The following is a 120,678-nucleotide window of genomic DNA, read 5'->3' on the forward strand; positions in this document are numbered from 1 at the left end:
ACCCCTGAAAATAGCTTCGACACCTAAAACATCTTCGAAGGATAATAAAGCTTTGGTGATAAATGGCTGCTTTGTGGGGCACATAATCGAACTGCAAAAGATTTTTTTTAATGGTCAAGTAATCACAAGACTGCATCGGAATGGACAGTAGTAAATTGCAAAATGTAAAAAAAAAATGCTTCACAGAACAAGACGAAAGAACGGGGACATCTTGTAAGATGGGACTTCCAAGAAAGAAAAAAGAAGAACAAGGAGGAGGAGAGAAGCAAATTAATAGAGCAGAAGATTCTGAATTACACATAAATCTATTACAGTCTCCCAGATAATGCATTGCGCAAAGAGCTTTTATGCGTGTTAAAGGGAAGAATTAGACGGATTTATAAGGGTCAAGGCTTGCCCTACTTACACGTAGGCCTCCTTCATTTTCTGTCAGTGGGCGTTTTGTTAAGGCGGTTAACAGGGCAGAATTTATATACCCTAGAGATTTCATCTCTCAAGATCTTAAATTTCAGGTACCAAAAGACAGTGCAAGCCGGCATGGACTAGAACATAAAAACCGGTCTGGGAACAAGAGAGGTGACGTCCCTGAGTGATTGAAAGTGTTGCAGGAGACATTTTGCTCAGCCTCAACCAGAGGAGGCAGCAATGATGGAGACGGGCTCTCCTGTTTCCTCCTCCTTTACCGCTCCGGGTCAAATTCAAGCTGAGCACAGGGGGATCAGCTCAACTTATTTGTGGGGCAACTATCCTCATAAATAAAGAAGAGTTGGGTTTTTGTACCCTGGTTTTTGCTATCTCAAGGAAAGGCAGCCTATAATTGCCCTCCCTGCCTCTCCCCACAACAGACCTACCTGTGAGTCAGGTGAGGCTGACAGAGCTCTAAGAGAACTATGATTGGCCCAAGGTCACCCAGCTGGCGGCATATGGAGGAATGGAGACGCAAACCTGGTTCTACAGGTTAGAGGCCACCATTCTTGACCTCTAAACCAAGCTGGCTCTCAAGTTTCTGCCACTCCCTAAATGCTGAGGTTGTGGAGATGCAGTGCAAAACTTCCATGTGGAGGGAACAACAGATTCCTTCTTCTCTATAGCTTTGCTCCAACCATAGCTGCACTCTGGACCGCAGCAACAGGATGCAGGCTTGTCATCAGTTCTGGTTGATGTCTTCACCTCTTTCTCCTCGTCCTGGCTCTGTCTTCTCTCTACTTGTGAGATCCTGCTTTACCCATCTGTGGTCTCCTTCTTTCTCTTACTCTTAACCGCTCCACCAGCCAGCCAAACCAGGCCAAAACATCATGTGTCAATAAATCTCATAAACCTTACATGTGGTGTACACAATTTGCTGAAGAAGCTACAGCAGAAGAAGCATCTTGGCACTGGCTGGGGCAATTCAGAAGATCCAGATTTGCCTCGCATGTTGCTCTAGAGCTAGCTCAGCTGCACATGAATCTTTCTGGAGCTTCATTGACCTCTGCCACAAACAAGTAACCCTCTGCAACATTGACAGGAAAGGCTGTCTCCTCACTAACTCCAGCCAGATACTCGGGTCTCAAAATGCATCAAAGGTAATTTGTAATTCAGCACTTTGTCTAAGATGCACCACTGAGGATGGGACAGTAGCTTGGCCCCTTGGGATTTTGGCAACTAGGCACTCCTCCCAACCCCACAGGTCCCTGTTGCTTCCACCACCCCTGTGCTCAGTTGATGAAATGACATCAGCTAGATCTCAGATTATGTTGAAAGACCTTCCGCTCTGGTTGAAGTACACATTGCGGGAAGCATCGTTAGCTGATTCTTTTCAGTCATCGTGCTCACCCTAGAGTGGTCTCTTCTGTGTCATTTCTAGTAAGTTAAAAAAAAAAACACCCAGGTGTCTATAGAGGTTTGCAGTTTCAGTTAAAATTTCAGCTCAGTCTCATTTTCGTAAGACCACTATGAGTGAGTTCACATGATGCTAAATGTGCTACATGAATGATCCTGGAGCTTGCAAACCATCATTTGAAGCGAGTTTGCTGTCCTGGTTTGGAGGCGGTCCACAGTTGGATGGTATGGATGAATGGACAAACTATGATTTGCACAATGCTGGACGTAACTTACTGAATCGCTGTGCATGAATGGGTGGAAGGAGAAGGGAGGGAGTGAGCATCAGGCTCATTCATACAGCACCAGACCATGCCGTCACGATCCACTGGCTATAGTCAGACGTCACAATAAATTCTGTCTCTTTTGTGAGAGAAGAAAGGCTCTTCGTGGCTTGCCTGTGGCGTCTGAAGCCTTCCCGTATTTCATTGGTTTGGAATCCTGGTTTGTGTGCATGAAACACACACTGATTTATTGAAGTGCATGACTTTGGACAACAGAGAATACACTTCTTTCTCACGGGTATTTTTTGCCATGTGAACTAGGAAACTGCCCATATTTTTTTTGGAGGGGGAGGACTCCCGTACTACCTACTGCCTCAGGCTTTCTTCTTTGAGTGGCTTTGCCAGCTCTGGGTTGGGAAATGCCTGGGAACTTTGGGGGTGGAACTGGGAGTGGGTGGGATTTCAGGTGGGGAGGGGCTTCGGTGGAGTTTAATGTTATGGAGCCCCCCCTCCAAAGCAGCCATTGTCTCCAGAGGAACTGGTCTTTTTAGTCTGGAGATGAGCTATAATTCCAGGGGAAACCCTAGGTCTCACCTGAGGACTGGCATCCCTACCTCTGGGCCAGCTGAAAGGAAACCTCCTTACAACCATCTCAGAGGAGGGAGGTGCACAGTGGCTGTGGGCCTGCCATCCTGGCCAATCTGCACAGGGGTTAGACCCACTTTTTAGAGAGACTGTGCAGTTGGACAGCAAGGACAGCAGAAAGACCCTGAACTTTTTCATTCATTCAAGAGGGAGAAAGCCACTGTATGTAGATCCAGGGCACAATCTAAGCCAATCTAAGCCTTTAAAAATCCCATTTATTTCCTTCTTAGAAAAAAATTCAGTTCACGCTCAGTCTGCCTACTGAAATCAGTGGGGCGTAAAAGGACTTTGCTTCAGTGGGATGGTGCCCCATGTCTGGGCTGCAACTTGTGAAGAGACACAAAAATGACCTTGGTTAACTTATATTGCCTGTGGAACAAGAGGGATCTTTAGTTAATAAATCCAGGTGGGGAAGATTCATTTCCGTTTTAGGTTAGGAAATGTACCATTCTTCAGTTGGCATGTGTTGCTTTCAGAATGACATAATTCATCCATGCACAACCGAGAGAGCTCTAACTGCACGTACAGGGAAAAGGGGCTAGCGTGTCTGAACTTCCTGTTTGTAGAACAAGCATGTTTTCTGTTTTGCTTGTTTCCCATGAAACAGCAAAATATCAGAAGAATTTGGACACCAGCCAGATCTACAGTTTCTTTAGAACTGTCACCTGAAAAATAATGCATGTGATACAGTTAATTATAAACCCTCTGAAGGTCGAGCTTCTGCTTTGGTGGTATCAAATTTGCCCATAATGAAACCCAAAAAGGTTGGGTAAATGATATACAAGATATAACCTAAGATTAGGAGCAGACAAACAAGCTCATATACATGGAGTGTTTTGCAGATGCTCAATGTCTGTAAAAGTCACATCATGCAGCAATGTTTACTTATCTGTTCTTGCAAGATTAATGAAATAAAATGAGAGAGAGCTCTGGACACTCTGTATAAGATAAGAAAACGAAGCAGGTTTGCATACAGGTTTTCATACTGTGTCAGGATTGGGCCTGATGTGTCTTCATCCTCCAAGAAGAAGGAGGAGGAATTGATTCATATAAGCGGCTTACAATCACCTTCCCTTCCCTTTCCCCACAATAAACACCCTGTGAGGTAGATGAGGCTGAGAGAGCCCTGATATTACTGCTTGGTCAGAACAGCTTTATCACAGCGGTGAGGAGCCCAAGGTCACCTAGTTGGCTACATGTGGGAGAGCGGGGAATCAAACCCAGCTGGCCAGTTTAGAAATCGCCGCTCTTAACCGTTGCACCAAGCTGGCTCTCTACATAAGCACTTGCTTCTGCTGGTCATGGAAAGAGTCAAGAAACTATGCAGGGCACCAGAGCCCTGTAAACATAACCAATAGACAGCAGCCTTGACCGACACATCTCCTTTCTTTCACTTCCCATAGCAGACTCCAAGACTGCAATTTGAGGACTGACCCAAGTCATTCTTGAAGGGGATGAACCAGAACATCAGGGCTGGAGGTGGTAGAACAGAGTGACATCCAATCAGCTGGGAGTGGCATTGCAACACTGCACCTGAAGGAAGGGCTCCACAGGAGTAGGGTTACTAGATCCAGCTTGGGAAATTCGGTCTGGGGAAGGTGAAGTTTGAGGAGATGAGGGAGCTCAATGGGAATATAGTATCACATCAAGTGATGTCATATCCAGGTCAGAGGTCATCCTTACCAACTATTCCCCTTCCAATAAGGTCACTTCCTCTCAGCAAAATTAAAATGTGAAATGTTATACCTCATAACATTTCTATCTGCCTTTTGACTCTTTCCTAACCTCAGCTGTAGGTTTCTGTGTCTTATACTTTTAATCCTAAATGCTTGTGCTACTATAATTGGCTGCTATGCAGGCATGTTCCACACAACTTAGAGGAAGGAGGAGGAGGAGGAAGAGGAGGAGATTTGGTTCTTATATGCCACTTTTCTCTACCCAAAGGAGGCTCAAAGCAGCTTACAGTTGCCGTCCTTTTCCTCTCCCCACAACAGACACCCTGTGAGGTGGGTGAGGCTGAGAGACCCTGATATCACTTGTGGGTCAGAATAGTTTTATCAGTGCTGTGGTGAGCCCAAGGTCACCCAGCTGCCTGCATGTGGGGGAGTGCAGAATCGAACCCGGCATGCCAGATTAGAAGTCCGCACTCCTAACCACTACACCAAACTGGCTACAAAATCTCTCAAAATCCTCTTAAAATATTCCTCATGGATAAGGAGAAAAAACACTTATGAAGACCCATGGGGATGCTTGTCCCCAGATGTGACCTGAGGATCCATCAGTTTTACCGCTCATCTCCAGGTGACAGAGATCAGTTCCTCTGGAGAAAATGTCTACATTGGACAGTGGACTCCATAGTATTATACTCCATTGAGGTCGCTTCCTGCCCAAAATCCCACCCATTCTGAGCTCTACCCCCAAAGTTTCCAGATATTTCCCAAGTCAGAGCTGGGCTGAATCTGCATGGAGCTTTTATTCCAATCCCAGGTTGATTCAATCCCTGCCATCTACACTGAATAGAATTTCCATTTTGATTTGGGGCCATTTAAATTTTCCCTCTGCAACAAGTATGATTGATCTGGAGTGACCCTGTCTTTCCCCTGCGATATGCTGGAGTAGATACAACCCTCCATATTTGAAAAATAGGCATGAGTAAAGGTGCAGCTCTCTGCTTTTCCCAAACTTGCTACCTCAAGCTGCCAATGCTGTAGAAAAGCCCTGATTGGCCAGGGCATCAGTTCAAAGGCTTCCTTGTTCCCAGGTTTCAAGGCTTCCCTTAAAGGGGAAGCCCTAACTTCTCTCAGCAGAAGCTCCAGAATCCCTAACTACTCTCGGCAGAGATTTGCCTCTTGGATTTATTCCCCCGTCTTCTGCTGTCTCCAATCCTCTCCCCCCCCTTCAAGAAAAGAAAGAGGCTCCTGCTGTGCTTGGCTCCCCTACCTGCTCTGAGCTTCCTTAATTATATGCAAAACACTTTCTGTTTCAATGGGGAGGGTTGGGGATAGAGGAAGACCCGAGTTCAGATTGATCTGAATTCAGCAGGATCCACAATGAAAAGTAAGTGCAGAATCAGCCATGGTAACCCTAGACCCATAGGAGGACTCTTGTCCACAGCTGTCCCATCCCCAATCCCCATCTAGCCTCTGGCCTTTAGTGTTTTTACAGGCTGTCTCTATAATATACCATCCAGTCAGTTGACTTCTGGGAGAACTCCAGGCCCCAGCATAAGGGTAATAATCCCACACAGGAGCCAGTGCTACAACCACACATTGTTGGATTTTATGTTTTACTGGACGCTCTAATGTCCTTGTAACTGCATGCTGAACTGTGTCTGGAAAAATTAAGCTTCCATTGGATAAATTAAGCCACCTTTTACCTGCAGTAATGTCCCAACTAGATTGTCTGGGCCTGACAAAATAAGTCAGATACAGATGATTTCTATAGCAAAAGAATAGCTATATATATCCATGAATGTATGGGTGTCGCTTTTATGTGAGGCCAAGTACAGGAAGGATTATTTAAGGATGAGATTGTAACAAACAAGCTGCAGCAGCCAAACTCATCCTGGAAAAGGACGGTGGCAGATGGTGGAATATGTAAAATCCTCTCCTTTCATCAGAAGCCCAAATAAGTCAGCAGAAGGTCCTCAGGTCTCCTGGCTCTGCCTCCTGCCCGACAGACTGGAGTCATCTCCTGTTTCCCTCAGCGTCTGAAATTTCACCACAACTCGCCCGCTTGTTCTAAAATCTACCTCATAGCTATTTGCTTGTTTAAATAAACAATCACTGAAATTCTCCACATTGTGAATTTTGTAATCAAATGTCAAACAAGCCATGACACCTTCTGTGTGATACAGATCATGCCCTCAAGGAGCAGCTAAGACATGGTTGGTCCTCAGGTCACCTGACGGCAAGTCAAATATTCTCTTGATGTGGAGTTGCCAGCTCTGGGTTGGGAATTTCCTGGGAAGCTGGGGGTGGAGCAGGGTTGAAAGGTAGGTTTTTAGAGAGAAAGGCTGTTTTTTTATTCCTCTTTTCGCTTCAGCAGTCAAAAACATTAAATCAGCATGTCAAAATACAGATAAATACATATACAATCTTTTAAACAATTAAGTATAATATATATAAACACCGAGGCATGCCAACTGAGTAGAGGGCCAATGGGAGTTAGTGAGGGAACGGTGAAGAAGAAGAAGAAGAAGAAGAAGAAGAAGAAGAAGAAGAAGAAGAAGAAGAAGAAGAAGAAGAAGAAGAAGAAGAAGAAGAAGAAGAAGAAGAGTTGGTTTTTGTACTCTGCTTTTCACTACCCTAAGGAATCTCAAAGCGGTTTACAATAAGCTTCCCTTTCTCTCCCCACAACAGACAACTTGTGAGGTATGTGGGGCTGAGAGAGCTCTGACAGGACTGCTCTGTGAGAACAGCATCAGGACTGTGACAAGCACAAGGTGGCTGCATGGGAAGGAGCAGGGAATCAAATCCAGCTCATCAGATAAGAAGTTGCCACTCTTAACCAATGCACCAGGCTGGCAAAAGATAACAATAGAAGGAGACAGATGAGTCTTCCAAAGAAGAATGTTCCACATTTTTCTGCCACTACCTTCCTTAGGTCGCCACCCTACTAGCCTCAGATGCTGAGGGCACCAGAATCACAGCTTCTGATGGCAACTGTAGAGGTTGGGTAGATTCATATGATAGTAGGCGATCATTAAGGTTTTCTGTATAGGCCTTTAAAGGTCAAAAACAGCACCTTGAATTGGTCAAAGAAGCACATAGATACATGGAACAAAACTGGCGTGATATGGTCCCAAATATTAACCATTCCAATCAGCATCCAGCCAGCAGCATTCTATACCAAGGGGCTTTCCGCACAAGGACCAATTTTGCTGAATGTTCTCAGTATGCAGAAACGCTATATTAAATAGTGGAATTTCATCATTCCGCATACCTTTAATTTTAGTGGAATATTGAAGTCCCAGTAGCGTTGTATTCATTCCCCACAGGTTTCCGGTCTCGCTGGAATCTCAACAAAGGAAGCAATATTTTTCCACGCTTCTTACTGCCCCTGGCAGGAACTGAACAGCCAATGAACTCCCGAAAAGCCCCTTTCCCTTTAAAAACTGTTTTTTTTAAAGCTGAAAGCATCAGTAGCAACGAATATGTGTTCATTCGTTGTCTCAGAAAGACCTTTTTTGCTGGCGTAGGAGCTGGTGCTTAACCATTTACACGCTCTTCAAGTAACCCCCCCCATGGGCGCGATTTGTGGCCGAAATTACGGCCAGTGTCAAACAGGGGGCTGTATTGTGCTTGGGAACTTTAAAGACACTAGTAGGGAGCTTTGTTTTACTGTTAATCACTTCTGTGGAGGGACTTTAGCCAGAGAAGCCTTGCTCATTCGTTGCTTTCTCTGGTCTAAGAGAAAAAAATGGTGATCGCGTCTCCGGAAGCTCGGGGGCGAGAGCGAGGGAGGGACATTCTTTCTACCGCTACATTGAGAACGCACATGTCTTTTTCGGATGCGTTGCAGGTTGTTCTCAAGAGTCTAGCGGGTTTTTTTAGGGGGAATCCACTTTCCTGGATTTCCCAAAAAGCAACAAAGCGATTTTTGCGGGAGTGTTGCAGGAGTGTTGCAGATTGTGTACGACGTAATGTGGAATGTTGAATTAATAGCGTTTACCAAAGGTAAGACTTCAGCTACATTTAAGTCGTGCGGAATGTCCCCAAGTGTAGCTTCCAGACCCTCTTCAAGGGCAGTCTCCAATGCAAGAATGAACAACCAGAATTGCACATGGAAATTAACCTAAGAACACCACTAAACTAATTAGTAAGGAATCTTGCTGATGCATAACTGAAGTTCAGCATAACTGAACAGTGTTCAAAGGCCATCGCAGTAGAGCATGTTACAGTCATCGAGAGGTTTTGAGGACAAGGATTGCTGTGGCCAGAACGTGCATAAGCCTCCAAGAAGACTTGCGCTGAAAAACATTAGAGGCAAGGAAGGAGTTGAAATGTACAAAAATACAAAAGCATTTTGAGGAGCCTTGACAGAATTTATTCACCTAGGTAGTTGTCAGCACAGCTGCTTACTGTGCAACACAGAATGCTGTGGAAAGGCTATCCTGACCTTACACACTAAATTCATGCTATTACTCACTACTGTGGGTAAAAATAAATGAGGCACTGTACCGTAAGCCTAAGTAAACAGACTCGGTTTGCATGGCAGCCATTCCCCTGTGGTGACTTTCTACTCCTCCCTAGTAATGCTGCTTCTTATGTGGAAACAACTTGTGATGTGGAGAGGCTGGGATTTTCCAGATATCAACAAAACAGCTTTCTTTCCCTCCCTGCTACACTGCTTGGATTTATAAGTCATTGTGAGTTTCTGTCTGGAAAGTAGCTGTGGACTTAAACGAAGGGAAGTGGAAAGTTGCTAAGGAGATGCAAGAGCCACGGCGTTGAGGCAGAAGGACAATCAAAATAAATGGGACCCTTCCAAGGGGACGACCTTGTTGGCAAAGGTGGGAGCGGTTTAAAGGAAGATGATACTTAAAACAGTTGCGGTGCAATCATAAACATGAATTGTTTAATTCTCTGTGAGCTCATGGTCAAAGTCCAACCGATTTTCCTGCAACGTTAAAGACTCCCATTTCTAGAGGGCTCCTCCCCACCCTACAGAGACCTGCAGGGGACAAAAAAAATGCCCTGGACAGCTTTGCGTTGCTTCATGGTGCCACAGAGCGGACCAGGGAATTTTTTGTTTAGTTGGTAGTAAGGTGGAAGTGCGTTCCAGCAAACTAAAACACACACACACACAACACATGGCGGAACTTACCTGCCACCATTGTGTTTCCCAGGGGGATTCATTTCAGCGGGACACTGAGTGCCCCACTGATATGTGTCCCCCGCAGGACACATTTCAGCACTGGAGACAAATCTGGTGCTGAAATGTGACCCCCATGGGGACACAGTACACTGTGGAGCATGCAGCTCTGCAGCAATACATTGGTGGCAGCCCAGAGTGGTGCTGCTATTGTTGAATCAACCATATTCAGGCAATCATTCCTTCTACAACACTGTGAACACGTGGGCCTTCCCAGCTAACTACTTGGCAAAACTCTTGTTCACACACCAGCCATCATTCAGCAATGACTGCTATACCCTTGTCCTTAGTCTTCTACCGTCAAACCACGGATGCAAGAAAATCCACTTCCCTTGTAGGTTTGACCCTGTGATGTCTGTTGGAATATGCAAGATCTGTAGTATTCATAATTCAAAAGAATGTGAGGATTAGCCTACAGGGGACATTGTGGGAGATCCATATTTAGCATAATTAGAATAGGAACTTCCTGATGTTTTTCAAAGAACTTCCTCCAGTGTCCTGATTGGGTCAATAGGAGACTTCCTGCTCCTTTGAGCAGATTTCTTCCCTGCTTGCCCCCAGAACGAACAGCCTGAATGAAAATTAGGAATCTTTGTCTGCTCTCCTTCTATACAAATTGTTCTGCTTCTTGATAAAAAAATGTTTTATTCTCTTTGCATATTCAAACTCTGCCAACAATGTCTTCCTTAAGACTTCACATTGGTTTCCTATTGAAAATAATTTTCTTTTCTCCAGTTCTTTCACCCTTCCCTTCCCTTCCTCCCTCCCTCCCCCTTTCAGAACACCTACACAACACCAGCTGTTTAAAAGAAACTGCTTTCAGAACTCTCCTTTTCTATGAAATCCTTGGTCCAAAATACAGGTTAGGTCATGGCTGAGGATTTCTAATCAGACATTGTTTGCAAATTCCTCCTGTAGGAGGGTGGAATAAGGAGGGTGGTTTGAACTGGAAACCACTAGAGGTGATTTCAGCTTTCCCACCCACACCATTTTTCTTATCTGAACACTACATACACAGCCCCAAGAGGGTAAATAGTACCTTCTTTGGGTGGCTTCAGATTGGCAGAATAATACAGAGGAGAGACTTAAACCCCCTCTCCCTGTGCATCCTGTTCCCAATCCAAATTGGGCCTCATGCATCTTGGAGTTGTTTCCCCAGTAGAAACACACAAAACACTGACTAAAAATCCTTGTGACCAACCTGGAGACAATGTAATGTGTAGTTTGACCCTTTAACACAACACCAAAGAACCCGCCCCTTATCGAATCTTATCCTGAACACATTAGTGAAATGAACCTGCCTCTCTTTGTCCCTGCAATCCTCTCCTACCTTTTCAGGTGTTGTTTGACCATGCACAGGAAGGGAACACTCATGACATTCAAACTGCTTTCTTGGGACAACCTTTGTATATTCTGTAATGCAGTGGTCCCCAACCCCCAGGCCGGAGACCGGTACTGGTCCATGGATCAGTCGGTACCGGGCCGAGGCTCCTTCTCGTCCTCCTCCCTGGCTGCTGCCTCAGAGGCTGCCCTGCCACTCTGCCGCTGGCTCACCTTTGGTGCTCTCCAGTGGCTGCCATGGCTGGGGCTCCCCCTCGGCGTGGCACTGCACAGCTGCTGCTGGCAGCGCCCCCCAGCAGGCGGCGGGAAGTCAGGGGCGCTGGCAGGAAAGCAAGTGGAGCAGGGGCTCAGGCAGCGGCGACGTCCCTTGGCAAAAGACAACCCCACCCCGGGCCTCAGTAAAATTGTCAAGTGTAGAGCGGTCCCCGGTGATAAAAAGGTTGGGGACCACTGCTGTAAAGCCCAACATTAGAATGACTCCTGGCCACGCACACTGACCTGCATCTCTCATACACTTCCCAAGCAGCAGTCTGAAAAAAACGAACAAACAGGTAGTGTGTGAAGTCATTCCATTCAGCAGTTTCTCACCTCCTGCAAGGGGCAGGCTGTGTGTCACAATGGGGCTGAGGAAAACCACCATGTTCTCCTTTTACTAGACTAATGAAGAGACACATGGGGTACGTGCAATTTGGAGAATCCTGTAATATCTACTTAGCCTCTAAGGGCATCCCATTTGGTTCAGCCTACAGAATTTGAAGAGCAGCAAAAACGACTGCAACAACAACAAAACCACAGGGAACGAGAAATGTCTTCAGCACCAAAGGCAAACATGACTTTGAAACAGGATTTCAGTTTGCAGACAGTCAGCTTTCTTCAGTTCATCTCCTCGGCGTACCAGATTATCTCAGAGCAAAGGAAGCGGCAACTAACTGTAAAGCGTACAAGACCTGCATGTGAAAAGGACGTGTGCCAGCTGTGAGCAGGGAGTGTGCTGCGTCTGAGGTACATAGAGGACGCTTCCAAAGAGTTCAAGCACTGTGTGTTTCTTTCTCTGTATACATCTTTGAAAGCCGTAATTTCCTTATCCTGAAAGTGATGGATACATTTCTTTCATATATTCGGGATGCTAGAATGACTGTTCTGGTTAAACTAGGGCAGATGGGGCTGGATCACATTATGTTGATCTCATTAGGTTTCTCACTTGTGGGTTGTTTTTCCTCCAGCCAAAGAAGAGGCGATCAGGTATGGGGGGGGGGGGAGCAACTCTTACACTGTTATTTAGTTGCTTACTATATTTATATCTAGGGTTGGGGCCTGGGGGTCTGGAACAGCAACTGGTCTCTCTTCTTTTGGAGCCAATGGCTGCTTGGAAGGCAAACTCTATGGGGTTGTGCCATGCTTGCTTCTAGCCCTCCCCAAATCTCACTCTCCCCAGACTCCACACACAAATCTTCAGGAATTTTCCAATCCAGGGTTGGCAACCGTAAAAAAAATTATCCCACATTTCTCTTCAGTGGGAACCCAGCTGGCTCACATCATACTTTCCTCCATTCTATCCTCACAATGACCCTGTGACGATATGTCCCAGATAGGACCTTCACTGTGCAAGGAAGGAAAGCAGCTGTGATCCTCCATTTTTATTTCGGGTTCAATATTAGCAACACAGGTCAAGCTACCCAGAATGCTTTCCATGACAGACTCTCTGTGAAGTCAGGGTACTCAGCAAGAGGTTTCCTGGCTGTCACAGGGGAAGTGTGATCATTTGCACAGAAGGACAGGGCAGGTCGTTCATCCCCCACCTGAGTACAATTGGAACATAGGATGGGACCTGGACCAGTGGCAGATCTAATTGACTATTAAGTATTATTTCAGTTTAATATCTCTTCCTGGTGCTTCTCACAGCTTCCGTCGGTCTGGCACATCATAATCCCATTTACAGAGGGGTCTCCACAACTTGGTCTTCCCCTTCCAACTAGAATGCAGAAGAAGTTTACTCCCGAGGATTTGCCCAAAGTCTTTCACTAGCTCCTTAGAGTTCCTTTATCAAAATCTGGTTTGCCTATTAACGAATCTCTGTTTCTTTGACATTGCCTTCCTGATCACATCAAGGCTTTGTTTTAGGGCTTCCATGCCTTGCCCCTAAGTGCTCAAGGTACAAATTGTTGGAAAACAGCTCTCTGTGCGATGTCTCCTGTCTTGTGGGGGTGTAAACAGGGCCTCTTGTGCATGATGGATAAGCTGATGAAAACTCACTAAATACACCTTTGTTTTTCTGATCTCTGCACAGAAGAGTTAATTTACTCCGCAAAACTGATTTTGCTCTGCATGGTGAACTGCCTCTTCGGTGCTTTACGTGTCTTTTAAGCGTTGTTTCTGAAAGATCATCTTCAGGATCTAACAACAACAATCAAAACTGCCCTCCCTCAATGGCTTTTTGCTCTTGGTGGTGATTGAGCTGTATTCCTTTTGCTCGTCACATTAATTTGTGGGGCTCAGATATGAACACAGCTTCCCAATTAATGTCACAATTGACATGCTGAAGAAATCTGGATTGCTTGGCTTTGCTAGGGCTTGAGATGCAACAGATGGCCAACTGGGAAGCATGATCCAGCCAAGATCAAGTTCTTCCTAAATCCCACTAATTTCAAAGGGAAGGAGAGACTAAAGCACAGGGCTGGGGGTTTGCTTTTTCCTCACGTTCTTAATTTAACAGCATTGTATCCATTCTTTCAAAAATGATCTGGAACAGACTAGGGATTCAGGTAATAGTCCTTTTAAAGGAGAAGGTCAAACCATCTCCCTGGCTCCAGCAGTCCCAGGATTGTACTTTCCACCCAAACAGAATGTCAATACTATATTAAGGTGACCAGATTGTCCCCCTTTTGGAGGGACATCTGTGGGCACCTGGCAAATTGTACTTATGTTGAAATTAAAAATATGTATATATATTACAATACTATTTTTGCGTTCTATGCATTCTATGAAAAAATTTGTTGCTCCATATAGACCAAATTTTTAATCAAGAGCCCCCCTGGTCAATGGTGTCCCGCTTGACCAATGTTAAAATCTGGTCACCTTATAACTATATACATTCACCAAAACTCTGAAGCACCCCCCCCCACGCCCCCGCACACACACTGCCTTTTGGAGTGCCTTAAACAGGAAACTGATGCCACCAAGTAAATATTCATTCTTCCTATCTTCTTCTCTTGCAAAACAAGTACAGATTTGCTGTGGCTAGACTTGCATCCTGTGGAAGGCTCCCTGGTTCAATTTGAGAGCAGGGTGGTTGCTGGGTGGTGGGGAGACCGGGGCTGGGGGGGATGAGCACACGGAGGGAGGGCCCAGCTACATTTCCTTGAAATAGCAGCAAGATTAGCAACACAGTCTGAGAATAGCTGGTGCTTGTTTTTCATTCCGGGCCAGTTCAGACAAGCAGGCATCCCTGACTCAGGGGCCTCTTCTCTCTTTTTGGACTCCACGCCCACCAGGAGCAGGCTGAAAGACCGTTGTGGCTCCTCTTTATCCTCCAGGGGCGGAGAGGCGAGGGTGTGAGATCTTTTATGCTGAAAGATATCTGGATGGGCTAGGAGTGGAGGAGAAGCTGGCTAAGGAAATGCCGGCACCTCCTTTTTACCTCAGGTTCTCCTTCTTTAACTGGAACCCAAATAAATACAACTCGGCGTGTTTTCTCACCGTTCTAGCTACAAGAGAACGCCCACAGCCGCCTTATTCGGATTATGGTTTATATTCACCTGTCGCTCTGCCAGAGCTTAAAATTATTCTGCCGTCTGGGAGTGGCCGGTGAGAAAAGACCCTCTGGCCTTCAAATGGAAGCCAGAATGGGAGGAGGGGGAGAGTGGGGGCAGAAGCTCCATGATTGTGAGGTGAGCCAGGAGGCAGAGGCTGTTTGGGGCATTTCTGCAGCTGGACCTCAGTGTACAAACTCAGATTTAACATCTGTGTATAGTGGGGGGTGAGAATTATACCTGCCAGGGTGCCAACTCCTGGTTGAGAAATTCCTGGGGAATGTAGGGATTGAGCAGAGACTTTTGTGGGGCAACATGTCGTAGAGTCCATCCCCCAAAGAAGCCATCATCTCCAGGAAATCTCTGTATTCTAGAAATCAACTGTAATTCCTGACCCCCAGGCCTAACCTGGAGGTTTGCAATTCTATGCAAATTGCAAGATCTTCCTGACCTTCAGACATCTGTAGCTGAACATCTGCATCAAGCCCTTCAAGAAGGACATAGTACACAATGTACATATAGAGTGCAGGGGGGAAAAAAAGAGAGAGGCCCATACAGGGCTGCAGACCTCCAGGAATAACCTGGAGTTCTGCCAGCATTGCAACTGACCTCCAAACTACAGAGACCAGTTTACATGGAGGAACTGGCAACTATGGAGTGCAGACTTTATGGCATTACATCCTGTGTTCTGTCCACTCTCCAAATTCTGTCCTCCCTAAGAGCCAAATCTCCCAAATTTCCCAAAGAAGAGTTTGCAACCTACAATCCCAACCTCATATCCAAACCCCTGCTGCAGGACCAGCACCTGTGAAGCCCCACCCTTCTATGCATAGGTAAAGCACACGATTTTGATCAGCTAAACAGATAGAGCCCTTGCTTTAGGGGTCAATTGCCCCAAGGTTTTTCTGGTTTTGTAAAAGGGAGATTCTTTTCTATCTATCTCTCCCCCTTCCAAGTTTCCCTCCCAAATCTGCTTTACTATGATCTTTCTGGAAAGATTGTGCCCAAATGGGTTTAGGGTCCCTTGCCTTACCGTACAAGAGTGACATAGAACGTTGCCCTCCCCGGGGGGGGGGATCTGAAGTATACATCATCTCCCCCATTCTCTATCGCCTTGGCAGGTGGGAGTAGCTTGTGATTGGCTGCTGCCATGTTATGATTTTTAATGTCTTTCAATGGGGTTTTAATTTGGATTTTTAAGACTACTGTTACCCACCACAAGCCTACCCAGGGAGGGGCGGGAAATAAATCTAATAATAATAATAATAATAATAATAATAATAATTAGCTTGACGAGCCCCTTCTACCTCCCATCTCATTTCAATGTTATCAACAACCAATAAATAAAGCTCAGCTTTCAGGGAAAGTCCCTAGATCTTGGCATGAGAAACAGCACAGGCAGCTTAACAGAGCTAGAGCACTTGTTTGGTTTTACACACCTGGAGTCCTTTCAAGAAATGGGGGGAGGGAGGGGGGCTCTGAATGCAGTGAAACAAATGAGGAATACATTTTTTTAAAATCTGCCCTGATGCTGATCATTGTTTGTCGTTGAGTGGTGAGAAAGTAAGAGCCAGCAGAAGAAACTGATGAGTCTTTGACATGCATTGATTAATAACCACAATTACAGCCCTCTTCACTGAAAGAATAGCCTGGTTTAAAGTGGAGCCTCTACTTGCAACCCTTAAATCTGTCATTTCCGGATAAGTGTGCTAAATATGGCCCAAGAGATGGTGTGCAATATTTGTTAAGGGATTGATAATGGGTGTCAGGGACCAAGAACTACCAACAACTCTGTTCACCCAGGATATTCCACGGAGCTCATTTTGGAAGACTTATCCTTCTTTTTTATGTGGCTGGTTTTAATATTTGAACAGTTCTGTTTTACTTAAAACTTCTAGGACTGCATAGACACCTTTTAAAAAACCACTCCCTGTATGCTTGTTTTAGAGACTATATGAAACCCTTTGAGTCTGATGCACCTTTCGAGAGGCAAACAACCTTCTACAGCAGCGGTTCTCAACCTTCCTAATGCCGCGACCCTTTAATCCAGTTCCTCATGTTGGGGTGACCCCCAGCCATAAAATTATGCAAGTCTTCTTTCACAGAAATTAAACTAAAACTGACCAATGACGTGAAGATCCATTGTTCAGGATTGTATATAAATTGGGTTTTTCCCGGGGTTTCTCAGTTCAGTTCTTGTCCCATCATGCTGATCTCGCTCTCTTCTGCTGCTCCAGACAGACGAACACTCTCTCGATCTACCCTGCAAGGCTGTTGTGTGGATGGTGCCTCACCCCCACCCTGGCCAAGCAGTTCCCTCTGCCGCAACCCCTGTAAAAGGGTCGTTCAACCCCCAAAAAGGTCCCGACTTCCAGGTTGAGAACAGCATTTGTTCCATTTCTCAAAGGATAATATTGTTACCAGGTAGGTCCCTCCACCTGTGTCAAGCGCACAATCCACCATGCTTCTCTCTACTCCTGATTTGCTCCCAGTGGCATGGTGTGTTCACACGAGCAAGGCAGCTGAGGCATTTCCCTCACCTCACATTCCCTTTTCTCCTGGCAGGAACGCAGTGCTTCAACGACCTTTGCAGTGAGATCCCGAGGAACCTCAAATTGCTGTTGGTGAAGACATGCCCTTATACACATCTCCTCTGACACGGAAGAACAAGGTGTTCCTAATGTCACCACAGATTTCTCGACCCGTTCTCTGGACTTAGGTCTCCAGCTGTAGGGAAGTGAGCACGCTCAAAGAAGAGAATGCAGAGCAGACACCACAGAATCACAGAATCACAGAGTTGGAAGGGACCACACAGGCCATCTAGTCAAACCCCCTGCTCTACGCAGGATCAGCCCAAAGCATCCTAAAGCATCCAAGAAAAGTGTGTGTCCAACCTTTGCTTGAAGACTGCCAGTGATGGGGAGCTCACTACCTCCTTAGGCAGCCTATTCCACTGCTGAACTACTCTGACTGAACCACCTTCATTTTCTATGTGTGAGAGTACAATTAACCCAAAGGAAGGAGGAGGAGGGGTAGTCTTTTGCTCAGCACACTCCCATATCTGTCTCGCACGCAGCTAGAAGAGAGCAACCCATCCTTTAAAGCTCTTCTGGACAATCCAGTCCCTCCGGAGAGCTCAGAGGGGGAGAGCTTTTATGAAGCCTAATTATCCCTCATCCTCAGCAAGATTGTTATCTTCAGTCCACTGAAAGGGAACTTCCATGCTAGCTTGGAGAAGTCACACTGTACTGTACTCGTATGCACTGTACCCAGCTGTGTGATAACAAAAGAACTTGCGTTCTTACTGTGGCCTGATTCTTTGGGACGATGATCAAGAGTCACCCACAGGTCTCAATTTTTCTTTTAAAGAGATGGACAGCAGCTTTCCTCAGCATCTAAATTCTGATGGTCTTCTTTCTACCGTTCAAGGCTACTAAAATTGGCTTGTCTGGTTTTGTTGACTGTTTTTTATTGGCATGATTTTATTTTTATAGATTTGATTTTATTATTTAATTTGCTTGATTTTGTTTTCATTAGGAGCTGCCTTAAGCAGGTCTTTAGTTGTTTTCATTAGGAGCTGCCTTAAGCAGGTAGCTGCAGTTTCATGAGGTTTTCAAAGGTGGTTTGCCTGCCTCCATGTCATGACTTTGGAACGATATAGGCTAGATATCAGGAAAAAAAAATTCACAGAGTAGTTCAGCGGTGGAATAGGCTGCCTAAGGAGGTGGTGAGCTCCCCCTCCCTGGCAGTCTTCAAGCAAAGGTTGGATGCACACTTTTCTTGGATGCTTTAAGATGCTTAGGGCTGATCCTGCGTTGAGCAGGGGGTTGGACTAGATGGCCTCTATGGCCCCTTCCAACTCTATGATTCTATGAATTCCCTGAAGGTCTCCCTTCCAAATACTGGCCACAGCTGGCTCTGCTTAGCTTCTGATTTGGCTAGCCTGGGCTAAGTCTCCTAGGGAGACAGTGGCACACTCTTCAAGGATCATATTCTCTCCAACACTCACTGTAGACCATACATTCTCAACCTAATACGCAGCTTGTCCCAAAGACTGTGGGAAATGTGCTGGAATAAGGCAGGCATTTTCTCCAAGGACTATCCATGATGGCCAGCAGCAAGTCCTGCCTTCACTGCCACAGTGCCAGGACTCCTCAGTTATGTGGGCTGGCAAGGAAACAGCCTGAGATGAAGTGCCCTTCAGATTCAGAAGTAATTTGAAATGGAGTTCTGTTAGTGGCCAGGCTCCTCTTCACTTTGAGGAGAAATTTGCCCACAAACCCCCTTCTTCATAGCATAGCCTACACCTTGCCTTCATATTACTCTTTAATCACTTCGCCTGGCTGAGATGGACAAATGGATGCCATTGCATCCAATCTGTGGAACAAACTGCATCTGCTCCCAGTGGAAAGCGTACACACCATCCTGAAGCTTCCGGGACTGCCTGGACTCTTTAGTTGAAGCCCCTGTTAGCTCACAGGGGCTGACTAACCACTGACTCTTTCTCTCCCCACTCAAAATAGCAGTGTATCTCTGTAGGACAATAGAACTCCTATGGGTCTTACTAATATCAATGCTAAAGGCTTTTTCCTTCCCTTGACCTGGCAGAGTTCCATAAGGGAAATCACTCACAGCCTGCCATGTCTGGTCACATCCTGTCCCACAATCTAGGGGCTCTCAAGAAACCTATTACACCTTTAGTCTTATACAGGTAATTCACTCATGACTTTGTCTCTTTTCCTGGGCGATTCATGAAGGATCCACACAGAGCAATCACAGATATTGTTTCCACTCTGGAAAACCTCCAGAGTCCTATCCAAGGTCTTTGTCTCAGACTGGACAAGTCCTTTACATGCCTTTATCATACACACATAATCATTTCAAGTGGATAGTTTTAGTGGCGACATACTAATCTTATTACTTGAGGCATATGCCAGAAGCCCTCTGTGTCTGTGTCCTCTGGGATTCTTCTCATGCCTCCACCTCTGTGCGGACCGACTTTTCCTCAGTGTGTGTGTTTCTCAGTACCAATACACACATCTTTATATGCTTGTAGGCTTAATCTCTTCCAGAGAAACCTTTCTCCCACAGACTTTTCCACATCATTATAGCAGCTATACTTTATATTTTCCCCCCTTATATTCCCCTATCACACCCTCTCAGCCCAGTTTTTCTGACCTTCTCTGTGTGTTCAGTTTAACGTCTGTGTGCAAGTTCATCGGTTAACTTTAACTTGTTTTTCTCAATAAAAACCACTTTTGTTTTCAATCTGGTCTGGTTCATTTTGGGAGTTTCTAAGGGGACACCCTGATAGACAATGGTGGAGCTCCCGTTGTTTCGCCCTTCGCTATACTAAATTACGCAATCTAATTCAGGTCACAGTACCTTGTTTCCAGATATGCCACCTTTGAGACAAGCCACAAGGGAAGCTGCATCCATCTTGGGTGGTTCTCTCACAGCTTGCTAAAAGTTACCATAGCTTGATAGTGGACAATTTTATCCCACCCTTCTTCCAAGGGGCTCAGTGTGGCAATTTTTTCTTCTTCCATTTTATCAGGTGAGTTAGGTTATGCCGAGAGCATTTGATTTGAGTGCTTTCCCCTGGCAAGCTGTTCTAGGTGCAAGGTGCAGCATGCCGCCCCAAGCCTTTTTTTTTTAATGACCACTTGCAGAGATTAAAGGAATAATGCCCAGGTGGTGTTGTGTGAGTTCACCACATACCAACAGCCAGAACATTGTGGTTTTGCTCCTGTACTTGAACAAGGAAATTGGAATCAGAAAGTTCCCCCTTTCCCCACAGTCCATCTTCCCTCTTGGTTGTTCCTCTTTCTGCCTTCTTCTTATCTTCCTCTCTGTGCCTCAGAAGCCAGGTCACAATAGCTGCATGCTTGACAGATGATGTCATTTTATAGATATCACTATTTTGAAATGAGGGTGGGGGTGGGGATCAGATCTAGGTTTTATTCTCAGGGGTCTATAAAGCTCCCTCCTGCAAATTGTCCCATTATCTGCATGGTGGTTATCAGGAAATATGAAGTTGGCTTTGAACCTTTAATAAGTTGTAATTTGCCATGAGACCCTCTGGATGGCCAGTGACTTAAAAAAAATCTAATAAATAAATCCTGAGCCAATATTATTGATTGACCTAACTTTGTGCTGTCCACTTGACTGGCAGCAGCTACCAAAAAGACTCAGGCAAAGAAAAGTTCCTCCCCACAGCTGTTATCTAACGGCCTAAATAAATGACATTCTCTCTTGGTCTCCAGGGGTGTGCATGTTAAAACATGCCTTTCAAGTTCCATGCTGGGAACTTAATCCCAAACACGCTTGGATCCAATTTAGACTACAGGTCAGGAAACCATCAGAGTGGAAGGCAGAAGGGCATTTCCTTATGCTTCCACTCGAATGGTTTCCTTACCTACAATGTTCCTGGGGGTGCTATTTGCCACATTGGGAAAACCTAAGTGTACTTCCCATAGTGCCCATAGTGTCAGTGGGGTAAATCATAGACCATTTCCGCACGGAGGCTTAAAATGCACATCACCTCCTGATTGCAAAGGGATGATAAGAAACTGCGCATTTGCACACTTCCTGATGGAAGCATTATCCTGATGCCTCGTTGTGGCTTTTCCCTTCCTGATGAGGCAGCGGAGAAGCAGAAAGCGTGGACAATCTCCCCCAGGTCCTCGGGCTGTCAATCAACGCAAGCCAGCAATCCCTTCACAGTGGTTGTTTTGGGGACTAAAACTTCCTTCCCCCCCAGGTCCCAAAATTAATTTTAAAAAATACACTTCTGTGTTGCTATGAGGAAATGCCACAATAGTAAAACATATTTTAAAAGAACTTGCACTTCTGAATTGCTTCGGGATCGTGCCACAACAATAAAACATTTCCTTAGATCTCTTTTTGGAATGTTTTGTATAATTGTCTTTCTTTATGTTTGGGTAGATTTGTGAAAGACTGGCCATGGTAATCGGACCTTGATGGTTGTGTGTTCACGATAAAAATTTACAACAAAAAGCACAGATGCCAAGCGAATAGGGAGAGGGCTTCTGCATCACATCCCCCCCCCCTTCCCCATTCATACCCCACCACCAGAAAGCACAAACAGGAATTTGTTTTAGCTGCCCAATCCCAATATTATCATGCGCAATGAAGATAACATTTTATTTGTACTGAGGGCACATTACTTTGCAGTCTCGTAGCAATGTGGATTGTGCCATTTTTTAAAATCTATCTGGAAATGGAGAGGAGAGGATGGGCAAAATGCTACCGAGACCATTGCATGTTTCTACTTCCAGGCAGGCTTGCCCCTGTTTCAATCCTGATTTTTAGTGCAACAAGAAAAGGGAAATCAGGATTTTGCTATTTCTCTCATCGGAGAGCAAACTGGATGAAAGCTTGCCACTGGAGAGCTCCTGGTTGCTGCCGACATCATGTGGAAGCAGCACTAAAACCAGCGAGAAATGAAAGGCTGTCCAGTGGAAAATTTCACATGCAGAAATGGTCGTAGCTTTCCCCAGGTGTGTCAGAGCAGAAAAATTGCAAACGAGGAAGACCAAAGTTCTCTCTTCTTACACACCATGGTAAGTAGGTTGTCAGGTCTACTGCTCTGGTTGTGGTCCCCCACTTTCTGGATATACCTCCCCCTCACCTTCTTGCCCCCCCAACTCACCCGAACCCAGAAGAATGTTAGAGAAGTGAAGTCAGCACATCAGGGGGTGACACTCTTGTTTGGGGGCAAAAATTCTATGGTTTGAAGCAAATTCTGCCATAGAGTTTTGCCTCCCATCCATAGTGTTTCCTCCCGATGTCCCCAATATGCTGACATCTCTTCTAGGTGATGTCAGCATGTAATGACACTCCTCCCCACTCCTGGAACACTGCCTCCCTATCCACACCAATTGTGTCAAAGGACCTGGTACCGATCCAAATCAGATGCATTTGTGCTTGGGATTAAGTTCCCAGTTCAGAATTAGGCCCCGTGAGCCTTTCACTGAAGGTTATTACTGTTAATATTATTTATTGAATTTGTTCCCCACCACTCTCGGTACACCAGCTCGTAGCGGGTTACAGAAAAAACCAGACCCATAATACAATAAAACTCCCATTAAAATGCTAAAGTCTGAAACTTGGGACCTTCCGAATGCACCGCCTGTGCTCTACCACTAAGCCATGGTCCATGGTAGAGGAAGAAGAGTTGGTTCTTCTGTGCCATGTTTCTCTACCTGAAGGAGTCTCAAAGTAGCTTACAGTCGCCTTCCCTTTCCTCTCCCCACAACAGACACCCTGTGAGGTGGGTGAAGCTGAGAAAGCCCTGATATCACTGCTCGGTCAGAACAGCTTGATCAGTCACCCAGCTGGCTGCATGTGGAGAAGCAAAGAATCAACCCCGGCTCACCAGATTAGAAGTCGGTGCTCGTAACCACTACACCAAGCTGATAATATTGTCGCGCATTCTCTTCTTCTCTAAGCGCTGAAAAGGGCTAAAAACTATCATCACTTACCTCAGGTTGGCTCCCTTTGAAGGAGTCAGAGATAGAACTGGAGTCCTTTTGTTTTATTTGCCATTCGTAGCTGACTTAAGATGATCCTGTAGGGTTTTGAAGACAAGAGATGTTCAGAGGTGGCTTGCCATTCCCTGTCTCTGCATAGCACCCCTGATATTACTTGGTAGCTTCCCATCCAAATACTGACTCGGGCCAGTGCTGCTTAGGTTCTGAGATCTGATGAATTTAGACTATCTTGGGCTGAGGTCAGAGTTTTAGATATTTTGTTTTTATACTATCTAACTGTGGATGATTTATGGTAGCCCCACAGGGTTTTCAAGGCAAGAAATATTCAGAGGTGGTTTTCCATTGGCTGCCTCTGGCCTTCCTTGGTGGTCTCCCACCCTTGGCCTAAACAGGGCTTCTTAGCTTCCAAGAGCTGACAAGATTGGGCTACTCAGGTCAGGGCAAGTCCTTGCAGTCTTTGCTATATTTACCAATATCCAAGTAGAAACACACTGGTTTCCCTCCAGGTCAGCCACCCCACATAACAGAGAGAGCTCCAACACACCAAAAGGCTTCAATTCACTCAAGTAGGGGCTTTCTGTCTATTCCCTGTTCCTAGTAGTTTTCTTTCCACATTGGGCAATTTGTCTCCCACTTAGGCAGGGAGACTACCTCCTCCAACTTGAAGTATACTTGGCCAGTGGTATTTCCAACAACTAGGGGACATTCAGCCCTTTGTCAGGTAGGAGGGACTGAGCCAGAGTGATCCAAGAACACCACCCATGGCTGTGGCTACAACCTCTGAAGTATTTCTTTACTTTGTCAACATTTTGTCAGGTTTCAGCATTAAATTATACTGGGATACTGAGATAACACTGCCCATAGCATGTATGAGCAGGTGATCACAGCCTCTTTTAGCCCCTGTAGGAAAACCACTGTAGACAGGGAAAGGTGGATTATCTCCTGAAGAGGGCCTCCTTTCCTCTCCTACCTTCCTGCTTCAGCCCTAGATCTCCAGGACTTTCCCAGCCTGGAAACAGCAACCCTAAAACCCCACAGTCAAGAGGGGAAATGTGGTTTGTAAAACCCCTCTACTCTTCTAGCAGCCCAATCCATGACTGCTACTTACTTATTTATCTATCGATGTTCTGTTTTTCACTCCAATGAGGTCTCAAAACAACCTACACCAGTCTCTATTCTGCCATTTTCTCTTAACAACAACCCCGTGAGGTAGGTGAGACTGAGAGTTAGCATAGCAGCAAGGGGATTCAAACCTGGGTCTCCCAGCTCCTAACGATCAACACTTTGACCTCAACATCACACTGCCTCTTATGTGTTCTTGTAGAGACAGGTTCTATTTTCATGAGCCTTAGAGTGACGCTCCAGTGGATGTAACACTCACCTCCTTAGAGCTCAGTCATACAGTCTGTGGGAAGCTTGCTAAGGCTAGTCCAGACCAGTTGTTGATGAAAGGAAAAAGACACCGGCTTATCCATGCAAGGAATATTTTACTACAGAATGCAGGTGCTCCTTGAGCAGAGCCATGACAGAAGAAGAATTAGCCTTCTTTTCTTGGAGGGCAGCCAAAGCTCATGGGGTCAAGCTCAAGCGGGAGTTGTATGCTCCAAGGATAAATCAAGTCCATGAAGTGATTCTGCCCATGTTTGGCTGCAATCAGCACTTCAGAGAACTTTAAAACGATCAAAAGGAGCAAGTGCAGATGGTGACCATTATAAGCTTGGTCAGCCAACCCTTGTTCCCACTGTTTGAAGTGGCTACCGGTGTTCTCATCCTGTCCCACCAAGACAGTGTGTTTTGGAATGTGTTTTCAGTGCAGAAATAGGGTTGGTTGGAGATCTGGGGGAAAGACAGAATCTCTGCACTCTTTTGTGACCTGCGGGAAAGAAAAAAAACCATGTTTCAAACAGTCTTTTTTAAAGCACAGAACAAAACCAAGCCACCCATGAAGGTCATCAACTTGTGGTCTGTTTCTTCTGCGGGCAGTGCAACATACTTGGGAGGTCTCTGGTTCCGTGGCAGAGTGGGGATTCAGATCAGGATCTTCTAGATTGTAGTCTGACACTCTGAGCCACTGTGGGGTGGTGAAGATTGTTAGAACTTACATCTGGAAGACCCAGATTTGAATCCCCCCCTCACACCATAGAAGCTTGATGGGGGAGCTTGGGCCAGTAACCCTCTCTCAGTCTTACCTACCTCACAGGGCTGCTGTGAGGATAACCTAGAGAAGGATGTAAGCTGGGTATAGTCTGAACAGGGCTTTTTACCCAGTCCCAGCTCAAATAAACCCCTTCCGTATACGCTGAATTCAATTTCCATTTTGATTTTGAGCACTTTAAAGTTTCCCTCTGCAACATGTATGATTGATCCAGAGTGACCCTACCTTTCCCTCCAGGACCTACTGGAAGGTTGGGAACACTAACTGTAACTAGTATAACTTTTCCAGGAAACGTATTATTAAAATCCTGAACCAAAATATGGCCTCTATGGAGATTCACAAGCATCCGAATCAAGAATTTTTGGATTTTTGAAACACTGGATGACATTATGTCTTCCTTTGACACCCAAGTTGTCTTTAACTTACATTTCAACTTACCCTATTTCCAAAGGCTTTAGGATGAGTAACCATAAATACATAATGAGAAACATTTGATCAGGCCTTCTCAACCAGGGTTTCCTGAAACCGTGAGGTTTCTTAACATCCCTGAAAGGCTTTCCGGGGGTGGGGAGGGGAGGGGCCCCGGGTGGACGTGTCCACACCTATGCTTCCCAACCATATTCTACACAATTGTCCCACTTCTGGGATTTCTCAAAGCCTGAAGAACGTTACAGGGGTTTCTCAATGGTAAAATAGTTGAGAAAGGCTCCTTTAAATAAATAAACAAACAAATAAGCAACACGGCATTTTCTGAAGCTGGTAATGGGTTGGAAATTACTTGCAGAGCTTGGGAAGGCGCTGTGGCTCATTGGTAGAGAGCTCTTCAGTAATATGCAGCCTACCTATCTAATGCTTATCCTGGTCTTTTCCTGAAGAACATCCAAAGTACATGAGTCTTCCCTCTTTCATTTTATCTTGTGGGGTGTGGCAGGGTTACCCAATGAGCTTCATGACTGAATGAGGATTTTCAACCCACGCGGGTCAAGCCCTTATCTGAAATTCTTTGGCGCCACACTGACACTTAATAACTGGAGGTTGGGAGTGGTCCTTAACATACCGATGGAATAGTATAATGTGCCCTTGTTAAATCTGTGACATATTGGGAGAATGATTAGAAAAGATTTGTGCAGAGGAAGAGTGCAGAGGAGTGGTAGGGAGTACATTGAGCAGGTCGCCTGGACATATGGTTCCATGGCCACCTACTCTAAACCAGGGGTAGTCAATCTGTGGTCCTCCAGATGTTCGTGGACTACAATTCCCATGAGCCCCTGCCAGCGTTTGCTGGCAGGGGCTCATGGGAATTGAAGCCCATGAACATCTGGAGGACCACAGGTTGTCTACCCCTGCAAACGTATTTGTGTTCACACCAACATCCATTGCCCATCAACAAACATGGAGCCCATCTTTGCTGCCCTCCGCCAGGTGCCAACGGAACCTGCGGAAACCATGGCTGCTCCTTAGGGAGGATGTTCTGTTGCACACCTGGACTGATTGCTGAGCCAGATTGCATGTTCAGCACATCTGAGATAAGAATCTGTGAAGGGGGGAAATATTGCAGAGCCTCTGAACCAGAGCAATGTTTTTGCTTAGACACAGGGATGAGGGAGGCTGGAGAGAGAAAACATCCCCGGTTCGTTTTCTCCAACAATTTTTGGCCAACAATTAAGATGAAGAGTCTGTCAACCAAGAGAAGTTGTATGAAGTCCACCCCCTATCAACTCCCTGACAAGCCTCCCCGTAAGAACTTGAGGTGGGAAGGAAGGGAGCAAAACATAATGGATTTAGCCAGGGCATTCCCTTTTAACAGCTTCTTCCCTGAAGCAGTCATTAGGGTTTAGAAGCAGTTCGGTTTTACGTACCCGGCTCCTCCTTGTACCCTACATTAGTTTAATACTGGAATGACTGTTCTGTACTTATGAAAATCCACTGCCTCGTAGAATTATGAGCATTTACTTCCTGTGGCTTGCTGGGTTTTTTATCACAAGATGTCTTTTATCCCTCCACTGATCAGGACTGCTATTACTTGGCTTACAGGGGACCATTTCCGACCTCACGAGACATTCCTGCAAATTGCAGAGAGGAAAATATCCGTAGAAAGTCAAGCAATTTTGACTTTGTCAAAAATCATGTCATCTTGCTTTTCAAAAGCACAGGATTTCAGTGGCTATTAAAATACTTCCGAATGAAAAAAGAAGTAACTTTTTCATTTGAGAGCCAGCTTGGTATAATGGTTAGGAGCAGCAGCAGCCTCTAATCTGGAGAACCGGGTTTGATCCCCCCACATGCAGCCAGCTGGGTGACCTTGGGCCAGTCACAGTCCTCTCTGAGCTGCCATAGCCTCACCGACCTCACAGGGTGGAGAGAGGAAGGGAAAGTGATGGTAAGCTGCTTTGAGACTCCTTCAGGTAGTGAAAGCGGGGTACAAAACCCTGGCTCTTCTTCTTCTTCTTCTATCCTGTGGAGAAAAGCCCCTGGGTAGGTGTCTTCTGGCCTGACTTGGATGGGCCTGGCTGCCCTGATCTCATCAGCTCTCAGAAGTCAAGCAGGGTCAGCTTTGCTTAGTATTTGGATGGGAGACTACGAAGGAAGTCCAGGGTTGCTATGCAGAGGCAGAGAATGGGAAACCACTTGTTGTTGTTGTTGTTGTTGTTGTTATTCAATTTATTTGCCGGCACTCCCTAACCAGGTTGGTGTAGTGGTTAGGAGTGCGGATTTCTAATCTGGTGAGCCAGGTTTGAATCTGTGCTCCCCCACATGCAGCCATCTGGGTGACCTTGGGCTCACCACGGCACTGATAAAACTGTTCTGACTGAGCAGTGATATCAGTGCTCTCTCAGCCTCACCCACCTCACGGGGTGTCTGTTCTGGGGAGAGGAAAGGGAAGGTGACTGTAAGCCGCTTTGACACTCCTTCGGGTATGGAAAAGCAGCATATAAGAACCAACTCTTCTTCTTCTTCTTCTTCTTCTTCTTCTTCTTCTTCTTCTTCTTCTTCTTCTTCTTCTTCTTCTTCTTCTTCTTCTTCTTCTTCTTCTTCTTCTAACCGGCTCGTATCTTAAAACCCCATTAAAACTCCCATTAAAAGACTACAACATCCCCAACATGGCAGAAAAATCCCATCCCCCCTACTACTGACGAGGGGGTGGAGAAAGAGGTCCAACAATATACACTTCAACCCCCCCGGGGTGGTGGTGATAGATCTACCTTGCCGACCCCAGCCTCAACCGTAGACCTGGCTAAAAAGCTCCGTTTTACAGGCCCTGCAGAATGCTGAAAGATCCCACAGGGCCCGTAGCTCACCCAGGAGCTCATTCCACCAGGTAGGGGGCAGGACCAAGAAGGCCCTGGCCCTGGTTGAGGCTAGGCGCGCTTCCCTAGGGCTGGGAATGACCAATACATTTTTCTGAACATCCTTTCTTTTGAAAGCCCAATAGGGTCGCCATAAGAATTTACCCCATAGGGTCACCATAAGAATTTACCTGAAGGCCCGTTCTGGCACTCTGAAAAAGGCCCTGTACAATGCCGAGTGTCAGGATACGATTCAAGTCACTGAGCCTTGTTCTCCTAAGGCCAAATCGAAATCCAAAGCCAGGAAAGGAAAGGGGAAAGACTAGAGCGATGGACATAACCCCACCATCTTCAAGGCACGATGCCTGAATCCAGTTGGACACACACCACTCGGAGCTGCAGCATGCTCCCTCCCAGCATGGCGATGCTTTGCCAAAGTGATGATGTCACTTCCCGGTCATACGAGCAATGACGTAAACATGTCTCTGTGCATCAGATGGGCCTCCCTGCTGCTTGCAGCAAGTTCCCCCCTCCCCTGCTGGTTTCCGGGAGGGACCCGGCAACCTAAGTGGGCAGCTTTGGGATCCATTATCATTAAATCATTTTGAAACAGATTCATGTTTGTAAAGGAGCTAAACAGCAACTGCTCCCAAGTGAATAGATGTCAGAAATATCCTGCTGGATCAGACAATAGGCCCTTCTAGTTCCTGTTTCCCACAAAGGCAGTCCAGGGCCACCTGGAAAGCAGGAGGCCCAAAGCAACTGGCATTCAGTGAGCCTCAGCCTGTGAACATGGAGGTTACCTTTAGCTATCCTGGCTAATAGCCACCAAGAGAGCGATCTTCCAGGAATTTGCCATATCTGCTTTCAGGCCCCCAGATTCAGAGCTGTGGTAAATTTTCAAGAGGCTGAACACAAGAAGGGCAATACATCACAGTCCTCTTCCTTAAATGTGGTCTCAGATAACGACACTGCTACAAGGGATCTGTATCTAGCCACAGTAGGCCTCTTCAACGGACAGATTGTGGTTTACTCCACCCGCACCCTGAGAAGGTCCCAGCTGCCACTTTCCTTTCTTTCTCACTCTCACTTTGCACATCTCGAAAGTTCAGAGAGAGATGGAGACTTAAGCCCATGACCATGGGTGGGGAATCCCTTCTTTCACTGGCATATCCTGGTTTTGATCCACATTCCCTCACCAGATAAAGAATAGGATATAGTTATATAGGATATCTAACAATAAGGATATACCGTAGTTATCGTACCATTCTAAAAAGCGTTCCAAGCTTCTTAACAGCCCAAGAAGGGTATAACGCTGCATGGAACGGCATTGTTCAACACACAAATATCCATTTTACAGAACCGTGAACACACTTGTGACTTGTAAATTACAAATTTATCTGCACCAAACACAGGATACATCTGCTAGCTGCCTTAAATAACACACACAGAGTGTCACGAAAACGTATCCCCTGGCCTAAGCACGCTACTCTTGGCATGCAGCTCATTCTGCTCCAAACCGTTATCAGCCGGCTTTCCGTACAGTCGGCTGATTAAACAATGCCTTGAGTAGAGGAGAAAAAGGACAGGTGCGATGGCTGGATAAGGAAAAGCAGGCACCTTTGTGAAATAGGCCAATCGCAGCCGTTTCCTATGACAACATTTCTCAACGCTGGCAAATTACTTCTCTTCTTCATAGAAGAATGACTGGATTGGCAGGGGTAATGAAAACTGTATGAGATGTTTCAGACAATGAGGGCCTTTTAGCTTGGAGTGCTATTATTAGTCACGAAGGAAAGAACGGGCCTGTTCATTCCACTTTTATGTAATTTGGGGAGGGGCTGAGGTGACTTTTGCTCTCGATTCGGAGGGAGTTTCTGTAATTGCCTCCAATTCCTTTCAAATGGGGGTCTCCCTCTCTTCTGATTTTCTTATATACCAAAAATGCCATTTTACCATTTACATATTAATTCTCCAGTCATGGGTCGCACAGGTGGAAACGTGGAACGAAATATATGATCAGCCTCTTGTTTAAAAAGGTCTTGAAAGATTCCCCAAAATGACTGGGAGAAGGAAGGGGCAGAGAAAGACAGGAGAGCGATTATGACCCTGACATGCAGGTTTTATGTCTATGGGCCCTCTCGACAAAAAGGTACCCCCCCCCATAGAGACACCCACCCTGGGAAGACCCACTGGTAGGGACCAGCTCTTTGGGTAACTCCTGTGGACTTGGAGGTAAAGCCTGGGGAAGGACGGGAGCCTCAGTGAAGTATATAGCCATAGACCTCGCCCCCCAAAACATCGATTTTCTCCCAGGAAACCAATCTCTGTAGTCTGGGGATCAGCTGTAATTCCAGAGGATCCCCAGGTCCCACCTGGAGGCTGGCATCCCTAGTTTCTGAAAAATAATCCTTTTCAGCTTCTGTACTGTGAGCATTTCTGGATGCTTAAAGTTGTTATTTATTTAAGGAAGATGCCCATTATATGCGGATAAAAGCATCTAAACTTACAAACCAACCATTCTTATCCACCATTCATGGTTCAGATACTTACATGTTAAAGACAGTAAAGTAATGTAGAGGCTTACTCAAATGATTGTCGGGAAGTTTCAGTCCATTGTTAGGAAGTTTCTAATCCTTTCTTTTGCTCAACACAGTACTAATTTTGTCCTATCTTGTTCTGGCACACTACTTATTTCTGCTTCGAAGAAAAACTATTTACTTCAGTGTAGTTAGTACTTCTGTGAGCAAAGCAAGCGAGCTTTATTTCTGAAGGCAGCATTCAGTTTTTCAAACAACTGGGTTTTTGCCTCCATCTCGGACACCATCTGCTCCATCAGACTCGATGAGTAACAATTAATATGAAATTGCAAATGGAACAGACTCAGCCGTTTTAATTATCTCTGTCCTTGGACCAGTTTGCAGAGCGGCTAATAATTCCCCCCCCCCCCTACAAACTACCGTTGGCAACTTACAAGACACAGAAGGGAATTGTTTTGCAGAGTCGTGCTGGGATGCATGTCACACGTCTGGGATGAAACGGTTTGCAAGCAAGCAAAGAAGGCTTTTCATCGTGTTAGAAAGCATGAATGCCCCCGGACCCGTCTTCCATCTCTGGAGAGCAAGAAATATGCGGCTGCTTCTCATTGTCAGAGGATGCTGGGAAATGTTACAAGAAAAAAAAAACACATTAGTAGGCTGGAGTGCTGTGTCAGAGTTTGAGTGCGCCAGTGCCGTGCGCTGCAGCTCTTGTGGGACAAGGAAGCGACTTTTCCAAAGAAAGAAGACTTCCCTCCCGCAGAGAAGCTGACAAGATTCTCCAAATCAATGACATCTGCTTCACGGCACACAGAGGCTTGCAGGTTTTTTCCTCTTAGTGAGGAGAACATCACAAAAAATGTGCACCTGCCTCCGAGCTGGCCATTTGCAGATCATGCTAAGCAGGCCAATAACTTTCTCATGTTTTCTCAATTAAAAGGATTACCTCCCCACCCCCACCCCTTAAAAGGGAGGAAAGGGAAGGCAGTTGTAAGGGCTTTGAGAATCCTTTGGGTAATGAAAAGCAGGCTACGAAATCTTCTTCTTCTTCTTCTTCTTCTTCTTCTTCTTCTTCTTCTTCTTCTGTGCCTTGTTCTCTGTTGTCTGCCCACCCTTTTTTGAGACAAGATTTCTGGCAGCTCAGTTGAACTTAAAATTCAGCTGTATAATCTAGTCTTTCCAGCCACCCTGTGTTGGCCTGTGTGTGGATTCCTTGATATCACATCTGGGTGAAAACCCAAGCACAATGTCAGCAGGACAGCCAATGCTGTGGAAACTCTACGGCAACAGCACATCCTTCCTAGAGCTGATGCTCTTATGCCACATCTAGGTTTTCCCTGGGAGTGATGTTGATACATTACCCAACATCATAGGTGCCTCTTACACTACCCCCCAAAGCTCCCAGGGTAACAAGTAGCAGCCTGGAATCCCTACTATTCAGGTTTCTCAGGACCACATTTTTGTGTCTCCATTTGATAGCCTTATACTCTGTTTAATTAGAGCCTCTTGTGACGCAGAGTGGTAAGGCAGCAGACATGCAGTCTGAAAGCTTTGCCCATGAGGCTGGGAGTTCAACCCCAGCAGCCAGCTCAAGGTTGACTCAGCCTTCCATCCTTCTGAGGTTGGTAAAATGAGTACCCAGCTTGCTGGGGGGTAAACGGTCATGACTGGGGAAGGCACTGGCAAACCACCCCATATTGAGTCTGCCATGAAAACGCTAGAGGGCGTCACCCCAAGGGTGCTTGCACAGGGGATACCTTTACCTTTTTTACTCTGTTTATTTAGTTACTTCCTGTTTACCTGTAAATTGCTGGTGTGTTTACTTAGATTTTAGATTTTTACCCCACCCATCCCACCAAGGTAAACTCAGGGCAGCTGAACAGATAAGTTCCCCAGGCTTTGTGAGGTAGGGGCAGGGAGGGGGATAAGGCAATGCTTTTCTCTGCACAGCCAAAGCACTTGCATTGATCACCTTTCCTATCTGTGAAACACAGAAGCAACAATCAGAGGGACAGCTGCAAGATAAAACAACATCTGTGAATGTTTTTGTGAGAAATATACAGGTTCGCCAGTTGCTTGCAGCGGGGAGGGGAATGCCCTGCCCCTTTGATTAATGAATTAATTTTATTATTTAAACTTTTATTCTGCCCTTTATCAGCAGACTCGAGGCAGACCACAGCACAATTCAAATGATATAAAATTCTAAAATACAGTATAATATCTAATTTGAATTAAGGTTGCCAAATAAATTAAACTCTAATATTGCCCATAAGGATTTCTGTCATGGGATTGGGAGGGGTATGATGTAGAGACCTCCTTAAGGAGTACTGCTTGGCATGTGCAGGCAGAGAGGTCTATGAGATCAGATGTTCATATTAGGCTTCAACTATAGACGTGGTGATTCAAATGGGTAGCCGTGTTGGTCTGAAGTAGCACAATAGAATCAGGGGCATTTCCCACGGCTTAAAAATAGCACAATGGTTGCTGATTGAAAACGCTACTAATTTGCCATAACGCACGACGTCGTTAACGATCTGCAACAATCCTGAAACCGACCCGCCAAAAGCGCTTCGTTGTAGCGCTTTTAGGGGAATCCAGAAAACTGGATTCACCCTCCGGATAGCGATACACTCCTGCAACCAATCTGCAACAGTAGCGCTAAAGACCTGTGCGTTACCATTGTTGCGGGTTCTTCAAAGTCCCTCCTCCCGAGCCTGTCCTCCAAACTTCCGGCGAACTGTTCGCCATTTTTTTTTTCTCCGAGCGAGCGGGGATCTACGAGGCAACGGGACAGCGACTGGCTTTCAAGCACGATCACTTTCGGAAATTCTGCCCGGACACCACAAGAGTTTTTCACAAGCACAGTGGCACACACCGTCACGTTCCCAAAATTTGCCCAAAGCTTAAAACCCCGTCTACCATCGGCCAGTCCTAGCGGAGTCAACGTACAGGGAGCATTTTAAAAAATTTTCCTCTGAGCATGCCAACGAACATTCGCCGCTCGCAGTCTCCTGCTTAGCTTAGAGGGGTTCAATAGACATGATTCGTGGTGATATCATGAGGGGCGGCTTATGTGTAGTGGGTCTTTGTGTGGTTCCCGGTGCGTGCTTGTGCTTGGGTGCGGACAACCCCTTCCATTGGCGGCTAGACCGGCAAGCGGAGTTGCCGTCCCCCGTTCATTTTAAAAAATTTTCCTCTGAGCGTGCCAACGAACGGTCGCCGCTCGCAGTCTCCTGCTTAGCTTACAGGGGTTCAATAGACATGATTCGAGGTGATATCATGAGGGGCGGCTTATGTGTAGTGGGTCTTTGTGTGGTTCCCGGTGCGTGCTTGTGCTTGGGTGCGGACAACCCCTTCCATTGGCAGCTATACCTCCGGCAAGCGGAGTCGCCGTCCCCCGTTCATTTTAAAAAACATTCCTCTGAGCGTGCCAACGAACGTACGCCAGTAACATGTCATGTTTGGTTGATTTATGCTGTGGCTGGTGAATATTATTGGGGAACTGCCGAGTACTGCCGCACTTGCTCTCGGTTGAACACCGGCATGCGTTTGTGTAATGGCGGACATTTTCCTAAAATGGCTCCCGCTGCATGTTCAAACTGCTCTTCTCTCGTGTAAACGAATCAGCGCATGCGTTAAGTCAAACAACAAGGGCGCCAATCTGGCCATTAGGAGCAGATCCTGTTCCCGCGCGAGGAGTTTTGAACGTGACATGTGACCTAATGTGGCCAATGCGCGTGTCCCCTACTGCCCTCTACCAATCAGGAGCCGGCTAGTCCCTTTGTCTTTGTGTGCGGGAAGGTATATGATCCGTTGCACCCTGCACCTTCCACCACCATTTTGCTCAGCTACTAGCGAAAGCAACATGGAATCGTCTTCTCAAGCCTCGTCCGTCCCTGCAACCGGCCGTGGCCCAACTTGGAGGGACGCGGAGATCAGGGACCTGATCGGGATTTTCTCGGAGGAGAAAATCCAGGACGCGTTCCAGTCCTCCCACAGGAATAGGGAGGTATTCGAACAAGTGGCCATTAAGATGCGCGCCCTGGGCCACAACAGGACCGGCCTTGAATGCCGGTCGAAGACCAAGACAATGAGGGCAGAGTATATGCGTGCCGTGAACCATAATAAGGGTTCCGGCAACGAGAAGGTTACCTGCCCCTACTTCGAGGAGCAGCGCCAGCTGTACGGAGACGGGGAAGGATCCGGCAGGCCGAAGCGCGTCGGCCGGAGCCTTAAGGTGGTTCGGAAGCCGGCTGCCCCGGTCGAGGAACCACCCGCTGAGGAGGATCCCGGCGAGGGCACCTCGTCCAGCTTTCGCCCTCCACCCCCCGTCCAGCAACGAGCCGCGGAATCGGTAACGCTGGACCTCATCGCCATCGTTCCTGGGGAGCCAGAGGAGGCTCCTGAGCAAACGCCCCTTGCCTCCGGTAAGTGATTTTCTTTTTATTTTATATTTCCTTTTGAGCAAATGTGTGTTCTGACGTTTGGGCATCGTTTTCTCGTCAGTTCGTTGCAACGCATAAGATGGTAGGCTGTGGAGTGCTTGCTGTGTTTACTATTTGAAACGGTTTTAATTTTATAATTTAATTTTAATTTTTAAAAGATTTTAAAAGATGGTAGGCTGTGGAGTGCTTGCTGTGTTTACTATTTGAAACGGTTTTAATTTTATAATTTAATTTTAATTTTTAAAAGATTTTAAAAGATGGTAGGCTGTGGAGTGCTTGCTGTGTTTACTATTTGAAACGGTTTTGATTTCATCATTTAATTTTAATTTTTAAAAGATTTTAAAAGATGGTAGGCTGTGGAGTGCTTGCTGTGTTTACTATTTGAAACGGTTTTGATTTCATCATTTAATTTTAATTTTTAAAAGATTTTAAAAGATGGTTGGCTGTGGAGTGCTTGATGTGGTTAGTATTTGAAACGGTCATGTTTAACCAACAGCCCCAAAATATTTGCTGCATGCCTCGCCCATAGGCCTTCTGCAGTACTTTGGCTCACTACTTTGGGAGCTTGCTTTGTGGTTCATGGTGTATGCTTGCTCATTTTTCACTATTTTCTGCTCTTGTCCACAGAGACACAGTTGCCAGGGACGGGGCCCCTCGAGTCTCCAGCAGCACCTGACGTGGATAGTGATTCGGGGGCATCAACTAACATTGGTAAGTATTAGTTAAAATAGGGGGGGGGCTGTTTTAACTGCTTTGTGCTTTTCTGTTTGTGCAGGGCAGCAGCACTGCTAAGAGAAAGAAGAGAGTCCCTCTGCGTTGCTGGTGTAGGCTTTGAAGCTGGCTTTGCCACCCTTTGGTCCTAGATCTGTTTTTTTTCCTTTTTTTGCAGATTTCATACCCGGAACACAGGAGGAGGAACAGCCTGGGGTGCTTGGACCTCCTGCCCGGCGCAGGCGGATACAGATTCAAGATGGTGAGCGTGCATGACCTGTTCCTTTCGAGCCATAGCTGCAGGACAATGTCGCTAGGCACTAACCATGTGCTCCCTTTTAATTGTTGAGAGTCCTGCTGTGAAAGTAGGCAAAAGTAAAAGCACACCATGGGCAAACAAACAATAGCCATGTGCTCGCCGGGGATTGTTTAAATTCTTGGCAGGAAAACACGGGGACAAAAAAGAACACCATGTCCACCATGGTGTGTTTTGACTTTATTGATGTTACTAACAGTTTTGTTTCTCATTTTTTGCCAACAGAGGTTCTTTCAGATGAGGAGGAGGAACCACCCCTGGCTCCAGGCAGCCCACCACCTAGAGGTGCGCTCCCAGCAGAGGAGAGGCTTACGAGGGAACGCGGCAGGCTGAGGCGCGTCTCCGTCTTGACAAGCGTGGGAGAGAGGCTCCTTGAGCACTGCTATGAGGAGTCACGGCGTGCCGCTGCCGCTGACCAAGCCATGCTCACACTCATTGCCCAGGAGGGGAGAAAATTGAGGGCAGTCCTTAGAGAGACAAACCAAATCCTACGCGAAGGCGTGGAGGAGGTGCGACTGATAAGGAGACTCATGGAGAGGGCTGTAGTGGTCATGGAAAGGGCCTACCCTCCACAAATCGCCCCCGCCCCCCCACCACCACCCCCACCACCACCCCCACCACCACCCACACCAACACCACCACTTCCAGCACCCACCCCACCGACTCCCTCTCAGAATGCCTCCACCCAAACACGAAGGAGGACTATTCTCGGAAAGAGAAAAATAAAACCAGCAGACAAGTACTCCCCCTCCTAGTTTTGCCCACTTTTTCTATTTCATGTTATCTGTGTTTTGTTGTTTGTTGAATAAAGTTTATATTTTTGACTCTGTCTCTGTGTACCCTACTGTAGAATCTGCAAGGCCGAAAGCGGCCTCTCTAGTGATTGTCTATATTGTGGTACTGCTGTGTGGGTTGGAGGTTGGAGGGGTGTTAGTTCAAGGAGTTTTAGGAGTGTGGTGTGGGGTTAAATATGTGCGAGTTTAAGAAGTCACACTGGAGTCTTGTTATAAAATTAGCAATAACATTTTATTTTAAAAAACATTTTAACAGGGGAAAAACATTAGGGAATGAAACTTGGAGCCCCACCAGCACCACCACCCCCCACCCCCCTGGAAAACCTATTTTTTTTAACAAAAGTATACATTTAACAGGGGAAAAACATTAGGGAATGAAACTTGGAGCCCCCCCCCCAACCCCTACCCCAAAACACAAACAGGAAACAAAACTCAGGTCCCACTGCTCCCCTGCCCAGCCCCTTCCATCTCCCTCACTCTCCTGCTCAACCTTCCCACGGACCCCCGGACTTTGCGGCGGAAGAGGTCCTCATCCTCCTTCTTCTTAACTGTGTGGGGAGGGAGAAAAAGTACACATTAGTGCCACACATATTTTCAAATTTCTTTAGTTTACATGCATACACTTTTAAGTGGCCTTAGCCACAGTGTGAGAAGAGTTGGGCAGTGGGGAACATAACCTACGTTCTTCCGCCTCCCTCTGTTGCCTTTGCTGCTCAATCTCCCCTTTCAGCTCTGCCACTTGAGCCTCCAGGGAAGTAACTCTGGCCTCCATCGCACGCAGCCTTGCCTCCACAGTTTCAGCTATAGAAATCAAACAAAGAATTTGATCACACTCCAAAAGGAAGCATCACATCAGGCTCCCATATGGCTCCATGGGGGTACACACACATGGGTCTCCCTCACAGACATAAAACTCTCACCTGCAGCCTGTCCCGAGGTGGAAGGTCCCTCTTCCTCCCCCTCCTCACGCTCAGGTGCTGTTGCCAGCTTGGATGGTGATTGTGTGGCTGGGCAAAGAAAAAGACAAATCATAATTAAAAGCACACAAAACAGAGATGAAACACAGCTGGTGGACACACCACAGTTAGAGTCTAAGCGCATAACCAAAGTGGTTCTACAGTACTGGCTGGCTAAGTCTGAGGGGGTTGACAGCATCTAAATACTTTCTCGAATTTCATTGGGGACAGTAGGGGAAAGAGGCAGCTAGTCATTCCATGCATGTTTAAGGGTAAAACACCAAAGTGGTTCTACAGTACTGGAGGGCTAAGTCAGAGGGGGTTGACAGCATCTAAATACTTTCTCGAATTTCATTGGGGACAGTAGGGGAAAGAGGCAGCTAGTCATTCCATGCATGTTTAAGGGCAAAACACAACGACGGCAGCACTCACCCATATGCCTCCTCATGTCCAGGGGGGGCTTCCCAGCCTTCTCCCATATTTTTACCATCTGGTCGTGGAAGACCGTCCTCCCACTTGGCTGCGGGATCCCCCCCCACTGTTCCAGACTGTTTAGGAAGTCCAGCTTAAGGCGCTTGAATTTTGACGTAGCCCCTCTCCCTCAGCTTTGAAGCCAACACCAGGTAAGCACCCTTGGTGTGGCAGTGGGTGCTGGCCATAAGGCGGCCAACACTTTTCGATTGGAGCACAAGCTCCAGAAGTGCCTCAGCCTCGGCGCGCTGCCAGAAGGAGCCCTTCCGTGGCTTCGGCATCTTCGGAATGACGGTTAGGGAACGAACGTGCGTTGCTCCGATAGACCACCCCGTTTTTTAAATGTATCAAAGCTGCCCACCAATAAAATTATTCATTGGAACATAAGTGGATTGATCCTCCGGTTTGACAGGGGTCGCCAATACTTCCTGGCTACCCGCCTCCCCGAACTTTCCCCATTCAGCGCTTCCGTATTGTGTTTGTCAATTTCAGTTGGGAGTTAGCATTTAGGGCTGTCAAAGTGCTTTTGGACCAGAGAATCCCCGTTTTTTTGCTGGCAAAGTACACAAACCGCACAAGACAAGGTTAAACAAATAACACAAAACTTTATTCACCAACAAGAGAGTGGGAAAAACAATTAAACACGCCTCCTGTTTCTGTAGATGTGGGTGGCTATGGCGTCCCGAACCTTGCACCCCTCTGCATAGATTCTTCTTCTCCTTGCTTCAGGGATGTCTTGTGTGTCCTCAAGGACAACAGGATCAGGTTCATCCACAGGGAAGGGGATGTTATGTCCCTTGTCCTCGCATATGTTGTGCAAAATGACACACGCGATGATCAGCGGAGTCACATTGTCTATATGCACGTGTAGTCGGGACATCAGGCAACGGAACCGGGACTTCAAACGTCCAAAGGCACGCTCCACTACATTCCTTGCCCGGGAGTGAGTGAGGTTGTAGTGGCTATGCACGTCTGTCCTTGGCCGCTTGTAGGGAGTCATGAGCCAGCGTCGTATTGGGTAGGCTCCGTCCCCGAGCACCAACGGCGGCACACGCACGCCCTCAATGGTGGCGGTGGGGTTTCCTGGAACAAAGACCCCTTCGTCCATGGCTTTCCTGAGGTTGGATTCCCTGAAAACAAGGGCATCATGCCTCCTGCCACTCCACCCCACCTCGGCATCGATAAACCGGCCGGAGAAGTCCACTGTTCCTTGCAGGAGAACAGAGCAAAAGTCCTTCCTGTTCCCGTACTCTTTTATGCTTCCCCCGGGGGCACGGATAGGGATGTGGCTTCCATCGACGGCCGCAAAACAATGCGGGAATCCAAGCCTGGCAAACCCGTCCATACTCTGGAATAAGGGAAAGAAAAGAATATAAGCCATTGCATGTCAGCGTGGGGTGTATCGCGTCTTCGTTGCTGACCTGTCAAACAAGAAAAAAAATTTAAAGGGCAAAGGGGATAGAATGACACTCACCGCTCCAAGCCGGTCTCCGAGGCACACGACTTTGCTGAACAATTCCGCCTCCATGGCGAGGCAGAACTCCTTAAGGATATCGCCAACCGTAGTGACTCCGAGTCCGAATTGCTGGGCTACTGTCCGGAAGTACTGAGGGGTGGCCAAGTACCACAATGCGGCAGCCACCATTTTTTCAACTGGAACGGGGCGCCGCATGCCAGTGACTTGCCTCTCCATGCGTCCACGTAGAGCCTCCACGAGTTCAAAAAATGTCCCCCTCGACATCCTGAAGTTGGCAATCCAGTGGTCATCATCCCAGCGAGTCCACACAAAATTCTCCCACCAGTCAGAGGATCGTTCGTCCACCCAGAACTGTCTGGGGAACCGGACCTCTGCCAGAGCTTGCCAGCGTTTCTTGGCCGCCATGGTTACCCTTACAGAACGTCTTCTGCTGCTGGTCAGCGTTCCGGGCACCCGTTCTCGGTACTCCGCGATAGCAGACGTCCGACGCGACAAGGCGGTATTCATGCGCTGGAGCACCGCGAGCATGTGAGCCAGCAATTGAAAAATAAGCCTCTCCATTGCAACGTTGACCTGTGCTGCGGGCAGTAGGCTACGCAAACAAAAGAGTGAGGCCGACCGCGTGTCTGCCCAGGTGCATATAAGCAGGTAACCTGTGGGCGTGTACTGTGGGCGGGGATTAACCAATCAAACATGTCAATGCATCTGGTTCCTAGAAAACAATAGAAAACACGTTCCAAGGGCGCCAATGAACGGACGATAACGCGTTGCTACGGGGTTTCCTGGGTTTTTTAAAAAAAAAGGGAACCCCGACAAGTTCGGCTTTAGGGTCGAGGTCAAAGGTGTGCCTGCAGTTTGATTGACGGGCACGGGAGGCCAGAAGCGCTAAAAAGGGACCTCCTTTGTAGCGATAAGACGGAGAACCGGAAGCCTGTGGGTTACGAAAGTGGCGAGAAGTGAAAGTGCCAAATTCCGCAAAAACCGCAGCTGTGCGTTACGGGCACGGCTAGTTACATTTCGCTACTTGAAGTAGCGCTTTCACAAACGGCAACCAAATAGCAACTTTGAGCTCTGTGCGAAATGGCCCTCAGAGTCCAGTAGCACCTTTAAGACCAACAAAGATTTATTCAGGGCGTGAGCTTTTGAGTGCAAGCATTCCCACAGTCATGTAAGGAGTTCTTAGTCTGATGAAGAGTGCTTGCACTCGAAAGCTCACACCCTGAATAAATCTTTGTTGGTCTTAAAGGTGCTACTGGACTCTGATTCTATACATGTGGTGAAACAGCTTTGTCTTACATGCCCTGCGGAAATGCCAAAGGGCTCACTCCACACATGTTGGATGCTGCAGTTTCGGTGCACTTTAGAAGTGGATTTTCCGGTTTTGCGTGGGGAAACCGAGCTGCAAAAGCACATTGAAAGTGCATTATCCAGTGGGTGTGGAAGGTTTGCTTTCAGATCTTAGAAGCCAAGTAGGTTTAGCCCTATTAGAATATGCAAGATCTGTAGCGTGCGTATTTCAGCAGAATCCAAAGAGTTTCCTGCAGGGGGCATAGGAGGTGACGTATATTTAGCATAGATAGAATAGGAACTTCCTTTTCGGTCCTGGCCTCCACCTGTTGGAATGAGCTCCTGGGAGAGCTGCGGGCCCTGCAGGAAATTTCTGCATTCCACAGGGCCTGCAAGATGGTGCTCTTCTGCCAGGTTTATGGTTGAGGCCATGGAGTGAGAAGGAGCTACTATTAAAGGAAGAATTTTTGGCTTTCCAAAGAATTTTTGGCTAAACATCCGGAAGAAGTTCCTGACAGTCAGAGTGGTTCTTCAGTGGAACAGGCTTCTTCGGGAAGTGGTGGGTTCTCCTTCTTTGGATGTTTTTATGCAGAAACTAGATAGTCATCTGACAGAAAGACTGATTTTATGAATTTAGGCAGATTGTGAGTGGGTGGGCAGGAAGGGATGTCCCAGTGTTTGTCTCTTGTGGCCTTTCCTTGCATACCCAGGGAAATGCTAATCGCCGCTGTGGGACGGTAGGTGAATTCCCTCCAGGCCAGGCTGGATTCTGGAGGTTTTTGGTAGAGGGATCACTTGGGCATGAAATTGGGGTCACCGTGGATGGCCAGGTAGTTGTGAGTTCCTGCATTGTGCAGGGGGTTGGACTAGATGACCCTGGAGGTCCCTTCCAACTCTATGATTCTATGAGAAGTGGAGCAAGGGTAGGCAGAAGTATTGCCAAGCCTCAAGACACTCAAACTTTCACAGCACCTTAGGTTGGTCATGTTATACACCAGAACACATTACCTTTTATTTGCAGCCTTCCTTTTTAAATTGCTGTCAAGTCACAATCAACTTATAGTGACCCCATAGAGTTTTCAAGTTCAGCGTTGGGTTGCCATTGCCTCCCTCTGCATAGCAAACCTTGCTTTGGTGGTCTCCCATCCAAATACTAACCAGGGTCTTCTGTTTTTGTCTTCTAAGGTCTGATGAGATTAGGGCCTAGTCTGCACATGTATGATAATGCACTTTCAATGTGCTTTGGCAGCTGGATTTTCCTGTGCAGAACAGGAAAATCTACTTCTAAAGTGCATTATCTATTGTGTGCAGACTAGGCCTAGGCTAGCCTGAGCTATCCAGGGACCATTCCGCACACATTAGATAATGCACTTTCAATATGCTTTTGTAGCTGGATTTTTTTGTGCAGAACAGGATAATCTACTTCTAAAGTGCATTGAAAGTACATTATCCAGTGTGTGCAGAGCGGGCCCAGGCCAGGGCAGTTTCTAATACAGGACATAACAACCCCTTTTTCATTCCTTTCTGCCTTCTTCTCTAAGCAGGGTGGCCAACTTTTTCAAAAGCATCACTCTTCTGATTTTAACAGGGGCTCGACAGTAAGAAATTCAACCACTCTAGCTTTTGTCTCCTTCCCCCACCGCATCACTTCCAGTAAAAGTTTGGCTTGCTGGATCTCTGCCTGCGGCTTAACTATTAAAGATTCAACTGCCCAATCGGAATTAGTTGACAGGCAGCAATGATCAGGCCCTGTTATTTAGCTCCACATCATGAAAAGCTTCAATTTACCACTCTATTTATCATTCCCATTCTATTGAAGGAATGAGATACAACCCCCCCCCCCCACACACACACACACAATGGCCAGTCGGCAATTCTATTTCTGGCTCTTTTTTTTTTTTACTGTAGTCAGTGGTCAGAAGTTAATTGCTCCTCAAGCATTCCAGCGTCTATTCTCGTGTTCCCGGAGCACATGCCTTGGTGTCCACATTGCATGCTCTAAAATTTCTGAATTAGACTCCCACATTTAGGATTAACTCTTCCCATGGCCCCAAATGCAGTCATTTGTTCAAGTACAAGTTCAAAGAAATGTGATCATCTCATTGTTTAACCAGATGAGGAATCCTGTAGCCCCAAGGGGGACCCTCTCTTGTCGTAGGAGGCTGAGGAAGCCAGTGAGAGAGAAAACGTAAAAGAGATGGATCGCCAGTTTCCCAGGCTCACACCCTTGTCATGGACGGGCCCTCCCCTCCCCTCTTCCAGCTGTGTTTGTTATATCTGGGAACCAGCTTTGGGGTGGGGGGAGAGCTGAAAGAGCAGGGAAATGGACTCCACAATGAGGGCCGTCAAACTCCTTTTCACTCTAATTGTTCCCTGGCAGATTGCACATGATGCATTGTTTACTAGCCTATAAATAGTTTGCTGAACAGTGCACACACAGCAAAACCGAAACGGGATACCGTATTAGCACAGAGCTGTCACAACAGCTCTGAGGTTGAGAGACATTCATATGCATTATTTCTGCCTCCAGCCGGATAAAATTACAGCCTGCGCACCTGCAATTTCTGGTTTAAATGCTCTGATGTGCTTCTACGGCTCGACTCCAGGCTTTGTTTGGCTGTCATGACTTCCACTCTGCAACAGCGCCAGTGTGGCTGCTGCTGCTGCTGCTGCTGGGTGTAGGACGCTGCAGTCCTCACGCTGCTTACTCAGGAGCAGTTCCGTCTATGCCAGACCAAAAGCAGGACCACCACCCGTGGGGTTTGGCCATATGAAGGGTATAAATAGGGCAGGAGGCTCAGCTCCCTCAAACTAGGCAGACATCACCCAAAACCTGATAAAGGAGTGTCATCGGGGTGTCAGTTCAGGAGCCAGGCTGCATGGAGTTGGGGAAGTCCAAAGTCCAGGTTCTGCCTGGTGGGCAGCAGACCAGCAGACATCTGTTTCTTAAGGCTGATAATCGAAGCAACTTGTAAAGTTGCTCAGTTGCAACCACGAGATTGCATTGCTTTTCAGTCCCCAGGGAATGCCACAGTATCCTCCTACCTGCTTTCTCCCTGGTCCCTCTTGTAACCTCTTCCCCGCCTGTTCTGCTCCTGCTTGCTATGAAGAGGGGCAACATAAAGGAGTCTTTGACAGAAGAAGAAGAGTAGTTTTTTCTTTTATGCCAAAGGAGTTTCAAAGTGCCTTACAATCACTTTCCCTTTCCTCTCCCTACAACAGACACCCTGTGAGGTAGGTAAGGCTAAGGGAGCCCTGATATTACTGCTTGGTCAGAACAGTTTTAACAGGTCACCGGGCTGGCTGCATGTGGGGGAGCGCAAAATCGAACCTGGCTTGCCAGATTAGAAGTCCACACTCCTAACCACTACACCAAACTGGCTCTTCCCACCAGCATGGGAAAGCTAGGCAGTAAACACCCTGTTCACATGTGACAGACAGCACATATATACCATGTATGTAAGAAAGCCAGTGTGAGTTTCACTGTACAAATGAAACCAGGGCCTTCCACCTGGATAAATGTGGGGTTCAAACCATGCATTTAACGTAACATGAATATTATTCAACACGCAGAAAGAAAAATCAGAGTTTCACTTGTCCAGTGTTGAAAGCCTAATCTGAGACTTGATCTCCTTGCTTCCGCTGTTGGGGTATTTGCAAACTACTCAGACAGTAGGGAGTGTAAATTTCCAACTAGAAAAGGATTATATGGATGGATGGATGGATGGATGGATGGATGGATGGATGGATGGATGGATGGATGGATGGATGGATGTTTTGACAGCTCTGTTCCTGGAATCCAGGCCACAGTTTTAGACTGCCTGAATCCACTCCAGGACTTGGTGTGTACAAGAACAGCGGTAAAGGAAGTAGTACTCACCAAAGCCTGAGCCAGAGAAAGCAATGGCGTTATTGAACTGTGCTCCTCTTTGAAATCATGCTGCCTGCTCACACCTAGGATGATATTGTTCTCCTCTCCTCCATTTTATCATCACATGCCCTGTGATGTGGCTGAGACTGTTGGAGACCATTTCCATACTAGAGCTTTCATGCCAGGCCACAGGCTGGAGTTTGAGTCATAGAATCATAGAATTATAGAATCATAGAACCATAGAGTTGGAAGGGGCCATACAGGCCATCTAGTCCAACCCTCTGCTCAATGCAGGATCAGCCCTAAGCATCCTAAAGCATCCAAGAGAAGCGTGTCTCCAACCTTTGCTTGAAAACTGCCAGTGAGGGGGAGCTCACCACCTCCTTAGGCAGCCTATTCCACTGCTGAACTACTCTGACTGTGAACAATTTTTTCCTGATATCTAGCCTATATCATTGTACTTGTAGTTTAAACCCATTACTGTGTGTCATTTCCTCTGCAGCCAATGGGAACAGCATCCTGCCCTCCTCCAAATGACAAGAAAGGCAGCTTGCCCCCACCTCTTCCTCTTCCTACATGGGGGAGCATTTGGCCCGGTACACCTCTTCCGCCCTGGATTTGTACGCCTGCACAGAAGCCGAGGCTGTGCCGTTCCCAGTGTAGAAACAGGTTGTGTGTGGCTAGCCCAAGCTTCCTTGGAGATGGGGGATTCAAACCTGGGTTGCCCAGATCCTAGCCTGGCACTAAGCATCCCTCCACAACGGCTCTCATGCTATCTGGTTTACAATAAACATATAAACCAAGTATGTTCCTGATGCTTTCATGTAGGGGGCAAACAGCTGGTAATGCCCTAAATTAATAGGCATTTAAAATTTGGACTTGCTTCCTTGTAGAGTATGTGGGATCTTCGTTGCATTTTCAAGGGTACTGCTTTTTTTTTAATTATCCAGACTGTATAGGCCTGATGAGATGCATTGAGGGCGGCACTGTAATCTCCTTACGGCATCTGAGGGAGCATGGTATAAACAACTTCTCAGAGGGTTGTATTGCATCTCATGTCAGCATGACCCAGCCTGAACAGGAAGGCACATGAGAAAGTTCCCCAGGATATGCCAAAGCCCAAAGAGCTGTTTTCTTTGGAGAAGGCAGACACACTTTCCAAATCCACAAAACTTCTTATTAATATGCCATGAAGGCTGGATACTATAAGCTCTTAACTCTATTTAAAATTCTCGTGTTTAGAACTTTACCACCTCTCTCATGGGCTGCCAATTCTTTTTTGGGGAGGGAGGGGGAAGGAGGCATTGCTCTAACAATGAAATGCATTTATTTGCATGCCAGGAAAATTGTCTCCACTTTGAATTCCTGGGTATCAGGTTGCAACTAAAAGAACAAGGCAGATAGAAAGGGCAGCCAAAGTCAGAAGACATGGTCATTGAGAGCCAAACTAGATGTGACTCCCACCTACCCCAGGTAAAGATGCTAGTCCCCAGGTAGGACCTGAGGATCCCCTGGCTTAACAGCTCATTTCCAGGTGACAGAGATTAGTTCCTGTGGAGAAAGTGGCTGCTTTGGAGGGTGGACATCAGAACATTCTACCCCATTGTGGTCCCTCCCTGCCCACTCCTGGCTCCACCCCCAAAGTGTCCAGCTATTTCCCAACCCAGATCTGGCAGCCCTAACTCCGTAGCATTATATTCCAATGAGGTCTCTCCCTGCCCCAAATCCTGCCCATTCCCAGCACTAACCCTGAAGCCCACAAGAATTTCCCAACCCAGATCTGGCAACCTTATCTGTCCTTCACCCCCATACCACTACCACAGTTGGCTTTGAATTGTGCTAAAGATGGTGAAGGAGAGAAAGAAGTGAGCTAAACTCCAGCTCTGGATAACCGTCTCTGTTTACAGGTCAATGAGCACCTGAGGTTGGTTGGCTACCTTAATTTAGGAAGTCATGTTTCCTTGAAACTACTTTGCCCTAAGAACAACAAAGCAGGATGCCCTAAGAACAACAAAGCACCATGAGAAAGTAAATACAATAGACAGAGGATGTAAATACAGGATTTATACTCGGCCAAGGAAACCCATTTGTTAGCATCCACCTCAAGCAATACACCACTGGATACAGGGTTATGGCCTCCCTACTATTGGCTTGAACTTGATTGCCCTATCAGAGCCTGTATCAGATTCCCTAAGGGCATACAGATGGTAACTAAGACAATGCACCACAATTGGATTCATATTAGTAATATCAGGCAGCTACACTATTATCTGAAAGTTTTCTTGTCCCCTTACAAAAACAGATACCTTTTATTAAGGTGAAAATGTTATTGAAATATATATAAATATAAATTCAATTAGATTCAAGTGGGTAGCCGTGTTGGTCTGAGGTAGCACAACAAAATTTGAGTCCAATAACACCTTTAAGACCCACAAATTCAAGACATGAGCTTTCCTGTGAATCATAGAATCACAGAGTTGGAAGGGGCCGTACAGGCCGTCTAGTCCAACCCCCTGCTCAATGCAGGATACGCCCAAAGCTTCCTAAAGCATCCAAGAGTGCATGCACAGTTCCTCAGACAATGGAACAGAGATCATAAGAGTACAGATATAAGAAGAAAGTAAATGAGTAACAAATTAGTAAACTACGTCACAAAATCCTAAATATGCAGTATGATCATTCTTTTCTAGAAAAGCTAATCAGTCCTTTTAATTATTTCTTTTCACAACTGGAAAGTGTCTGCCATTAATTACTAACCTTAACATTTTAATCCTCCCAGTGTTTTTGTGTACAGTTGAACCCACCGGACTGATTAGCTTTTCTTGCAAAGAATTATTGGACTGTATTTTTAGGATTTTGTGACGCAGTCTACTAATTTTGGTACTAATTTACTTTCTCCTTATATCTGTACTCTTATGATCCCTGTTCTGAGGCAGTGTGCATGCACACAAATTCCTACTGCCCTGGGGAAATAAAATTCTGGAGGGGGACACCCCCCCCCCATAGTAGCCATTTTGCAGCAGCATCTATTAACCACTCTTAAAATCCCAGATGGAGTCACTGAAGCAGTCGGTGCAAACTTAAACGGACTCCGGGGAATGGTAGAGGACAGGAAGGCCTGCAGGATCATTGTCCGTGGGGTCGCGATGGGTCGGACACGACTTCGCACCTAACAACAACAACAAAATCCCAGAAGCACCCACAGGCTTAACGAGGATAGAGGCAGAATAGGATCCAATCCTTTCAAAACGAGTGTTTGGATGATCAGAGCCACGTGCCTAATGAGGTGCAAATGTGGTAGAGACACCCAACTGTTTCATGGAATGTGACAGCATATACTGTAAACAGCTTCTCAAAAGGTTGCATGGAATCTCATGTCAGCCTGACCCAGCCCGAACAGGGAGGCGCATGAATAAGTTCCCCAATGATATGCCAAAGCCCAAGGAACTGTTTTCTTTGGGAGAGAATATGATGCAAGGTAGAGTTTCTTTCCAAGTTCCATGGTTAACGCAAGAGCCAGCATTGCCTGTTTTCGGGTATTAGTAATACTCCAGTGGTGCTGTTGGCTTTTCAAGCCCTCAAATGAAATTGAAATCATTTTACATCTCAGTAACAGTGGAATTTCTATTGGAGTTGCCATCTGTTTGTATTATTGGCCCAATTCCTGTGCTTTCAGCAGTAGCTCAACACAAAATACGTGGCTCTCTTCCATTGTCTAATGTTGTGAAGGAGGGTGAACTGAATAGGGACCTTACGCTACTGGGGTTGACCTATTTCCCCCCACTTTTTAAAACTTAACCTTGACTCAATGCCCTTAAGATTAGGCAGGTAGCACCATAGGCTTTGTGCCTGGAAGTGTCCATTAGTGTGTCAGGAGGACCAAACTAGAATCATAGAATCATAGAGTTGGAAGGGGCCATACAGGCCATCTAATCCAACCCCTTGCTCTATGCAGGATCAGCCCTAAGCATCCTAAAGCATCCAAGAAAAGTGTGTATCCAACCTTTGCTTGAAGACTGCCAGTGAGGGGGAGGTCACCACCTCCTTAGGAAGCCTATTCCACTGCTGAACTACTCTGAGTGTGATTTTTTTTTCCTGATGTTTAGCCTATATTGTTGTACTTGAAGTTTAAACCCATTACTTTCCTCTGCAGCCAATGGGAACAGCATCCTGCCCTCCTCCAAATGACAACCTTTCAAATACTTAAAGAGGGCTATCATGTCCCCTCTCAACCTCCGTTTCTGCAAGCTGAACATTCCCAAGTCCCTCAACCTATCTTCATAGGGCTTGGTCCCTTGGCACCAGATCATCCTCGTCGCTCTCCTCTGCACCCTTTCAATTTTATCTACGTCCTTCTTGAAGTGAGGCCTACAGAACTGCACACAGTACTCCAGGTGTGGTCTGACCAGTGCTGTATACAATGGGACTATGACATCTTGTGATTTTGATGTGATGCCCCTGTTGATACAGCCCAAAATGGCATTTGCCTTTTTTACCACTGCATCACACTGCCTGCTCATGTTTAGTTTACAATCCACAAGTACCCCAAGGTCTCGTTCACACACAGTGTTACCTAGAAGAACACCCCATCCAGTAGGCATGCTTTTCATTTTTCTGACCCAGATGCAGAACTTTACACTTATCTTTATTAAATTGCATCTTGTTCTCATTTGTCCATTTTTCCATTGTGTTCAGATCTCGTTGAAGTCTGTCTCTATCTTCCGGAGTATTTGCCAGTCCTCCCAATTTGGTGTCATCTGCAAACTTGATGAGTAGTCCCTCCACCCCCTCATCTAGATCATTAATAAATATGTTAAAAAGTACCGGGCCGAGCACCGAGCCCTGAGGTACCCCGTTACTCCCCTCCCTCCAGTCTGATGAAACATCATTAACAACAACTCTTTGAGTGCGGTTCTCTAACCAATTCCCTATTCACCTGACTATCTGAAAATCCAGATTGCAGTCCTTCAATTTATCCATCAGAACATCATGGGGAATCTTATCAAAAGCTTTACTAAAATCCAAGTAAATGATATTAACCGAATTTCCACGATCCAGCAAACCTGTCACTTGGTCAAAAAAGAAAACCAGGTTGGTCTGGCAGGACCTGTTGGAGACAAATCCATGCTGACTTCCTTGGATCACCAAATTGTCCTCCAGAAGTTCGCAGATCGTTCCCTTTAATATCTGCTCCATTATTTTCCCCACAACAGAGGTCAGATTCACTAGTCTGTAGTTTCCCGGGTCATCGTTCCTCCCTTTTTTGAAGATCGGGATAATGTTTGCATGAAGTGGGCAGCCATTTTGGTGATTTGCATATCTCCTCTGAGGCAGGACATTTTTACTCCCTTCGCAGCCCTGCCCATGAGGTAAAAAGATATGTCACATTTGTCTTCTGCAGAGCACATTTGTCTTCTTTGCAGTCCCTGTCTTCTACAGCACTGTCTTTGCAACCTGATCTAGAGCCACTGTGGGAATAGCCCACGCGATATGGCATACATAACCTGCCTTTTAGCAACCGCAAACATTTCCTTCTATCCCCCCCCCCCTCACCAAGTTAACCTAAACTACCACCTGCCTCTGAATATGTTTACAGCTCTGCAGAGTGGCTGACACTGAATGTCTCAGTTTGTTGGGGGAAATGCTGTCATATAAACTCATGAAATTTGCAAAGAAGAATCTCACGCCTCACCTCCTCTCTGGAATCTTTCATGTTGCTGCCAAAAAGATATGCACCATTAATGGCCATTAACTGCCTTAGATATGCAGGAAGAATGGAGACAGGGGATGATAAGGCAGTTTCACTAATTAAGATGTTCTCAAGCCCTGCTTGATCACATTAGGGTGTTTTTAGACAACCTGAAACCCTTGGAAGTCGTGCCCTGTGCCGTGCAATGTCTCTTGCCTCAGCCTGCAGCCAACGAAGATTCCTTACCATGTAGTCAGTGAGACAGATAGTAGTTAAGAGTGGCACCTCTAATCTGGAGAGCTGTGTTTGATTCCCCAGTCCTCCACATGGAGCCAGCTGGGTGACCATAGGCCAGTTGCAATTCTCTCTCAGCCTCCCCTACCTCACAGGGCATCTGTTGTGGGGAGAGGAAGGGCAAGCGACCGTAAGCCACTTTGAGATTCCTTCGGGTAGTGAAAAGCAGGGTATAAAAACCAACTCATCTTTTTTGTTGGAGTTAACTTCACAGGTTAATTAGGCATGGTGAGCTTGCCAAAAGCTGTGTTACTGAAGCTTTCTCAGGAAACTTAGGTGCTGTAGGAATGAAATTAACGTTTTTAATATTGCTTGCTTGACTGCCCAAGCTCCAAATGAAACAGGATTAACAAGATTAATTTTTAAAATTAGATCTTTGAAAAAATGACACTGGATGAAAAAAAAAGTATGTTTTAAGATATATAAGGATACTTTTAATAAGCATCGTGATTTCTTAATCTAGGCTCTGTATAAAATAAAGACATTTTCAAAGCTTGCCGTGATGAAGTCAGATGTTTCTACAGCTTCACAGGGAACTGTGATTCTGAACAGCTTTGCTTCATTTTTGCATGCTCTGTGAGTCAAAGGTGATTAGCCCACAAGGCAAGAGATGCCGAAGGGATCTTACAAGGAGCCACATAAACCCCTTGTGCAATTATGGTGTGGCGTTGTCACGGTGATATTAAACACAGATGGGTAAACACAGGCCTGGGTTTTCTTAAATGAAAAAGATTTTGAAAGTCAACATTTCTTTCATAGGCCAATAAAGTCTTACTGGGGTGGTCAGTTTTTAAAAATAAGTTGTCTCAACAGGCAAGGCAGATTATTTTATTAGCCTTCAAATTTTAATGGCTTCAATCAAAGTTCAGTAACTGTATCTATGTCCAATCTTCCCAGGAAGTACGTCAGCAATAAAACAATCGCTAAAAGAGCACTATGTTAAAATGACATTAACAAATCCCATTGTTAATCTCATTAGGAAGCATTAAAAAAAAAAGGCTTGGCTGTTTTTCCAAGTGGCCAATATTACAGAATCAACAAATCACCTGTCACTGTAACAAGTGCATGGCTGCTAGGAGTATGTGCATGCGATGGAGAATTAAGAATATTGCATGGCCAGTTACAGAAACTGCATTTATTCCTCTACCAATGTGTATGCATAACCCGTTCTGAGGGTAATGCTGTATGTACCTATTGAATCTGTAGCGTTTAAGGCTATTTTAGGCTCGGTCTCCTTTATTTCCCAAGCCAAGGCATCCTTTGAAAGCAGGTCCAGCTGCTGCATCAGGTTTCTTATTGGATTGTTCCCTTTGGTGCTGCCAATGTGGTCGCGAGACATTCACAGAGGCCATAGAGAAGCCACATAAGGATACACTCCATGGTTTGTTTGTTTTTTGGTCCACCATGGCATGCATTATTGTCCCCACCCATTACCACAGGTCTTTGTACCACATTTTTAAAACATCAGTCATAGCTGTGTTGCTATAGTATTTTATATATAGTGGTACAGCGATGAAACAGTTAGGCAGAAGGCAAGAGAACACGGTGGGACAACGGAGGTGCACGTGACCAAACCTGGGTGAGAGTGTATCATTGCACCTCCTTCTGTGGCAGTCATGGAAGCAAAGCAAGCTCAATGTTCTGCCACCATTGTCTCCACACAGTGCTGGCCAACAGAGTTTTTCCGGACAATTAAGAGGCTCCTAGCTTGGTCCCCTGAAGAGGTTGACCTGGAAAACATGCAGGCCTGCTGCGACTCTTTTGCAACATGTTTTGCAGACAAAACCATTCAACTTTGCTGCAACTTAGACATAACTCATTCAGTTTAATCTCAGGATGCTATTAAAGAGCAATCTGCTTGTAGCTGCGAAAAGGGATTTCAATGGGTCACCCCTGATGAAATAGACCCGCTCTTAATGTGTGTGTGACTCACCACCTCTAAGCACTATTATTTCTGTATATGGCTTCTGGCATAAAGCTAGGCTGGGTAGGTCAAGTGAGTCCAGAAGGACGGGGTAGTTCCAGCTGTTTTGAAAAAGCCAGTTGTGAAACCCCTCTTGTAGAAGGCATCCCTGAACTACAATGACCCAAATAACTACCCAACATTCCATTTTGGGGGCAAAGGGGCTACAGGCTGGTGACTACATAAGTCCAGGCCAACTTGGAGGGGACATATTATCTAGATTCATTTCAATATGGATTGAAGCCTGGATTTGTCGTAGAAATGGTCCTGATTGCCCTGACAGGTGATATTTGATGGGAGAGCAACAGAAGGAGTGAGTCCCTGTTAATTCTCCTAAGAAAAGGACTGGTAAGCAGTACTCCAAAATGGCTGTCACAGGAGGTGGAGCAAATACAAAATGGTTGCCACAGGAGGCAGAGCCAAATGGAACATATCTCACCTCACCACGTTCTAGGAAGAAGGAAATCCTGAAGGGGGAAGGGAACCAAACCCTGATTAAGAAGCCAGTGTGTTGCAGTGGTTACGAGTGCTGGACTAGTATCTGGAAGTCCCAACTCTGAATCCCCACTCATGCCGTGGAAGCTTGCAGAGTGACCTTAGGCCAGTCACACTCTTTCATCCTTACCTTCTTCACAGGGTTGCTGTGAAGATAAAATGGAGGCGATGAGAATGATGTTAGCTACTTTTGGATCCCCATTGGTGAGAAAGATGTGGTATAAATGGATTAAATAAATAAGCTGCTCACCTGTTCTCTTCATCTTCCAGTGGAAAAGGCTTTCATTTAAATGAGGACAGCCAATAATAAGCCTTGCCTCACAGTAGCCTCACCCACTTTTTGAAAAGCTTGGTAGGAGCCAAGGGAGGTTCTGGCAGGCGTGATATTGCCCCCAGGCACTACTTTGGGGAGCCCTGCGCTAGTAGCACAGGAGTATAAGAAACTATCATTAGTTTGGGAGGAGGCAAGGAAAGTACTAGTAGGTGCCACGTTCCCCAAGGGCATCACTTTGGGAACCGTGCTCTAGTAGCATAAGAGTCTAACTAGCACTAGAATATTAGTAGTATTACAAAAACTTCATTAGAAGATACAGAAGAAACTAAACTAGGTTGTATAAATCACTGTTTTTGACCTTTATATTCTCTTCAAAGAAATGGACCCAAGCAGAGCTGGGATGTTGGAAGACAGGCTAATCAAGACAGACTGTCTTTTCCCCTGTTCCCCAGTTCTTAGCTTGCGCCTAAAGGTTGTTTAGCCTTGGGGTCCAATGGCACCTTTAAGGCCAACTAAGTTTGATTCAAATAAAACTCCCTTGGTCTTAAGGGTGCCACTGGACTCAAGGTTTGTTCTGCCACTTCAGACCAACATGGCTTCCCACTCTTAACTAGAATCACAGAATCACTAGCAAGAAAGCCCATTGCAAGCAGGAATGCAATGGGCGCTAGGACCCAGGGGACACCGGGAGGTGCAGATCCCTCTCTGTGTTTCTCTCTCTCTCCCTCTCTCTCTTGTGTCTCTTGGTGTGCTTGGCAGCAGAAGACATAGCAGGTAATTAGGAGGGAAGGAGGGCTGGTGTGCAGTTTGGGGCAGCTCTCTCTCCCTTTGTCACAGCAGGGGCGGTTCTCTCTGTGTCTCTGTCAGCAGCTTGGGGCAGCTCTCTCAGTGTCTCTCTGCCTCCCTTGCAGCAGGAGCGATAGGAGGGAATGAAGGCTTGTGTTCAGTCTAGCAGGGCTCTGTGGGTCTCTCTCTGTCTCTGGTATGTCTGAGAGGAGCGTGGCTAGCATCCAGGGAAGGAGGGCAGGAGCTGTAGGGGCAGGGCCAATCATGGATTGGCTCTATTCCAACTTGGACAGCTGGACACATCCCCCGCCCCCCGGCCATATACAAATATATAGAGGAACCATGGAGGATGGATAAGGATAGAGTTCTCTCCTCACTGTTCTGTCCTGAAACGGGGGTTAACTCCACAGGCTTCCCAATGCTCCTTTTACCCAATCATGTCCTCTGCCTTTATGGCCCTAGAGCAGGATATTAAAAAATTGATCTACCTGGCCTTTCCTGGCATGAAACCAAATGATTATCCTTTCCGTGCCTATTTGTCTTCATAAAGAGGGTCCAGTTCCTCTCAGCTGAAATCAGAGGACTTTTATGATTTAATTTCTAGGCTGTAGTTGTTGTCCGTCCATCCGTCCCCCAGGCCAAAGGCCTCCTGCGATGTTTGATTTATCAATCAAAACAGAAGATATTTGCTGCTGGATCCTGGCCTACAGTTAGAGCCCTTGGCCTTCACTAGGGTTCCTAGTGCCTTTGGTAGGCTTTGGCCAATATATACCAAGATCCATGCTCTGATCACATCCAGGTCAGTTGTAGTGGGCTCTACATGGGCTGCTTTTAAAAATGGTTAAATTGATTTTTTTTAATGGCATTGCACGCAGCATAGCATCACTTCTGGAGAAAACCTGGAGATTATGTGACCCTGTACTAGGAATTGCCAGGAACTCTGTGGCAAATATAAAAGTCCTTCAAGTACTCTGGCCCCCATGGAGTTTCTGGCCGTTCCTAGAACAACATATAATATCCAGCGTCACTTGATGCGATGGTGCACATAACATCAGGACCCTGCCATGTCCCTGCCCCTGAAGCTCCTGGCAAGCCTCCACGGGCTGGATACAGGGATTGTATCAGTCTGGTGTTGAAAAATCTACATTGGCTGCCTGTCTGTCTCTGGCACAATTCAGAGGGCTGGCTCTTAGTTTAAAGCCCTAAAGAGCTTGGGGGCAGAGTACTTGAAGGGCTGCTTCCGTACTGTCCAGCCTGCCAGCTGAGATCCACCTCTCAAGCCCTGCACTCTGGGCCTCTCCCTGCCTTCAAAGGGTCTTTTTCAAAACTGGTAACTTGGCTTTGGAAAGCTCTCGCTCTCCCTTCACTTTCCTTTCCTACTTTCCTTTCAATGCCAAGCCTTTCCCTTTACTTGGACTTTTAACTAAGGAGGTTTCATCTTTTTAGCTGTTTTATGGTCTGGATTCCATGCTGGAACTTCTGCCAGTGTGGGCCGGGGAGGGGAGGGAGAGGGAGGGAGGGAAAAGAATGGTTTCTGATTCCAATTCCTGCCCATGGTCCTTGATCTTCTGTAGCCAAGCAAGATACAATCCTAGCCACCTATTGTATTTTGTAGGACAAGTATTAGAAACTGGAACCAATAACTGGCTCTTTTCATTTCCTCTACTGTAACTCTGTCCCTTATACCTTGTTGATCAAGTCTATTGTTAAAAGTAAGCCTATGCTTTCTTACTGGGAAAGGAGGTTTTTTGACATTTTCACTTATGCCCCGCCTTACTCTATGGTGGCGACCCAAAGCAGCTTATGGGGTTCTCTCCTCCATTCTACTTTGGCCACCTCATGAGAAGGAAGGACTCCCTGGAGAAGAGCCCAATGCTGGGAGTGATTGAGGGCAAAAGAAGAAGGAGACGACAGAGAATGAGGTGGCTGGATGGAATCACTGAACTCACCTCCTTTTTATCTGTGCAAACCCCCTGTGGAGCAGGTTAGGCTACCACGTGGGCTCCCAAATCCACCACACTGACTCCCAAGATGGGTCAAAACCTCTCTCTCTGTGTCAACTTAACCTAGGTTTCTGTGATGATAAAATCAAGGAAGGGCAGGCAGTGTTTACAGCCCTGAGCTACTAAGATGAAAGGCAGGATGAAAAAAATATGCTAAATAAATAAAGACCTAATCTTATCTTGTTCCACATTAATACCTTAATCCTTTGGGCCAAGTTAATGAGAAAGTGGATGCCAGTCCTTTAGAGGAAGTGAGTGGTTACAGGTTGGGAGCTGAGAGAGTCGTAACTCTAGTATCGCAGTGGGGTCTCTTTCCCATAACACTGAAGAATCCTCTTACTCTTTAATGCAGTAGGAAGCAGGAACTATGTTTTGGATAATTTCAGGACGGATTGATGTCAGGGGCAAGACTGAAGCAACTGGGCACCTCCTGATCTAGTTTATCAAATGATTCCCTGCGAGGCAAAGGTTAGGATACTTCCAACATCCTCAGAGACATCACAGAACTACAATAAATTGAAGGGACACAACAAATTGAGACTTTTTCCGCACTAGGAATCTAGCCCACCCCAGTGTTCATCCTGTCCAGAAAATGTTGGCGTTGGTCCAGAGCAGTCCCAGTCCTGGTGTGACATAGGCCCTCATTTGCCCCACCAGGCCTGGGACACCAGGCCAAGGCCTACCCTGGATTGGCGGTGAAGTTGTCTGGAAGCAAAAATTAGCCTGACTGGACGAGCACTGGACCGGGCCGGATTTCGGATGCAGAAAAGGTCTGAGACCAAGATTCCATTTCTTGGTCATGATGGAATTTGACACAGAAATTAAAAACTAAATCTAATTTTTAAGAGCTGCGGCTTTGTGGTACAGCATCTGTTTTGTGCACTGTAGCTCCCAGATTCAATCGCTGGCATCTCCAACAAAAAGGATCTGGAAGTGGGTGATGAAGAAGAGTTGGCTTTTATACCCTGCTTTTCACTACCCGAAGGAATCTCAAAGCGGCTTACAGTTGCCTTTCCTTCCTCTCCCCACAACCAACACCCTGTGAAGTAGGTGAGGCTGAGAGAGTTCTGACATAACTGCTCTGTGAGAGAAACCCTATCAGGGCTGTGATGAGCCCAAAGTCACCCAGCTGGCTTCATGTGGAGGAGCAGGAATCAACCTTGGCTCACCAGATTAGAAGCCGCCATCTTAACCACTATAACAAGCTGGCTTTGATGTGAATGATGTGCACTTGAGACCCCGAACAGCCACTGCCACTCAGAGCAGAATAGTCTGACCTCGATAGACCAGTGATCTGACCCAGGATAAGGTAGTTTCATGCCTGTCCAAGTATAATTTCATTTCATGTTCACAGTGGAAGGTGGTCCGCAGCAGGGTACCACAGGGCAGGGTGCTAGGTCTGGTCCTTTGTAACACATCCATTATTGATTTGGAGAGGAGAGTAAACAGTGAAATGGCCAAGTTTGTGGGTGACTAAGTTGTTCAGGGCAGTGAGGACCAGGGAGGGCTACGAGGTGCTTCAGGATCGGTTGAGGCTAGGCCAGTGGGCATCCACGTGGCAACATGGGCAAGTGCAAAGTAATGCACACCGGAGCCAAAAAGCCCACTGAAAATGTCAGGACTGCAATTTCTTTCTTTCTTTTAAAGAGCTACTGTTGTGCTGGGGATTATTAGGACATGAAAACCAAACAGCCCGTAGCATAATGCTCCTGTATGAATCTGTAGTGTGGCCTTGTTTGGGATATTGTGTACAGTTCTGATCACTGAACCTCAAAAAAGATATTATAGCATTGGACAATGTGCAGAATGGGGGCAACTGAAAGGATTAAGGGGATGGGACCTTATTTTTTTGTCCCCTTTCAACTGCTAACAACCATGTGAGGAGCCTTGATTCTTTCCATGTCCCAAATCTAGGGAAAGGCTATTCAGCTTCTCAAGCCCCCCTGGCTGTGAGGGGCCTCGTCATCTGCCCATCAGGAAGCCCACCTGCTGCCAAAGGCACGGGCCTTTCCAAATGCCTGCTGGCTCCCAAACTGGAAGAGACCAGCCAGGAATAGTTCCTCCCTTGTCAAACTCTCCTGGGTGAAGATCCCAGGCAGAACAAACCTGTTCCATGGAGAGCAATGCCGGCTCCATCCTGAGCCGCTGCGTGGGAAAGAGAGAGAGACAGAGAGACAGAGAGAGAGAGAGAGAAGCGAGTGAGGGCTGGCTGCCAGGAGCGTGATGAAAGTCAAGGCTCCCTCCGTACCGGAAGGTCAACAGCCTGCCAGCGCATCACGCCAAGAAGCTGTCAGGAACAAATCCACCTGGTGATCAGCCTACCTGTTCCAGTGGGGAGAAGAATGTCGAGATCATCTTGACCTATTCCCACAGCTCAGGTCTTGAGGCTGTGGGAGCAGCCTGAGGCTTGGCTTAAGGGAACTGAAGCCTGACTCAGACAACAAGGGCTAGGCCAGCTAAACGTTTGATGCCGAACACCCACTTCAGTTATGTAAGAACATCCTCCCTTTGGCAACTTTGTGACGTCAGCTCGTTTCAGGTCACCGTGCTCTGCCAACTCCTAATGACAGGCTAACTTAATACTTGAGCGGGATTTGCATAGCTCCACATTCTTCCCTTCGCCATGCCCCGTCCTACGGGTGTGCGGAGTAACAGGGTTAGATCACCGGGCAAAGATTGGAGAGGCTGAGGACCCAATTCTGCTGTTAATCATACTCCCTCATCCAAATCTACCCTGCAGCTGAAGTTGCCAGACTCCAGGTGGCGAAAGGACTTGTACGTGTTTTGAAGGAAGTGAAAACGTGATTGTGTTAATAGTGCATTGAACTGATATTTTGGGTGCATTCTGCTATGCCATTAGTTTGTAAAAGATTGTTGGGAATATCACAGGAATTGACTGCATCCTTTGTGCCTATACCTTAGGCCAGGGGTAGTCAAACTGCGGCCCTCCAGATGTCCATGGACTACAATTCCCATGAGCCCCTGCCAGCGTTTGCTGGCAGGGGCTCATGGGAATTGTAGTCCATGGACATCTGGAGGCTCCACAGTTTGACTACCCCTGCCTTAGGTTAATCACTTTCACTCTGCATATTTTGCCCGTTGTATTTCCTTTTGCTCTACTAGCCTCCAGGGCAGGGGTAGTCAAACTGCGGCCCTCCAGATGTCCATGGACTTCAATTCCCAGGAGCCCCTGCCAGCGAATGCTGGCAGGGGCTCCTGGGAATTGTAGTCCATGGACATCTGGAGGGCCGCAGTTTGACTACCCCTGCTCCAGGGGATGGCTGGAGATCTCTGGGGATTGGAATTGATCTCCAAGCCAGGTGGATCCTTTTTCCTGGGGGAAATGGCTGCTTTGGAAGATGGGCCCTATGGCAGGGTGACGTTCCTCCCCTCCCCAAACTGCACCCCCCAAAAAAAAACCTCTGGGAATTTCCAAATCTGGAGCCAACAAACCTTCTCATAGGGCTGCCATGAGGATATATGCGGAAGAGAGGAGGGTGCCACCTCGACTTCTTGGGCAAAAAGGCAGGATCTTTTTTTAAAATGTACTAAAGAAAAATGAACTCTTTATTGAGCAAGCCGAGGGCTTAGAATAAAGGAAGCCAACTGTGTACTTTCAGAAAGCCCTGCAGGACTCCATCCTGTGGCTGTGATCTTCCTTTGCTCCAAATTCCGTCTGGAGGCAGAAGAGCTGGGTTTGGCTAGAGCCACACCATCCGCCCAGGACACTCCCCTCCCACCCCCCACCCCCGCATGCCTTTAGGACTAGTTGTGTTGCTTAAGCGATGCAGAGGGTGGTGCTTTCTGCACATGGACAGAGGCATTGGCTATCTTTTTTGGGTCCCATTCCAGGTTTTAGGATTAAGCATAGGAAACAGGCTCCGTGTGGAGATCTGGTTTTAAGCCTGGCTGACCTGAAGGCCTGCAATGAGAAATCCCCTGAGTCCCTTATTTGGTGCATTCTTAACAGACCACCGTCAGAGAATCCTTTCTCACTTTGTGGTGTCAGCTTTAATACTCAACAACATCGAATGCCCCCCCCTCACAGAAACCTCCATGGGGACCATCCAATACGTTCCCCACATGATAAATAATTGTGGCTATACCAGTGACACTGCTGAATGGGAATGTAGTTATGAGATGTCATTTTGAATGGTTTTTAGTGTTTTAAGGTGAATTCATTTATTTGCTTGTGATTGGTATTGATGCACACTGCCCTGAGCCAGTATGGAAGGGCGGTATATAAATTTAAATAAACGTTTTGCTCAAGAAAAGCAGACAAAGATGATATCTCGCCATTGCCCCGGTCGGTCAAAACCGCCATCACGAGGAAAGTCATGGAAAATTAATTGCAGAACCCCAGCTTCATTCTTCTAGAGACAGACCTGCAATGCTGCTGGGGATGCCAGCCTCCAGGTGAGACCTGGGGATCCCCTGGACTCACAGCTCATTTCCAGACGACAGAGATTGTCTCCCCTGGAGAAAATGGACATTCGGGAGGTTGGACTCTACGGCACTTCACCCCACTGAGGACTCTCTTCTTCCCAGCCCCAAATCTCTAGGAGTTTCCCAACCTGAGCCTTGAAATCCTGCCCACAACTCGTCCTCTTTCCTCTGCCTGGGGCCAGAGAAGACCTTGTAACCCTGAGCACTGCTTGTAAAATGAACCCTTGGGGATAAAATAGAAGAGAGGTGTAAGCCACTTTGAGCCCTGACTGGGGAGAAAGGAGGGTATCGAGGAAGGAAGTGATAACTAACTGGGATGGGGAACGGTATAACATGGCTTGATCTCCTACAGTGTTGGGAGCCAAGCAAAATGGGTGACCCGCTAGGAGGACTTTGCAGAGGAAAGCAATGGCATATAAACTCAGCTAAATTGCTTGCCTTGAAATCCCTACAGGGCTGCCACAAGTGGGTTGTGACTTGATGCCACTTTACACACAAATACACACACACACACAAAAGAACTATTATGTAAGCCATGACTTCTTTGGGTAGTAAAAGAAAAGTTCCAACTATTATGCTCCGGATTGCTAGAGAGGCTATTTGCTACTGACGGCTCATGGAAAAGGCTGGCCGAAAGGAGCCAACTGGCTAAAATCCCAAGAGGAATAGGTGCAATTAGAAACGATCAGCATCAGATTGGCAAGTGGGTGGCTAATCAGTAAACAGTTTTCTCTGCTCTCTGGGAGCAGACTGATCTTTGGCAAAGGTAACCTATCTTTCAAGTTGCTGTAAGAATCGGATTGTCTAGACTCCTTTCAACATGCACACTTCTACCATAACATTATTCAGGGGAAGGGATTAAGAACGTGATTGGAGAGGGTGAGGTTTTTTAAAAAAATCAGAAAGACCCAGCTTGTTTTTCCCACTGTCTCAGAATTGTGCTCCAGAATGACGAGTTTTGAAGGGTCATTGAACTTCCAAATGTGGGAGCCGAAATCCCTCGAAAGCAGATGGTCTGCTTCAATAAGATGAGTCCATTCAGCCAGGGCCAGTTGTTCTTTCTCCCAAAGCAAGTGTGCCTCTTTTTGAAATACACGGAAGATTCCATTAGAAAAGTCAAGAATGTCTTCTTCCTAAGCATTCAGTCCCTTGGCAGCTCACCCCCATTTTCCTCCTCTTTATCCCATCCCTGGAGATTTGATAACTTCCAACATAGCATTTTGGTGTGTTCAAAGCAGATTCATCCTCCTTGTTTCACCAGCAGAAAAGCATTACTGACACAGAAAATTACACCAGGGGTAGTCAAACTGCGGCCTTCCAGATGTCCATGGATTACAATCCCCATGAGCCCCTGCCAGCGAATGCTGGTGTAGTCCATGGAATTGTCCATGGAATTGTAAGGGGGGGAGAGGGCATAAGCATGGGACAAGGATCCTCACCCCTTATGTGGATGTGTTCCATATCAGGGGCAGGAATCCTTGTCCGTAGATTAAAAAAAAAAAAAAAGAACAAGAATATTTATTGTATATTTTGTTTTCCTTTGCACAACCATGTACCAAGCAGGGTTGCCATATTCCAGGTAGGGCATAGAGACCTCCAGAAGACAGAGATCTGTTCACTGGGATAAAATGGCTGCTTGGGAAGGTGGCATTGCACTGTGGTGAGATTGTTCCCTTCCCTTGACTATGCTGGCTCTCTCTTTCTCAGATCTCCAGGAATTGCCCAACCTGGAGTTGGTAAGCATATCTTGCGCCATTTGGAAGACTCTCACTTGGCCTGCAGTTCTGGTTCTGACAAGTATAGAACCGTGGATTCCTCAATGTAGACTCAGAAGAAAAAAGGAAATCACGAGGCACAATGATATAGTAGTCTTCTCTATGTTTATAAGTGAAAAGGTTATAACATAAAGTCTAATGGTCAAACATATGATCAAACATAAAGAGTCAACCAAAACGGGATCCTAGGTTAAGTGACCCGCTTTCTGTTCTATCTTCGTCAGTGGTTGCTCTTCCAATATACAGTCACAGTAGTAGTCGTAGTATCAGATAGGCAAAATGCTCATAATCATCTGGGGATTTCATAAAATGCTCCTGGTTTCATAAGGTTCTGGTTCTGACAGGCAAGAATCAGGGCTTAGACTAGCAACAAACGAGGAAGGGGAAGAGCCAGAGCTCTGGGGCAGAACATGGGTGTGCATGCAGGAGGCCCGTGGTGACTCTTTTGAACAGGATTTCAGGCAGGGTTGTGAAAGACTGGCATCCTTGCACAGCTGCTGATAAAGAGGACAGAACTGAGCCCGTGTTCATTCTAAGGAAGTTCCATGTGTTCCCATTCTTTTGGCAAAACACTGTAAGTCACATGAGCAGCAGAACTAGAGGCAGCTCCCCTCACTCCCTTTACGAATCTCCTCTTTGGGATGGCACAATCCACTTCTTGAGAGCCAGTTTGGTGTAGTGGTTAGGAGTGCGGACTTCTAATCTGGCTTGCCAGGTTCGATTCTGCGCTCCCCCACATGCAGCCAGCTGGGTGACCTTGGGCTCGCCACAGCACTGAGAAAGCTGTTCTGACCGGGCACTGATATCAGGGCTCTCTCAGCCTCACCCACCCCACAGGTGTCTGTTGTGGGGAGAAGAAAGGGAAGGCAACTGTAAGCCGCTTTGAACCTCCTTCGGGTAGGGAAAAGCGGCATATAAGAACCAACTCTTCTTCTTCCTCTTCTTCTTGATGCTGCCATGCGTGTCCTTCCTGCACCTCTCTGGGTGCTTCTAGAAGTAAATGTCTTGGCAGAAATGAAGACACCTTGCCCACTTACCGTTTTTTGCTGCTGACACACCAGCGAGTGGTTTGGTCATAACCTTTTGCTCTGACATCATTCTCTGAAATTATAAGTTACCTTAGCAACAGTGGGTGGTGGTTTTAAAACCCGGTATTTATTGGATCTACGTGTTCTTTGTTCTCAGCTACCCTGCCTGCTCAGTTCTTTCTGCTGACAAGATAATAGAGACCACACAGTGTCAAAATACTTACACCAAAGAGTCGTGTTAAGCTGTGCATTTAACAGAACAGGTTGTTTAGTTCCAGAGTCTTCTGCCAGACTCATTGTTCTGCCTGCCAAGAATCCACTCTCTCCCACTTGCCATGTGATACAACCTTCCCCAGGACCCACACGACTGGCCTAGAGATGAAAGGGACCTCGGCCCAGTAAGACCCTCTTGGAGGGACATCCGTACATCCTGCCTGTTTTAAATCTGAGTGATACTTATGCTAGATAATAAGTTTAGGAGGTTTTGTATACTTTCAGCTCGTTGCACTATTAGCTACCTTCAGTCTGAGGAAGCAGCAGGGTATAGTTATTATTAAAAAATGAATAATCGAGGTATCATCACCAGCCGATATTCCACCATGGAGTTTAGGAAACTTAAGTGCCCTTTTCTTTAGAGAGGATAACAGGCCTCACCAACAAGCGTTCCATGTGAACCTCCCTGAGCCTTAGGGGAGGGCGGTATATAAATGCAATCAATATCACCTACTTCTACTACCACCTACTGAGTCTCCCCTCAAATTTTTATTCCTCAGGGTCAGAGGACCCTCCTGAACAGAATCAGGGTCATTCCGCACAAGGACCTATGTTGCCAATTGCTTTCACAAAGTGGAAACGCTATTTTAAATAGTGGAATCTCGGCCTTCATTTGTAGTGAAATCTAGTAGCGTTTCATTCATTCCCCACAGGTTTCCAGTCTCGCAGGAATCGCTAGAAAGGAAGTGGTTTTTTTCTGTGCTTGTTCCCACCCCTGGCCATCAATCAAACCGAACAGCCAGTGGGCGGTTGTTATCATGCTCCCGAAAAGCCCCTTTCCCTTTAAGCACAGTTTTAAAAAAAAAGCGATTTTCTGAGGGTGAATCCACTTTTCCCGATTCCCTGAAAATCACTACAACAAAGCGATTTTGGCGCTAGTGTTGCAGGAGTGTTGCAGATTGCTCACGACATCATGCGGAACGTAGTTTTAGTGGCGAAAACAAAATGTAAGACTAGTGCTATATTAAAGTCATGCGGAATGGCCCTCAGTAGAGATTGCTCTTCAGAAAACTTATTTCTTCCTTTCTTATTTGATTTCTATAACTGTCCCTCCCAGCATATCCGGTTCGGAGTGATTTGCAGCATTTAAACCATACAACATTTACATTGTCCATTATATATTGACAAAACAATAAAATTCAGTAAAATTCAGTATAGGCCAGTCAAACCAACTAGCATCTGTTAGAGCTTCTGACATCCTGTCTGCTAATTTCTTCTCACATCCAAGGGCTGTACTTGCGCGGGGGCCTAGTAGATGTTATGTCCTCATTGGCCCCAACTAAACGCCTGGCGGAAGAGCTCTGTCTTACAGGCCCTGTGGAACTGAGCTAGTTCTGACAGGGACCTCAGGTCTTCCAGGAGCTCATTCCACCAGATAGGGGCAAGGACAGTAAAGGCTTGGCCCTGGTTGAGGCCAACTGTACCTCTCTAGGGCCAGGGATCACCAGCCTGTTGGAAATGGTGGAGCAAAGTGCTCTTTGGGGCGTATAGTCAGCTAGGCGGTCCCTTAGATATACCAGGCCCAGATCTAATCCAGAATTCAACTGAGAGTCAATGTAGCTGCCTAAGGACTAGCTGAATATGAGCCATCCAAGATGTTCTAGCAAGCATCGGAGCTGCTGCATTCTGGACCAGTGGCAATTTCCGGATCAGGGTCAAGGGCAAGCTCACGTAGAGCAATCTAGCCTGGATCCCTGTAGCTTGGTGCCAGGTAGGGAACTAGTAGCTTGGCTTGGTGAAGGTGGAAAAATGGCAGCTGCACTACTCTAGTGACCTGAGCCTCCATTGAAAGGGAGTTGTCTAAAATTACGTCCAAGTTCCTAACAGACTGTGCAACTGTCAGCTGCAAAATGTCTAGGCAGGGCTAGTGTGCTTATTCACTTGGTCCTTTCTTACCTAGTCACAGTCTTGGAGGGTTTGAATTTCAGGTGACTCTGCTTGGACCAGACTGTCTCTGCTTCCAAACATCTGGCAAATGTTTCCAGGGGAGAGTCAGGACAGTAGTCTGTCAGGAAATAGATCCCGGTGTCATCAGCATACAGATGGCACCCAAGCCCAACCACCCAGACCGTTTGGGCAAGAGGGCACCTAAAGAACTCCACAGTGGAGCTTGCAGTGTCATGATTGGTTCTCCCCCACAGAAATCCTCTGTCTGTGAAAGGAGAAAGGAGATCTGCCTTAGCGGAGCTGTCCCCCGCCTTGGTTGAGCTGTTGCCGGAGGTCATCCACAAGAGCCATCTCTACCCCATGGCCAGGATGGAAGAGAGACTCAAATGGATGGAGGACTGAAGCTTCCTCTGGGTATGCTGAGAAATTTAAATGTCCTTCAGCCTTCATAGTGTAGCTGGATACACACCATTGTTTCTAAGGGGCATTGGCATTGCTGGGCAAGAGGGAATTAAACAGGCCCAGTGGATCACCAGCCCGTTTTAGGTGGATTTGACATTGGGTCACTGTGTTAACCCTGGTGTTCTTGGGTGTCAGTAGGAGCTCTGAACCAGCAATTCAGAATTGAGGCTGACTTCTACTTCAATAATCCCCTTAGCCATAGGATTTTAGGACTGGGGCAGATCAGACAACCACTTGGACTAGAGGGCATGTATAGCACATTCCAACTCTATGATTCGTCTTCTTCTTCTTCTTCTTCTTCTTCTTCTTCTTCTTCTTCTTCTTCTTCTTCTTCTTCTTCTTCTTTGAAGGCAATTAGCTTAAAGGTCACAACCCTATTCAGGATTGCACTACCAGAGTGCAATGGAGAGAGGGAGAGAAATTTCCTTTCCATAACAAAATTCCAGGCCTTGTTCATGGCAAGTCGTACAATCCATATATTCATAACCTGGACCCAAAATCTTTGTAAGACAATCCAAGGTTCAATCCTCAGCATCTCCAATTAAAAAGGGCCAAGCAGTTAGGGATGTGAAAGTTTAGGACTGACAACTTTTTCACACAAGGTATAATTATCTTACGGAATTTACAACCAGACAATGGAGCTCATGCTCAGTAGTGCACTTCTTAAAAGATTGTACAAATTAAGTGGGATCTTCATGTACTAAGGTAATAACTCTCTGAACACCAGCTATTGGGAACAAGTAGGGGAAGGACGTGACTTTCATGCCTGGTTTGCAGGTACTCTTAGGTGGGACTGTTAGAAACAGAATGCCTAATTAAAGTACCTTGGTTCATTCCTGCAAGTTCATCTGCAGTTCATCCCATTAGAAACTTCACCATTTATACGGAAAGAGAAGCAGGAAATCCCGCTCCCTAAGAAGATAAGAGCCTCTTGTGGCGCAGAGTGCTAAGGCATCGACATGTAGTCTGAAGCTCTGTCCATGAGGCTGGGAGTTCGATCCCAGCAGCCGGCTCAAGGTTGACTCCGCCTTCCATCCTTCCGAGGTCAGTAAAATGAGTACACAGCTTGCTGGGGGGTAAACAGTAATGACTGGGGAAGGCACTGGCAAACCATCCCGTATTGAGTCTGCCATGAAAATGCTAGAGGGCGTCACCCCAAGGGTCAGACATGACTCGGTGCTTGCACAGGGGGTACCTTTACCTTTACCTTAAGAAGATAACAGGTGCTCTGAAGGATCAGTTCAGTGGGCCATCCAGTCCAACATCCTGTTCCCTACCAGTTGCACTGGAGAGTCAATGGACAATGAACCCTTCCCCTGATGTTGCGTTCTGGTATTCAGTTGTTTACCGCCTTTGGTCTTAGAGACTTCCTTGAGTCTTCTCAGCTAATGGCCATTGGTGGACCTATCCTCTGTGAACCTATCTAACCCTCTTTTAACACCATCTTTGCTAGGGCTCATAGCTAGATCCACTGGAAAAGGACGCCATAGTTTTAATTATCTGTTGAATGGAAAAGCACTTCCTTTTGTCCATTCTGAATCTACAGCCGTCTTGTGAAAAACCGCTGGCTGTGTGAATAATTCTTACTGCGGAAGTATAAAGGAGAACCTCTGCCATTCGTTCCCACTCCATGGTCTTGCTTTGTCAGACTGCTTTGGTTACATTCAGGTGATAGCTACATTGGTCTGAAGCAGTGGCACCTTTAAGACTAACAGAGTTTAAATCATCAAGGTATATAAGCATGCACACAGAAGCTTATATATCTTGAATAAAACTTGACCTGCTGATTAGGTTATATGCTCTTTGTTCTTTAGCCTCTTTGGTCTGTAACTCAAGGGTAAAAAGTTCATCATCATTATCATCAGGTAGCAACAGACTCATGCTGACCCCATGGCATTGGGGTCCTCAGAGCAAGAGGAGAGGAGTGGTGGTTTAGCCATTGCCTTTCTCTGCTCAGCCTTTCTAGGTGGCCATCCACCCAAGTACGAATCATGCCCAACCCTCTTTGCTTCTAAGCTCTGATGGGGTTAGGCTAGGCTGGGTTATCAGGATGCTAAAAAAAGGTATTAATTTTTCTTGTTATTGAGCCAGCTTGGCGGAGTAGTTAAGAGCCTGTAATCTGAAGAGCCATGCAGCCAGCTGAGTGACCTTGGGCCAGTCACAGTCCTGTTAGAGCTGTTCTGACCTTGGGCCAGAGCAGTCTTGTCGCAGTTTTCTCAGCCCCACCTACCTCACAGCCCCACCTACCTCCCCTGTTGTGGGGAGAGGAAGGGAAGGCGATTGTAAGCCGTTTTAAGATTCTTTTGGGTAGAACCTTTGGGGAGGGCAGTATATAAATATAATAAATAAAGATAGTGAAAAGTGAGGTATAAAAACCAGCTCTTCTTCTTCTTCTTCGATGTTATTTATAGCCCAGCTTTATCACTGAGACTCAGAATGGATCACACAGTGTAAATCAGTGCACTCAACAGAATGAGAGATCTGAGAAGCAAAGTAGTAGGACAAAGATTTCAGAAATATGAAGCAAAGAGCATTAGAGCATTAAAAATGCCAAAGAGTGTAATTATATAGATAGTTAACCATGTTGTCAGCAGGGCTGATTTATCCATGTAGCACATGTGGCATGTGCTATGGGCCCCGTGCTTTCGGGGGCCCCACATGGTGCCATCCCTCCATGGATCAGGGCCATAGCATCTCCCCTTCCCCCTTTTCCTTCCTTAACTACACTTGGAGTGACATTCCTTTCCACTGTGGGAGCTTCCTCTGCCCCCAGTCTGGCCGCAAATATACTCTGCGCGGGCCCTGCGAATCTTTAAACCAGCCCTGGCCGTGAGAGCAAGATATAGCATACGGCAGTTGGATAATATACACCCTTCAGATAATACATAAAACAGATAATATAGCCCTTCAACAGTAGTGTGGCCCACAGGCCCATTCCCTTTATTAAAGGACATCCTCCTTGCGGTTGTACATTCTTCATGGTAGCTTCTATGAATGTAGCTCGTCTGTGCACACCCTAACATCAATTGGGGTTGGTAACAGGGGAAAAAAAATTCCACATGAGATGTGTCATTGTTTTAAGTTACTGAGAATGTGGTAGCAATTCTGCACGGGTTGCACAAATGCGCTAGCACAGCCCTTCAGATGGGCATTTACTTGTCATCCTAAAATTAAGCTTTCAGTCATGGTTTCCTAAAAAGGAAAGCCAAAACACCAACCCCATGGCATCATCTCTAGCTTCTGGATCCACAGGACGGCCCCATGAAACTGACATTCACGCAAGTTCTCCTGGGACCAAGCCTCTGCCAAGCGTACGCAGAGCCCTTCAATTCTTGCAAAGTTTCCCACAATGCTGGAAATAGCTACTGAAGTCTAGCCCAAAGGAGCACAGGCTTATTACGCTGAGCCCTGCAAAGGATGATCTCTTTCCAGAATCAATAGACAAATCGTTTCATGGCTTAAGAACATAAGAAGAGCCACACGAGACCAAACCAAGGGCCCATCAAGTGGTAGACCAGCCACCTCTAGGAAACCCACAAGCAGAATGGCAGGATAATTTCATTTGGATAACTTATTTGATTTCCTCAGACAGCAAAAAGTTGGTTTTGTTTTTTATTAAGGCAGCTGGAGCCCATGTTTTGGGCAATCATGGATATCTTAACTGTGTTATACATGGCATTTCCAGATCTTTCTTTCCCTCTTTCTCTTGAGTAACCAGGTTATATGGCACAAGGAAAACAGCGCTGTGTGCCCAGGCATAAGTGCAGCATCATGAGTTGTTGCAAACATTTATACACAAGACTGGGACCATCCACTAAAACTGATTTGCGGTCTTGCAACTCTCCATGGGGCAATCACAATGTTGAAATGTCTGGACCTTAAAGGGAAAGTATCCTGCGCTACACAAGTGCCAAACGGTTTGTATCCTCCCCCCCCCCACCCTTCCACTTATTTCCATTTGCCTCTTTTATGGAGTGAAAGATGGATTTCTCCGTAAGAGACTTAAACACCCGAGAAGCATATCAACAGGCAGACTTATCTGTGAAGGAGGCACTCCTGGCTGTTCATGTTGGGGGGGGGGGGGGGATTGAGTGAGAATGCTTAGAAGCAGAATGCATATTGCCAGAATCATGTGCTTTTAGGGTTCCCAGCCTCCAGCTGAAGCTTGGCAATCGTAACTCATCTACAGACAACAGAGATCAGTTCTCCTGGAGGAAATAGACAGAGTGGCATCATACCTCACTTGAGATCCCTCAGTCCCCTCTGTTCCCCAAACCATACATTTTCTAGGTTTCACACCCCAAATTTCAGGAATTTCCCAACTCAGAGTTGGCAACCCTAGTTGGAAGGTGCCATGTGTATGTAGAAACTACATATCAGTTATCCTTAACTTGGGTGTAACTGGTGTGTCTTCTGCTGCCTGTGGGTTTCTTGAGTCTTATTCAGAAGAGAAACGGCTATGTATAGAAAGAGGAGAGATGAGACTTAACTAGCTGCTGTCTGCAGTCATTCTTCTGTTCAACTGCTGTTCGGCAGGGAAGCAGGGAGCAAGCGTCCTCCAACAAGCAGGAAGTCCAGACAATCAGGGCACAGAAAAAGAGCAGCTGAAAACCATGGGGAAGTTTCTATTCCAATTATGCTAAATACACATCTCCTCTGATGCCCCCTGCAGGACACCCTGTATATTCTGCTCAATCATGCACATGGCAGACCTTGCATATTCCAGCACTTTGAAGCCACCCTTAGCAACTGCTGACCTGCAGTCTCTGAGAATTGGTTGAATTCGTGTCCTTCAAATAGCTAATCCTCTCTCTCTCTCTTCCAGATTGTACTGGATCCTTTTGAAGACAAATTTGTTGATCTAGATCCCATCTGGAGCATTGCAGTTAATCCACAACACAACACAGCTGAAACGTGATTCTTCAAGAGCAACTAATGGGAGTCACCCTTCCCCTCACAGAGGACTTCCAGCAGTTGCTGAGCACCAACATGTAGAGACAATTTGAAGAATGCAAATAATTTTGTCCAGCAGATTTTCCAGTGAAATCAGAAGGGAGGTGATGAGCACCGAAGATTTATGGTGGAAGTTGTGCAGGCCCCAATCCACAGCATGATAAATTTGTAGTTTAATGTCAACTGGAGAGACAGCTTTGCCTCTCTACTTGAATGCGGGGGCGGATCTTGAGTGGCATATGGTACAGGGCTGCTAATTTGATAACAGTTCACAAGATGCTCTGTGTATTGCAGGGTGGTTGGTATGGAAACAACACAAACACTGCCACTATCGTGGAGGGCTTTTGCACTGGGTCTTGCTATTCCTGGATCTTAAAAAAAAAAGAATTGTTTTTAAAGCCATGAGAACTGTCGCTTTCAAAATCTGATGATATCATGTTAGCCTGGGCCATCCAGGTTCTGAATTACACCAGCCAACAGATTAGATAATTTTAACTATGTTTTCATCTTTCGAGTACCTTCTGTTGCCAACTAACTCTCCGTCAGGACCAGACTGGGACATAAAAATGGCCCAGGAACGAGGGGAGCCTAGTCTAAACTCAGTGGCTGTCAGGGCCGGCTGACTCTGATTAGACCATTTTCCCTGGGCAAAAAGCAGAAATTACCAAGCCAGACGCAGGCAGTGGGGTCACACCAGATGCACACTCAGTAGGGTCAGAGGCAGCTGTTGTAGTGGTTCACAGTCAGATGATCACTTTTGAGAAGCAAGTAGTGGGGCCCATGGGAGGAATCATCGTCACTGCAAGGAGGAGATCAAGGTCTGCTCAAAGGGGTCCCAGCCTCCAGGGAGTAGCTTTGGTGTAGTGAGAGCCAGCTTGGTGTAGTGGTTAAGAGTGGTGGCTTCTAATACGGGGATCTGGGTTTGGTTCGCTGCTCTTCCACATGCAGGGAGCTGAGTAATCCGGGGCTAGTCACAGTCCTGTTAGAATCTGTTCTGGCTGAGCAGTCCCATCAGAAGGTCTCTCGGCCTCACCTACCTCACAGGGAGACTGTTGTGGGGAGAGGAAGGGAACGCAATCGTAGTGAAAAGAGGAACATAAAAACCAACTCTTTTTCTTCTAGCTGAAGATCTCCTGGGATTACAACACATCTCCAGGTGACAGAGATCAGTTTTCCTGGAGAAAATGGCAACCTTGGGAGGTGGATTCTATGACCTTATGCCCCACTGAAGCCCCTCCCTCCTTGCCCTCTTCAGGCTTGATCCCCAAGACCTGCAGGGATCTCACAACCTGGAGCTAGCAACCCAATTTGAGCACCAGGCAGTTTAGCACAAAGTTTCCTCACACTGAGCAGTTCTGAGGAACTGAAGAATCAACATAGGGGCAGAGTTCATGTAACTCCAGCCCTGCCTTGATTGGTCACTCACATAAAATGGAGCTACAGCTCCCTTCAGGTTAGCTGGATTACTGGTGACTCAGGAAGGAAAGCACCAGGCCCTGGGTGGGAGGCCTCCGGCGGCGTGCAGCAGCCTCTTTGGCTGAACAAGCTTCCAAGGTCTCCCCACCCTTGATCTCTCTCTCTTTTCCTGTGGTGAACAGGCCATCACCCTCTTCAGGTAGCTTCCCTTCAGATATACCCTGTTCAATTGATCACTTTGAGTGACATAACAATGTAATCCTTTCAATGCATGCTTTCCCTCCGTTTTTTTTGCACAAATAGGGCAACCTGTTTGGGTATGATCATTTGTATATCCAAATATTTGCAGACACACATTTGTGTGTACCGAAACTGGAAAATGTATGTATTGCCCTGTTTGCATGAATTGGGAGGATTGTTGCGAGCATGGTCTCCCAGGACGGACAAAGAAATGATAGAGGTTGGGAAGCTGAAAACATAACAACTGGACGTGGCTAATCGACCAGCAGGCACCCAGTTAAGTTAAGACTGGTGTCCCGGTTCCTCCAGTCCAAGTTCAATGTTTTGTCCACAAAACCACAGTGGTTCTGCTAGAGCGGGGGTAGTCAAACTGCAGCCCTCCAGATGTCTATGGACTACAATTCCCATGAGCCCCTGCCAGCGTTTGCTGGCAGGGGCTCATGGGAATTGTAGTCCATGGACATCTGGAGGGCCGCAGTTTGAGAGGACACTAGCTTTATTCCCAGGGTTTTGTTTGGTCTCATGTTCTGATGGAGTTTTTCGTCATGCAACCAGATTCAGATTCAGTTTTTTCTTTTTTTAATTAGGTGTGCAGCTTGTTGAAATTTACCTTAAATCATTAGCAGCCTTTGCTGGGAGCAATAGTTCCCTCAGAAAAACAGCCATCTCCCCTTATCTCTTGCATTTACAGAAATCACACCCTGTGAACACTTGTTTCCTCTTCTAGGCATAGAGTGTGCCCTTTGCGGGAAACGAAGATAAAATCATTACAGATGGTGGTTTACCCGTCAATCACACACTCGGTTTTCTGTACTACGGAAACAGAGGCCTAGCATTCAGGTGGAGCACAAAAGAATGAAATACACTGAAAAACACACATATACAGAATAAACCTCAGGCCGACACAGCTACACACACCTGAATCTTTAAAATAATCAGTTAGTTCAGCCTTTCTCAACTTTTTTTTACCATTGAGAAACCCCTGAAACATTATTTGGGCTTTGAGAAACCTCAGAAGAGGTGTGGTTGTGCAGAATATGGTTGGGAAGCATAGCTGTGTACATGTCTGCCTGGGGCCCCTCCCCTTCCCACCCTTCCAGGACTGTCAAGAAACGTCTAGGGTTTTATGAAACTCTGGCTGAAAAACCCTAAAAAAGAGATCTCCCCTTCTCCTGCTACAGCCATGCAGAATCTGAACAGCTGTCTGCACTGATCGGTATACTTCTTTGGCAGGACTACCCACCTTCCAAACTGCCTTCAGAAAGGGGTGGGTTTTTTTGCTCCTTTTAAGAAGCTGGTGTGATGGTTAATGGACCTTCAACTGCTATGAATTCATTGTCTTTACCTTGTCCAGGTTTCACAGCTGGCATGTGCCTTCCCTCCCATGACCATGAACATCTTATCCTGGGCCAATGAAAATAATCTTCCTGATTTTTCCCTTTAAGACCAGCCAGTCTGGATGCAGGAAGTGCAGCCTCTATAAATTGGCATGAATTATTTGGAAAGCTTGGGCACAGTGTTTCACCTAAAAGTGATGCCCTCACTGGCACAGTAAGTCCCGCTCAGCGGCAATCTGGAGCTGCACAGGGTCATTTTGCACTGTTCCTTGCCTGTTTTAAGAGGACTGCAGTTCTGTTCTGTGCAGGCTGTGAACTGCTCTGCTCAGTAAGGGAGAAGAGGAATTAGGGGGAACATTACTTGGATACAGCTCTTCTGTTTGCCAGGGTACACCCTGGCCATTTTTGCACTTTGCCAAAGAGATTAGGGTTGCCTGGTCACTGGTGGGGGGATAAGAGAAGGGTTGCCAGATCCAGGTTCGGAAGCTCCTGGGGATTTGGGGATGGAGCCAGGGGAAGACAAGGACCTAGGGTTGCGCGAGATGGAACGATTTGGCCACTTTGGTGATCACCAAAGCCTGAGGTGGCCAGCAAAGGGTGGTGCTGGAGGTGGTGTGCCACAGCGCTGGCCACCTTGGGCTTCAGTGATCCATGCCGGAGTGTGCAAGCCTAGATACCATGCCTTAGAATTCATACTCCAATTACTCCATTTTCTCCAAGGGAACTGATATCTGTAGTCTAGAGATGAGCTGTAACTGCAGGTCCCACCCGGAGACGGGCATCCCTAAAACCGATGGTTGTACATGACAACAAATTCCTGAGGTTGGCCACCTTCTGATTCCAGGCCAAGGGGTCAAAGCAGAGCAAGCGGACTCCCTAAAACTAGCCGAGGTTTCTTTGCAACGGAGCCGAGAGTTGTTGGGGATTTCCCAGTTTGTAGCACATTCTTTTAAATCTCTCACTGGAGATGTTATCTGTGCAGGAGGACGCTTTCACATACACCTGGTGCCAACAGTTAGGGGAATTTGCTGTGTGAATAACCATAGCGAGGATTGCGGGCAGGGGTGGAGCAGAGCACGAGATTATAGTGGCTTCTTTTTGAAGTTTTCGACTTTAACTGTTTCGGCGCAACCCTGTGTTCGTGGGACACATTTAAATGTGAAACCAGTGGGCAAGGCTAATTTCGGAGAGGGGTTATGGCTCAGCACAGAGCATCTGCTTTATTTGCAGAAGGCAGTTCAATGGATTACGTAGAACAGTGGTTCTCAAACTTTTAACCACCGTGACCCCAACTTTGGTGGTGGCGGCAGCAGCAGCAGCAGCGGTGGCGTGTGCATGCAGTTATGAGCGGGCGCACAACTATCAAGGTGGTGTGGAGGCGGCCAGTGCCATGGCTCCGCCGCCTCCAGTGGATGCTGCCACCACCCACCTCTGCCTGCCGCCCCCACCTGCCATTGCCTGCCACCTGCTGCCACAGGCCACTGCCTCCGCGGGCTGCCGCTGCCACTACAGCAGCCAGCAACCTGGCGACCCCACGGAAGGGGCCAAGCGACCCCAAATGGGGTCAGGACCCTAAGGTTGAGAACCACTTGCATAGAAAGTGATGTGAAAGGCCACTGCCTGAGGCCATGGAGAGCGGCTGCTAGTCTGAGTAGACAATATTGACCTAGATGAACCAATGATCCGATTCTGCATACGGCAACTTCCTCTATGTTCTTGTAAAAGCCCCCCCATGGGACTTCTGCATTGGCACAGCTTCTCATTTAGGCAGCCTGTGGCCCTGCTGCATGGCTAGAAAGGCTTAGTTGCCACCTCTCCAACAATTTGCCGCATGGCACGCCAGCACCAGGATTGCCAGAAGGCCTTAGGGAAAACATGCTGTTCCTCAATAGAGGCTTAATATGTAGAAATGTGGAAGTTAAGCTTCTCATAAATAACATCACCTGGTAAATAATAGCCTGTTAATACTCCATTAAAGGGCCAGGGCGTATTTTCCCAGGCCTCTCGACAACTCTTGTTCCCTAGCACGTTTCTAGGGCAGAGGGGATATTTTGTCTTGGGTGACCCCAGATCCTAGTCCGACATTCTCTGATCCGAGCCCATCATGCTGGCTCTTCTCCGTGTGAGAGTGTGAAGTTCTACAGGTAGACCCTTTTGCATGGCCAGAATCACATGTTAAGCAGTCCTTTGATCTTCTGCATTGCTACTTAGGCAGCTGCTAAAGGTCTCCACACTGTTGGGAAAGTGCAATACCTGCTGTGTGCACAATTCAGCAGCATAAAGAGGATCCTGGAAGGGGCATCAGAGGAGATATGTGTTTAGCATAATTATAATATGAATGTCCTGCAATTTTTGAAACACTTTTCTCCAGCTTTCCAACTGGCTCATGGGAAGCATCCTGCTCCTTTGAGTATACTTCCTCCCTGCTGGCCTCCAAGACCAACAAACAGAATGACTGCAGACAACACTTAACAGCTAGTTAGCCGCTCTCTCTCTCCCCCTCTCTCCACAAAATTGTTTCCCTTCCCAATAAATTCTATTCTTTAAGCAACCTGGTGCTCTGCCTCTCTTTGCAAATTCCAGCTGCCAACATGCACATGGCACAGCCTGCAATATAGCCAAGTTCACACCTAGTCCTAGAGTGCTAGTCCTCAAAGGATGAGAAATGCTTTCTGTCAATTAGTCACCAAGGCTGAAATGGAATCGATCCCCAAGGAGCATGGCTGCAAAAACAGTGCAGAAGTGGCACAGAGGAAGCACATGATTCAGCTGGGGTCTACGTGCTAGCTCCATAGTGCTCACCAGCTGCTCAAGCTGCTTCCTTTCAGGACAGTAGGAATATTATCAACCAACCAGGAGGAACAAGAGCCCAAATAAAAACTCTTGGAACAAGTAAAGGAAAGCAGCTGAACGCTGTCCCTGCAGCACATATCAATTGTTTTTATGTATGTTGTTGCCTGCCCTGAGCCTTCAGGGAAGGGCAGGTTAGAAATAAAATTTTATTTTATTATTACTCCATACTTTCAGCTCTGCCCATTTTTAAAGGCATCAGCTTGAACTTGGGAGAAGGAAATGAAGCTCGAGTGGGCTCAATAAACAGGGGGTGTAGCCAGTTCCGAAACTTTCCAACCATACTTGGTATTTTGCAGAGACTTCGATGGTATTTATTGCAAGTGTGGCAATAGTTACTTGGTTACACGTCTTCAATGAAGCAGGTGCTGCATCTCATTTTCTTGCAATCCACTAATTCCTGAAGTTACTCATGATAGCAAAAGACCCAAGTTAAGAACTCCAGTAGGAGGACAACCCATGGTTCGACTCCCTGGAGATGCCCGGAATCTTACTGGAAACAGCTAGTGCAATCTGAGCTAGGAGTCCACATTCAGGCTATAATGTGGGAAAACAGAAGCCTAAGTAAAGAGACACCAGTTCTCCTTGGCATGCGCTGCATCTCTCGTGCGTGCAAGCTGTGCCCTTGATTCCTCATTCCTGGGCTCAGGTTCTCACTATCACTGGCCTGCAAACCGCAGTTCCCCAAAGTATGATTTCGCAACCTATTGCAAGCTGGCATTTACCAGCTTAAGGGCCAAAAGGGAACACTTCTCAGTGTAAATTTCTTCCTCCTAGCATGTGATTTTATTGCCTTTGGCCCTTGGCCAGTGCCTCTCAGTGAACGCCTGCGTCATGCACCCAATACCAAGATTACATTCCAAACAAAAGCAGAAGTTTCAGTCCAAGATATCATGAGAACTTCTTCACCCTCCTGTGACCAGTCTCTTCCAGATAGAAGAAGGCTTTGCGCTCCCCCCCACCCACAAGACTGGGTACTGGAACATGGCTTTCAAATGCAGCCAGCAGCCCCTTCCCAACACTGGCTCTGCAAATGCTGGGAGATTGTGGTGAGGGGAGAGTTTGGAGAGGATGCAGGGCTGCCAGCTCTGGGTTGGGCAGGGTTGGGGGAAGGAAATGACCTCAGCGAGGTATAATGCTATAGAATCCAAAGCAGCTATTTTCTCTAGGAATCTGATCTTGGTAGTATATCCAGGTGCCACCTGGAGATTGGCAAGCCTTGGAGGGTGTGGGGTTGCTTTCAGGTGACACTCCAGGCTGAATCTCCTAGTATCTATGGTGTTCACCATAGAGACTGGGGAAAACTTTTGTGACCTCTGCATACTGTGTCCTTGAGGGTGGGAGCCCAGTCTCAAATGCATCACTGCACCAGGAAGAAGGTAAAGAACAGTGGCCTGGAACCAGCTTCAAGAAAGCAGAAGGACATTTCTGGTCTGAACTTGGCTTGCTGAGGAAGGCTGGTTTTTTTCCCCCCAGAAAAACGCACCATGGGTGTTTCCCCTCTTTATGAAAGGAGCGTCTTTAGTATCAGACTCTTTAGTGAATGTTGCTCAGTGACCAGGGAAAAACCCGGAATGATTCTTTCCAGCTTTACCTACCCAAATCAACAGGTGGCCCTTTTGCATACAGATCAAAAGCATTTACCCATACTAAAAGTGGCAGATAAAGCTGCTTTTTCAACACAGCAGCAAAGGCTGAGAAACAATCAGCAAACCCTAGAAAGAAATGCATCTCAGCACTCGGACACAACCCGCCTACAAGCCTCCAAAGAAACACTGGATCAAACCACTTTTTTTTTTTAACATTTAGTTTACTAACATAAATAGTGTTTATAACAAAAGGCACAGTCTTTTCTCAGCTATAAACAATGGAAAATATTTACAATTTGCACATAAAATACCAAGTGCACAATTGGTCTTCTCATTTAATTTTTTTTTTTTTAATCTGCTCCCAAACACATTTATTAAAAAGTTTTACAATCCCCCGCCCCCCCCAGTCTTACTGCAACACAGTCTGTTCTACAAATATCGGGCTTAACTGAATAATTTACCGACGCGAAATACTTTCAGATGACGACAGAGCTGCTAACTTCTTCATACTGGATAACGAAATAGGGGTAGCTCTGGTCGTCGTTAAAAATGACGAAGATCTGAGGCTCAAAGTAGTTGTCCACGCAAGAGTCGTACAGGTCGCTGGTGATGCTGCCTGGGTTCACCGGAGGGGGTCTCCTCATGGTATGGTTGCCCACCGTGTATTTGCCAGTAAGTACTTTAGCCAGAAACATGTAATGAATCCCTTTGGGTGAGCGCTTGGAGAAGTTGTGAGAGTAGCTGGCCTTCCGGGCAAAGTAGCTACCTTGCCCGAACATGGTGGCATGCTTCCCGCACACCCGCGGATCGAAATTGTGCTTGCAAATCCCATCGACGACGTCCTGGGAGGTCCCGTGGAACAAGTGTCTCTCGTTCATTATCCTGTCAAGTCCTGTCATTTTTTTAGACATGTATTCTTTTTTTCTGGAGACAACAACACCAAAATAAAAACAGGTTAAAGCCGCCCGAACCAAGCTCCTGTTGAGCAGACTGGTACACATAAATACACGAAGCTGCCTTATACCGGATCAGACCACTCACCCACCTGAGCCAGCATCATCTACTCAAAACTAAGCAGTGGCTCTCCAGGGTCCCAGGTAGGGGTCTCTCTCATCACCTGAACCCTGCTCCCTTTAACTGGAGGTGTTGGGGATCGAACCTGGCACACAGAAGGTGCCAGGTTCAATCCCCGACATCCTTTTTCAAGTTTGCAGACTCCGCTGAAGGAAGCTAGTCGATAGGACTTGTCCAATAACAGGGCATCTCATCAAGAAACCTTAAGGGCCATCTATCCCCAAATTGCCCTGACCTGGATAACCCAGGACAGCCTGATCTTGTCAGATCACAGAAGCTAAGCAGGGTTGGCCCTGGCCAGTATTTGGATGGGAGGCCTCCAAGGAATACTGGGTTTGTGATGCAGAGGCAGGCAGGCAATGGCAAGCCACCTCTGAAAGCGTTGCTGGGCCACAAGAAGTCAGACGCAACTGGATGGCAAAAAAAAAAAAAAAAAAGAATCCTTGCATTTCCCAGTGCAGATTTTTAGGGACCTCAGACATCTGTGGCTAGACAGGTAGTGACCCAAAAAGAGCCTTCTCAGATTTGGCACCTAAAACCATCAATTTCCTTCCCCTTTGATTCATCTCCCCGCTTCCTCACGTTGTTTTCCATTCTTTGATTGATTTGGCATTCCAGCTTATTTTAATTTCTGGTTTATGGATAATTTTAAAGTGGATTTTAACATATTTTTAAGGTGAGGGTCCTAACTGGGCAGAAAAAAAAGGCATACCAGTGTTTTAATTAAAACAGAGAAACATGAACAGAACTTATGTGTGCTTTGCATCCTTACAGGATGTTCTGAGCTGACTCCCGTATTTCTTTGTCATGAGTCAACACAAAACGTAATCTCCCACGAGAGATTGGGTGCCACTGGGTCCCATAACAGCACACATCTGAGAAAAAGGTCCCCAGTCAGGCATTTGCCTGGTCTTACAGTCACTTTTCCCAGCTGGACCCACTGCGGCTTTCCTCCCCCGAAGTCAATACATTAAGTTAATAACACTGGCATTCATCTTGGCTCACCTCTTGTATTTCTCCCACAAGAACTGGTTTTGAACTCGCAGTATTTTCAAAATTCTGTATTTGGTCTCCGGCACAGTCTTATGAAAGAGATTATAAATGGTTCTGTAGCTTTTGTCTTCCTTCGAGACAGGCACTTGAATGAAATCTTGAACTGGATCCATGCTAATCCACGTTTCGGGATAGAAGTTTGGAGAGGTCAGAGCAGCTGGAGATAAGACTTGCGAGGAAACAGCCTCCGTGGGTGGGGGCTGGATGGAAGGGTTGCCACCCAGAGTCCTAATTTAGGGAGAAATGGTGGAAGGGGAAGGAGGAGGGGAGGGAAGAGGAAATAATCAATGCCAAAAATCATTTACATGTTCATTTTTACTATATTTAAAAGATGCCAATTTATCTCTGCTGGAACAGTTTCTGTCCAAATAACTCACTCTCTTCTTTACTACAATATACTCTAATTTCATCTCCCGACCCTCTTTACAGATTAGAAAAGCTGATAGATGATTACACTAGGCTATTTAATACTCAGAATTGCTGTGAAGTCAATTATTTAATCTCAACCCTTAAGATAAAACTCCCAAATAGAAAAGAGATCAAAGTCCCCACATCTGTGTTCAACCCGGTGGGAAGGACCGCACGGAAGGTGTGTGAATTGGCAGTAGCAGACAACATATACGCATGTATGCATCATCACAACTGATTCTCGGTGACTCCACCAAGAAGATTTCAAGGCAGTGGGAAGCAGAAGTGGTTTGCCATCAGTGTGGCACTACAATCGGGGAAATTACGATCAGCGTCACTTGCGCTACCTCTTTTGAGCACAGAAACCCCAAAAGGACCTGGCAGGCCCTGGCCAACTACCCATTTTTGCTGTTGTTACCCTGCCAATCAGAGTGTTGCAATGCACTGGCCCTTTACTGTCTGCAACCGGGGCAAGTCATGACTGACAGTGACTCAGCCTGACTGCTGAATGTCCCAAGCCCAATTTAAGCACTGAAGGCTTTGCACTTTTATGGTCTTCCCCGGCCTCAGTGAGCAGGAAAACCATCCACTGTTCTCCCCTGCATGGGACAAAGCTGCCTTTGAAAGCGGAGCTTGATGCACTTGAGTGGGCAGTGCTGGAGGAAAAGTCAAACTGCTCCCAATTTCTTAGGCATTAAATAACTAGACCCACATTGTTAACTTTTGCTTTTCCACATACACTTTCATGGGGGGGGGGGGGAGAAAGAAAAGGCTTTTGCTTGAAGACAATAGCTTGCCAAGAGACACCAAGTCCCAGCTGACTTAGGGATTGAAAGGCAAGAGATTAACAGAGGTGGTCTGATATGGCCTGCCTTGGAATAGTGATCCTTGATTTCCTTGGGGGTCTCCCATCCAAATACTAACCAGGGCTGACCCTGCTTAGCTTCCGAGATCTGTTGAGATCAATTTAGCCTGGGCTATCCGGATCTGGACAGCTAGAACATCATAGCATTGCAATGGACACTGACATCACATCCTCCCTTGGCAGCCCAGTTGCTCTGGGCATAATGGGCCTTCTGGCCCTAACATAAAAGGCTGGAATCCTCCTTAGTGGTGTCAGGCAAGGGGATCCTAAGTACAGGATTCTGATACTTCCAGCTGTGCTGGCTATCACAGGAGCACCAAAAGGCCCTCCTACAGTATTCCAGATACAGAAGCACTGCCTTATCTTAGTTGCCTTTGGTAACAATCTTCCCCATATGTTGTTTGCAAATACTATCCAGCATGCTCCTTAGATTAACTGTGGAGCAGACAATGAGAACACTTTCAACAAAACTGGAGCCCAGAACAGAGAGGGACATTGAATAAATAGCTAGCTAGCTACATTGAAATTGAATAAAACATGGTTCTGAATATGCCGTCTTATAAGACCACTACAGAACTCACATCTGGATAAAGCCAAGAGATTGCAAGGACAATCCCATGATGAACTGGTGTGAGCACATGGTATTTGGGCACAGGGAAGGAAAAAACGCTATTCACCACAGTTATGAGCCTGTCCTAATTACCGGGCCTCCCCATCATGTAAGGTTGGCTCTCATTACTTACTGCAAGAATGGCATGAGGATGACGCAGGAGCGAAAGAGGGGTCTCTTCTTGATTTCTCTTCTAATACACGCGTTCTGCTGAAAGCCATCTTTAATGTTCAGAATGTAACGGTTGTGCCAAGTAACAAATCGAACCTCAGGCAGGCCTCGGAAGTTGGCTTCTTCTATCAATCTTACGACAGGCTGTTTTCAACAAGAAAAAAAAATTAATATGTCTGACCGGTGAAAGTGTGGCTGATTTTCGACTGCTTTGGGCAGGATGTGCCTTTACTTATTCCTGGAAAGTAACACCGACCCCTGATCAACGCATTACCTTGCAAGTATCTGACCTGCAATTGGTCTTCCTCAAGCAAACCCCCATAAATGGACCAAAACAGATTAAGAGCCCTTTCTAGGCTTCAACTTCTCAATGATTTACACTGAGAAGCTGAAGCCAAGAAAGAACTCTTAATCTGTTTTGGTCCATTTGCTGGCAGGGGCTCCTGGGAATTGCAGTCCATGGACAGCTGGAGGGCCGCAGTTTGACTACCTCTGTTACAATCCCACCTCTTCACAGACTACATATATATTTACGTCTCTTGTGAAACATCAACTTCCATCATTAATGGACGTGTCTTAAAGTGCCATCTACGTACAAGCGCAATGCCTTGTTTCTGTGGACACATTTTTTAGACTTATGTGGGTTTGGCCACAATTCTGTCTGCTTGGGGAAGGAACTGGGATTCAGTAGAGACCTTGAAAGCTCTGGCGGTGATTGGCTCAGGCACCATGATGTCATTTGGGGGCAGCAGGCAGTTCTGGCAGCCATTGTTGTACTAGCTAGACTTCTAGAGGGGAAGGTTAGGTAAGGTGAGGTTTAGGGAAGGAGACAGCAGTGACCCGTGCAGGTATCAAGCTAAGGAAAGCAGAACTGGAAGGAGGAATGATCCAAATGGGGAAGAAATTCAGAGGGACAATGGGTGGAGACGAGAAGAGTGTGAGATGGCAGCAGAGAAGACTCATATACTCATTGGAAATAATCAGCGATGTTTTTAACTGCAGCCCTCCAGTCTATGTGTAAAGTAGATACTGTGGGTAAGGAGGGAACACATTTTCCTATGTCACTTTTCAGTGTACAAAGTGCTTGACAATCAAGCCTTCTCATTCATCAGCACCACAACTTTGCAGGGCGTGTCCCATCATCACCACCACCACCACCACCACCACCACCACCACCGTCCAGAGGTGGGACAACCACGTCAGAAATAACCTGCAAAGCAAATTACCTCTGAATATTCTCTCCAGCCAAAATGGTCCCTGCAGAAGTATTTCCAGACCGTATAATAGTTGGAATTGGAGTTGGCATTCGTACACAAAGGCGTAGACAGTCTCCTCAACTGGTCAAATTCCGTTGTGTCGTAGAGCTTCAAACTATTCAAGTCTACTAAAAATTCATGACCCCTGGAGAAGAAAAGAAAAGCACAAAAGAGACACATTATTTCCCCCTGTACATTTAAGAAACAGATGTACCCATTCAACCTTTTGCGCATTTCAAATGACAAGATTTTGGGGTGGGAAGAGAGGTGAGAAGAACAAACAACTACAAGCAGAAAGGAAGACACACTGGGCTAAAATAAGTCTATCGGGCCAGTGCAGAACTAGATGTTACTCTGCTCTGTGGGACACTAGTCCTAAGGCCAGTCCTAACAAGAAATGCTCCCCACCCCCACCCCAATCTAGACTTAGCAGCTTTCTTCAGTGGAGCGTGCGCCAAAAAGAACCGTCCTAGATGAATGCATTCCTTTCCTACCGGTTCTCATGCACAGCCTGCTTTGGTGTTACATCAGAGTCCCTGTGCCTTGCAAGCAGGTAGAAATTCTGCTGAGACTCACAGCTGCCCATGTGCTTTCTAGTTGCCAGGCAAAGCCCTAATTAGCCAGAAAGCAGGTGTACGTGTCCCCACCAACCCCATGCATCAAAAGAAGAGCTGTTTTCTGTATCCTGCATTTTACTACCCACAGGAGTCTCAAAAGCAGCTTACTATTGCCTACTCTTCTTCTCCCCACAACAGACCATATGCTCTTTATTAAGCCATCCTTCTAGCCAGGGGAAAACAGGGAAGAGAGAATTCTAAGCGTTAATAGCTCAGCCTTCTATTTCACAACAGGAGCTGGGCAAAGCTGGGCTCTCTGCACAGGTGCCGATCCATGGCCATTCGACCCTGCTCACACGCCAGCATCAGTAAAGGGTTGGTGGCTTTGCAAAGGAAAGCAAAGAAAGAGGTGCAGGCTGCTGCCCTGCTGTCACTGGAAGAGCTCAAGCGCTGACTTGTCCACAGTATGGACTCAGCGTTAGAACATCTGCCTGGCAAGGCAGAAGAACCTGTGCTCCCTCCCCAGCAGCTCCAGGCTAAAGCATCTGGTACCAGTCACAATAGACCATTGGCAGACCCATGAGCCGCTTCCATATAAGGCAACTTCATGTGTTCCCAGGAGTATCCCCGCAATCAAAAGGTTGAAAAAGGCTGGCACGAGGGGTTCAATCAACAACCTGCTTCCAGCAGTTCTCAGAGCCAGAGAGCCTGTTAAACAAATACAGCCTCTCCAAAGCAGCTGAAATAAGACACGTCTCTGGCCAGGGCAGAAAGTGGCAGCGCTGTAGGGACACCTGTATCACTGTATCACTCAGCCACCCCATTCATTTGTGACTCAGTGCCATTAGCAAACCTCATGTCCCAGTATGCGCAAGGGCTGGCCTTTCGTGAGAAAGGAACTGCAAGCATGGCTGGATTAGATGCTACGCAGCTGTGGCCAACCGAACCAAGCGTTAAAATTTACCTCTCAAAGATGACAATCCTGGCACAATGCAAAGTAGGGCTGTTGACTTTTTCGAAGGGTGACATTTAATAAACCTCAATAAGTTTAAAAAACGCTTCTGTTTGCTAGACAACCTCTTCCAGCCCTTCCCCTTTGGTCCAAGCATTAAGTACGCTGGAGCACCTATTCTCCCATTAATTTAGGAACAAAATGCACCAAGTGGATTCAGGAGAGGGTTCACTTAGTTTCAAGTGTTGAGAAATGCAAGCTGTACCGAGTCATTTCTGCACTGCTGAACCAATCTCATTGGACGGGGCAAATGGAGGGCTACGCCAATTTCCACAGGGGGCTATTCAGAATTCAAAGGACTTTTCACATAGACATTTTCCAAAGCAAACAGGAGGGCTGGATCCATAATTTTATTTGCTTCTCAACAGCCACTGACAGCTTTTCACTGTTCCACATTATTGCTTTATTTAAACCAGAGAGGACTGGTCCTTGGGAAGACAGTAGCGGATTTGTCACTACTCCAGTTACAAATTCCAGTTACAAGAGTTTTTGACAAAGGTACAAATTGACCAAGTCCCGTCAACCTGTGGTCCTCCAGATGTTCATGGACTACAATTCCCACAAGCCCCTGCCAGCATTTGCAAATGCTGGCAGGGGCTCATGGGAATTGTAGTCCATGAACATCTGGAGGACCACAGGTTGACTACCCCTGCCTTATATTACATGTTCTCATTCACCCAGTTAAAAAAAAATTTTTTTTAGAAAGCTTGGAGATATGATGCAGTGACTTCTAAGAATCTACCCCAAACAAGGCCTTCCAAAAGTTGAGATCCTATTATCTAGCATATCCTGTTTAAGCGGCTTCCTTGACAGGCGTGTTTTATATAATTTGCTCCTCCTTATTTCAGTGGTCAGTGTGATCACAATAATAAATAATAAGAGTTGGTTCTTATATGCCGCTTATCCCTACCCGAAAGAGGCTCTAAGCGGCTTACAGTCGCCTTCCCATTCCTCTCCCCACAACAGACACCCTGTGGGGTGGGTGAGGCTGAGAGAGTGCTGATATCACTGCTCGGTCAGAACAGTTTTATCAGTGCTGTGGGAAGCCCAAGGTCACCCAGCTGGCTGCATGTGGGGGAGCGCAGAATCGAACCTGGCAAGCCAGATTAGAAGTCCGCACTCCTAACCACTACACCAAACTGGCTCTCTAAGGGCATTTGATCCCCTTGTTATGGAATCTGAAATGCTATCTGTCGCTGAGGAATGATCTTTGCCAGGCTTTGTTGGTCAAGGAGATCGGGGAGAACATGGGTTGGATGCGGGAATCTTCCTTGACCGCCAAAGAGGTGATTACTGGTGGTAATAAGACTTGCACTGACTAAAGCCATATGAGTTGGAAGCTGCAGTAAGGAGAGAAACGGGGATAGATTAAGCTAAACAGAAAAAGCTGGTGGAATTCCAACCCCATGCATTTGCAACTGCATGTCTACTAAACTCTGATATAAACCACACATTGTATGAGCAACACTATCCCAATCCTGCCCACGGAATGTGCAAACACAAAGCGTACTTATAATTGCCACCAGATTTTATGGCTAGATTTTATGCTTGACCTGATGACATCATAAACTGAATTTATTTCGTACTTCTAACCAGGGGGTGGGGGGTGGTGGAAGGCAGCTGCAAATAAGTTAATAGGCACATCTTTGCCTGTTAACACATTAAGGGGTTTCTTGGAAGTTCATAGTTCTAATACTGGGGGATTCTAGGACACTGTACCCCACCGAGGTCCTTGTTTTCCCAAGGCACCATCCAATCTCCAGAGGTTTCCCAGACTGGTTCTGGCCATTCTTCTCCCCATCATCTGCCAGAGGTCAGGGGGAACCTGGCCATCTTGGAAATATCGTTTCAAATACAATGACTTTTGAAGATGGTTTATTGTTATTTTCATAAATGCAAGTATCACATGAACTCTCAATTTTTTAATTTAAAAAGTTATAAAGTAACAGCCAATTCAGAGCTCTGCCAAGATTAGTTATTATACTGTATTTTGGATTTTTTTTAAAATTAAAGCCAAATGAAAATTCAATGTCAGTAGGAAAACAATAAAACTAGGAACACTTCCCACCTTAAATCTTGATTCCAACTCTGCAAAAAAAATTCTGATTCTTGCCAGCACACATATACCTGTGTCTGTCATCAATGTCATATCAGCAATTCCTGGGTAAACACAAATCTCCAGTTTCAAAAGGGTTGTCCGCCCCTCCCCGCCTGCTCAACTGGGTAATTAGCCTTCATTGCCAAAAGCAACCGGTTATTTATAAGCCTGTGTTATTTTACAGAGCAAGCAAGAGTTCACTCTGCTTCCATAATATGAGTCCTTGCCATGTTTAAGACCTCCGCATTTTTAAAAAATCAAACAGTATCAGTAGATTCTTCCCTTTGCAAAATTGCGTTCATGCTAACTTCAGTATCATGTGCTCATAAGCCCAACAAAGCCACTTGGAGCACTGCAAACATAAAAGCATACTAAAGATTTTATTCCCCCCCCCCCCCATTTGCTGGCAGCCAGCATAGAAATAGCTGAAGTCTACATATTTTATGAAGCCGCTGCACGCTGAGTGGGATATTCAAGAATTTAATCTGACAACTGCATTAGACAGACTTGATAAATATTGATCTGCTTGCACATTCCAAGGGAACAACTGCAGTTTTTATTGTACTCTTGCAATTCATGCTTCCATCCCCAGAGAGTTTTTCCCCCTCTAAAAAAACCCAAAACCCTAAAACCTCATAATATCACAAGGAATCCAGCAGACTTTTAACGAACTCACCTACCATCCCAATCCACTGGAGTTGTAATTTTTCTTTCAACTGCCTGCAGCAGAATTGCCTAAGTACCTTCTAGGCATCCAAGGGCCATAGATAACAGTGGCAAGGCAAAGAGAGAAGTCGCCACTAGGAAAATGTCCTGGTTTAGACAGCGGATGGGAAGGATTAGTGGAACAAGCTCTGCTGAAGTTGCTACTAAGCGAAACCAGGTATTTCACTGATTCTGTCATTTTGTTTATTCATCTGTCTCACTTCTCAGCCCACCAGAGACCTCCCAGCTGCTTGTAGACCAAAAACAAACACAGTATAACAACCTTTGCAAACCAGCAAGCTGGACCACCTATTTTGAGATTGCCAAGGCCCACACATAGTGCCTGTTTTTATGGAGAGCTAAATTAGGACAAACAAGGTCTCTTACAAACAGGCGACTTCCTGTCAAGGAATGTGACAAAAAGGAGACCTCCAACTGCAATTGAAGAGGCAGAAAGGCTAACTTATGGAGCTCCTTTTGGCTTTGGATCGAGGGGTTTCTTCTGCGGAGATGCTACAGTTATGCAATGCCCATAGAACTACAACCCAGGGGTTATAAATTCCTCATCTGCTGTGGCCCAAGAGACAAACGCCCATCCTAATTCGCATCAAAAGATGCTTCCACTGACTTATCTGGACCAAGATGCTTAACACAATCTGCAAAAGGCTCAAAGTATCTTCAAGCACATGCAAAAGCCAACATTGGCACCAAGACCTCTTTTTGTTGAAAAGTTAACATTGGGTCCAGCACCCCTGTTCTACTGGGGTATGCAAATCTAGCTTGTATTTCAGGTCACATTTTAAAATGGATAGAATTTTTTATTCCTATTTTGCAGCACTGAACACTGCTGAGTTTTTGGGGAAGTTATTCTGAAAACCCCAGAAATAAACACATATGCCAATATACTTTGCAGTTATTCCCCATTTTTGCAGACGTGTGTGTGTGTGTGTGGAATAACTGCAAAGCATATTGGCAGAAGCTGGACTATTCTGAAGCAGGACTGCAGCATCTCCCATGGAATGCGCATTTGGAGGCAAAGATGAGCGCATTCCACAGAAAGTTGGGCAGAAGGGCTCCAGCTGTTTCAAAAGGGACCTGCCTCTCTTACCACAGATGGGAGTGTGGCTTTTGCTGTTAAGAGCCTGCAAGTCTTGTTGGGTCCTGGTCTGCTGCTGGAGGAAAAAGTGGCTCTGATGTCATAAGGCCTTGCTTCGAGATCACTTATGATGCAATCCTAAGCGCACTTCCAATGAGAATGCCCCCTTAAGTAGATCTGCTTGGGATCACCCTGCCAGGTAAGAAGCTGGCTCCTTACTGGCAGATCTCAGATCAGGCCACGCTGATCTGTGCTTCAGACTAGATAAGTGGTAAGCACACTATTTTAAAGGATTCTTTTGGAGAAAACAGGCTTAGGGGAAGCCCACACAGGCCAGTCCACTCCCTTCCTTCCTCTCTCTCCTGAACTGCAGGAGGTGGGGCATCAAAGTAGGACTGGGGTATTTGAACCTTGGTGTCCCCACTCAACCATGAGCATCACTGGAGGATCTTAGTTAAGTTTTGCCCTCTCTCAGTCTAACCTGCCTCTTGGTTGTTTTTATGAGGACAAATTAAAGGAGAGCCATATCCACACCTCAGGGATAGGTTGGATTCAAGTATGACGGATATACCCTTCCAGTTACAAGTGCTTTCCTCCCTCACCTCCATGCTGCAACCTAAGAGACCACAGTACGTGTGGGAAAGAAGACAGACAATGTATACCTTTCCCAGTTCAATCCTTCTCCTTAAGCCTCAGGCCAAAGAAAGCCTATGGCAGGCAGATTGTTTCCAGGTGGCCCACACAACTCCCAGCTGGTAGGGATCCCAAGGCTGCAATGCTTCTAAAGCTCCTCAGCCACTTAAATGCAGACCTCACCCTTGGCTGGTTTAGAGCAGACAAGATCTCTTGAAAAGTTCATGATTTTTGCAGGGACTCTGTCCTGTCCTCTCACCAGGTCTGTCTGTTAGCTCTGACCCCCTGAGAAACCTTAGTTGCCTGAAAGGGCAATTAATGGTAATGGCACAGCTGAGATATAAGCAGTTTCTTTAGGGCATGGGGTGGGGTGGGGTGGGGTGGGGTGGGGGCCCTGTCGTATTGATGGCATGATGTGATTTCCAGAGCAAACCAAGAAGTGACACTATGACACTCTAGGATTATAACCACCACAGAGTTTCCACCAAATTCTTGCAGCACTAGGTCCTATACCAGGAGACCTAGCAGCCCTACCTACATCAAAGCTACAGCCTCAATTCCTTTCAGCTTTCCCAAGGGTCGACATTTGGGATCACAAAGAATTTGCATTTCAGGAAAGGCTTTCTAAACCAGGAATCTTTCAAGTGCATTCACCGCATAAAGGGGAGAAAGAGGGAGACCATGTACAAGCAAACATGCCCAAGATTAGTGATGTCTAAAGGTGGGCTTGGTTTCCTCCTGCAGTTCTCAGGTACCCAAATCCTGGAACGAACCAACAGAAATAAAGGTCCAGCTAAAGGCTTGTAAGGGTGGGATCAATTCCTAGTGTAGGCCAACATTTCCCGCAGTTAGGGGGTGATGTTCCAAAGCTCCGCATTGCTCCTTGTTGCATCTGTTGAAACTATCAGCGCAATTACAGAAAAATGAGAAATTTGTGCCACTGAAAAAGAAAAGCTTTGACTTATATTTCATGGCTCAGCATATTCTTTTATTACTAGTTCCTTTCAACACAAGAGCGACTTAAGTTGGAAGAAAGCCTTAAGCCTTGCTGGGTAGAGGGGGTAGCTCCCCCCTCCCCAATGCTGAGCACATAAGCTGCTCTTGCTATCACAACAAGAGGCACATGCAATCAAAGGAACAGGTATCCCCAAGATCTACCATCATCCCTCTGCAGCATAAAAGATCCCTTTTCTACTCCAAACCGTGCTGCTATGCCCGTGACTACCAGTATCTCCAGTTATTTTTATCAGTTTGCATTCCAAAAAGCAGAACAGGAGTGACTCAAAGGGTAGAGGAACTGACTGAAATCTAAGCAGATGCCATCTTCCTGCACAACTTTCATATCACAGAATCACAGAATCATAGAGTTGAAGGGGCCATACAGGCCATCTAGTCCAACCCCCTGCTCAACGCAGGATCAGCCCTAAGCATCCTAAAGCATCCAAGAAAAGTGTGTATCCAACCTTTGCTTGAAGACTGCCAGTGAGGGGGAGGTCACCACCTCCTTAGGCAGCCTATTCCACTGCTGAACTACTCTGACTGTAGACATTTTTTCCACCAAACCTGTTACTTGGTCAAAAAAGGAAACCAGGTTGGTCTGACAGGACCTGTTGGAGACAAATCCATGCTGACTTCCTTGGATCACCAAATTGTCCTCCAGATGTTTGCAGATCGCTCCCTTTAATATCTGCTTCATTATCCATTATATATGCAAGATATTTCTCCAAACAGTCAGGAGCACTCTCCTGGATAAAGACACTCAACACACCTGATAAGGCCTCCTCAAGCCTTATTACAAGGCAAGCCAAAACATCCAGTGGTTATGACAGCTCTAAACCAGGTCTCCCAGAAGGCATTTGCAAGGCTCTTCCCACTTGGGTGGGAATGCCTTCCTCTTGGAAATCTGCTTCAACTCAAGGCAGTTTAAGAGTTTGGCAAATGGCTTTAGGGGTTAAGCTTCAGAGCCAGACGGCATGTATTAGACAGGGTTCTAATGCAGCTCTGGATGGGAAGATAATATGGATCACAGCACTGGGGAAATGGGGAACTTGCCCTCTGTTGAGCATGCACAACTCTGATACAAGAACCCCTCAATGTTGCCGGCTTGAGAGCCCCACAACTGCATTCCCCCCCTCTGAAACTGGCATCTGACTACAGAGGTGGTAAAAATATGGCCGAGGGAGGGCACCGGGCAAGTCATGAGCCTGGGCAACCTACTGCCCTCTCTTCTGACTGCTGTCAATCAATGTGGGCAGCAATGTGGGCAGTATTAATTAGTCTAATGTTCTAAGAAGCATACAGAATTGTCATCCATTGCTGAAAACTCTTGTATTAGGAGGCTCAAGGCACTTTCGAGGATCCACATCAGGATTTCTTGCAGACACAATGAAGTTAGTGGAGAACCCAACTGGGCCTCCTGAAGGAAAGAATACCTGTGGACACAAAAGAAGCCCTAACTATTAACCGGCCCAATTACCATAAAGCTGTGGATGAGTCCATTCCACCCCTTCCCTTAATCTCAATTATAGTGATTCTCAACCTTCCTAATGCTGCGACCCTTTAATACAGTTCCTCATGTTGTGGTGACCCCCAACCATAAAATTATGCAAGTCTTCTTTCACAGAAATTAAACCGAAACTGACCAATGGCACGAAGATCCATCATTCATGATTGTATATTAATTGTTTTTTCCCCAGGGGTTTCTCAGTTCAGCCCTGCCTCTTGTCCCGCCATGCCGATCTTGCTCTTTTCCACTGCTCCAGACAGACGAACGCTCTATCTCGATCTACCCCGCAAGGCTGCTGTGTGGATGGCCAAGCTGCTTGCCCTGCTGCGACCCCTGTGTAAGGGTCGCTGGACCCCAAAGGGTTCCCAACCCCAGGTTGAGAACCACTGCTCTAGTAGGAAGCAAGAATTCTGGAATACTCATATACTCTTGTATAAGGAGGCTCAACAATTATGGGCTCAGGGAAGGGGGGAAAGAATACAGTGGGAGAGCCAGCCCTAGAGTCCACTTGCACATACAACCTAGGGTATGGAAGGTAGGCAGGGTTTGTTTTGTCAGAGAGGCTGCGGCTCCATGGCAGAGCCTCTGCTTGGCATGCAGAAGGTCCCAGGTTCAATCCCTGCATCTCCAGCTAAACAGATCAGGTGGTAGGTGATGTGGAAGACCTCTGCCCGAAACCTTGGAGAGCTGCCGCCAGTCTGAGCAAATACCGATCTTGATGAACCCATGATCGAACTCAGGATAAGGCAGCTTCATGTGTCCAAAGCACTGTATTCCAGTACTCCGCCCAGGGGTGAGGGTGTGGATGTGGAATTTGTACTCCACGCCCTGCGGGAACAGGCTGCAGAACCAGCCCCCAGACAAACAGAAGGTTATGCATTTGCAACGGCTCACCACCATATGATGGCCACAATGCTTCTGAATCACTGGTTCCTGCAAGCTAGAAGGGCACCTTGCCTTTAGACGGTGTTATGAAGCCTCAGCTGTCCCTTTCCTGATTCATCAGCATTGGTCAACCGGCCTGTGCCCATAAAGAAATCGCAGTCAACGAGACGCGGTGGGGGAGAGACAACAACCCCACCCCACTTGAAGCAAGCCTTTGCTTACTCACTCTTGGAAACTGGCAGACAAGTTCTTTGTTCTCCTGCTGCCTAACCTCTTGTGCCCTAGCAACCGTAACTATGTATACAGGCAATACAACCCCCCTTCGCATCTAGGGCAATCCCTGGCTACCAACTTTACATTAGATAGGGAATCACCGGGAGGGATGAGGGGGACAGAGAGCTATAAAGGCTTTAAAAAGTCTGATCTCTGATCTAGGCTGCCATATTCACCTCTAGATACTATAATTCTAGCTTCGTATAGATTCAGGTGCATAGCTTCATGTGGGTCACCATCCTCGGGAGGATGTACATTTTGCACAATACATGGCCTACAGCATAATTCAGATTTTATTTAAGCAATGCACATACCCACTACTCTGCAGATTCACGTTGAAAGCTACAAAAACAAGACCCATTCACAATACAAGCCATAAATAATGGCACTCAGAACAACTCTAAAAGTTAGAACACACAAGCCTAAGTGCCAATTTTATACCTTAAAGGTGGGTGCAAAGCCCAATGCTTATTTCCCAGTAACTTCCCTTTCTAATATGTTGCATAAGGTTGCCATTCCTCAGGTGGTAGCTAGAGATTTCCCAGAATTACAACTGTTTTATAGGTTACAGAGATCAATTCCGTTAGATGAATTGGCTATTTTGGAAGGTGGACTCTATGGCATTATATCCGCTGAGGTCCTTCCGTAAACATTAACCTCCATTCCCCAAATCTCCATTCCCCAACCCTGAGCTGGCATCTGTTAATTACACCCTCCACAACAGAGTTACACCCTCCACAGCAGAGTTCAGCTACCACAACTGACCTCAGCTAGACAAAAAGTTTGAGAACTGCACAGAGTTAAGCTGCACATGCAGGGAAGAACCCGTGTCCCTGTCATTAACCCAGATTGCTCTCCCTCACCTCTATGCTCCTAGCCAGTTTTGGATTTAACCAGATGGAACATCTGTCATCCCATACAGCTTGACTCTTGGATTAAGCAGTGCAAATGGAATTTATTATATTTTAAAGCAGTAAAATGCAGTGAGCAAGCATACTATTGAAACTGCCTTGGGGAAGAGAGCTCTTTGTAATGGTTCAGTTAAAGCGTCAGATTTACCTATAGTTTCTTTCCCATTCAAAAGGCATGTTTTATTACAGGGAACAAGCTGACCTAGACCTGAAAACCAGGTGACAGCTGCTTCCTCGGTCTTATCTACATAGTCACAGGAATAAAGAGGCCTTTTGAGAATTCATGCAACTCCTCTACACGTGCCTCTCTCAACTTTCCTAGATCTCTACAGCAGATAAAGGCAATTAGTTTTGTTTCATATGCAAATAGCAGCGCATAAAAAGGGAACCAAGAATCTGCTGAAACACATCAGCAGCCCTCTTAGCTTCTTTGTGGTGGATGGGGGGGGGGGCGGGGGGGCCGGATTCAGAAAGCAAAGATCTTAAAAGTCACCCAGCTGAGTGGCTTTTGAGTACTGCCAAGCTAGTCAGTCACAAGATGGTATTTAAAAAAACAAAACAAAATTTAATGTACTAATGAGTTTAAACCCTTTGCAGAAACACCTGGGCAAGTCATTATCAGGACTATGGGAAAAACAGCAACGCTGAAGGTCCAGGAAAGTGCTCGAAGAAACGAAGAACTTGCATGTAAATGTCAGATTTATTTAAAAAGCACTTCTAACAGGATTAAAATGGATGCTTCCATGCTCTAAGCCAGAAATACACGGGGGGGGGGGGGAGAATTTTCCGGTGATCCAGGCTCCGTCACGTGGGGGAGAGTGAAAGAGGAGTCAAAGGGAAGACAACCTCACTCAGCATCTTCAATTTCATAGTTCTTTAAAGAGAAATTCGGCTACAAATAAGACAGCCTTTCTGAGGGAGTGGTCAGAACGCTTGCGACTAAAACATCCTTGTCTCAGAAGTCCCTTTCTGTGTTTCATGTTGCCAGAATATGGAATTACGGCATTTAGCTATGAAAAATCGATTAGTACAAGACCCTTGAAATCCCCATTACACAGCAACAAATTATTTATGGGGCACTCAAAGAGGTGGAAGGGTCCCAAAGAAGGGAGATCACATGCTCTACTCTGTAAGAAGAGCCAAAGGCACCTAGTAGAGCAAGGAAAGCGCTGGACTAGAATAGATGTCCCCAACCTCTTTTGAACCTGTGGCCACTTTGGGAATTTCGAGAACTCCGTGGAACACGATAAAATGGCTGCCACGTTTAAGGGGAAGGGCCAGAAACAAAACGGCAGCTACAGAGGTTGGGCCCGATCACAACCTACTGAAAGTGCCAGGGGGTTCCAAGCATCTGCCTGTGATGGGGGAGTCATGAAGGTTTTTAGGTTCTTCTGAAGCAACTCCAATGAAGTGGAAGAAATCCAGGACTAGCTCTTTGCTCGAAGGAAGATGTAAGCAGGTACCAAGAATAAACAATGGATGACACAGACACTGTGACAGAATACTGGGCTACACTACTGTTCCACATGTCATGGATATTCTGCATACGTATGTTTGGGATCCTGTTAATATCTTATGCCATGTGAACAAAATATATTTCACGGCAAGCTAAGCAGTAGCAACTGAAGTTATGAACTCTCGTGACAATGTCCAGAACGCAATTCAGCAATATTTCTTCTTGTAATCACACCATGAAGGAAGGGAATGATTCCCACAGGAGCTGTGTACCTACTCAGTTTCTATTTATTCTTGCCAGGGGCTCAGAACAGAAAGGGAGCAAATCTTGATTTAAAGAGAAGAGGAGGAAAGGAAGGAGTCACATGCATCCTCCATAAATGTCTGCCTAATTTCAGAACATACCTTGAACTTGTAGACCATGCAGTTGGCATTCTTTAAGTCACCATTGGGGCCAATGGCCCAGAACTGTGAACTTATTTGAAAGGCTGAACAATGAAAATATTATGGCTGCAGGATGCAAAGTTGGGTCATTGTGCCACGTAAGTTGTACTCAAAACAAAGAAGAAACAAACAGCTACCCCCTGCTGGTTGCCTATCATAGCTAGCTTCTGCTTGTCCATGCTTGGCCTATCCCATTCCCAACTGCTGGAACTGATGTTTCATTGTTGCATGCACTCTTTTACAGATAGATCTCTGAAGCTTGTCTGGCCAGAAGAGATTAATGGCTTTAGCCAAATGAGTGGTAACCATGCAAACCAGGAGGCTCAACATGCTCAAGCTGCTCATAGCAGCGCATTGGGGCTGGAGGCCATCTGCTTCTGTTTGCCAGGAAACAAGAGAGGGAAAAGCGAGAGGGTTCAATATCATATAGAACCTCATTGGACCAAGACAGCTCCAAATGCCCAGATTTTGCAAATTTTATACACATAAGTCAAACTGACCTCAGACATGGATCGCCTGAGCTACACCAATCTCATCAGACCTTGGAAGCCAAGTAAATTCACCCTGGTTAAGCATTTGGATGAGAGACCACCAAGGAACAGAGAAGAGCTCATTTTTGGACCCTGTTTCTTACTACTCAAAGGAGTCTCAAAAATGGCTTACAATTGCCTACCCCTCCCCTTCTCACAACAGTCACCCTCTGAAGTAGATGAGGCCGAGAGCTCTGAGAGAACTGGCCGCATGTGGAGGAGTGGGGAATCAAACCGAGTTCTCCAGACTAGAGGTGACCAGTCTTAACCTCTACACCATGCTGGAATGCAATTGGGAAGGGGGGGGGGAGCTAGACTCTTCATAGCTGAAAGTATCTGGAAGCTGGAACCTCAGGCCACTCCAGAAGCCAAAGCCACTAGGAAGAAGAGCCCAGTATGCACCTCTCTCAACATAAAGTGGAGGGAGCCTATCACAACCATTTTGTTTCACCTCTGGATGAGTCATGCCTTGCTAGATGCAGCGCTAGAGGCAGTGATGGCCTGGACACAGTTCCCTAGTGTAGTTCTGGGAGACTTAAACATCCATGCTGAGCTACCATCCTCTAGGAATGGGCTGGACCTGGTGTCAGCCGTGGTGACATTAAGGTTCCCGCAATTTGTTGTTGGTCACACCCTGGATCTTATTTTCAGCGTGGGGTTGAACGGGGAAATGCCATGATGTGGTCAGACCACTATGCTCTGAAGGCCTCAACCAGGGCCAGAGCCTTCTCTGTCCCGGCCCTGGTGAAATGAGCTCCTGTAAGAGATCAAGGGCTCTAATGGAATTAAAACAGTTCCACAGGGCCTGCAAAAAGGAGCTCCTCCACCAGCCATTTGGTTGAGGTCGACTGGGACCAACAACACCTCTGGGCCCCCTGAACCTCCCTCCCAGGAATCCCATGCACCTGACTTGGACAACCATGGATCTGTTTGATTATCGTTTGGCTAAACTGTTATATCATTGTTACTATTATCATTATCATTGTTATTGGCTTTTATTCAATATGTAAAAGCGAGTTTGATGTACAGTTATTTGTTCCATGTAAATTGCCCAGAGCCTCAGGAGAGGGCGGTATATAAATGTAATAAATAAATAAATAAAATAAAATAAACCGACTGACCAATGGATGGTGGATTCTAGAATCTGAGTCCTTAAAAGCTTTAGAAGGGCTAGTGTTTTAGTGAACTTAAGGAACATTTATGCAATGTGGCCAAACTTCATCATCATCATCATCATCATCATCATCCATCAGGCCTCTTATATTTGCCAACTTCATCAAAGCCAGGGCTGTGAACATTCTCAACAGCTGCAACATTGCTCCAATATGTCCCCCCTCCCAACTGAAAAGAACAAATATGCAGCTCTGCTAAATTCAGCTGTCCTTGACGCAGGACTTCTTAAGTGCATACAGCTGTATCTACCTGGAGCCTTCCACAAGGCTTTCAAAATAAACAAGCACAAACCCACTTGGCTTAAATATTATACCACATATTGGGAAATGTGTTTGTTATTCGGATGTTTTTACTGCAATACGGCAAGATATCCTGTATGGCCTCAGACTTTATGAAGGTCACATTCAGGGGCAGGGGCCGATGTCTTCCCACAAAGTGTGTGAGCAGACAGGAACTCCAAGTGTGGAGATGATATTTACAGACATGCTCCAGTTTAGCCCCATCAAAATCAAGGGGCTCAGGCTGGAGTTAACTCAGCCTAGGGTTGAGGGCTGTACAACGATGAAGCAGAAAATGCTGCATTTTTGGATCACTTTAAATATCAAAGTTTTCCTACAAGGAAAAAAAAATCCTACACAGAAAATGCCCAACAGCCATTAACTCCTCAATATGGGAGATGAACCTATACAAATCCATGCGTAGCATCGTTCCACACGTAGCTTTTCTGGAACACAAGTCCTTTCTGTGCAAGAAGCAACTAAAGCAGGGCCATTTGTGTCCAATTCATAAGAGACCAGGATGCATCCAACAAAAATCTGCACAGTTGTGTCAACAGCCACTTTCTCTAATTGGAATAAGCCCCTTATGTTGAAAGGGAGCTTTACTCAAGAGGCAGAGCTACCTCACGCACGCGGACGTGGAACTGGAGAGATCAGCCTGAGACGTGGACGAAAAAACAGCAGCATCTGTGCTGTGAAGAGAGATGCACATTCCGTCTCCCCCCTCTTCTGGCACTGGCTGGCTTGCAAGACTGAAAGCTCCCCAACCAAAGCCCTTAAAAACACAAACAAAAAAGTTGCTATTTGAATCCCTTATTAGGGCTATTGTTGCCAACAGTGCAGACTTGGGATGAGGGAACGGGAAGGAACCGTCAGGCTCCTTATTTCCTGCATCCACATTGCTCGATTCCCCAAATCTCAGCCATCTGCGACAGATGTTCACTCGGCTTCTCCAAAAGCGTTCCACAACATCCTCAGGCAACTATTCAGTCAACCAGCTGTTCTTGCTATTATATGCCCCCTTTCCTTCCCCCACCTTAACCCGCCCCCCTCCTCTGCACTGCTGATACTGAAGCCACTGTGCCCCTCTTGCTAAATTAAAACGCAGCACCGTGAGATATCCTTTGCCACCGCATAGCAGCTGCCCGTGCCAAGAGCCTCAATCCTACCCACCGGCCTGTAGGATCAATGCTCAAAGGGATAGGCAGAGGATCAGGGCAGCAGTAGTTTTAAAAGACATCAAAGAGGTGGCGCACGATGCAACACAGGGAATTCCAGGACACCGCTTTTGGAGGTCCATGCAATGCAGCTGTTTGGGGAAGCAAGATGTCCTGGGCTTGTGCCAACTGTCTGCTGAAGAGGGCGAATGACTTCAAGTCTTTGATTACATTGCTAAGTGCAAAAAAACACCCACAAGGAGTGGGGGGGAGGGGAAAGCATCTGTTCCCCATGGACAATTCAAAGCCAGTGAACTGTCTGTTCTGCACCAGCACCCAGGTCTAGATCTAAAGGGTGTGTGCATGTGGACAAGCACAGCCCCACTCCCTCCCCCCAAAAGCATGGCATGGATGCTTTGACGGCTGCAGTAGCCGAAGGAAACCGAGAAAACCGAGCTCAAGTCCGTTCCGCTTGAAGGGGTTTCTCTTGGCATCCTCTGCCAACTGGCTGGAAAGAGACATTCCAGGCTGCTTCCAACTGCGAGCGGCAGGGGGAGAATCCTGATATGTGGACATCCCCCCCCCCCATCCTACCCATCAATGGGCACACAAAGGCAGAATCCTGGCCGTCTTCCATTTTCGAACATAGCTCATGTCGATCATTCCTCAACTTTGGGGCGGGGAGGGGACTTCCTCCACAGTGGGCATTTAGCTTCATTTAACCACTCACTTACTCTAGAGAAGTGGTCCTCAACCTTCCTGATGCTGCAACCCTTTAATACAGTTCCTCATGTTGTGGTGACCCCCAACCATAAAATTAAGCAAGTGTTCTTTCACAGAAATTGAACCGAAACTGACCAATGGCGTAAAGATCCATTGTTCGTGATTGTATATAAATTATTTTTTTCCCCCTGGGGTTTCTCGGTTCAGTTCTGCCTCTTGTCCCACCATGCGGATCTCGCTCTTTTCTGCTGCTCCAGAAAGACGAACGCTCTATCTTGATCTACCCTGCAAGGCTGCTGTGTGAATGGTGCCCTGCCCCCAGTCAAGCTGCTTGCCCTGCTGCGACCCCTGTGAAAGGGTCGTTTAACCCCCAGGTTGAGAACCACGGCTCTAGAGTCATCAGTGCCCTGGGACTGCTTTGGCCCCCAAGCTCTGCAACTGGCAATGCAACATTTATTGCACTGGCAAAATGCTGTTTGTGCTAATCTCCATCTCTCAACGGGAACCGGCTACCCTTTTGACCAAACAACTGAGCAGCAAGGAAGCTTCAGTCGAAGTGAATCCTGAATTTATATCACTTGATATTGATTTCTTATCCCACAACACCCTTCAGACTCCCTGCAACACCTCATGAGCAGGGCCTCTTTTCCTCCTCAGGACGTTTGTTTCAGCAGCCATTACTGTGGAACTAGATGCTCTAGGGAGCCAGTATAATGGGGTGATTTCAGTGTCCAGTTAGGATCTCGGAGACTCGGGTTTGAATTCCCCCGGTGCCATGGAAACTTGCCAGGTGACTCAGGCTAACCTACCTCACAGGGCTGCTGTGATAGCATGGAGAATGTTGTAAAAGCCAAGTGAAAGAATATTTAAAGCCTAGCAGAAAAGGCCCATCCTAGTTATGCAATGTTCTCTCCACACAGACGGGCAAAAACCAAAGCTTTAGCAGACTAGCATCAAACACATATGCCACACTAACACTTTTACCACTGCCTTTCCTTAATCTCCCCCCCCCCCCAATTCTACCAAAATTCAGTGGTACAAGTTCTACTTTGCCTGCCGAAGGTCCAAAGTTTAATCCCTGCCATCTCCAGCTCATGAAAGGACCAGGCAGCAGGTCATGGGACTGGAGAGCCTGGAGAGCTGCTGGGTGTGATTCAGCATAAAGCCATTACGTACATATGTCATTTTGGAGATTAACCCAAGGACTACAGCCTTAACCTTCAAGAATCACAAAAACAGGGTCCTGAAAGTCTGTAGCACCCCCTCGAATTAGCTGGGCGTTATTATTATTATTATTTTTAGATTTATTCCCCGCCACTCCCACTGGGTAGGTGGGAATGGGCTATCCCATGAATGAAACAACATCGGGGCCGCACCCTGGCCCTCCCTAGCCGATTGCTGTCAACACAACTGACTGGGACTGAAGTCAAAAGTGTGGAGATTACATCAATCAACATAACTGGGTTCCCTCCCACTGCAATTGCTCCAGCGGTTTCCAAGGCAGGTTTCATGTTTACAGAAGGAATTCCTTTTAACTTGGCCAGTACAGGTCTGCCTGACAGTGAAGGGGGTGCTTTGGAAAACAAGGGAAAGCCCTCACGTGAAGAGCTACTAGCTGGAGCAAACAAAATGGCAAGGATCCAGCCCCCCCCCCCCCCAAGAATATTTGAGAAGCACGTTTCCAGGTTACAGCGAATAGCTTTCCATTTCCGCCTCGGCCTAGCACTTACCGATATCGGACTTTGACCCTGTCGTTATCCGGATTGCAATAGAGTCTTTCCAGATGTTCCTGAGAGTCGTTGGTCACGCTCTGCCACACTTGGCTAGCGGTCCTCCTGATCTGCCAGTGATAGGGCAGGACCGTGTGATGCTGGGGGCAATCGCTGCCCAAAACACAACCCCCTTGTAGAAAATCCACACAGATGCCGACCCCTTCCTTCTGGTGGGTGTGATACTGCAGCTGGTTCAAGAGTTCAAACACAAGTTCAAGTGAGGCTTCCTCGCTTTTGTCCTGGAAGAGCCCGCCCCCAAACTTCGAGTCACACGGGACCAGAGAGATGCTGTGATCCTGGACCACGCCAGGAGGGTAACCTTCAAGTATCTTCTCAGGGCAGGGACGAAAGGCAGCAGCATCCCCGGAGGCAGCGTGGAAAGCCTCAGTAGCAGGAGAAGCGACAGACGGGAAGACCTGCTCCCCTGTCTGGCCATCCTGTTCGGGAGGCCCATCAGCTAGCTGTCCTTGAACCTCAGGAGCTCTTGGCAGCAAGACATTGTTCTCTGGTTGTGGGCATGGGGCAGCGACCCCCACGGGCTTCGGGGCGACAGGTTCGCACAAGTTGCCGTGGCCGCTGTTCTGCCCCCGTGGCACAAAGATCCCATCTAGGGTGCCAGCCCCTAGCAAACTGGTGAAGATGGGCCGCAAAGCCCTCAGCGCCTCTGTGTCCAGCCTCTTCTGCGCTTGCTGTTTCTTTTTAAAACAAGGTTTCACGGGCGGGATCTTCTCCGGCATCCTCAGCGGCGGGGCAAAGACCTCTGGGGGAGAGCACTCCATCTCCTGACAGTGGGGCTGGGCCGCCATACACACCACGGGCTGCTCCAGGTCTGTCTCCATCCGTGTCTTCTTCTCAGGTTGCCTCCTTCTCACTCCTGCTTGCTAAGCTCTGTCAGTCCTGCAATCGACAGCCTAGGGCAAAGGGGGGGGGGGGAGGAGAGGTAAGTCTCCAATTGAAAGGGTGTGACATGAAAAAGATCCATTCTCTCCCCCCCCCCCGCGCACACACACACAAGCCCTCCTTCCCCTCATACTGGCTTTGCGGATAGCCTGGAGGTTCACGAGGTCAGCTAAAACCCAGGCTAATTCTTTCCCACAACAAGCATCCAGCCATTCAGCGGTGGCAGCTGCTGCCTCTCAAGTTTCCCTTCATTTAATTGGATCTTTGCCGTCCCATGGAGGCACACGTGCACGACCCCCTCCTCCAATCGCTCATGCTCTCCTCCGGAAACGCACATCACTGGGTGTATCACCCTCCTCCCCCCCCCCGACACACACCTTGACGGCTCTCCCCGGCTCTCCCCTTCGTTCTCCCCACCTTTCCATCGAGCCTTCTCCCTCCTTGCCCCACACTCAATGTGTGGCAGCCCAAAGTGGAATGAGGAAGAGCAAAGGGGAAGGAGCAGTGAATTAGGCAGTTCTGACACCGGGCTCCTTAGATGGGCCGATAAAAGTTGGCGCCCTGCCAGCCCGGAGACAACTTGGCCAGTCTCAGAAGTGCTTCGTCACCCCTCCTTTGTTGAAAAGTAGTTTCCGCATGTCTACAGGCTGTTATTCAGTCAGAATCACGCACCGGACTCCTCACCCCCAACACATGAACCAGCCTGCCTCCCACAGGCCTAGACAGCTCCTGCAGCTCTCTAAAAGAACAGGCAGAAGGAGAGGCAAACTTGGGAGTCAGACCCCCTTTCCAATTGCCCCACCCCAAAAAAAAATTACAAGAAGAAGCAAACTGAAAATTTGATTTCTACAAAGACAAGCCATCACCAATTTGCAAATGTTTGGCTGGTTAGAAATAACTCTGAAGTTACATAGCAGAGGAGAAATAAGCCCCATTCTGCACCAAGAATTAATGATACTGTAAATCAAGGGTAGTCAAACTGCGGCCCTCCAGTTGTCCATGGACTACAATTCCCAGCTGGCAGGGGCTCATGGGAATTGTAGTCTATGGACAACTGGCGGGCCGCAGTTTGGCTACCCCTGCTGTAAATACTGTTTGCTGGGTTTCTTTTCTAAACCCCCCTTTATCATCACCAACCCCCCCCCCCCAAAAAAAAAAACAAATTCCCCAACGTTGCATTTCTTTAAGCCCCGCGACTTCACCTGCCCTGAAAACAAGCTGAGCCCCACCGCAATGCATTTCCACACGGGCCCCCTTCGATTCCATCCGGGCCAAACAGTTTGCAAATAGTCCGGGCAAATAGTTTGCATGTTTTGCAAAGGAGCCCGTCTCCTTCGTGGCGCGATGTCCTACCAGCCGAGCAGCACGTTTCTCCCCGGTCGCGAGCCCCGCCGTGAGGGCCCCGCTCCAGAGGGCAGGAGTCCCGGCCCAGCCCGGAATGCGCGCTGAAGCCGCCAGCCCAGTTTCGTCTCCGCCGCATCCTCCCCACCCCCGGCCAAACATCCTGTGCGGGGACACGAGATCGCCCCGATACAAGGATGACTCGTTCCAGGAACAAGGAGGGGACAGCCTCGGCCGGTCCTGAGACGCATTCCATGCATTCATCATGCACAGCGCTGCTTCCTCAAAGCCGCAGAAGGCGAGGCTTCAAAGGATACAGGACTGCTGCCTGCGGGGTGGGGGGGGGGGCAACTGAGGCATTAAAAGTGGACTTTCGGGGGAGGGGGGGAGGCTCCTGCCAACCTGCTGGATACATTTTGCACCCCCCCCAACACCCCAGGGCGGGTTTCTGGTCCGGCTTAGCGGGCATGAGCACAAAACGGAGCGGCGGCTCTTGCGGGGTTTAGTCCTGCCGTCCTCAGCGCCCTTCAAGGGTCCTCGTCTTTGGGGACCCCGCGGGGCAAACCTCCCCGAGTCCAAACCAGCGACGTTTCACCCGGGGGAGGCGAGTTTCCACTCCGAGAGAGGCCGAGCAGCCCGCAACTTTCCATTCCTCCGGGTAAGAAGCCCCACCAGAAGCCTCCGCCCGTCAGCCCGCTTGCTCCCACCGGGGCCGTGGCACGTCGTCGAGATTAGGGCAGCGAGGGCGACCGAAAGCGGCGGGCGGGCGGACAGGCAGCCAAGCCGGTCGCTCCGAGCCGCCGCGCTCGCTTCCGAGTCAAGGCGCCCGGGGCCGCGGCTCCCCTGGCAAGCAGCGCGCCTGGCTCCCCCTCGCTCCCGAGCGCCAAGCGAGGCTCTCCCCGGCGCCCAGGGCCGGCCGCAAAGCCGGAATCCGGGAAGCTCGCTTGGCCTCCGCAAGCCCAGCCCAGCCTCGTCGGGGTCTGCGGGCCAAGCAAGCCCGCCCGAGGAGGGTCCGGCGGTGCGAACATGCCTGCCCTTCCTTCCTTCCTTCCCCCGAGGAGTTACCCGCGTCCGCGGCGACGATGCGAAGCGGAGCCCCCGACGGCGCCTGCTGTGCGGAGGCGAGGCTCCAAGGGCGAGCGAGGAAGCGCGGAGCCCTGCCCGCTCGCCGCTCCCTGCGTGGCCAAGCGCCCATGTCCCGCCGGCCGATGCCCTCGCCGCTCTCCGCCGCCCAGCCCCTCACATGGTCCTCCGGAGCGCTTTTAAGGAGCGCTTCCTGGAGGGCCCGCCAGCCCGCCGCGACTGCACGATCCGGGGCGGAGCTCTCCCCTAGCCCCGGCCGCGGCGTTCCCAGGAAAGCCCCGCCCCCCGATCCGCCCTGCCCCGCCCGCCCGGGAGGGGTTGCAGCGTCTGGAGGCTGCGCTTTGCACGCGGCTCGGGAGCGCTTCTCATGGCCAGAGGGTCGCCTTGCGGGCAGAGCGCCAGCAGGACGGGCGTGCGAGGGAGGGGGGTGGAGGGGCTTTCTCTCCCTCCCGTTCACGAGACAACCCCCCCCCTCCAAAAAAGAAAAAGTTCGCGTCTCTTTCGGACCCACTCCGAGTTTGGCGGCAATCCGGAGCGGCCTTTAAACAAACCAGCTCAGGAACCGGGGTGAGGCCGGGACAGATCTGACTTGCCTGCGAGGGGATGGATTAGGCAAGGCGAGCCGCAGCAGCAGCAGCAGCCGTCCCAGGCAGAATTTCGGGTAAAACCAGAGTCGCATCAGTTTCTTTCTTGGGCTGCAAGGGAGGAAATGGGAACTGGGGAGTGGCGGTGGGCGTGCTGATTGACATCTGCCAGAAGGGCGCGTGGTGCACACGAAAGCGGATCCCGGGTTGGCCGCCAAGTGCCCCCGGACTGGACGCCGCTTTCGCTCTTGGGCCCGTGGGAGCGTGCCAGGAAAGGCTCCCCTCCCCCGTCCCGCGAGACTTTGAAATGAAGCCGTGACCCTGCCCTGGCCTCGGCGTCAAGCCAGCCTTTCTTAGGCGCGCCCACGAGCCCGCAGCCCGAGCCCAAGTGAAGGGGGGGGGGGGGGGAGCGAAGCGGCCAAGCAGCCTCGAGCAGACGCATTCCGTGCGAGGACGAGGCAGAAGTTCGTGAGAAAAGCTCCCGGGTGCGCATTCGCTTTTGGCACGCACGCGACGCGGGGCGGGGCTTCGGCCCGCCAGGACTTCAATGGCCATCTCAGAGCTGCGCGCGCCCTGCTCCCCCCCCCCCCCGCCGCACAGGGCTTTGTTTTTGCGTTCCTTTTTTGCGAAGCGCATCTGCGAGCGGCGCTCCCCCCTCCCGCTTGACACACGAGGCTGCGGCAGCCTTGCTTTTGGCCGCCTCTCGCGGTGGAAGCCCCTGGCTGATGCCACAGTTCTCTGATCAGCGGTCGGTAACCAAGAGAAATAAACCAAAAAGGAAGAAAGAGCGCATCCTTATTTTCTTCAAGTTTGCGCCTCTTAAGCTACGATAGTGTGTAACGTTCGGCCATGGACCAGGGGGATGTTTAAAAACCAGCTGTGGATCTTATCATCCAACCATCATAAATTTGCAGCCCTGACCTATCCTGATTTGCTAAGAGCCTGGAAGCAAAGGAGGGGTCTGCCCTGGTTAGTGCTTGGATGGGAGACCACAAAGGAAGCCCCCGGTTGCCTGGCTAGAGACAGGCGGTGGCTGTACACCACCTCAGTTTGTCTCGTGCCTTGAACACCCATTTTGCGGGTGACACCAACCACCATCCCCCGGTCAAAACTCCAAAGGCGTCTGTGGACTCAAAAAGGTTGGGGACCACTGGGTTAACGTATCAAGCTGGGTCTCTGCAGTAAGGGGTAAAATCTTGAGAAGGCTTGTACTGCTAAAGCCCTTGGGTGGAATAAGTTACATTTTCATTTCATTCTGCTTTGCGGTGGGAGGAATCTCTCTGCACATTATAGGGAAACATTCAAGTAGGTCACCCCCTTGAAGCAGCAGGACAAAAGCTGGAGTCCAGTGGCACCTGGAAGACCAACACGGTTTTATTCAAGATAGAAGCTTTTGTGTGAAGCACCTTCTCCAGACATGATAATCATAGGGAAAGGCTCTTGCATGCTTTTTCCGGTTTCCCTCTTGTAGGGAATTAATAATGTCCAGAGCTTAGACTATATAGTTCCTCTGTTGCAGCCCTTTCTACTACCTCTGACACTTTCCGCTCACTCCCACCTCATTGTGCCTTAGACTAGGATGAGAAAGGTGCGGGTTTCAGTTCCTGGTTAGTCCTGACACTCCCTGGGGGAACTTGAGTTTATCACTCTTCCTGAGCCGACCCTAGAAGAAGGGTTGTGCAGATAAAAAGGGAGCTGCATAGGTCCATGAGGAAAGGATTAAAGGTCTCTTTTTGTTTAGTGATAGTCCGCTGAAATCAAAATGACAAGGACTCTGCATCAAAACTGACAAATCTGTTGGGATAACAAGCTTTCAAAAGTCAGGACCTACGCATGTCAGATGCATGGAGAGCTGTGAGATAAAAGACAGAGGGGAGGGGAGAATTACAAAGCAAGGCCAGGAGGGCTCAGCTCCTCTGGACAAGGCGTGTTACCTTGGATAGAGCAGATGAAAACAAGATCCAATCAAAGAGTCAATGATCCACTCTGGTTGGGTGTGGACTACTTACTCCCAAGGGCAGCACATAAACTTTGAGGAACAATTACTTTTAGTAATGAGCCAACTATCCCAGGCCCTGTTAATTGCTAGGTTGATAGTATCAAATCTGCGTCTCAACTCTGTGGAAATAGTTCCAGAGGATAGCCATGTTTGTCTGCAGTACAAGAGCTAGGTTGGAGTCCAGTAGTGTCTCAAGGGCCAAGATTTTGGGGCACAAGCTTTAAACAATGGTTAGACATATCTGTGGAAGATAGGTCTGTCAGTGGCTACCAGCCATGGTGACTAAAGAAGAAGAAGAAGAGTTGGTTCTTATATGCCGCTTTTCCCTACCCGAAGGAGGCTCAAAGCGGCTTACAGTCGCCTTCCCGTTCCTCTCCCCACAACAGACACCCTGTGAGGGAGGTGAGGCTGAGAAAGCGCTGATATCACTGCTCGGTCAGAACAGTTTTATCAGTGCCGTGGCGAGCCCAAGGTCACCCAGCTGGCTGCATGTGGGGGAGTGCAGAATCGAACCCAGCATGCCAGATTAGAAGTCCACACTCCTAACCACTACACCAAACTGGCTCTCTAAAGGAACCTCCATATTCAGAGGCAGGGAATCTATGAATATCTGTGCCAGGAAGGTCTCAGCATCTTTGCTCTGTTGTTGGCCCTCCAGAGGAACTGATTGGCCACTTTGTGATACAGTATGCTGGACTTGGTGAGCCACTGGTGGGATCTAGCAGGGCTCTTTTTGTGTTCTTCTGGGAAATACGTTTTTGAGAGTCAAAGTTTTCTTTGTTAGATGTCAAAAGCTTAAACCCCCCAAATCTTAAGATGTTCCTGGACTTGAACCCAACTCTCTATGGTCCTTCCTTTTCTGCTGAAGTACTGCCCTCTTTAAGTCTAGTATAAAATATCCAGGAGCCTAAAATACATTTGTTTCTGAGTGAAAAGAACGAAAAACAAAAACTATCGCTTAGAAATTTACCTTTGCAACTTTTGTTTAGTGTGTTAAAATTCTGACATTGCAAATGTTTTATCATTGTAGATGTTGCCCAGGAATAAGCCATTTTGCAATAGCCTCAATCCAAATGCAAAACTACTTTGTGGGCTGGTAGAAATAATATTTGGATGATAATATTTCAGAACATCTTTCCCTAGGCCTGTGTAGCCTTTGCCTTGCTCACTACCACCACCATGAGGGCCTCGAGTATTTTAACACTCAGTGGCATGCACATTTATCTCTACCTTTCTGATGAAGCACATGAATTCCAATGAAAACCGAAGTGGAAGCAGGGAGCTACACCGGTCTGAAGCAAAATCCAGAACTAAACTCCACCTAGGGCCAAGATGACACAAAGCAGCAAGCAAGCTTTCAAATTCTACAGGCATTTCCACCAGGCTGTAGCCGTAGTTTGCCACTTCTCCTCATTGTTCCCTTTCTGTCCAGTTCTTTGTGGATGTTGACTGCCTTCTCTTTTGGGTGCTTCTGATACCCTCTATGTACATGAGCGTGGCATTTCAATGAGCTTGTCAAGATCAGCGTAGCCCTCCATTCTTATGAACTGACAGGTCATGGGGGACAGATAGCAGTTCTACCCGGCATGTTCATTCAGAGATCTCTGCCAAGTACATTGCTGGCTGTTGTGTCTGTGAATCCACACAGGACTGAGCTTGAGGTCTGAGGGAGGATTCTAGCAGATTCTAAAGCAGCCAATGCGCTTCAAGGCTCCCAGATGCGGGAGCCAATCCTTTTAAACTAATCGAGCACCTCTGAGCCTATCAGGTTCAGCCGTGGGAGATTCTATTATTGTTTAAAGGTATAGAAGCTGGGATTTGTTCTTGGGGGAGTCAGTCTTGTTGTTGCTTCCTTCAACATGCACTCACTAGTGAGGTCAATAAAGAGCTGTTTGTTTGTCTAGTCGTCTGGCATTCATCTTTGCGAACCCATATATTTTACAGTAGGCGTCCAACTTTTGGAAAAGGCAGTTCATCTATAAGCCTGGGAGGCTGACAGCTATATAATAGTGCCTCTTTGTATGTGTGTATGACAAGATCCGGGAAGTCCTGTCTGTTCTCCATCAAACTGTGGAAACAGCACTATTTTTCAGAAATTCCGGCAAGTATTGAATGCATGTGGGGAAGAATTACACCTTTTCAGAGCCCTGGGATTGGGGAGGCCGGCTTGGGCTACACACCCGCCATTGCAATAGGGTCTCGTTTTGACCCGGAAAGCCCAGGCCAGACTGATCTCATCACAGCTTGGAAGATAAGCAGGGTTGGCCCTGACTAGTATTAGGATGGGAGACCTCGAAGGAATACCAGAGCTGTGACGCAGAGGCAGGCAATGGCAAGCCCATGCTGAACCCATCTTGCCTTGAAACCCCTCAGTTGTGACTTGATGACCTTTTTACTCCACCACTATCTCTGTTCTTTGAGAAATAAAATAGCCATTTCTCGTTTGGGAGATTTGATTGGAAGGGGCAGGAGCGATACGGATTTGTACCGGAAGCAATGTTTGGGCCCAAGACTCAAGGCACCTTCATTGTCATAACAAATTCCATATAGCCCAAGAGAGACATGACTAAATATCAAAAAACTTATTCCATACATAACTAAATTTGTCCCTTCTGAATTAACAAGCAAGGACGGTTTGGACTCTAATTTCTCCTGTGATCTGTCCATTCACCCTGCATGATTCCAGTGCTCAGTCAGCAGAGGAACTGCCTTTGGCTTAGATATGTTTTGGTAAACAACTTCCTCCACAACCATGTGGTTTTGGCAAGAAATACCTGCATCCTCTTAACTTGTGAAACAAGACGACAATAGTATGCAAGGAAAGGGAACTTCATGCTGCCCTTGGGCTCCCCCTGACCCACGGACTAGTAAATCCTGCAGGGGGGAAACTCATGGTCTCTCTCTGGGGAAAGGAACATGTAGTATTTATTGGTTTAATAATACAACAGCAGTCTACAGACCTTCCCCGATGAGTGTCCATAGTGCAAAGACTGTGGGCTGTCAGCTGTGAACAAACTCAGTTTCAAATCTTCCGTCAGCACTAGGCAAGGTGTGACTTCACCACCTGTGCTGTGAAGATAACAGTACCTTCTTACAGTGCAGTTTAGCCATGCCATGTCCCCCTTGCCACTGATGGCGATGGTGATAAGGTTGCCAGCTCTGTATTGGAAAACTCCTGTAGATTGAAGGGTGGACCATGAGGTAGACATGGACCTCTGTGGGCGCAGAATCAACCCTCCAAAACAACATTTTCTACAGGGGAACAGTTCTCAGTAGTCTGGAGATGAGCTATACTTCCAAGAGATTGCCAGGTCCCTCCAGGAGGCTGGCATTCCTAGTGTGGATGATAGGATTACCTGAAGGTACTATTGAATATGGAGTGGTATCGTGGTTAAGACCGACGGACTCTAATCTGGAAAACTGGGTTTGATTCCCCATTCCTCCACATAAAGCCTGCTGGGTGACCTTGGACTAGTCACAGTTATCTCTGGATTCTCTCAGCCCCACCTACCTTACTAGGTGCCTGTTGTGAGGAGAGGAAGGGAAAGGTGATTCTAAGCCTGAGACTAGTTAAGGTACAAAGGGGGGGGGGTTAAAACCCAACTCTCCTTCTTAACTTATTGTCTGTTCAAACTGTTTGCCTGCATGTAAATAGGGATCTTGCAGGAACAATCTTCTTTCTTTCTTCTGCAGTCAAGTTGCAGCTGACCTATGATGACCCCTCCAGGTTTTCAGGGCAGGAAACCTTGAGAGGTAGTTTGCCACTGCCTGCCTCTGAAAAGGTCTCCATCAGGAAGCCGTTTCTTTAGGAGAGGAGAAAATAACCTACGTAATGGAATAATGAGACACAATGGACCTCGATTTAGTAGGAAAAGCAGGTTTAAATAAAACATCCTTCCCCCATTATCAGGCTTGCTCTTGACTTTTGCAAAAGTTATTTTGTGATGTTTAATACCACAGTCCACTTCCATCGTTTAGGGAAGCTAAAAACATTTCTTAAATAATTTTTTAAAAAGAATAAACAATAAAAATCAGCAAAGGAACACAAAATTAGAAACTTGCGGCCTTAGCTAAAAATGCAGTGCACCATAAAGGACTCTTGGAATGAGTACTTACCGGCTTGGATCTGATCCCTGGAATAGCAGTAAGAAAATCTCATCTCACAGGCCTGTCTATCACAGCCTTCTCCTGCAAAGGCCATGTTGATGCACAGCTTTTCACAGATGGCCAAGAGTGACAGGGTCTTGCGTTTGGAAAGCAACTGAAATCTGACCCAAACCTGTCCTGTTTTCTAACTCAGCAGGGGCAAGACAGCCAACCGAAATTTCCTGTGACGTTCAGATATGAACTGCCCTTACGTTGATGTTCGGTGTGTTTTTTTCTCCCGGTAGAACTATGATATCCGTGCTTACATTCTGTTTCCATTTCTCCACAGCATCTTTAGGTTTCCATTCCTCGGGGCCGGGGGTTAGGCAGGGATAATGAGTAGGGGAAGGGCTGCAAGGAGAGACTGGCCCTGGTTGCAGGGTGTGCTGTCCAACCAGAACACTTAGCTCCTATTAACACCCCAAGCCAGCATCTCTGATTGGCATGTCTGTGCACACCATCCCCTTCTCCCTTTCCCCCAGCTGGTCACATTGCTGATTCACTGGCTTCGGAAGGGCTCTCCTTCTGTGTCCACTTGACAGAGGGTTCTTTGTCTGATCCGTTCCAACTTTGGGGTGTTCACCTGACCGCAAAAGTGGCTAATGCATTGCTCACACCTGCTGGTGGCAGAACAGATAATCCACAGAGATTTAAGATTGTCTGTGACAAACCAGGAGCCTTCAGCTGTCTATGAGGAATAAGACGGGGTGAGATTTGAGTCTGAATTGAGGCTGAAATCAATGGAAACTTGGCAGTGTACAGGGTAGATGTAATGAAAAGCTACTGGGTATATTGCAGAAGTGAGCATTTATTTCTGTGTACCCATGGTGTGTGTGTGTGGGGGGGGTGGTAGACAGAGGCAGAGGTTTCGGTTTTGTCCAATTCCCAGCTCAGGGAAAGAGTCACCTCTATAAGGTGGGAAGGGTTATCCTAGTGCAGAGGGGTGCAGCTAAAGAGCATGAAACAAACACTTCTGGGTCCCTCGCTTCCCTTTCCTCACTGACAGGCTGCCCCTACTGTGCAGAGAGGATTCCACCCCCCAGCAGTGAAGCACACAGATGAGAAAAGGACCAGCTGCTTCTCTGGTTATTTAAAACTGGGGAGGGCAGAATTATGCCTGAGTTCACCCATTCATGTATAAAGAGAGCCAGTGCGATGTAGAGGAAAGCCCCACTTAGCCAGGGAAGCTTCCTGGGTGACCTTGAACCAGCCTAGCCCACCTCACAAGGTTGTTGTGAGGATAAAACGGAGGAGCAGAGAACGATGCCTACTCCACCCACCCCCAACGCCTCAGATGAAGGGTGAAGTGAAAAAGCCCTAAAGGAAGCGATAAAGAGGGAATCATCTTTTACAAAAGCCAGGTGGGGAAGCAACAGAAGGCAAACTCCAACCCCCCTCCCCTTTTGCAACTCTGAGTACTTGGCTGATGGAAAGAATTTCCCCCCTCCTGGCCTGCAAGTGAGAATTTTAGTAGTGTCTAAAATTATGGTGCTTTTTCTTGACTGCCTGAAATATATGCAAGGGGATGCAATGGGAGCCAGACGGATGCAAATCCCTGAGAATTTCATCCCAGTTGCCTGGATGGTAATAGTATCAGAACTGGGAATCAGTTTCTGGATCTGTTGAGATGTGCTAGGGCAAAACCATCTGAACTCAAGCCCCCCCCCCCCTTAACAGAACGAGCCAAAGTCAAATCTCTGTGCATATCCTCAGTTCCGAGATCTGTTTCCACTTGCAAATGATCTATCATACACTGGCCACAAATGGGAAGGGAGGTATATAAGTATAATAAATAAATAAGACAACCTTCAGTGGCACAAGGCAGAACAAAAGCGGGGGGGGGGTCCCCTCCCTATGAGCAGTCTCTCCTCTGTCTGCCACTGAGCTTCAAATAAAGCCCTGAATACTGAACACTTGCAACACTTGGGAAAACGATTAGGAAGGATGTGCTGGTGTGCACACACTCAATTTGTTTCACAGATTAATGGCAACTGAATGTTTTAATGAAGGGTGGAACATGGGGCAGGTGCCACAGATTAATTCAAAAGTCACTATCAGGTACATCAGTCACACCAGGAGAAGAACACAGAAGGGTGGGGTGATAAACCTGCCAACACCTTTTTTTTTTTAAAAAAAAGGGCAGGACCACAATGGAAAGGTAGCAGTAATGTTTTTGCAATTGGAGGGGGCGGAGGCACAGGGCTGAATCCAGACTAAAGCTGCAGTTTCTGCCAATTCTTCTTTCTCACTGCAGACCCCTCTATCATTCCTCAGGGTCTGCTATTTTCTGGGTTGCAGTGTGTGTGTGTGTGTGTGTGTGTGTGGGAAGGCAGGGAAGTTCTGCTCCTTGAGTATTTAGTCTGGATCCAACTCACAGTGCACCAGCTCTTCCCCAATCCAGAAAGTCTCCCTTCCACACCCTGATTAGGAGTGAGACATTCTGGTAGCTCACAAAATCACTTTTTGGTTGCTCACATTTTGCCTGAAGGTCATCTCCAAGGTCTCCTGCCCCATTGCTCCAGCGGATGGTTCCTGGGCTGACTTTGCAGCAGTAAGGGCCTGAGCATAATCCATTCCAGTGGGATTCTGAATTTACAATGTGACCCACTTGCCCATTTCACACAGGGCTGAACCATATAATGTTCCTTCCTAGCACAGTCTGTAGAAGGCATGTGGGCTGAAGTCGGGATGCTGATTAGAAGACAAATATTTCCAAGATACATATTCTTCCTCTTCTAAAACACTAGAACTTGAGGGCATCCAGTGAAGCTGATGGGCAGTAGACTCAGGACAGACACAAAGGAATATTTCTTTATTCAGAGATTGATTAAAATGTGGAATTCACAGCCAGGGGATGTAATGATGGCCACAGGAAGACATAGTTTTAAAAGGGGATTGGATAGATTAATGGAAGATAGGTCTGGCAGGGGCTACTAGTCATGGTGACTCAGGGGAACCACCATGTTCAGACACCTCTCTGCCTTGTTGCTGGCCCTCCAGAGGAACTGGTTGGCCACTGTGTGAGACAGGATGATGAACTAGGTGGACCACAGGTCTGATCCAGCAGAGCTCTCCCAAATACTAATCAGACACTCTAACCCAGGAATGCAAAGCCAGGCCTCTGTGAGAGCTCCCCAGGGGCTCCCTGGCCTTTCCCCCTTCCGGCCCAGTTTCAAGACTCCTTGAAGCCTGGGAAAAATTTCAGGGCCAAAAGGTTGAAAAGGCTGCTCTAACCACTACATCACACAATCCTTGGCAAGCATCCTGTTTCTGGCAGTGACCAACCTAACGTGTGTGGAAAGTTACAAATTAGCATGGGAGGTGACACCTGAATATGGAGGATAAGAATGGCTTGGCAGTTAGGCTAGGGCAGGGGAGGATTCAAATCCCCTCATCTCCCTGAAATTCCCTGGAAGGCTGGAGTGGAATTCCCACTCATTCTCTCTCAGCCTGGCCTATCTCACAGGATTGCTGAGAGAAGAAAACGGAAGAGGGGGGAGCCTGGTACCTTTCAAGTCCTTAGTCAAACTGCGGCCCTCCAGATGGCCATGGACTACAATTCCCATGAGCCCCTGCCAGCAAATGCTGGCAGGGGCTCATGGGAATTGTAGTCCATGGCCATCTGGAGGGCCGCAGTTTGACTACCCCTGCCTTAGAGGAAAGGTAGGCTAAAATTTAACAATAACAGACGTGGTCATGCCTGAGCAGCAGTCCAAAACCCAAACGTTACATAAGTTGCATTTATTTCAATAAGCCGGCAGTTTATCGTCTTTTGGCATATTGCAGGAGAGCTTTTTTCCCACAGACTGTGCCTAATGCATAAACATAGATATGTGTGTGGTTTTAGAAAAAACGTATTAATTTAGCTTTGGTGCAACAGCTGCTGGTTAGCCACGCTGTCTTCTTTGCTGCGGCTGCCCTGGGTGCGTGCGTGCGTGCCAGAACAAGGCAAACCAATTAGGTGTGTTGGAGCCATTGGCGGAGATGTTTCTGTGTGTGAGTCACGTACTTATATTTGATTAGTGGGTTTCAGCGGAAGGTGAGGCTCCACGTCCGTCAATTCTAAGTGAGCCGAGAGTAGCGTAATTTGGTTCATCTCGGTGATTAACACCCTCAAATGAGTCAATTGTGCTGAACTGACTAATAAAGCGCAGAAAGGTGGTCACGTGACAAGATCGCTTGCCAGTTATTTCGGCAGGAAATTTAGCTGCAAGGAAATGCGGGACGATGCGCCGAAAAGGGTTAGCAAAGGTTGCGCGCTGAGCGCGTGGCAATATTTTGAATTGTAGCTATACAACGAGCTTATCGGAGCTATAATTATCGCTACTTATATCTTTAAATACACTTTAAACAGTGCCTTCCCCTCAGTTCCACTGAAGGCCCCTTTGCTCATCCAGTTTGCCCAGCTGCAATGGCTGGCAGGACTCTAAATGTATTTAAAATAATACACAAAACAAACAAACAGATAGGGCAGATGGTTCAGTGAAAGTACCAATGGAGGAATGGATGGGGTGTGCTCAGGGTGGCCAGCCTTCAGGTTGGACCTTGATATCCAGAGTTGAGATCATTTCTCCTGGGGAAAACTGCTGCTTTGGAGGCAGGGCTCGGTGGCCTTCCACCCCACTGAGCTCTTTCCCCTCACCAAGCAGGCTGTTATTTACCTCTGTGCCATCGCAAGCTTCACCTGTCCATTTCCACACCGGAGGCGGAGGGAGGGATGCTGCACATGGTGGGTGGGAGCCACCACTGATGCGAGGCGGCAGTCAGTGTTCTGTGCAAGGTGGGCGGGCAGGAGATGCCTCCAGCGGCTGGCAGCCTCATGCAAAGTGGTTGTGTGTTGCTGCTGCGGTGAGTCAGCAGCTGCTGTCTTGTGTGAGGCGGGGTGTGAGCTGCCTCTGGGTGCTGGTGGCCTCTGGCCCAAGAAGAGTGGGAGGGCACTGCCAGCCTGCTCTTGCAACGTCCTGTCACCTCTATGGGGGCGGGGCCAGAGGGCAAAGTCCTTTCCAGGGCGGTTTTGGTCCGCCCCAGGGACTTGCTCTCTCGTTAGTACTTGGGTGGGAGACCACCAAGGAAGATTGGAGTTGCTAGGCAGAGGAAGGCCATGGCGAACCTCCTCATCTCTGGCCTAGGGTCACCATGAGTCAGTTGTGTTTGATGGCACACGATTATTATCACAGTGGCATGGGGTCAGCTGGGAGGTAGCTGTGCTGCAAAGCTGTCTCCGGGACTGTAGTCATGCTGGTTTGAAGCAGCAGAATTTTGTTGGTCTTGGAGGTTCCACTGGACTCAAAACTTTGTATAGTTATCTTCTTGGCCAATTCTTTATCTGCATGCCATGAATGGTTGTTGTAATGCAGGGGTAAGTCAACCTGTGGTCCTCCAGATGTCCATGGACTACAATTCCCATGAGCCCCTGCTGGCAGGGGCTCATGGGAATTGTAGTCCATGGACATCTGGAGGACCACAGGTTGACTACCACTGTTGTAATGTATTGCACAAATTGGGCAACTGCCCCCTTAAGGTTTTGCAGCAGGTTCTTGCGCATGTAACAGCCTATATAAGTAAGGAGTGTATGTTAATTAGTTGCTGGTTGTTAGGTGCCCCTGTTGTGTTAATAAAGGTTTTTTTGGAATGTGTCTCTCTCTCACTACCTAATAGTTATGAACATGGATGCAATCCAGCCTGATATCCATAACCCGAAACCCCAAAAAGAGGCCCATGGGATGGTCTGGGGGAGGGGAAGATTTATTCGGTTCCTCCTAGCCTCGGGGGAGAGAACAGCATCAACCTGAAGTCACCTAAGAGGATGAGAACCCTGTATTTATACATAGGTGCATCCATGTTTAACATGCAGCCTTTTTGAGTATAACCCTTAAGGGGGCATTCTCATGGGAAATAAATGTGAGAAAGATTGTGCAGTCATGGCTTCACAGATATGCATGTTTGGACATATTTGGTAAAAATTCTTAATCCGGGGGATTCATTGCTCAGTCTTGCCAGCCTTACATCCAGCACAACGTGAAGGCAGTTTGGTATCCACCTTGGATCCCTGGGTGCTTTCCTTGCTAAGTCAGACTTGGATCATCAGATGGAATTCCAGTGACAGATGATGGTGCAGAGTGTCTTTCCCAGGAGAACCACTTGGATGTCTAATGTAGGGTCTTTTATAGGGGCATTTTACTCACAAAGAGCCGTGGCCGTGAAAAGAACCATAAGGGTGAGGAAGGAAACGATCTCATATTTGAAACTACATCACAGTGAAACTTTAACTGGAGCCTTAGATCTGAAACCGCTGAAGTGCTTCCTGCTCCCTGATTACTCAGTGCTTCAAGCCAAATATTTATGCAGGCATTTATATTTTGTGGGATTTCTCGTGCTTTACTTTTTCTGAAAATATTTATCTTTTCACTTCCTTTATATCCCAGCTTTCTCCCCAGTGGGGATCCAAGGTCATTTATGTAATCATTTTTCCTCACAACAACCCTGTGAAGTAGGTCAGGTCTGAGAGAGAATATCTGGGCTTAAGGTGCCCAATGTGCTTCTGTAGCAGAGTGAGGATTTGAACCCAGGTCTCCCAGATCCTACTCTGAAACTCTACCCTTAGACCATACTGCTTCCCTGTAGTTTAGATCCAGTCAGTTCTTTCGGCTCGTACTGCCCACCTTCTTGCTAAAGCTCCCATTCCACATGGCTTTTATGCATGTAAATCCATAGCATCATCTCCAATATAGCCTTTGTTGATCAGAGGAGGACCCCCCCCCCCGCTTTTCTTTTTCACCAACTGAAAAGCTAGTTGGGTCCAACCTCATGTTAAGAAAGGGATGAACCAGTGTGTAATAAGGTGAATGGGGGTTCATTACCGAGGTCAAGTATTCTGTATGGCTCAGTTCGAAGAAATTCAGTGTCCAAATGATGAGAATCTGGAACATGAGGTTCTTGGGGAACAAATGCACCAAGAAAGACAATGAAAATACAGACTGTGTTGTTAAGAATCTGAGCTTGACTGTATTGTAATATTTAATAGAAAAGTGACCAACAGATGATCCAAATACATGACTCGTGCCCCCTCTTTCCTTCTTTCCAAACTGCTGAATAATTGCTACTTATGCTAAATATTTTATAGAACACGGAAATGACGCAATTATAAGAACTGCTTAGTTAGAGTAGGCCAGGGGTCTACAGTCTAACAATTTTTCCTGTAACACTGAAGGCCCAATTTCCTTTGGGTCTAGAAAGACTTTATGGACAGAGCTAGCCATTGGTGCTTATTGTCATTGCCATCTGGTGTGATAGGGCTAATTAGTAGGGGTAGGCTATTTTTAGCCTACTACTCTCCATGGATTCGAGTCGGGTTACAAGCCATATAAAACCATTAAAACCTCAACCCCATAAAACCCCCACATAAAAGATAAGACGTAACCCAGGCAGCAACATAACCCCATCGCTCCCTCCCCATCCGGCAGCCATCCACCTTGGGGGGTTGTTCGATGTAGGTGCGTAGCCTGAGGATGGACCCCATAGATCTCAGTCCTGGGCTAAACCAAAGCAGAAGAGCTCTGTTTTGCAGGCCCTGTGGGACTGTGATAGGAGCTCATTCCACCAGGTCGGGGCCAGGACTGAATTGGCCTGGCTCAGGTTGAAGCCAGGCATACTTCGTTAGGGCCAGGGGATTCCAGGAAATTAGGATCCAGAGAGTGAAGTG

At 47.2% G+C, this 120,678-nt stretch overlaps 2 protein-coding genes and 3 long non-coding RNA genes across 5 annotated transcripts; 2 read left to right on the plus strand and 3 right to left on the minus strand.

The window, feature by feature from the left end:
- Nucleotides 1-23,201: 23,201 nt before the first annotated feature.
- LOC143842588 (uncharacterized) lies at nucleotides 23,202-59,454 on the minus strand. The gene is made up of 4 exons (XR_013233199.1): nucleotides 59,345-59,454; nucleotides 31,628-31,811; nucleotides 24,593-25,084; nucleotides 23,202-23,288 (listed from the first exon to the last, which is right to left on the minus strand). It is a non-coding gene; the product is annotated as an uncharacterized LOC143842588 (long non-coding RNA).
- On the plus strand, nucleotides 34,184-37,570 carry LOC143843057 (uncharacterized). The gene is made up of 4 exons (XM_077348613.1): nucleotides 34,184-35,617; nucleotides 36,263-36,346; nucleotides 36,525-36,608; nucleotides 36,888-37,570. The coding sequence occupies exons 1-4, from the start codon at nucleotides 34,996-34,998 to the stop codon at nucleotides 37,415-37,417; spliced, it is 1,320 nt and encodes a 439-aa protein (XP_077204728.1). The 5' UTR covers nucleotides 34,184-34,995; the 3' UTR covers nucleotides 37,418-37,570.
- Nucleotides 59,455-79,612: 20,158 nt separating the features above from the next.
- TIPARP (TCDD inducible poly(ADP-ribose) polymerase) lies at nucleotides 79,613-106,478 on the minus strand. The gene is made up of 6 exons (XM_077348614.1): nucleotides 106,230-106,478; nucleotides 102,882-103,834; nucleotides 84,686-84,860; nucleotides 83,422-83,603; nucleotides 81,358-81,633; nucleotides 79,613-80,202 (listed from the first exon to the last, which is right to left on the minus strand). The coding sequence occupies exons 2-6, from the start codon at nucleotides 103,760-103,762 to the stop codon at nucleotides 79,755-79,757; spliced, it is 1,962 nt and encodes a 653-aa protein (XP_077204729.1). The 5' UTR covers nucleotides 103,763-103,834; nucleotides 106,230-106,478; the 3' UTR covers nucleotides 79,613-79,754.
- A 2,102-nt stretch (nucleotides 106,479-108,580) lies between these two features.
- On the minus strand, nucleotides 108,581-113,078 carry LOC143843059 (uncharacterized). Its single transcript, XR_013233442.1, has 3 exons — nucleotides 112,947-113,078; nucleotides 111,791-112,005; nucleotides 108,581-108,683 (listed from the first exon to the last, which is right to left on the minus strand). It is a non-coding gene; the product is annotated as an uncharacterized LOC143843059 (long non-coding RNA).
- LOC143843060 (uncharacterized) lies at nucleotides 108,677-118,332 on the plus strand. Its single transcript, XR_013233443.1, has 3 exons — nucleotides 108,677-110,540; nucleotides 110,599-116,491; nucleotides 116,605-118,332. It is a non-coding gene; the product is annotated as an uncharacterized LOC143843060 (long non-coding RNA).
- The last annotated feature ends 2,346 nt before the right edge of the window (nucleotides 118,333-120,678 follow it).

Source organism: Paroedura picta, chromosome 8, assembly GCF_049243985.1.
Source record: "Paroedura picta isolate Pp20150507F chromosome 8, Ppicta_v3.0, whole genome shotgun sequence".
Lineage (NCBI taxonomy): Eukaryota > Metazoa > Chordata > Lepidosauria > Squamata > Gekkonidae > Paroedura > Paroedura picta.

Coding starts and splice junctions, on each gene's coding strand:
- LOC143843057 (XM_077348613.1), top strand. CDS start 34,996: ATGATCCGTTGCACCCTGCACCTTCCACCACCATTTTGCTCAGCTACT. Junction 36,347..36,524: donor GGGGGCATCAACTAACATTG/GTAAGTATTAGT, acceptor CTTTTTTTGCAG/ATTTCATACCCGGAACACAG. Junction 36,609..36,887: donor GCGGATACAGATTCAAGATG/GTGAGCGTGCAT, acceptor TTTTGCCAACAG/AGGTTCTTTCAGATGAGGAG.
- TIPARP (XM_077348614.1), bottom strand. CDS start 103,762: ATGGAGACAGACCTGGAGCAGCCCGTGGTGTGTATGGCGGCCCAGCCC. Junction 83,604..84,685: donor GCTGGAGAGAATATTCAGAG/GTAATTTGCTTT, acceptor TGTTGAAAACAG/CCTGTCGTAAGATTGATAGA. Junction 80,203..81,357: donor TTGTGGGAGAAATACAAGAG/GTGAGCCAAGAT, acceptor TGTTGTCTCCAG/AAAAAAAGAATACATGTCTA.